Source organism: Marmota monax, unplaced genomic scaffold, assembly GCF_021218885.2.
Source record: "Marmota monax isolate L192 unplaced genomic scaffold, Marmota_monax_Labrador192_F-V1.1 WCK01_AAM20220418_F8-fsc00165, whole genome shotgun sequence".
In the NCBI taxonomy this organism is placed as follows: domain Eukaryota; kingdom Metazoa; phylum Chordata; class Mammalia; order Rodentia; family Sciuridae; genus Marmota; species Marmota monax.
The window spans coordinates 1,790,417-1,934,595 of record NW_026693851.1 but is presented as its reverse complement, the minus strand read 5'-3'; the positions used below and the strand labels follow the sequence as shown (position 1 = coordinate 1,934,595).

Sequence of the window (144,179 nt, the reverse complement as noted above, 5' to 3'; positions counted from 1 at the left end):
ATACAGCCTCCAAATTCAGGATCTTGTTGGGAAGCCTGAGTCATTCAGAAGCTGCAGGAATGACAGGCACTGACAAATCTTTTTGTGGGCCCTTAATTTCAATCTTTTATAGAGTTAGCCTTTTTAGGAGCTGCTGTCACTGTGGAACCCAGCAAGTTCCAGTAAATAAGCAAACAGCCTTTTGGCTCACCATCATGCAAAGGTTGGTCTGGTCTAAGATTAGATGGATAGAGACAGGCTCCTTACAGAATCAGAATAGGATGATGAGTCATTGCGTATGTGAAGGGAAGAGCCCTTAGAGTTGGATGAGCATTCATACACTGTGCAGAGATGCTGTAGAGTACTATGGATAAGCTTATGGGATTGCAGGACATGAACTCTATGCACACATGTATTGACACAGACACTTGAAAACACACACACACACACACTTTAATCAGAGAAGGCCCCTTTTAACTACTTTGAACACAATACTGAATTTTCATCTGATAATTAACATTGGAACCTACAACCCAACCCATAAATTTGTGAAATCCAGTTTAGGGATTCATTTTATGGATTATGCAATGATTTGAAGAAGTTTAAAGCCTTGTCTAAGATCATAGATCACCTTCCCTCAGCCTTTTCTTAGATAATAATAAAAGGTTATAGTCTGTAAAATATTTAATGTAGGATATGTTAACTTTAAATGTAAGTTCTTTCTTTTGCTAAATTCTCTGAGTTCAGTGTTCATGTATTTCATGCCTCTAATATTTATATTACTTCTTTAGTGCTCATTTTTCTGGTATTTAAGGAATACTCACAATTGTTTTACTACAGAAATGAATTTGATCATTGAGTTCTATAGTTTCTTTGACTGAGTTATCCTTCTCTATCCCCATTGCCACACACAAGACTCAAGTTACTCTAGAAAACTATACTTGAGACAACCCACAATTTCCATATTAACTTAGATGTCTATCTAATATCAATATTATAATTAACATATTTACCAAACCTAAAATTGAAACATCCATTTTTATAAAAATATGTATATTCCTAAGGCCAATTGTTTGCGATATTAGCTATTTTAGAAAATCTGGGAGAAATGTCATATACACTTATGTAGCTCCAACAGTGTCTTGGCTTAAGCAAGACTGTTGGAAGGAATTAGGGTGACAAGTATTGATGAATAGTAAGTATCCATTATTGCATTGGGTACTGTTAAGAATAAAAAATAAGTAGAAGACACAGTCTTATGAAATTTACAAAATAAATTGCAAATTAAGGCATTCAATCATGGTTCACAATATGTGAAAAGATCAAGTATAAAAAGTGAACACAGTTGTCAGCTAAGACTTCAAAGGACATAGCTAAATCTGTAAACTTGAACTGAACTTTAAAGGAAAAATAGAGTTTTGACATAGCACCTAACATAGCACTCTCACCACACAGAAGATGCAAAAGGTTTGTTGAAGTAGCAAGGAGATGGGTTATGCTGTCTAAAATAGCCCTGACATGGGCATTCTGCACCATTTATGTGTATCTGAGACTGGTCTGATTTATAAAATAATCCAATAAATAGTACAGGAGACATAAAATTGCTCTTTGAGAATCAAAATACATTGCTAAAGAGACAGATTGAAAGGACAAGATTTAAATAGCCGAAGTTAGGGTTCTGTGAGAATTACTAATTCCTATTCCATTACAAAATAAAATAAAATGGATCCATTTTTTAAAATCAAGTTTGTTCTGTCTTACCTAAAAGTTAGTCTTTAAGTGAATAAGAATGTGTGTCACATAAATAACAACTTTTCATGTTTTATATGGAAAAATTTTTCCTTATTTGTTGTAGTAGGACTTATAGAATAATGTTTTACAAGAACTACCCCCAATATTGGGGGAGGTCAGAAAGAAAGCAATTTCATTCATGTAGCCAAATGCATAAAACCAATGCATTACCTAAAATTACTTCCAGATTTTATTTTTCCCTGTACTTATTCCTTTTAAAAATTACATATCCCCCCAACTCCTGTGTATGAAAGGGCAAGCAACTTTCTTCATGTCTGACGAATAGTTCCTGGTAAATGCTATTCCACCAGCTGGATTTGAAATAAATAACTTTTACTCTTTCTTCAATAGTAATCTTTTCTTGATTAATAAAAGATGCTTAGAAAAATAAAATGATATGCTTGCTCACCTACCTGAGCCTGGAGTAATATGACTTTGTAGTTGTGTTGCATTTGTAAATACATTTGGGGGGGGGGGATGAGAAAAAAATCACCTTTTTTCTGCTCACTTTGAAACATAATCTCTGAGTAAACAATCATCTCAGGGCCTTCATTGAACAAACCACTCCTCTCTCCTCTACCTTTCTAATCTAAATCTGTCAAATTCTGATAGATTCTGTCAACCTTGATGACTGTATTGGAATGCAATTCCTAAGTACCCTCAGCATTTTATTTGCAAATAAATATCAGAGTCCTTTCATTTTATTTTTTTAGACATTGTCTTAACCTTTGACTCAAAAGTTTGCATGTCTCTACGTGAGGCCACACATTTGAAATGAAAAGCTATCTGTTTTCTGGCCACTGCATTCACCTCCATTGGAACAGAATTAATTTACTTTGGTTTGATCCTTTCAATTTCCATACTTTTTGTTGTTGTTGTTGTTTAGAAGCTCATTCCATCTTACAAATTCCAACAGATCATATTTGCTCTCACCATCAATTGAATATGTGGAAGTACATCAGTAAAAACATTGTGTAGATTTATTTTAGTCACTTGCCTTGATTAAATGGGAACCAAGGAAACTCCCAACAGATTAACAAAACCAAAGAAACAGAAAACAGAACAAACAAACAAACACAACAACAACAAAACAACTACAGTCCAAATAAATGTTTTTCCTACATTTAAATTGTAATTCTATCACCAGAAGTCTTTCATTTTGGTGCAAATAATGAAATTCAAGACATTTGGAAGATTCTAATGTATGACAGGGAACATTTTCTGTAATCTGTTCTTCTGCCTTGGGCTTTGTCTCCATTGGCAAAGAACCGGGGAAGCCAGTGAGTATGTATCCCTTCTGTGGATGAATAAATCATTGTAGAAACTAGTGAACTTGAATAATTCAGGCTCCTCTCTCCAAAACTCTTTCCTCACTTTCATATTTTGTCAGAAATATTTTACAGATGGACTCCTTCTTCTTCTCAAAGATACACTTTGACATGGAAGGAGCCTGTTCCAAAAAGACAAAATTTATTGAATTAGACACTTGTCAATTACCCAGACTACTCCCTCTTTTAGAGGTGGGAAGACTGGAAATGAGGAAGCCATATGCATACAGTTTGTAGTAGAGTCAAGTACAGACCTAAAATCTCCTTTCTACCACCTCACACAAGCCTCACCTCCCATTTATTGTATTTTCCTTTTAGGAATGACTTTTTTTTTTAAGTTATATGTCTAACCAAAGAAAATGTTTGCTAAACATAGAATTAAAAAAAAAAAAAAAAACTAACTAGAACCAAGTATTCAAGAATATATTAAATTAAAATTTATGCAAAACATTTAAAGTTTTCACATAAAAGACAAAATTATATGTCTTATAAAAGTAAATTTCAGAAATTCTAAAATAGATATTGGTCAACATATTTAATTTTCAGTATTCATTATGAATATATAAAAATACCAGCAAGCAATTAATGTCAGTACCATTGTTGATTAGTGCAGCAGCCACTGTCAAATGGTCATGAGTTATAAAAAATTATATTTTATAGCATAAAATGGTCACCTGAATGCTGTGAATGCTCATAATCACTGATGGAGTATAATAAATACCCAGCTGATTTTTGTTTGCTTTCAACTAAATCCTAAATAATTCATCAGTTCTTAGAATTACACTCACGGGGCATAAACTATGTACTCTCCTGAAGCAGTTGTTGTAGATTCAGTCTTCAGTAATATTTTAATCTCTTTGTAATGAATCATGAAATCTGTATTTTAAAAAATATTTGAATGACATTCAGTAGTATTTGCATCATGAATTTATACATTCCCTACCACTTCCCTAAAGAAAGCTGAAATATGCCACCAGGGAAAACTACACACATGGAAAGGGAGAAAAATAATTTCCTGAGGACATAACATAGAAGGCACAATATCAAAGAGCTCTAGCCAGGTGGTAGGGGATGATATCTAAACTGCAGTTTTAAGTGTATGCACCAGACATATTTTGCATATTCAATTGTGTTTTTAATTCTGGAAAGATAAATATGTGGATGAGATGTTATCTGGCAACAAAACTTGCCTTGAAATTGAACACAATTGTGAAAATATTTTTCATTTTTAAATGAGGTTAAAAAAAGAGAAATAACTATACAACAGAAGGAAAAATCTGCTGTTTTGTTTGTGATGATAGATACCTAGAATTTTTCCCAAAAATGAGAGATTAGATTCTTATTAGGAGTATGGAAAATAAATTTAAAAGACTGACAATTAATCTTTTAACAATTTATTGAGGCATATTTGATATAAACTACACATAAATTGTACAATTTAATCAGTTAATCACAAAACTATTGCTACCATCCGGGGAGTTTTGCTATACACCACTTTCAAAAGTTGCCTAGTTCATTCCTGCCATCTCTCCCTCAGTCCAGAGTATCACTGAAAACAGCTCAAATACCCCTCAACAAAGGAATAAATAATTTCATACAATAGAATGATATACAACAGTATATGATTGAAGGATTAATATGTAGAACATAGATTGAACATAGTATAGCATAGTCAAACAAAAAACCCATATAATTTCATTACATAAAATCTTGTGAAATGTAATCTAATTTATATTGACAAAAATTAAAACATTAATATTTAATTGGTTGTTTCTGGCAAGGTGTACAAGTTAAGAATTTAGCTTCATGTCTCTTAGTTCCTAGAGCCTGAAAAAAGGGAAATAAAACAAAAGGCCCTGCTTTACTATATCAGATTTCAGAATTCCTTTAGAACTACTATGGGTTCTAAAAATCTGGCAGGAAGAAGATAAAAAGCAGATGCAAATGTGTTAAAGTAATAATAATGCTACCAGCTCTCTGTTTGCTGATGACTTCTTTTGCAAATTTGTCTTCTAATAAAGAGCACATTCTGTATAATAGTTCTTCTTCCCCCTTTTTCCTTCCACTGGCTATCTGATTATAATGATATTTTACACTTAAGAATTTTCACATTATCTTTTTTTTGTAACTGCTATAGTCAAATAAAAAGGAGAGAAATGTTTTTTTGAAATTTTAATTATGAGATAACAGGAATCTTAGGTCTTAATTTTATATATGCTGCTTGGATATTCATTAGAATTCATATTCAACTCTTCAGAACACTTAAGTTCTTGAATGTTTCTTCTTGTTATAAGACAATTTATGCACAGGTTGGTCTAGTTAGATTTCATTTAGTTGAATAAAGACAGAAGAAAATTGAAATTTTAAAAATTTAAGTTTTGAATATTGAAAAAGATATGACCTTATTTCTATGTGAAGAAATTATCATTCAATTGTTTAGCAAATTGAATGCTTACATGTTATTAGAAGTTTTTAAAATAGTGATATCTTGTTTGTTCCCATAAACAGATCTGGTCATTAAAGATGATTGATGAATAGACTTGTGTGTGTCAACATTTTCATGAAAATATTAGCTAGACACAGAAAGCCTAAACAGATAATTAAATCTTTGCAAATACATGTTTGATTATGACACCAGCTTGATCAAATAACGAGTGGATTTAAGGCAAATGGGTTAGAATAGAAATGTTTTCTGGGAATGCTACACCCCTGCTACCCACACACATATGCTGTATTTTTTTTTTTTTGTTGTTGTTGTTTTTTAGTTGTCAGTGGACCTTTTTTTTCCTTTATTGATATGTGGTGCTGAGAATAAAACCCAATGTCTCACACATGCTAGGCAAGTACTCTGCCACTGAGCCACAACCCCAGCCTCAAATATGCTGTTTTTAATTGCTAAACAAGACAAAATAATTTGTGCAGGTCTGGACTTTTTATTAGGGATCTCAAAAGTTGATCCTTGCCATTTTGATATTTATAATAAAGGGCATAGGTGCAGTCATTTCTAATCACCCTGCATGTTTGTGTTCACCCTGAGTCAGAGCTTATATGCCCCCAATAGTATTAACATCATTTGCAAGATTACATTTTTTCCTTTCAATGAAAACATTATGGAATCAATTAGGTCCCATGGCAATCAGTTAAAAAATTATAAGCTATTATATTTTATACGAAATATAAAATAAAGTGACCTTGAGGTTATTTGTCATGACACTTAAGGAATATTTTCACTATAAATGTAATAAAAACTAACATATGTCATTGTGGACTAAGCAAGCATTGTTCATCTGGAGAATAGGTTTCTACATATCATGAATTACTAAAATTTCAAATAACTACTTTCTATAAGGTAGCAGAAAGAAAACAAAAATATCTAAAACTTTTATAAATAACAAAAATGTACTTAAAATAACTAGTCCATTTGTACTGAGACCACTGGCAATAATCTAAAGGACACAATAGCAAAAGACCAGGTCAGGAAGTTAACTCACCATCTTGAGCTGAAGGCACAGCCTGCTTACAGTAAGGAAACTGTATGTTTAATGCAAAGAGCATTATTTCTAACAAGTAACTTATCTGGAATATAGTGCCATAGGGAGTTTGGAAATAAAAGAGTCAGCAATAAAGGACACTAGAGCCCTCATAGGACCATGATTAAGTATCTGACTGAGGCTTCTGCTTGTTTTTGCATTGGATTTTTTTTTCCCTTTTATTCTGCGACACAAACTAGTCTCATAGGAAGAAAACCTTGTCATCCACATAGTACATCACTCAGCTGGGTACAGATAACTACATCCTTTCCCTGTGGGAAGAAATCCTTTTTATTGGACCTTGTGGGCTCATTCTTTATTTATTTGCATTGTTTGGCTGTGAGTTGTGAGACACTAGACTTCCCCTTCTTTACAGAGCCTATAGTGGGATCCTTAAGACTCAACCTCACGTCTCTGTTCTGAAGCCCGACACTTCTGCTCTAAACTCTGACCTGCCTATATAAACATGTATGTGTGTGTAATGTGTGTGTATGTGTGTGTGTGTGTGTGTATATATATATGTGTGTGTGTGTGTGTGTGTGTGTATGTATGTATATATATAGTGGATCACACTCAAATCTAATGCCATATTTTTCTATTTACTGTTAAACTCTGCAAAAATAAAATACCACAAAACAGGACCTAGAAATTACAAAATGCAATAGTAACTTGAGACTTGTACAATGGCATTTTATTTGATTTGTTTCCATAATCAGTACAATGGACCAATGAATTAGTTACTCTTATTGTATATCCGGTTTTACAGATGAAGGAAAGGAATAAAGGTCAAATTGTTTCAAATTGTTGAGTACCCCACACCTGTGTGTGATAGAGATTCACCTTAAACTCAGGCTATTTAACTCCAGAACTGGACTCTCCTAGCTTTGTGGACATACTGACTCTTCTGTTTTGTTGTTGCTGCTGCTGTTGTTGTTGTTTTGATTCTGGAGATTGAACCCAAGCTTTTATGCAGGCTAAGCACATGCTGCTCTATCACTGAGCTAAATTCCCAATGGCTCCTCCATTTTTATTAACTAATTTCAAAACACAGATCTTCCTAGACATCATTTCTGCTTTTAATCTTTCCATTTTTGCTAACTCCTTGGCAAGTATGTTTTTTTTTCACACATGTATATATATACACACAAATATGCATTCATATTGCTATCTATATATATACACACACAAACGCATATACACATGCATAAATACATCTATACATAGGTATATATTTATGTGACTGCTGTGTGATGCTTGGAACTATGGTACATTTGATGTCTGAACTTATTTAATCATTACATCCATTCTGTGAGAGTGGCATTGTTATATTCATTATATAGAACCTAAGTGACACTAAAGGCTATTGAGCTTGGAAGTGGTTAAATCAGAATGAAAGACTTCTCTTGCCCCAATCGCTGTACCTCCTCATTACTCTTAATTCCTTGTAAAGTGCTATTTATTTTCCAAAATTTTACCTTCATTAACTACCTAGGCATGCTTTTAGTACAGGGATAATACCTTCCAACTCTTCTGCAGTTCCAATAGCACCTAACATAGTCACAGCTTGATAATTATTTTGCGAATTTATTTCTAAGCTTTCAATTCCTGTCCTGGTTTATAAAAATCCCAAAATAAGACCATAAATTTCTTAAGTTTACTGCAAGATACTTAGGCACCTAAAAATAATCCCATGACAATTACATGACAAAAGACTTTCATGAGAAACATTGATGATTTGGTCCAGCCCACGGACTGTCAAGGCCAAGACTGATTCAAAGAAATATTGATCCTCATAGATGTAAATACTGTTAATTTTCCTAAATTTTCAAGTTCACACAAATAAATTTCAAATTATGGACAATCCTGAAACAGATATGTCCCCCACTCCTTTACAAATAGAATTTGGCTAAAACATAACCTTGAAATGAGGAAAATATTTATGATGTTTTCTTTCTCTCCCATCCAACATCTAGTTTTTAAATTTTGGTCCACACCACAAACTTGATCCTTTCCTCATTAGCCTTCTCTTCTACCCCTCACAGGGGAAATCTGGACTCCTGCGTTCCCCCAGATATCTCTTTTCTCTTTCCATTTCCATGTCTTGAGTCATGGTCCTCATTTGGGTTTTACTTCCCCAATTTTTTATTCCTTTGGTGTTCCTTCTTGCATGGGTATCCATTGCTTAGCCATTTTGATATTGAAATATGCAATAAATGAGGAGGGATACTCTTATCTGTGCTTTTGCTGATATTCCTAGGGAAAACCTAATGAATCATTATTTAGGTGCCTAAGGGCATCATTTCTTCCTACCAATGAAAATTTTTGTTTGTACTGAAGAGGAGGTTTTTCCACTAAAGGGGATTTAAATGTCCCCTGCCATGACTGTAGCTAGCATAGAATAAAGATCTGCTGATAAGTAGACCTATTAATGAGGACACAGTTTCCAGCCCAGAATTGCAGCAGAGCTTTTAAGCCAATTGAAGCCAGAATCCGGGCTTTCCATGGCATAATGAATGGAAATAACAAATCCTATAGGTATTATTTTTTTAAAAAATCATTTGATTGTGCTTTTGCCAATTCAAAGTGAATTCAGACTGTGTACAAAGGCTATGAACCAAGGAAATTAAAGTACAAAAGAGATGACCAGGAAAATAATCACAAGGAGTATGTGACACAGTAAGGATCATGACTGGTACCTCAGATGTTGGTCAGAAATTATAATGGGTTGCTAAGAGGAAATGGGGGATAGGAATTATGTCCTATCTAAAGTTTGTATGGCTTCTGGCTTATTAGTACATACAGTAAAATGTCTATTATCCTCATTACCAAATGGAAGTTCATTCATTCTCAGGAGTATATTTTCATCGTCTTAAACCCCAGAATTAAAGAGTCCACCAAATATCATTGATTTTGTTATATGTAAGAATATAACCTAACACTATTAATTTAGACCCATTATAAAATTCTATCTTAATAAGATTTATTCTGCTTATCTATATAGGTACATTGGGGAGCAGCATGACTATTTCCTTTCTCTGAATGCACACAGCACTTTAAATCTCCACCATATGATTACATGCACCTTTGAGTTGCCCTTTCTATCCTGTGAATTAATCCTTTCTCTGCAGGTGGTCTAAGAGTTTCTTAAAAACAGGGATTGCATATTATCTTGCACAGTGGACTAGCAGAGTAAGTAATCCAAACCTTCACACACAGCTAAATCCCTATCCTACTACACACCTTCAGGGACAGCATATAAATGTCTTTAAAACAAATTAAACATCTTATATGTGAGGCTTTTTTTTTTTTAAATCTTTTTGCTTTGTCTTATCTTTCATTTTAGATGCTTTTCTTACATTAGAGAAGGAGCTACCTTTTGCCTTTCTAAAACCAGTTTTTAACACTGGCTTAGCTCATTACTCAATTCATTATAACAGTCTAAAACTAGTAACAATGGAGTAAAACAACTCCATTTGTTTTTAAGACTTAAAAGAATAAAGGAAAGAGAAGGTCTTTAGTGAGAATGATTCTGTTTCCTTCTCTAGCAGATAATATGAAACAAAAATTCCTATTTCTGACATTCCAAAAATAAAGAATGTAATATTTAAATATGTTATAACTATGTTGTTAAATAAATTTTAATTATGATTATTTGACTTGAGCAAAGAGAATACAGTTCTCTCTCTACCTCTGTGCATTAAGGACTCCAGTTATTCATTTATATATCTTTTGAGTCTCTAAGACACAAACATTTGGTCCCCTACACCAATCTCATTTTCCAAATGTGAAAATAGACTCTACAGAATAAATTGCTCATCCATGGGTGTCAAAAGCAGGAGTCAAGGACTTGAATTTTCATCCTGGATCTGCTTCTTATCATCTTGCATAAGCCTGGGCAATCCAGAGCTTCCCCTGGATTAAATTCCTTTATCTGGAAATGGATTTCTGAGGTTCCTTCCAATTTCATGATTCTAACATTTTTACTTCTCTTGTTTTACAATGGACCTGCACATGCTTTTCTATAGCAGTTACCTCTTTTACAGATTTGCTCTATACACAACTTGCACATTTTCCACACAAACAATAGATTGAAGCACAGCTCAGGGTAGCTTGTTGAGCTGATGTTAGTGTTAGCAATAAATGTGGGGCTTCCAATTGCTCAAGCAGCTGTGACAATCTTTTATGCCTGTAGACTGTTCTCCACAGTCTGGTGGGCTATATCATCAGTCCTGCGGTTCATTATGACACGGATTACCTCTGGTCCCAGATTCCAGCTAATCAGTCTCTGAGTCTCTAAATGGCAAGCATTTTTAGTTTGTTTTCAAGAAAGCAAATGTATGTACGTAAACTCATATGCAGTTTTTCTTTTGAGGATTTCTGAAGTCTAATTCAAGTTTTGCAGTGTTCTCTGATAAGGATATTTAAAAGATGAAGCATAAGTGACAAACATTTCTGCCAAATTATAGGAAAATGGAGCCAAGTGTTTGTGCATTGTTATATGATCTATCTTAAAATGAATATAACCTGGTTTATAGTACTTCCGCTGGTCCTTCTGAATGTCTCTTTCTCAAAGTAAATTCGCATTTTTAAAAAGATTTTCTTTACTTGGACGCATTTTCTCAGCTCTAAGTTTCAAAATTTGAGACCAAAAAACATGCTTCTTTCACAATTGCTAAGTTTAATAGTAAATTACCTACTAGAATTTCAATTGATAGAAGCCTGGAACAGCAAGTTTGAAACAATACGTTACATTTGTTAGCTAAATCACCTTTTAAACATTTCTGGTTATTAAAAAAGTAAGCAAATATAACAGACTTATTTTTAGATGTGAGAGCAGATATTCAGGAAAATTGCATGCCCTTGGAGTTTCAATAGGTATTAGACTTGCTTGTCCTTAAAAGCAAGCTATTGGCTTTATACTATTTTAACACCTCACCTCAGGAGTTTCCAGGCCTGGTTTAGCAGATGTAATGTCAGCTCTGTAGAGATTAATATTTGACTAAAGAAGGCTAAAGAATGGAACTTACTTGAAAATCACTGAATCTAATCAAGAAAACGTATTTTCACTCAATTCCCAATCAAAGGTGAAATAGTATCTAGGTCCGCATCTCTTAATGATCACTTATCCCCTATATAGCTGTTACAAATTTGGAATTAAATAAAAATGGTTTGTAACTGAGCAGGTGTCACTAGCAAATTCCCAGAAAACTAGTTACCTGACATTTTTCATTGATTTCTCTTATATTAGAAAATGAAATGTCAGACACTATTAATTGCATTTTTACAATAAGTAGTTTCAGCAGGAGTAATGGCTAAATGAATGTACTTCCTGTCTGATGCACAATGGATGTATTCATTTAAATGTATTCAATTTAGATGAATGCAATATGTCTATATTCATTACAGTTATATATATATATATATATATCTGTGGGCTGAATTGATGGGGTGGTAATTACTATCTTTATAAATGGAACAGTATTGTCAGTCTGGAAGAAGAAAACCTATTTTCTTATATTTTATACACCCACACAAGAAACACTTTCCAAATCATTCCTTCCAATTCAGAAACTTTACCCTTGAATTTCCAGTGGACCTAATGATCATAAATATGGTCTGTCGGTAGGCCCCATTTTTCTTCAGAGTTGCTGAGTGTTGCTGTCTGTCTTATAGGAAATGACCAAAGGGAACTGAGAGTCTCAAAATCTTACCACCCAGCATAGCTTGCATTTGTCATTCTCCATGACTTCTGCTCATCTATAGGCAGCACATTGCATGGATTAGATTATTCTTACACCATTCAGGGTTATTCTTTGTGTTCAGTGAAGGTAGATCTATTAATATGTAATTGATTTTGCATCCTTTTTTTTTTAATTAGTAGACTTTATTTTCAGAGTAGTTCTCAGTATAGAGAAAAACTGAGCAGATAGTACATGGCTTCCATAACTCTTTCCAAACCTTCTCTATTATTAACATTTTGCATAATGTGGTAGGTTAGTGTGTTGCAATTGGTCAATTCATGTTGATACATTATTATTGGGGAAATCTGTCTTTATGTTATGAAGTTATATGGGTTTTAACACTTCCATATATATTTCAGGATTTCCAATTTTCCCTTTTAGCACAATGAATCACAGGGAAGAAAGAAAGAAATCAAATATATTCATTCCTTCATTCATTATTCATTTGTGCATTCTTTGATGGGTATTTATTGAATATGAACCTTTTCTTCTTCACCTAAGGATATTGCTTGATTTTGCTGATAAGGGCTGAATGTAGTATCTGTATCAGATCAGCAAATAATATGGAAATTATTCCCACCTCTTTTTTCCTGAGGCAGAAAAAAACATAATTAAGAAATAAAATAATATTTTTTATTAATTAATTAATTTATAATTATAATTAATTTAATAATTAATAATTAATCGATTTTTATTAATTATAAATTAATAGAGCTGCTGTGAACATTTTAATTCTTTAGATAGAATTGTAATTGTGGAAAAATAAAAAAAAAGAAATAAAATAATAGCTCCTATTATGCTTATCATAGAATGCACCTGGGACTTCCTTATTTCTTTTTTAAAGTATTTTTTGGTGGAAGAATTGTATATAAATTTGTGCTGGGAAGATGAAGTTGGTGGTATTGAGTCCTGATGAACAGGGGTTCTAATGGAAACGTTTGTAATCCTCAAAAATAATCTCTGTTCAAGTGTAGCAGATTAGGGGGGCTGGGGTTGTGGCTTAGCAGGAGAGCACTTGCCTTGCACATGTCAGGCACTGGGTTCTATCCTCAGCACCACATAAAAATAAATAAACAAAATAAAGGTATTATGTCCATTTACAACTAAAAAAATTACATGTTTTTAAAAAGTGTAGCAGATTAGGAAGTTTCTATAAAATAAGCAACTACATAAACAATCTCTAAATATTTAATTGTTGTTTCAAGAACACCAGTGCAATAAAGACTCTTGCATCTGACTAGAAGTCAGAAATTTTTCATTCTTTTCAAGTTAGAAATAATGCTGAATTGTCCCTAATATAGGACACCCAGGGGAAATTTCACATGCTAATTGATTCACCTTTTAATATGGACATCTTGAATGAATCATTAATAAAAGAAGAAAAACTCTCTTTCACAACCAGGAAGTGGCCAACATCATACTTTCCCTGGAAAAGGATGAAAGGTCCAAGTTTTTGCAAATATCCTCTTCCAAATCTAGGAAACCTATAATTGGTTCATAATTAATTGTAAGGAAAACAACTGATTGTAGTAAAATGGAAAAAGCATTGAGCATCAAGAACCTATAGTTCTATTTGTGAATCTATGTGCATTTACCAACTTTCATTTCTTCAGAATAAATTTTCAATAATCTTCTTAGACATCAAAATCAACATTTAATAAAATTATCATAATAGCCTAAAAGGTGGATATGTTTGGCTTCATACTCATTTACTCTACCATTTTCCAACAGTTAAAGCTCCATGATGGTTTATGTCACCAGGGAAGTTCATGTTATCTATGTGTGTAGTAGTGGGAAACACATTCTCTGATCTTGTTGTTTATTAATTTCAATTGGTTATTGAGTTTTTTTCTAAGTAACAAGCACCATAGGAGAGGCTATAGAATGCAAAGAGCATTGCTTTTACAAAAGTAGTCACAACTTTGAGAAAATCAATACAAATAATTTTAATGTTAATTAAGCCTTTATGATACTCTCTTAACTATGTTGGTTACACATGCAGTTCTTAAATAGTCCAAAGTAATACACACACACACAAATATGTGGTGTACGTATTTATGTGTGTGTGTATACATATTTGTATGTGTGTGTGTGTGTATGGTGAGATTTAAAAAAAAAACAACTCTGAAAACCCTAATTATATAAACAAAATTTAATTTGACAGCTTTGGTACTGATAGTGGGCAAAAGATGATAAGGGCTTCTCTCATGTGCTCAAATTTCCACCAGTGATTTGTTTTGTAGCAAGGCATGGTAGTATACACCTGTAATCCTAGGGATGTTGGAGGCTGAATCAAGAGGAAGTTCCAGGCCAGCCTGAGCAAGTTAGCAAGATCCTGTTTCAACATGTAAAAATAAATAAATAAATAAAAATGGCTTCAGTGTAACTCAGTGGTAGAGCACTCTGGGTTTAATTCCTCAGTAACACCCCCCCCCCAAAAAAAAATTGTAGATTCAGAATGGTATTTTTTAAAAAAGGTTTTTCTAATGTCACATGCATTCAATGATGCATTCAATGATAAAAACACACACATGCACATACAAATACATGCACAACAAAACATCCAAACATCATGTAGGAGATAAAATGTACTTTTTTAATTTGTTAGCTTTTAGCTGGGACTTCCTGAAAGAAAAAAAATAGATTAATAGAAGAAAAACAAAGAGAAGTTTGATAACACTCATACTTGCTGTACACATTGGAAACTCAAATCACTAAACTTCTATAGTCTTCAGAAGTTGTCTTGGACTTCACACTCTAATACCATCATTCTCTGAATCAAGGGAAGAAGTGGTGCAAAATAGTCTGATTAAGATCCAGGAAAAACACCTTGAACCCTGGGAAGGTTTTCCACATAGAGCTCAGTCTGCCTTCCAGGTGGTTCTGAGTCTCTAGTGATGTTAAGGTCACCCTGATCCTGCTGCAGAAAGGGAGATATCTGTATGGATGAAAATTTCCTATAATGATATAAATTTCTCTTACTAAACGGTAACATTTTTGGTGCTCCTTCTGTATCTGCAGTAGCTCAAAATTACAAGCTCTAAATTATCCTTTTGCCAAATCAGCATGTTTGAGGTGGCAATTTTGGCCTTCTCTAGCCATTATCCGGTGGTGCCCTCTGGACTTCACCACCTGCATTTGCAGTGCTGAATGCTAAGTGCTTCCCTAAAAATATCTCATTTTTCCTCAAAACTACTGCCAGCTACTTATTATTATTACCCTTAATTTTTATTGATAACTTAAATCTTTAGTGCTGAAATTGCTTTAAGAGAGACTAACATTCAGTTTCCTTAGGTGAAATTATTTTCTCCCCATTATAAAAATAAGAAAAATAAGGGAAAAAACCCTTTAAATCAAGTTTGTGTTACCAAATCTGTTACAAAGATGCAGGGAAGCAATGGAGCCAAAGGAAATTCCTGAGTCAGCAACAGAAACTTCATTGAAAGAGAGAAAAATGCACTGATTTTAAAGGAAGATATTTTAGTTGGGGACAATAAAATAGAACAATTAGAAGATATTAGAATTATTAAATCAGTTACTAGTATGTAGTAGTCTAAGGTCAAATGCAGGCTATCATGTAAATAAAAAATATGAATTCAGTCCTCAAAGCTTTGAACTGGTATTACCATCAAGAAGATAGAAAGAACCACAACTGATTTCTTCTTTATTTCTTTCTTTTCTTTTTTCTGTTTTTATAATCAGGGCACATATTCACAACCAATGGAACAGGACTACTACCTTTTTTCCTTATGCCCATCTCTCAGTTTCAAGAGCATTATAGATCTTTAAAATTATAATTAGTTTTTCATTCTCTGGGAGTTAAGGGTTCTGCATCACCCTGAGTCCACAAATAAGTTAGCGGAGATACCCTGAACTTACCTGGCATCTGGATAAGACTAAGTCATTGGGGTAGCCATGAGCATTGTAGTTAAATAGCTCTGTGATCAGGCAGATCTGAGCTTGGTCCAGGGTCTTCAATACTGTATGAGCTTCAACCTGTGTTTGTGCCATTGCTTTCCATGGCTTTAAATGAAGTAATAATAGAACATAGTACAGGGGTCATCATGAACATTAAGTGAATTAACATGCATCTGGCATAATTTTGGTTTATAAGGCTAACTGGATGAGTGTTAGTGTGTAATGATCATTACAAAAATAAAAATAATTTGTTAGCAAATATCCATGTTTCTAAGTAAATGTATTCTTCTACTCAGAATACTTGTCACTTTATGGACACATCTATTATAAGCATGAGAGAAATTCTTAGTGTGAAAAAGTACATATTAATGTTACCTAATATTTTTGGAATGACTCTTGCTCTGATAACTGTCATACTCGATTTGTAATTCATTTTCAACATTTTAATGGAGAATTGAGACTGATTAATAAGAAGCTTCCTTTTATTTCATAAATGCTCTATTCTATTAAACAAACTTCCAAAAACATCTTCTACTAAGCAAATTGTGAAAAGAAAAATAAAGAAATTATATCTTATATGACAGTTTTATTCATTTTTATAATTAAAATTTACTGACAGAAATGATGGCCATTTTTTGCTCCTTTTATATTTATTCCACATCTTCAAATACATTTAAAGATTGTGCAATAATTTCAGAAAGTAAATGTTAATTTACTTGGGGAGCTATTTTATCAGTAAAATACCCTTTTACTCAACACAAAGCCAAAAAGTACTGCATGTTTACAGAGTATTTAACTGAGACAGGAAAAGGAAGACAGCTAAAGAAAAGACAGAGAACCTGACCTTTGTCATCCAATTATACTTAATTAGTCTGAACTTGATAACTCCTCTTTAGCAACTTGCAATTATTATTACTCTATCACAATTTATGTTTTTTATCTCTTTACATGTAATTCTATCCCACAGTATAGAAACTTCTGAGAGTAACACCCAGGAACAAATGGACATTTAGAAGTTGCTCCTTAAGAGATTCTTGAATGCACAAATACTTAATGGTTAGTTGAATAAATGAATAAGTGGATCGAGGAGGAAGCATGACCCAGTGATTAATGTGCTCCCGCTTTACCATTACCTAGCTCTCTGATCTGTACAAAACCTGCCATCACTAAGCATTAGTTAGCTCCTCTACTAAACAGTAAGTTGGGTGTCTGTGCCACTTCCACCAATCTGAGACTTTATTCTCCAGCCTTCTGGTATATATAGCTGGCCTCACTCTGCACCATCTGAGTAGATAGTTCAGTTTCACACTCTAGAACAGGCCTACCTCACACTGGGTAAGATCATAGACAGAGGGTGTGGATCACTTATGAAGAGCAAACTTGGCTGCTTATCCAGCTCAGCCTCAATTTCAAGTTTGTCAAAGAGTCTTACAATTCTTTTTCTCTCTTTCCTTCTCTTTCTTTCACTTAGCTTGTCCCTCCTTCCCTCCCTCCCTCTCTTCCTTTGCCCCTTCCCCTTCCTTCCTTCCTTCCTTCCTTCCTTCCTTCCTTCCTTCCTTCCTTCCTTCCTTCCTTCCTTCCTTCTTTCCTTCCTCCCTGCCTCCCTCCATCCCTTCCTCCTTCTATTCTTCCTTCTCTTTTCCTATATGATTTTCCAGACCCTACCTTACCTACCTCTTGGCTCCTCTCCTCATCTGCCTCTGTGATTTCTATCCTCATGTCTCATCTTCCCCATTTCTAATCCTAGTCACCTGCTCTTGGTTTATACTATTTCCCCTGACTTTGCTGGACACACTGGATTGTGAACCATGCTTACATTTTTTTTTTTTTTGCCAATGGCACTTATTCTCCATCTACCTACCTTTTGTCTCTTAATAAGGGGATTAGGATATGCCCTAGAGACTGTAATTAACAGCTTAGAGGGAAGGGAAATAGAGATTTATGCTTTATTTCTTGCCAAGAAATATGAAGCAAGAAATGTGCTGTGTAATTTAGTCTTATAAACATGTAAAAGGTGAGCATTCACAAGAAATGCCATGACTTACGCTTTGATAAAATTCTCTTAAAATTATAAAATTTTGAACTGAAAGTCACACAATATGATAATTAAAGGTTGTTCTAGAAATATGTTCAAATGAAGGTACAAAGGTAAAGTTAGCAGTGGACCTTACTCCTGGCCATTGAGTTATTATCATAGAATACCCCACATAATCTAGACTAATAAAGGAATACATTTTTTTTCCGGCAGATCAAGTCTGAATTCTCAATTATTCCTTGCTCTGGTTCATGAGATTGAGGTGTTTTTGATCACCAAGGCATAGTTAACCAATGTCCAAGGCACATGATTAGTTTTCTAAGCCTGTTGTTCCAATGTCATAATAAAGAAACAGAAAAAAAGTAACCTGTAGTTCTACTCCAGACCCTGGAATTATAGGGAGGAAGGAGAAGGGGAAAACACTAGATAAGAAATAATGGTTTCCTGATGCTAAGTCTACTACATGAAGAGACTTTGCACTGGCTCAGTGCTATCTGCCTGCATTGGCTCTCAACAGTGACTACATCAGCAGGCCATTATCTTGGTTCTTTGAGCACCTAGATTTTTGTCCCGAAATCACTGAATATATCGTATTCAGTAGCTTTTGTGTCCATTGTCCTAGAATGTCACCAAATTCTTTCTTCTGGTCTCTTGGATAAGCAATCAAGATATTTGGTCTACTCTTCTGTTTGTTAAAGATACTCATGCTCTTTTTGCTGGTTGCCATTTGTTTTTCCCTGTTGTATTTGAACTTGAATCACTATGCTTCCATGTCTAAGTTAATTGTCTCCTAACTTCACCTGCCTTTGTGAAAACTGCCTAAATTATTTTTGCTACTTTTAAAACTCTGGTCAGTGACATATCTATCATGTAGGCTTATGGTATGATTTCTTTGATTAGCAGGTTGGTCATTTGGGAGAAATGAAAGTAAACTCAAACCTTTAATGTGTTTATCATTCTTTATATGAAAGTGTGTCATCTACTACGTACAGTCACCCATTCATTTGGCACTAGGATAACAAACTAGGATGCCGCAGTCTGGCTGGGCACACAATCACGAGCCACCACACAGCTTGTAGATTCAAACAGCAACTCTTTATTCCCGAACTCACACCAGCCGTCTACAATCACGTTCTGGGGAAATCCACGTTCTCTGCCCAAATCCCCCTCCACTGGGCTTCTATCTCCAAAATATACTGTCTGAATCCCGTGAGAACTCAAGGGGAACTCAGGCAGCAGGATACGCCCTATTCCCAGCAGGAATAATCTTAAACCTTAAACCTGGAACCTAAACTGGGAACGCCCTAAACACGATTATCTTAAAACCGGGAACACCCTAATCTGCCTTGGTCCTTGAGCAAGGTCACGTACATTCAATGTCACTGCAACATGGGGTACGCTGGCAAGGAAATTGTCATACCTACTTGGCTAATGGCTCCCAGCATCTCCCCCCTTCTGATTAATTAAACAACAAGCAATGTGGCTTAAGGACCGTGCCTGGTAGGTTGTCCAATTCAACATATGGTTCTTACCTGTCATCGGAAAACTGACCTTTAGGCGTCAGCCTCCTGTCTTAGGTTGATACCACTGCAATTGGATCATACCCGTCACTGACTACCGGTCCAGCATAAGCCATTGGCCCCCAAATTTTAGACCATCACTAGCAAAAGGGAGGAGGATACAGAAATGCCACGACACCAAGCCAATTGACGGCTCCTTGGGAAAAATTGCATCACTGGTGACACCATCAGCAAAGATATGCCAGCATTACCACAATTCGCTGCACCAAACGATAGTTACATAGTCCAGGCAAGTTCTGCAAGCAGTTCAAAGCAGAGGAATCTATCAATATGTCCATTTCCTCCCCAAATCCGTTTCCTCCCAAAGTAAGTTGACTCTTTGATTGAGCATTACTTGTTGAGTTCTTCACCGGCACTGGGATGGAGATAGGAATTCTGGCAATGATGCTAAAGAGACATTATCCTGAAAAGAATTATTAAATATAATGAAAAGGAAAGGTGAAAGTAAACAAACAGATCTGTTAACCTACTTTAGAAACAATCCTTAACAGCTTTTTACCTAATTTAAATTAGTAAACAAACAGATCTGTTAACCACCTTTAAAAACAATCCTTAACAGCTGTTTACCTAATTTAAATTAAACCATTTAAATCACGTGAATAAAAAAAATAATAATTCGGATCCATTTTTTCATGAGCGCTCCTCATATAAGAAATATGGACATACGCACATACAGACATACAACACAAAACACAAGAGTGTACACAAACGTACAACACATAAGAAAATAGTAAAGGCCTTGTAGCTTTACCTAGGTGAAATCTCCATTGCAATGTTTAAAAACTCCACAGTCAAAAAATAAAACTGATCAGAAAAACATTAACCTAGGTTTGTATGAGCTCAAAAAATAAAAATAGAACCTTATGATGTGGAAAAATGCAATAATAAAATAGCTATTGAAAAAAGCATCCTGGTTAATCACTGTCGCAGATGTAAGAATGGCCAAGCTGGAGTTCTGGATATCAGCTGTTATGGATTTGAGTCAAATCATCTTTTTTTCGATCTGTAGAAACTGTTTTAGTTAATCTCTCTGGAATCCAAATGGGCTGCTGTTCTCCCTGTGGAAAAACACAAACAGACCCCCGACTCCAGACAATCACTGGGTCAGGACCTTTCCATTGTCCTGTTAGAATATCTTTCCAAAGTACTTTAGGCTTATGTACATTTTTTGGATACATATGCCTTTCCGCAGCACTAAGTCCTGATGAATCCAAATTTAAAAAGTTTAGAGTAAAAAGCGTTATTTTAAGTTTATCTTTGGGGGATATATACCCCCTTCCAATTCCCTCTTTTTGCTTTAATAAGTATGTTTTAATAGTTTGATGAGCTCTTTCAACTATGCCTTGTCCCTGTGGATTGTATGGGATTCCTGTTATATGAGTAACACCAAATGATGAGCAAAATTGTTTAAAAGAGGTAGAGGTATAGCCAGGACCATTATCAGTTTTTAACTGTTTAGGAACGCCCACAGTGGCAAAATTTTGTAAGCAATGAGCTATAACATCTTTAGTTTTTTCTCCGGCATGAAGGGAGCCCATCAAAAATCCAGAAGAAGTATCGACTGTAACGTGTAAATATTTTAATTTTCCAAATTCTGGCAAGTGTGTGACGTCCATCTGCCAAATATGGTTAGGTATCAGTCCTCTAGGATTGACTCCAAGATTAACTTGTGGTAAAAATGTCACACAATTTTGACATTGTTTTATTATATGTCTGGCTTGTTCCTTAGTTATTTTAAAACGCTTTTGTAAAGTATTAGCATTAACATGAAACCTTTTATGAAAATTTGTAGCTTCTTCAAATGTAGAGAAAATATGTATGTCATGTGTAGTTTTATCTGCTAAATCATTGCCTAAACTAAGGGCTCCAGGCAATCCTGTATGTGCCCTAATATGTCCTATAAAGAATGGATCTTTTCTGTCCCAGATTAGACTTTGTATAGTGGAAAACAAAGAGAAAACAGTAGAAGAAGGGGAAATCCTACCAGCATCTTCAAGAGATACTATAGCATTAACTACATACTGACTATCAGAAAATAAATTAAATACAGAATCTTTAAACATCACAAAAGCTTGTAAAACTGCATTAAGCTCTACCTTTTGAGCTGATTGTTTGGGTACTAAAAATGTAAAAGTTTGATCAGGGGTAACTACTGCTGCTGTACCATTATTTGACCCATCAGTGAATATATTTGGAGCATTCATGATAGGTGTTTTTCTTGTCATTTTAGGAAAAACTACAGGATGCTTAGACCAAAAAGACAACAAAGGATTAGATGGTAAATGATTATCAAATGAAACATTAGATTTACACATGATTATTGCCCAAGTATTTAACTCATTAGCTAACTCATCAATTTGATCCATAGTATATGGAGTAATAATTTTATTGGGAGAAATTCCAAACACTCCCTTCGCTGCTTTTATTCCTTTGAGTATTAATTGTCCTACAGCCTCAGGATACCTAGTAAGAATAGTGTTAGGAGAATAAGATAAATGTATCCACAATAATGGACCTTCTTGCCAAAATACTCCTGTAGGAATATTTTTTGTTGGTAGTACAATAAATAATAAAGGCAAACTTATATCAATTCTATCCAAATGCATATTTTCCATATATGTTTCAATAATTTTTAATGCCTTTCTTGCTTTAGGAGTTAACATGCGGGGTGAATTTGGATCTGATGGACCTTTTAGAATATCAAATAAAGGTCCCAATTCTCCTGTTGGTATACCTAGATAAGGCCTTATCCAATTTATGTCTCCCAATAACTTTTGAAAGTCGTTAAGTGATTTGAGTTGATCTACTCGTATTTGAATTTTTGGTGGACGGACCATGGTTGAGGATAATAGAACTCCTAAATAATTAATTGGAAAATTTAATTGTACTTTATCTATTGCTATCTCTAGATTATAATTTTTTAATAAGTTTGTAAGTGTGGCATAACATTCCAGCAATATGTTTTTATCTTTATGTGCCAATAATACATCATCCATATAGTGAAATATTTGTAGTTCAGGATTTTGATTTCTAAGTGGCTGGATTGCTTTGTTAACATATATTTGACACATAGTTGGACTGTTAGCCATCCCTTGAGGGAGTACTTTCCATTCATATCTCTGATCAGGACCTTCATGATTTAATGCAGGGATAGTAAATGCAAAACGTGGACTATCCTCGGGATGAATTGGAATTGAAAAAAAAACAATCTTTAATATCTATAGCTAAAACATGCCAGGTTTTTGGCAAAGCAGACAATTGAGGAATCCCTGATTGAGCAGGTCCCATAATAACCATCTCATTATTAATGGCTCTTAAATCTTGCAATAATCTCCATTTACCAGACTTCTTTTTGATGACAAAAATGGGAGTATTATGGGGAGATATGGAAGGTTGTATATGTCCTTCCGCTAATTGTTGTTTGACCAGATCATGGGCTACTTGTGTCTTTTCTTTTGTCAGGGGCCACTGAGGAACCCACACTGGTCTTTCTGATTTCCAAGTAATTTTGATTGTCTCAGTGGCCCTTTCTGAAAATCCAACCCATGTCTGTCTGTTCCTTGATCTATTTGTACTGGTGCTGCTATACCTTGCCCTTGTTTTCCTAATCTTTTTTCTTTCCTAAAGCCTTGTCTAGCCCTAGTAGTGGGCGCATTAGGATTGATGTTATTTGTTAACGTCAAACCTAATTGATCTAGGACATCTCGTCCCCATAAATTTATAGGAAGATGATCCAATACATATGGCTGTATAGTTCCTTCAGATCCTTCAGGATCCTTCCAATCTAATATCATAGAACTTCTATGGGGATTAGTCGCCACTCCTAGGCCTCGAAGCGTTTGAGTGGCTTGTTGTAATGGCCAATGTTTTGGCCATTCTTGACGAGATATGATGCTAAGGTCAGCTCCTGTGTCCAGTAGTCCATTAAACTCATGACCTTGAATATTTAGTTTTAGCATTGGGCGAGAATCTAAATTTAAAGACAACATAGCCCAATCTACACCTGTGGAGCCTAATCCCCTGGAACCTCTTTCTACACTATGACTAGGAAATTTATTATGTAGGCTGGGTATTATTAACAACTGTGCTATTCTATCTCCAGGTGAAATTACTGATATACCTCTTGGAGAACTAGCTATAATTTTTATTTCACCTACATAATCGGGATCAATTACCCCAGGACTTATCATAAGTCCTTTTAATGTAGATGAACTACGTCCCAATAATAAGCCTACTGTTCCTTGGGGAAGAGGTCCTTTTACTCCTGTGGGAATGATTTGAACTCCCATCTCTGGAGTTAATACTGCTCTGGCAGAGGCACAGATGTCCAACCCTGCGCTCCCTCGGGTTTGTCTGATGAGGGATTTAATGGACAATGTGTCCTGGGCACTACCCTGATGGTGTTGCTGGGATCCTCCACTGCCCCGTATATTTGTGGTTGTGGGCCCCGGAGCATTGGGCCCCCCTGTCCGTTTTTTGGCAATGGAGCCTGATGCCTTTCTCCACGATATCTTGGATAAATACCTGGTCTTTTTCCGTTTTTTGATAAGGGAGTACCTTCTATGGTGGTTTGAGAACGGCATTCATTAGCCCAATGTCTCCCTCTACGGCATCGTGGGCAAATACCCGGTATTCTATTCCTTTGATACCTACTTTTGTTAAACCCTCCTCCTATGGGGCAATTCCTTTTAAAATGTCCTGTTTGTTCACAATCATAGCATGTTTTTGGCCTGGCATCTAAAGCCTGTTGTACTGCAGCTGCCAAGACTTGCCCTTGTTCATTAATATCTCTACATAATTTAATATATGTGTTTAAATCTTCATGTCTCCATGGTCTAATAACCTCTCTGCAGCAACGATTTGCTTGGTCATAAGCCAGTTGTTTTATTAATGGCATTGCTTGTTCTGTATCCCCAAAAATTTTGGCAGCCGTTTGAATTAGCCTATCTACAAAGTCAGCGTAAGGTTCATTAGCTCTCTGTATTACCTTAGATAGCTGACCTTGTAAATCTCCATGTCCTTGTAAAGTCTTCCATGCCCTAACTGCGTCTGCAGCAATTTGTGCATATATAGCAGGATCATATTCAATTTGTTGCCGTTGACCCTCATAAGGTCCTTTTCCTAACAACATATCTAGATTTCTTTGAGGGTAACCGGCTGCTGCATTTCGCCTAGCTGTCTCCGCGCAAAATTCCTCATTGGCAACCTTCCATAACAAATATTGTCCTCCATTTAGTACAGATTTACACATGCTAGCCCAATCTGCTGGCGTCATGTCCAAGTTAGTAATGGACTCAACCATGCTTACCGTGAAGGGAGCTTGGGGACCATAGGTTGTTACAGCCTCCTTTAACTGCTTCACTGTTTTAAAATCTAAAGCACGGTGAATTCGCTGCCCTCCTGCCTGTTCAAGTACAGGGCATGCTAATCTTTGAGGTCCTGTCTCAGGATCCCATTTATCAACTACGGGGTTTGAGGGCCACTCAGCTGTCTCCATCGGTGGGGCTGTTGGTTGAATTACGCCCTCTTGTGATAAAACGGAGTTAGTAACAGCCTCCTGTTGTGGCCTTTTTCCTAACAACCCCTTTTCCTTTAAATTTTCTTCCTCTGTCTGACTAGCTCGAGAGACCTTCTCTTTTGTTTGATCTAAAATGTCTTTCTCCATGGTCTGAACCTCTAACAATTTACTTAACATCTTTTCGGTTTGTTTTTTACTAATTTCTAATCTACTATAAAGATAACGCAACCCAATAAGATAGCACAAAACAAAGCCGAAACTGAATGAAACAAAAACGGAATAAAAAATCGTTGTATCAATTTTCTCTTCCTCAGGGTCGACAAACTTCAAACCTTTAGTCAACCATTTTTTCCAGTTTGCCTGAGAAATTTCTAGGGATAGGCAGCTTGAAACAAAAACAAGATAAATCAAAACAATAACACATTGTTTTTTGAGTTGGTCACCCATTCTTTCGCTCTTCCTCAGGGCGAGCAATTTCACTTACCTCCAAGCTTCAGAAGTTCCCCGCACGGGCCACCAAATGCCGCAGTCTGGCTGGGCACAAATGCCGCAGTCTGGCTGGGCACACAATCACGAGCCACCACACAGCTTGTAGATTCAAACAGCAACTCTTTATTCCCGAACTCACACCAGCCGTCTACAATCACGTTCTGGGGAAATCCACGTTCTCTGCCCAAATCCCCCTCCACTGGGCTTCTATCTCCAAAATATACTGTCTGAATCCCGTGAGAACTCAAGGGGAACTCAGGCAGCAGGATACGCCCTATTCCCAGCAGGAATAATCTTAAACCTTAAACCTGGAACCTAAACTGGGAACGCCCTAAACACGATTATCTTAAAACCGGGAACACCCTAATCTGCCTTGGTCCTTGAGCAAGGTCACGTACATTCAATGTCACTGCAACATGGGGTACGCTGGCAAGGAAATTGTCATACCTACTTGGCTAACGGCTCCCAGCACTAGGACATGTAGAGAGGTATGGGCATTATCCATTAATTTATGTAAAGCATATTAAATAGGTACATGTCCTGAACTAGACAATATGATGTTTAACATTGTAGACACAAAAATGAATAAAATGTTTCCTTTCCTCAAAGATTTTGATGGAGCAATAGACATGAATGAAGTTAAAGCCGATTGCATACCTAGGGATAGAATTAAAGAGGACAGTATGGGAGCAAGGCTTGATATGAGATGTTTCTGACATGGTAGGAAGAAGCTTTTATGGCATATTCAAGGGTAGGCTTTAAAGGGAATGGCAAGTCTAAGTCATTTGTTAACACAGGGCCTAGGAACAGGTTGTCAGATTCAAATCCCTTTTCCACTTATAAATTAGTGACCAGGAATATATGATCTCTTTAAGCATTGGTTGATACATTTGTAAAATTCAGGTAAAAATAGAATTAATCTCATGGGGTTGTTTTGAGGAATACTTGAGGTAACTCAACTACCTGATACATAGTTCATATATAGTAACTACTTGTCACAATGAATCCACAGGCAATGAGAGAATCAACAGGATTTTAAGTAGGGGAATGACATAGCTAAAACTGTTTGAGATAAAATATCCTTAAAGTTGTAATGATAATGGTTTTAAAGAAAACTTGAAGCTGGGCTGGGTTGTGGCTCAGCGGTGGAGTGCTCACCTAGCACTTGCCAGGCCCTGGGTTCGATCCTCAGCACCACATAAAAATAAAATAAAGATATTGTGTTCAACTACAACTAAAAAATAAATGTTAAAAAAAAATTTAAGCCAGGCATGTTGGCACACACCTGTAACCCCAGGGGCTCAGGAGGCTGAGACAGGAGGATTAAAGCCCACCTCAGCCAAAGCAAGATGCTAAGCAATTCAGTGAGACCCTGTCTCTAAATAAAATACAAAATAGGGCTGGGAATGTGGCTCAGTGGTTGAGTGCCCCTGGGTTCAATCTCTGGTATCCAGAGAGAGAGAGAGAGAGAGAGAGAGACCCAAAGGCTAGACTGTCTAGCAGGAATGGATGCTTGTAGAAGATAATTAGGCTGGAGTTGGATATAAGGTTGGATATAAGGTACATCAGGCTCTAACTATAGTGTGAATGAAGGCATTCCTGGAGGAGTGTATGTACTGGATTGATTGATTGGCTGATGGTGGATGGTGAAATCACATGGAACACAAAAAGTCAATAAAGGAGATACAGTAGGAACAGAGAGAGTACTTAATTTCCAGGCAGAATCACAACCTGGAAATGGGCAACAAGAGGAAGGATGAGTAAAGACCAGGGCTTCTTTGACAGAACTCATATGTTGATTTATATGTTAGGGTTAATGCTAAACTGGAAGTTACTTCTACAGTGTCATACTTTTCCAGGAAATAATGAGTCTCACCCTAGCTTTTAGTCACAAAAGTATTAAATACCAATTTGATTAATATGATATCTGGCTATGCTATCAGAGAGAAATATAACCAATATTTTTTTGCCTTTTTTTTTTTTTTTAAAGGATTTTTCAGAGAAGGAAAAGTCCACAGCAAAGGCCCTGGAAGACGTAAAGGCAAACTTTTACTGTGAATTATGTGACAAGCAGTATCACAAACACCAGGAGTTTGACAATCATATTAATTCTTATGATCATGCTCATAAGCAGGTAAGCCAAAGTGGGGACAATCCTTCATATCCCTAGATTTATACCTTCAGAACAGAATTGGATGAATTTAGCATTATTTACTACCACCTAAGACTCTGAGGTGATATCATTTATGTCTTTTTCTTCCTTGAGAGGTTGTTTTCTGTTTAAATGTTAGGTGAGGTCATTTATCTTTTTTCCTAGAAGTACCATAAAACTGGAGGTGAACTTAGGGATGATCTAAGAGTAGACAGACTTATTTATTTTTATGTATGAAAACCAGGAACCAACAAAAACAGTAAAAATAGTGTCACACTTAAAATCACCAAACTCACCAAAGTGAGTACTAGGACAGAATCTATTGCATGATCTATTATGATCCATTTTTTTATTATTATTTAAAGATTCAAAGATCTCTAGGAGAACAACTTTCAATGATAGGTTAAAACTTCCTAAGAATATTCTTTTTAATTGTTAATTAAATTGTTAATCAAAATTGTTAATTAATAACAATTTTAATTATATAATTATTATAATTATAATAATTAATAAACCATTTTAAGTAAACAAACAAAAAATCTAAACAGACAAAGTCAAGGGCTAATAATGGCAGGTAGCAACATTTCGATTCATTTTCTTAAAAGGTCTTATATGCATCTCTGATATCAATATAGATATTCTACCCATGACTGCTAATATTATATATTTCTACTTGACTGTAAAGGAGGAGAAAATTATTCACATCCTGTTCAACTTTATCCTTGACGGTACGGAGATTTTGGCAATTTAGGAATTAGAAGTATTAGATATCACTGAATAAGAAATTCCACAAAGCCAGAGAATTCATTCTAACAGCTGTGATGCTAAAATGGACTTTATGGGATGAAATCTGTGAGTAAATCTTATACACTCTACACATAAAATATTTATTGAGAGAACATAATTTTTTAAATTTATATTTATTTAGTGTATATGAAGTATATGGCTGTTGGAAATACACAGCTGAGGAAGACACAGCTTCTGTCTTTAAGGATAAGACATGTGTATATAATTGGCTCCATTTCTCTGGCAAGAGCAAGATCAATGGAATAAATTATTCTAGGACTATAGACACCATATCCTTGTGTAAATAATAATCACCTCAAAAGTTGTTAATAATGCACATTTCTGGAATAATCCTCAGATATTCTAATTTAAGAATTCTGATATAAAGCCTAGGAACCTGTATTTTAAAATAATTAAAAATGAAGAATGTTAAAGATGTATAAAAGTGAACTGTATGTCTATTACCCAGCTTCAGTGATAATCATCTTTCATTTATGTGATCACCACTTAACCCCACCTCTAACCACTGCTACATTATTTTGAAGCAAATTTCAGACATCATAGAATTTAATCTTAAAGTATTTCAAGATATATAATGATACTTTTAAAAAATAGCATTATCATCTCTAAAATCTAACAGTAATTTGTGAATATCTTGTTTCCCTGCTTATCTCACAAATGATTTATAAATTTGGGTTCTTTAAAATCAATATCCCAAAATAATACCCTACTTTTGACATGTTAACATGTCTTTAAGTTCTTTTAACATATTTTAATTTATAGATTTTTCACTCCTTTTTTAAATCTTACTCCTTGCAATCTGTTTCCCATATTGAATATTTTGCAGAATTCTTCCTATACTTGTGGGTTTTTTTAATTTGTCCCATATTTTTCTAGTTCTTCTATGTTCTCTTCAAACTGGCTTTATAGGTAGAAATCTAGTCAAATTCAGATTTTGATTTTTTTATGACAAGAATATATTAGAGGGTGTATTAGATTTACATTGCTGTGATGAGAAAATCAATTTAAAGGAGGAAAGATTTATTTTGGCTCAGTTTATCAGAAGTTTTAGTCTATGGTAACTTGGCTCCATTTTATAAATTGATTTTATTTTTATAAATACACAATAGCGGAATGCATTACAATTCTTATTACACCTATAAAGCACAATTTTGTATATTTTTGTACATAAAGTATATTCACGCCAATTCATGTCTTTATACATGTACTTTGGTGTTTTTTTTTTACATTACAATTCTTATTACACATATATACCACAATTTTTCATATCTTTGTTTACATATAAAGTATGTTGACACCCAATTCATGTCTTCATACATGTACTTTGGATAATGATGTCCATCACATTCCACCATCCTTGCTAATCCCATGTCCCCTCTGTTTCCCTCCCACCCCTCTGCCCTATCTAGAATTCATCTATTCTATTCCTCCCATGCTCCCCCTCCCTACCCCACTATGAGTCAGCCTCCTTACATCGGAGAAAACATTTGGCATTTGTTTTTTGTTTGTTTTTTTTTTTGGGGGGGGGCGGTGGGATTGGCTAATTTCTCCAACACCATCCATTTACCTGCAAATGCCATGATTTTATTCTCTTTTATTACTGAGTAAAATTCCATTTGTATATATGCCACATTTTTTTATCCATTCATCCAGGGAAGGGCATCTAGGTTGGCTCCATTTTTACTGGGTTTGTGGTGAGGCAAAATATCAAAATATCAAGGTGGAAATCATGTAATAAAGCAAAGCTTTTCACCTTGTGGCAGACAGAAGAAAGAAAGGATCAAAGGGACCTGGGCCCTTCAAGGGCATGTCCCCAAGGTCCTACTTCCTCCAACTATGCCCCAATTTCCAAATTTCCACCAACTCCCAATAGCTCATTAAATTAATGGATGAATCCATTGATGAGATCAGAGCCCTCATGATCCAATCCCTCCCAAGACTCTCTCCTCTGTCTGCTACAGCATTGGAAATCAAACCTTCAACTGGTGAGCTTTGGGGGGGGGGGGCATTTTAGATCCAAACCATAACAGAGGGCAGATTATATCCTTCTGTAAGAAGGCAATCTCTTTGTCTCTTTTTATATAACATTAAACTGAAATAGTGGGTTCAAGTACTGTCAGCTTGAAATGATGATTCTATCATCCGTTCTTCATTTATTAAATGGAACTTCACTTAAGCATTGCTCTTCTGGGGATTTTTTTCAGGTAATCTGCAGGCGAGACTTTAAGAAAAATAAATACAATGAGTATTTATAGAATTAAAAGATGAGAGAAATTTTCTTCAAATTATGACATTTGATCTTGACCTGTGCTTTACACAGGCAGAAAGTAGATGTGAAAGAGAGGCTCCAGATAGGATGGTATTCTTGACCGGGAAAACAAAAGAAGCTGAGGTGAGGAAACAGAAGGGCATCAGGCACCTTGTAACAACTGTGGAAAGTATGTCCTACCAGGGGTGGATCCTCCACAGTCAAGACTGCATGGCACAGCATGCCCCGTACTCTGGAATTCCGTCTGATTAATTTCTTTTTTTTTTTTTTTCACTCTCCTGAATCTTATTTACAATGGCTTTCCAACATTTTGATAAAACGACCTTTTTACAATCCTAATTGCATCTACGTGCCCACATCTGTTTATCATTAGACTTATTTACATTCTAACTCTTCTGGGCATACTCTTTCATGATTGAGTTTCTGAAGTGTGCTACTGTGTTACTGATGAAAATGGAAGAATTTGGTCCCCACCTTCATGAAACTAGTAACCTCAGTAACTTTAGACAGATATATCAATAGACTTTAAAATAACTTAAATGCTTGAAACACTTAAAATTATATGCTAAATACATTTAAAAGAGAGTCCAAAACTGATTTAAGAAAAAAAGGAAGACAAATGAACTGAATTTTTGAAGAATGAATGTAAGTTAACCATGAAGTCCTCACAACATAGGGGCAGTTACAGAGCATGATACATGGAGGAGCAAATGATGCCTTCTCACTGCTAAAGTTACCATCATTCTCTTGCGGATCTCTTTGACTGTCTTTGAAACTACATCCCATTTCCTTTATTCTTCTTTTGCAATATATTTTGCATTATGTCTTCACTTCACAATCTGATTTTCACCCATTCTTATTTAGTCTCATCCTTGGCTCATTACAAGAGTGTTCTAACTAAATTCTAGTACTATTCCTGTTACAAATCAATATATCCACTATGGCCAGATTAAACTTCCCAAACTACCAGATTTGTTTTCTCCCTACCCTCCTAGGAAATCTTCAGTGGTTGGTGACTGACTTTTGAAAGTCAGAGTCTGAACTGTTGAGCCTGTCATTCAAAACCTCCACAATCTGGCTCTTGACTTCATTTCCAGATTTATCTCCTGGAACTCCAGAATTTCCCTACAGTTTTTCAAAAGACGCCTTATGTTTTCCCACCTGCTCCTCTTGGCTCAAACTCTTCCTTCTGCCTGGGATGCCCTCCCATTTTCTGACTGTCTTTTAATACATACTTTCTGCATATTTAATGTATAGATTGACAACTTATATCTGGATATTAAAGAAGCTTAAATTTCATGCAAACTGCTTTAATGCAGTTTTTCAAATTTCTTTTTACTCAAAATATGTTAATATTCTGGAGAATATTTGTACATGCTGCCTGCTTTGGGAAACATTAGAATAATTAAATTTGCTCTAGGCCTTGTTAGACTGCTTTCTTGGATAATGTTAAAATACTTCCATCTAAAGATTCATTTGGCCCAAAATATTTTGAAAATCACCTCAATTTGAGATGAAGCTGAGTTTAAAAATTTCTTTTTAAATGAAACTGATTTTTTAAGTATAGAAATAGGAAGTTTGCATTAACATAAATATACCAAAAAAGAAAAAAAAAAAAAAAGAAAAACCACCCCTGACTTTCAAAGCTAAATATGTCCATTTGGGTCTTGCTTCATTAAGAGCTCTCCTTGATAGGGGTGATCATTATCATGATGATGATGGGAATTTGGCTAAGAATAATTTTTGGCGTGAGGAGTGTGAACAGTTGCCATGAATTTATTTTCCATGTGGATCCAGAAGAAATATCTGGCCTCTTCTACTGAACTTCCAATAATATTATGGGGGTTTGGGGGTGTACTTAGAAGTAAATCCAAATTCAGATAGCATTCATTTCACTACTCATCAATAAAACAACTTGAATCTAGAAGTAAAATAGTATTTGAATTTTCCTTTGGCTTTTCCTTCATTTATTTATAAGCACTATGTATATTTCAGTTTAATAAGTGATTTCTAAAGTTTTCTTGTTTTCTATATCTAAATAGCAGTATTAAATGTTTATTTTATTGTAAAAATGATATTATCATTCATAGTGAAATTGTAATTCTAGACAAATGAGTCAATATGTAACTTTAAAGAATAAAGTAAGATAGCCTGAGATTTGCCGAATTAAATGAATTTCATTGGACATTTAATAGTTTTGTGTAACTTGAAAAACATTAAGCTATTTTGGGGGGGTATTATTTGTGGAGAAAGATAGTTTATCAGTAACATAGCTGAGGGTTTGTTTTTTTTTTCCTCTCCAATGAGGAAAAATAATGACTTTTCTAGCTTTGACAGCCTCTCTATACACAGCTCACGTTTTTTGGAAACAACACAGTTATTTTAGCTATTGCCTTGAACATCTTATAATCCTGTGTAAACTTTGAGCATTATTCCTAAAAGCAATTTGAATGTGTATACAAATTACAATCACTTGGACAAAAATAGCACAGTAACTATTAATAAAACTAGAATGTCAATAATAATTAATTTCTTGTGAGACCATCTTCAAGCCATAATCCCTTTCTCAAGACTATTAGGTGCAAATATTTTATACAGAAATGAATAGTGCACCTTCACATGCAGCTGAAGACTCTCCTGTCCCAGAAACACCCAGGCTTATTTCAATTTAAAACAAAAATGAGCTGGAGCTCTATACAATTAACCCACAAAAATCGTTTCCATATTAAAAGCAAACCCACTTTTAGATCCTTCATGTGTGCCTCTTAATCCTCCTAATCTCCCTTTGCTTCACAATAGGATTTATTTTCACTCAGGAGGAGCCATCACTTGTGAAGCATAGATCTGAACTCCAACTGATTCATTCTTAAAATATTGTTTTGGATTCTCCCCATCTCTACATGCTCCAGGTAAAATATCAAAATAAGTCTATCTTTGTCACCTTGACTCCAAGAGAAAAAGAACACCCCAGTCACTACTAAAATAATTCAATCTGATTATCTCTTGCTTTGCTCACACAGTTGGATTTAAATTGTCTCCTCCACCTATTACTCAAATTGCCCCAATAATATTTTTCAGAAGAACAATTTAAGTTACTAATACTTGTAATGTGGCCAAAAAAAAAAAAAAAGTCAAAGTCCAGGTGATTTTTAGGGTCAGCAAGATAAAAAAATAGACCGGAGTGTCTGGAAGGAACACCCCAGGAATCATAGTGTCATACTTACTGCCTGCTTCGTTTTGCATTGTATAAACCCACAGTTCTAGTTGGGTTGGATGTGTGCCTTCCTGGAACCACCCAGTGGTCCTTGGAAACTCTGTTAGCAAAGAATTATAAGAGCAAAGAACCAAAGCCAATCTTGGCTCCCTGCTCATGTTCCACTCTTTCAAATTACTTCTTTCATCTTGGGTAAGAGGCTTTTTGATCTAAAGTTTGTCCACTAACAGAAAAATAAATTTAAAATCTATATTCTGGTTCTTCTGTCTCTCTGACATGCCAAGTACTTAGCATAGGGCACTTCAATAGCTATCCTCTCTGTGTGGAATATGCTTTCATCTGACCTTCAAATTTCTGGTTCCCCTCTTTATTTGCCTCTTGGTTTGAATATTACCTCTTCAGCTGGACCTTCCTTTTTCACCCTAACTCAAGTGGCCAGTTGCTATTTTTCTAAATCCTAATACTCCCTTGGGATCATCAGTGATGATGATGATGGCAGAGTCAGCTGAATCTCTCTCCAGAGCCAGTTCCATATGGAAGAATTTTGGGAGCTCTTTGTTTAGCCATTGTTAGCTTGATATCAGCTGTAATGGGAGATACTGTAAATCAGAGCTTCTTAAGTTTAGTTTGGTTTTCTTAGAGAGTTGATATACAAGCACAAAATTGCTTATCACTCCATAAAATGAAAAAAAAAGTTAGTTTTTACATTTTTTTGTTCTCCCACCCACTTCCTATCATCAATCTCACCAAGGGAAAGGTACTTTTGGTTCTAATGCCACTGTATTTCTAGAACTTAGAAGAATATATCTGGCACATAGTAATAGCTATATGAATGTTTGAAGCATGAATGAGAAGTTAAATAAGTGAACTTCTAGATTAGTCCATTTCATTCTGTCTTATATCAGTATGTTCTACCCGTTGTTAGAGTTTAGATATGGGTTGTCCCCCAAAAGCTTGTGTGTGAGACAATTCAATAAAGTTTTGAGTTGAAATGACTGGGTTATGATAACCTTAACTTAATCAATGCATTAATCCACTGATAGGGATTAACTGGATGGTAACTGTAGGTAGGCAGGGTGTAACTGGAAGAGGCAGATCACTGGGTGCATGCCTTTGGGGTTATATTTTATAGGTGAGGAGAGCTCTTTCTCTCTACTTCCTGGTACTATGCTCGCAGATGCTTTCCTCTTCCACACACTTCTGCCCTGATGTTCTGCCTCACCTCCAGCCCTGAGGAATGGAGTCAGCCATCTATGGATTAAGACCTCTGAAACCATGACACCCACAAATAACTTTTCCTCCTAAAATTGTTGTTCTTGTCAGGTGTTTTGGTCACAGAAGCAAAACAAAACAAAACAAAAAACTGACTTAAAACATTCTTCATTCATTAATCACCACTTAAATAGAGTGAATAGTGAATATTACACAAACAAGATCAGGTCCTTAACCTCAAGTTATTTATAATTATTGAGGGAAAGCTGTTTCAAAAGCATACTGATATAATGTACCACCCTAAAAAGTTTAGACGTAACTATTTAAAACTGCAAGTCTTCAAGGGCTTTTAAGCAAGCAGATAGTATGAACAAATTTGTGATTTAGAAAAGTAATTCTAAAAGCAGTTTAAGGATAGGGATACAAAGAGAGCTTGTTTCTATGGTCAGATGGGCATTTATGAGTCCCAAAGAGATGATGGGAGTCTATTTAGACAGAGATGGGAAAAGGAAGAGGTAGATATAAAAATCATCAGCATCTTACAAAATATGAACCCATGCTATACATTATTGATCAATTAGACTCAAATTTGTGGGATTTTTTTAAAAAATAGGCTGCCAAATATAAAAAGAATGATTCTACCTAGTTTTGACATAATGTGGAAAAATATTCCTTGTGAGAGTGAAAAATATTTCAATTCTTTTGATGTTCTACTCTTGATTATTTATCAAATGCCTGGAAACATAAATTTGTCCAATCAGTAGTTCCATTTTATATGTATTCTAGGAAAGTATCAGATGAATTCCAAAGCTTCATATGGAAAGGTATTTAAAGTAGAAAAACACTGGAAGTAATCTAAACATACAATCAAAAGCATGACCAAATACAGGAGAAATATGAACAAATTAAAATTACGTTTAAGTCTACATCTTATATGAAATTTATTCTTAAAAGTGGTGCTTGAATACTTATTTATATGTATCAAATGCAATGAATACAGAAGTAAGAAACAATAGGTAAAAGTTTTTAATAATAATTTAGTTCATATGTTTTCAAGTAAGTTTCTAAATATTTACTGTCAAATCACAAACTTAACAATTGAAACAAAAAAAGCAGTTATGCCGTCCTATTCTGCCTTCATATTTTCATTTAATTCTGTGTCTCAACAGTTCATGACAGTTCATAGAGACCTGAATGTATTGTGTTGTTACATGAATACTCAAAATTTGTATTGTTGTGACTTATAAATATTTCCAAAGCTAAGCTTCAAAAAGGTGCTACAATTACTTTATTATTATATTTTATTTCTTATATAACTACTTTTGCCTGAAGGTAGAAATAAACTGCCTCTTCCGTGTGCCCACTATTGAATCATTAATTTATACCTGAATTTTCTACCATTTATAAGAACAAAATTTTATTCAAAAGTGTTAGATAAATTGAATAAGTCTGTTTTGCTCCCATCTGTCTTTAGAGACAGCCATGGAACAATCCTCTTTGTGCCTCCATCTGTACACTTGAGTTCAGGCAGCTGCATAGATGTTGTTCTGGGGCTTGTTTTAATCCTCATTTTGTGAATGCCTCTGCTTCTGAATAATATCCCCTGTTTCTTTGAGCTAATCCTATATCTCATTTTATTTCCTCCTTTTGGTGGAACCTATGTACTAGAAGCTAAGGAAGTATACCTATAAGATAAAATTTATATTGGGAACTTGGTGTATCAGGAAAAGTCAATGTGCTTATTCTACTCTCAAGCTGGATTTATTTTTTAACTGGGTTGCATATTTCAATGCTGCTATTAAAAAGTGCTGTAAAATATTGAATACTTTTCCTTTCTTTCTGGAAGGAAAGATTTTTCATTTTTTCTTAAAATGAATAGTCATTTAGTGACTGCTGTAGGCCATGCACTGTTCTAAATGCTGGAGATATGGTAAGGAAGAAACCAGACAATCATTCCTATCCTTAGGAGCTAACATCATTCTAAGTATGGAAAACAGAACAGGAACAACAAAACAAGAAAAACAATGTGCAGGACATTATATAGTTCCATATACTAGGGAGAAAATAAAAGAGTGTGATATATAGGAAGTGCTGTGGGGTTTGCTATTAATTAGAGGTTTTAGTGACAATCTTTATTAGAAGGCGATTGATTATGCACAAGGGCTTAAAGGACATGAAGGAGGAATCCACACAGTCTTTACTCCGAGAGAGTGTTCCAGGGAGAGGAAATGCTGAATGCAGTTTGGAAAACAGGAACCCAAGATGGCAACTTTCTGCAATGCCTTGCTTTGGTATAAGTCTCTCTGCAATTACCATGCAGGGCATTCCCTGGGATCTTTCCATTTGGACAATTATGTCACTTATTACTTCTCTATTCTTCTGTACCTTTTTCAAAATCTTCCAAAATTAATCTATTAAATTTCTTATTCTGCTTACTATTTTTAATGTCTTAGTATTGAATGTCAATATTCTGAAATATTTTTTACAATTTTATCTTTAAATTTTTCTACCTAAAAAAATTTTCAACTGCATCCATATGTTAAGAGAAAGAGTGTGAGCAAGCACACATGTGGGTGCACATGCTTGAGTTTATCTGTGGTTGACATGATAGCAGTTTTTCTTAAATACGTTGCCGGATTTGATTTCATTCTTATTTAAAGCAGAGGGATCAGGAATCAAGAATTTGTTTGGAACATTGCTGTGCATGGGTTGGTTTGTCAAACGCCTCAATATAGTATGATAGGGTGATAATTCATATTTTTCATTTGTCCAAGTGTCAATATTCAATCTTTTGGAATCCATAAAAGTAAGGAGGTTAAAGTCTTGCCATAGGCAAAATTTTATTTAATCTTCTTATTTTAAATGTTTCATACCTGATCCCTAAGTAGTACCAGCTGTCCTTAATACTAGAATTTACCTGGTTTGGTTTCTCCAGAGTGATTCTCCAGGATCTTCTGCCAGAGTAGGCTAGGGGACCTATGCCACAATTGCTCATTTGCAGGTTTAGATAATTCTTCCACTTTAGGTTTCAGTCTCTACTTTCTCCACAGTTCTCATTCACTATAAGGAGTTTGTGGGATTATTGTCAGCTTCTCTTCAGTTCAACTGTGGTATGCCTTGTTTGTTATATTTGCAATTCTTCTCCTCTATTTCTTCTTTCCTTCCTCCTCACCCCTTCCCTCCCTCCCTCCCCCCCCCTCTTTCTTTTATTGGCTAATAAATAACTCTTTGTTTCTTAGTCAATAGGGGAGTGCTACCTTCCTCTGTAATTAATCATTACAGTTCCTGTAATAATGAAATGAGAAAAAATGCTTACCATCTCCTTAGCCAGTGCCTAGCATATAATAATGACCCAACAGAACTGAGAAAGATCTATTTTACATGTTACACTTTCCAATGAAGACTTAAGATCAGTTTCTCAAGAACATTGTGAGAAAGATTATTTCATTAAATGACAGAAACTGAAGGACCTTTTATAATCTCTGAAATTAGAATGTACAAATATTTAAATAAATGGAGTATTCTTTCATTTAATTTAATCTTCGGTCTAGAACAGGCAGTAAAAAAATAATAATAATTTTCTGTTGGTTGTAGATCCTTAAAATCATAATCTCTAGTTGGTCAATTATACTCACATCTTGAGCACAATTTAGGAACTTTATTTTAATGTAGGGAGCAGATATTAGACACCATTAAAAACTATCCAGCAGAGACTTGGTTCTTTAACACACTTGAGTTTTTTTTTGTTTTTGTTTTTTTTTTTTTTCATCAGCAGATCCATAGAATGATATTTACTGGCCTATTCTGTTGTTTTACCAACTTACGTTCTAACAAAAATATTGGACAAATGAAAATAGTTCGATACTGAGTAAAACACAAATCATGTCTAATTAAATAGAACTGTAATGCTTAATGATAGCTCCTAGTATCCCATTGTTGAAGATTTATAAATGGCCATTTAATCCTCCTTATCTATTATGTACTATTGAGCATCCATTGAGTACCTGTACTGAATGAGCTGCTCCATATAACACTCTAAATTAAATACTGCTAGTTTAAATAATAAGAGTATAGTCATTGTAATAATAATAATAAAAAAGCATTTCAGAGCTGTGGATCAAGCTCAAGCTCATAGTCTACTCATTAATGATAAAGCCAAAGGATAAGAAGAGGAATGATACTTCATATGTACATCATTTAATTCATTTCTGTCCACGTAGTTTCCAGTCAACTGTGCCAATCACATTTGCAGTCATTGAATAATTCATTCTTATAGTCATTTATTTTAAAAATATTGTTTGTTCTAGGTATTCTGTATTCTACAGAAGCAAAAATAGAAAAGCACATCCAGTTTTTGTTCATCTTATAAGGAGTTTCAAGAAAAAGACTAAAGAATCAGAAAAAAAACTGAAGAAACTAAAAATTCAATAACTTTTTTGATTTGTTAGAGAAATGAGGTTACACGATGAACTGCTTCCCCTCCAAATGGGAAAGACAGACAGACCAACACAGAGAATAACAACTTACCAAAGTTAAAACCTTGGAGAGAAACTTCCATGGGAACTGGCACTAAAATAGGAAAACCTAAGCCATAAATGATACATTTTTGAATGTACCATGTGGAAAACTTTTAAGAGTTAAAAATTCCAGAGTGGGACTCTTAGGCCCCCAGATTTTTGTGAGTGTTATCTTCAAGAGAAAACCTCTTTCTCAGAGTGAAGATGAATTTAAAAATATACAAAAAAAAAAAAAAAAAAAAACTTGTGTTACTGGTAGAGGGATAAAAAAGTAGTCTTCAAAAAATACTCACAGAACTTTCTGGTCTCAAGACCTGCCCTCAAGGGACTCTCTTCTCAAAGAGCCTCACCAACCTTGGAGATGAGAAATATCCAGCCATGTCCCTTTCTAGTTCCTGAATGGGGGAGGGATATAGCAAACACCAGTCTCCTCCTAGCTTTGTTTCTCACCTAATTTGGAGGCTGAGGTGGTGGGGAGAACCATCTTGGAAAAGTACTTGTGAGGATCACAGGCCAAGGGATGGCTGAAGATTAGACCTAATCACAGGACTACAGAATGTCTTCCCCTCTAACATCCCAATACCTTACCACTTCATCAGTAAAACTTCTCAATATTGGCAGAGGAATACAACTAAAAGTACTATACACTTTGGTATTCTTTATAACATCTCTAGAAAAATCCAAAGATAATAGACGAGACTGAAGCAAGGACATCAGGGGAAATATTAGCTTCTGGAAACTGGAGCTACAACAGTTAACATAGCCTAACCCCTTGTCAGATAAGAATAAAACCTCATATCAATGACCTGTTTACTTTGATTGCTTTTATTCAGTACCTCACATCTGACTTTCAAGAAAACAACTGCAAAAGATGCTAAAAGACAAAAAGACTAAAGAGTAAGAACAAACATCAGAATCAGAAACTGTTGTAGCAGAAATGTTGCATTTATCAGACTGAGAATTTAAAACAATTATGATTAATATGCTAATGGCTCCAAAGAAAAATTGAGCAACATGCCAGAGAGAAGTTGTTTCATATAAACAGAAAGATACAAACTCTAAGAGAGAGTCAAAGGTAATGTTAAAAGTTATATAATATATATTTAATTCTGTAATGCAAATAGCCAAGGAAAGAATTAGGGAGCTTTACAAATGTCAATAGAAACATCCCAAATGAAAAATCTTAAAGAAAAAGTTAAAAAAAATATTGTAATAGCTAAGGATTGTGAGAAAGTGACAAAGATCTAACATACATAAAATAGAAATACCAGAAGAAGAATAAAGAAGAGAGGAAGAAAAGGAATGGAAGGAGGAAGAGAAACAGGAAAGGAGAAAGGAGGGAGTACAAATATTTGAATCATGACTCAGAATTTCTCCAGAGAGAAACAAAGATTTACAGATCCAGGAAGTTCAGAGAACACAAGTCAGAATAAATACTGAGAAACTTCATCTACCAATACCATATTTAAACTGAAAAAAAAATCAAAGACAAAAACAAAATCTTGAAGAAAGCCATGGGAAGGAGATACCTTAGCCATGGATGAATAAGTCTAAATATTAAATTGTATTTCAGAAGTCATGCATGCCATCAAGAAGAGTAGAGCAATATATTTTAAATGGTGAAGAAAAAAAACTCACCAATCTAGAATTTTGTATTTAGCAGGATTATTATTCAGAAGTAAAGAAGAACACAGATTGAGATAATTTGTCATCAGTATGCCTACCTGCAAGAAATACTGAACTTCTTCAGGAAGAAGGTAACTATATAGATCAGAAACTTGCATCTGAATAAAGAAAGGAGGAACTATAGAGAAAGAATAAGTGAAGGTGAAAATTACTTTTCTTATTTTTAACTTGTCTAAGATAACTGTTCAAGATGTAATAGCACCAATATATTCAGTGATTGTGTTTTTTGATAACTAAAATGAATGATATTTTATGAGGAACAGGAGGGTAAAATTAGTGATACTTTGTCATAAGATATTTGCCCTATATATTAAGTTGTAGAGAGAGTTATTTGCAGGTAAGCTTGGATAAGCTGTAAATGTAAATTGCAAATCAAAGGGCAACCACTTAAAGAAGTAAAAAAAAAAAGAATTAATATGCTGAGAGGAGAAACAGAATCATATACAATGAAAATTAAACATAAAAGACATAGAAAGAGTGTAAGACAAAATGAAAAAAATACAGAGAGAAAACCATAACAAACATGGTAGACATTAGCCTAACTATATCAATAATAACATTAAATATACAAGATCTAAAATATACCAAGTAAAAGACAGAGACTGTCATTGTTCATTAAAAAAGACCCAACTCTATGATGTTTACCAGAAAACTTTCAAATGTAAAGATATGATGTATTGAAACTAAATCAACAGAGAACATATTCAAAAGAGAATCAGAGTAGTTTTAATAATTTCTGACAAAACTGACCCACAAATAAACAAAATTTTCAGAAACTAAGAGGGGAAATACATAATGATAAAGAGATCATATCTCTAAGAAGATAAAACTAAGCTTCATTTGTGTGCATGTGTCTAATAAAAAAAATAATAATTTGTGGCCCCAAACTAATAGAACCTGGGAGAAAAAGTGAACCTAGTATCATAGTTTGAAAAAAAATTGCTCTGTCTGTAATTGACAAATCTTATAGGCAAATCACCAGTAAGACCATGGTTGAACTGAAAAAATGACATCAAACAATCAGACATAATTGATCTATAGAAAATGTCATACAATAGCATAAGAATATACAAGTTTGCAGGAAATATTCCACGTTTGTAGGAAACATTCACCAAGACAGTCCACACTGTGTTTTAAAACATACTTTAAAAATATTTTTATTATAATACATACAAAATAGGATGTCAGACATAATCTAATCATACTAGCAATCAATAAATGATGGCTGAAAATCCCCCAAATCCTTGTAGATTAAACAGCATACTCAAAAATGAAAAATATTTCAAACTAAGTGAAAGTCAAAATTCAACTTTTTAATGGGATATGGAAAAAGAGTGCTTAGAAAAAAATTATAACATTGAATATTATATCAGAAAAGAAGAAAGTCTTAAATCAATGACCCAAGCTCTTATAGTAAGAAGTACAAAAAGAAGAACATATTAAATCCAAGCTAAACTGAAGAAAAGAAATTTAGAGCAAAAGTCGATTACATTGAAAACAGAATTCAGTAAAGAAAATTAATAAAATTAAAAACTGATTCTTAGGGGAAAAAACAGCAAATTGATAAATGTCTAACTAGATTAAAAATAGTAAAGGGACAAATTATCAACATTCAAAATGAAATAGAAGTCCTCACTGTGGATCCAATACACATTGTAAATATAATAAAGTAATATTATGTGCAAATTTCTGCCCACAAATTTGATAGTCTGAGTGAAATAACTTCAAAATAAACATTTTTCTTAGAAATAAACAGGGTATTATATAATGAATGATAAGGGGATCATACCTTCAAGAAGATTTTTAAAAATCTTTATGTGTAAGCATGTGTTTAACAAAACAAATCAAAACATATGATGCAAAACTAATAGAACTTCAAGGAGAAATAGAAGAATCCATTATTATAGTTGGAGATACCAAATTCCTCTATCAGTAATTGACAGATCTTATAGGCAGGACGTCAGTAAGATCATGATTAAAACTTAAAAGACACAAGTTACCAAAACTTGTACATAGAGAAATAGATAATCATAATGGGACTCTATCAATTAAAGATATTGAATCAATAATTAATGACCTTCAAATGGAGAGATTCAATGAGCACAAAAACAACACAGGCCCAAACGAGTTCTACCTAACATATAAGGAAAGAATCATGCCCATTTCTCACAATCTCTTCCAGAAAATAGAAACATGATCATTTCCTAATTCATTCTATAAAACCAACATCTTCCTAATACTAGGAGGCAAAGACATTTCAAGTAAAGAAAACTATAGAGCAATATATCTTATGAATGTACATGCAAAAAATCTTAACAAAATTTCAGAAAATCTAATTCAACAATATTGAAAATATTATACACTGGGACCAAGTGGGATTTTCTCCAGCCATACAATGCTGGTTCAACATTTTAGAAACCAGTTAATATAGTCCAACATGTCAACAAATTAATAAGAAAATTCACAGAATCATATCAATGTTTATGGAAAGAGCATTTGATAACACCCACTCATGAAAAAAAAATTTAGAAAACTGGGGACTGGAAGTGTAGCTCAGTGATAGAGAACTTGACTAACATGCACAAGATGCTAGGTTTTATTTCCAGTACACACACAAAAAAATTAAAATGTTCATGAAACAAAGAGTAGATGAGATTTGATAAATATTATCTGACTGGTAACATCATGCTTACTGGAAAGAAACTAAATGCTTTCCCACTCAAAACAGGAACAAGGCAAGACAATTCATTTTTAGTTCTCCTGTTCAACATGGTACTAAGTAAATCAATACATAATGCAATAAAACAATTATAGAAAACAAAAGATCTGTAGTAAAACTGTCATTCTTATAGATGAAATAATTGTTATCTACAAAGAATAAATCATCATGAAACTCATAGTAATTATAGCAAGGTTTTGGAATATAAAGTTAATATAAGATAGCAAATTGCTTTCTTATTAACAATGACCAATCAAAATTTAAAATTAAGAACACAATACCATTTATTTTAGACCCCAAATACCAAAAACTTAAGTACAAATTTAATAAAATATGCATAAGACCTGTATGCAAAACTATAAAACTTTGATGAAGTAAATGATAAAAGTCCACATAAACAGAGAAACATGAGTAAGAAGATTCAATATTGTCAAAATGTCTGTTCATCCTAACTGGGTCTACAGATTCCATGCATTTTGGATCAAAACTTCAGCTGCTCTGTAGATATTGACAAATTAATTCTAAAGACCATGTGGAAAAGTGGGAGACTCAGATTAGCTTATTATATATTGAAGGAGAAGAACAAAGATGGAGGACTGACACTTTTCAGTTTCAAAACTTATTGTAAAGTTATAGTAAATGGAACAGTGTGGTATAGCCAAACAAATGGATAGATAATCAATGGAACATAAAAGAGAGCTCAAAATAGACTTACACAATGTGAGTCAACAGATATTTGACAAAGACAAAGGCAATTCAGTAGAGAAAGAATAGTCTGACATCCACATGCCAAGGAGTTAAAAAAAAAAAAGATCTAATTCAGATTTTATGCCTTTCACAAAATTCTTAGTAGTAGACCTGATACAAAAAAGATATGACTTTGCCTGACATGAATTCTACTCACAATTTTGATGAACACATAGATGCCATTGACTGTAAAAATAATTGTTCAATCTTTGAAAGGAGATATTGTCAATTAAAAAAACATTCCATAAATTGCCTATGTCTTTGAATTTACACGTTATTAAAATATATGTTTTAGAAGTGATTAAATATGAAGTGATGAAATATACTGAGCAATCTCATTTTATTGTGAAACCTCTCAGAATGACCAGTGGACTTTACACATGCAAAATGTGGTAAGTTTTGCTTTCAAAAAATCACTCAGGATGAAACATGAATGATGAAGTAGAAAGTTAGAAAATTGACATAAACTGAATAATAAGGCAGAGGACTTTGGTAGACATACAAGTAAAGTCTGATATAGGACTGTTTCAGGTTGAAGCCATGGGAACAAGAAAGAAACATCCTAGTTTGGGGAGAATGAAGAAAGTAGGATTTATTGGGTTTATAATAATTTATCTTCAAATTCTGACACTCATATCTCAGTGTTAGACTCCTTTCAGAGTGGTAAAATATCTTCATTACATAAGAATACAGATGGAAGACAATATCTGATCCATAACTATTAATAAATTTTATTGCCAACAGAGATAGTATATGCAATTGATTCAGCTTCCACCTGCATTCAATACAAATACAAATACCAGAGAAGATAGCTTCAATATTCACTGGAGTCTTAAGAAGAAGCACAGAAAGGAGTTTCTCTGAAAAGCACCAATCAAATCCCAAAACTCTTCATTAATTTCCTTATTGCTTCCTTTTCTTTATGTCAGTCCATACTCATATTTATTTTTGCATATATTTGTGACACAATTGCATATGTGCTTTATGGTGATCATAAACAGTAAATTCACTGTTTTCATTATCATTTTAGTTATTCAAATTTGATTGTCTAAAAGAATCTCTAGACTTTTACAAAAATCAATATTCAACCATTATCACAAATGTGCAGTGGTATCTCCTTAATATTTGAGTCCCTTAAAGACTAATGATGTAGGGGCTGGGGATGTGGCTCAAGTGGTGGCGCGCTCGCCTGGCATGCGTGCGGCCCGGGTTCGATCCTCAGCACCACATACAAACAAAGATGTTGTGTCCACCGAAAAATAAATAAATATTAAAAAAAAAAAAAAAAAAAAAAAAAAAAAAAAAAAAGACTAATGATGTAGAACATATTTTCCATTTATTTATTTGACAATATTATATTTCCTTTTGTGAAGTTTCTGTTCATGTTTTGCTCATTTTTTAAATTGGATCATTCATCATATTGAATTTTAAGGGTTTTTATATATGTTTTAGATACAAATCCTTTTGTAGGATTTTCAAATATTTTCTCCCAGGCTATGTTTTGTCTTTTCCTATTCTTAATAGAGTTATTTGAAAGTAGGATATACTTATTTTTTAACTTTTAGCAAAGTTTTTTTTTCTTTTAGTGAATTTGTTTGTACCATCATATGTAATGAATCTCTACATGAGATTGCAAAGATTTTCTGTATTTATGTTTTCATATTTTCAGCTTTTTATCTAATTTCTTCTTGACTCGATTTCTTTATATTTTCCCACTTCATGTATGTTATAAAATTTGTTGACATATAACATTGTACACAATATTTTCTTTTTGGGGGGTGGGGGGGGGCCGGGGATACTGGGATTGAACTGAGGAGCACTCAACCACTGAGTCACATTCCCAACATTATTTTGTATTTTACTTAGAGACAGGATCTCACTGAGTTGCTTAGCATATCACTTTTGCTGAGACTGGCTTTGAACTGGAGATATCTTGCCTCAGCCTCCGAAGCCACTAAGATAACAATATTTTCTTATAATACTTTTGCTAGTACTTTTTTTCATTTTTTAATGATTTGTATCTCTTATTTTTATTTTTTTGGTAAATCTAGATAAAGATTTATCAATATTGCTGATATTATAAAAAATAACTTTTTATTTTTTCTCATTTTAAAACATTTTTACATGTGATTGATTTCTGAACTTGCTGTGCTTTTGTAACAAACTACTTTTCACTTAATGTTTTATTTGTTCTTTTTTATCTAATAATATTTTACAAATGCCGATCTGGTAGAGTAACTATGAGTTATTAAAGTGATTCCGTAGGTGAACTGATAAAATTGCATGAGATCCTAAGAGTTTGACTCACAAAGTGATTATGAAGAGAAAAATAAATGCATAAAAGAAGATTTTAATAAATATCATTTTAATAAGTATTTAGCAAACATGGAGTTGAGATTTTCTTGTTTAGTATTCGTTGTTACAATTTGAACTCCAGTATGAAGTTTAAATATATGCTTATGTGATTTGGTCCTACTATGAAAGAAAAGAAACCTGAATACATCCCCTTTGAGGGGGTAGGTTGGGGACACACGGAAAAACAGCCAGGTTTTTCTTAAGAAGTAGTGCACATTTATTCTAGTACACAGAGTACAATCCTCAGTGTTTTAGATAATGGAGTTTGAATTCTTTAAATTTAAAGATAAAGTTATATCTGTAAAAAGTGAACTGATCAACTTAGCCGTGAAGACATCTCAGTAAACAATTACAATCTTCAAGTTAAGCAATATGACTTTTTGACTTACACCCCAAGAAAATTATAAAATATGTATTTAGATGATAATAATGAACTTGCTTTAAATGTGGAATTATTAAATATTAAGTCAATTAGCTGGTGAACTGTGTAGATCTAAGATGATTCCCTTTTCTTAGGAATTACTACATTATGAGAGTCTCTTCTTTTTTATTTTGGCAAATCTCTTATTTTTGCAATAATTAGCCAAATGGGAGAAAGTGTATCAATAAATTTACCAATACTCAATCTCCGGAGTATCTAAGGACTCTTGAACTCAAATTAGGTTTTTTTTTTTTCCTTTAATTTTTATTGTTTGTTGTTCAAAACATTACATAGTTCTTGACATATCATATTTCACACTTTGATTCAAGTGGGTTATGAACTCCTATTTTCACCCCGTATACAGATTGCAGCTTCACATCGGTTACACATCCACTGTTTTACATATTGCTATACTAGTGTCTGTTGTATTCTGCTACCTTTCCTATCCTCTATTATCCCCCATCCCCTCCCCTCCCATCTTGTCTCTCTACCCTATCTACTGTAATTCATTTCTCCCCCTTGTTTTTTTCCCCTTTCCCCTCACTTCCTCTTGTATGTACTTTTGTATAACCCTGAGGGTCTCCTTCCATTTCCATGCAATTTCCCTTCTCTTTCCTTTTCCCTCCCACCTCTCACCCCTGTTTAATGTTAATCTTCTTCTCATGCTCTTCCTCCCAACTCTGTTCTTAGTTACTTTCCTTATATCAAAGAAAACATTTGGCATTTGTTTTTGAGGGATTGGCTAGCTTCACTTAGCATAATCTGTTCTAATGCCATCCATTTCCCTGCAAATTCTATGATTTTGTCATTTTTAATGCAGAGTAATACTCCATTGTGTATAAATGCCACATATTTTTATCCATTCCTCTATTGAAGGACATCTAGGTTGGTACCACAGTCTTGCTATTGTGAATTGTGCTGCTATGAACATCGATGTAGCAGTGTCCCTGTAGCATGCTCTTTTTAGGTCTTTAGGGAATAGACCGAGAAGGGGAATAGCTGGGTCAAATGGTGGTTCCATTCCCAGCTTTCCAAGAAATCTCCATACTGCTTTCCAAATTGGCTGTACCAATTTGCAGTCCCACCAGCAATGTACAAGTGCACCCTTTTCCCCACATCCTCGCCAGCACTTGTTGTTGTTTGACTTCCTAATGGCTGCCAATCTTACTGGAGTGAGATGGTATCTTAGGGTGGTTTTGATTTGCATTTCTCTGACTGCTAGAGATGGTGAGCATTTTTTCATGTACTTATTGATTGACTGTATGTCCTCCTCTGAGAAGTGTCTGTTCAGGTCCTTGGCCCATTTGTTGATTGGGTTATTTGTTATCTTATTGTCTAATTTTTTGAGTTCTTTGTATACTCTGGATATTAGGGCTCTATCTGAAGTGTGAGGCGTAAAGATTTGTGCCCAGGATGTAGGCTCCCTATTTACCTCTCTTATTGTTTCTTTTGCTGAGAAAAAACTTTTTAGTTTGAGTAAGTCCCATTTGTTGATTCTAGTTATTAACTCTTGTGCTATGGGTGTCCTATTGAGGAATTTGGAGCCCGACCCCACAGTATGTAGATAGTAAGCAACTTTTTCTTCTATCAGACGGCGTGTCTCTGATTTGATATCAAGCTCCTTGATCCATTTTGAATTCACTTTTGTGCATGGCGAGAGAAAGGGATTCAGTTTCATTTTGTTGCATATGGATTTCCAGTTTTCCCAGCACCATTTGTTGAAGATGCTATCCTTCCTCCATTGCATGCTTTTAGCCCCTTTATCAAATATAACAAAGTTGTAGTTTTGTGGATTGGTTTCTGTGTCCTCTATTCTGTACCATTGGTCCACCTGCCTGTTTTGGTACCAGTACCTTGCTGTTTTTGTTACTATTGCTCTGTAGTATAGTTTGAGGTCTGGTATCGCTATACTGCCTGATTCACACTTCCTGCTTAGTATTGTTTTTCCTATTCTGGGTCGTTTATTTTTCCATATGAATTTCATAATTGCTTTATCTATTTCTATAAGAAATGCCATTGGGATTTTGATTGGCATTGCATTAAACCTATAGAGAACTTTGGGTGATATCGCCATTTTGATGATGTTAGTTCTGCCTATCCATGAACAGGGTGTATTTTTCCATCTTCTAAGATCTCTTTCTATTGCTCTCTTTAGGGTTCTGTAGTTTTCATTGTATAAGTCTTTCACCTCTTTTGTTAGGTTGATTCCCAAGTATTTTATTTTTTTTTGAGGATATTGTGAATGGAGTGGTTGTCCTCATTTCCATTTCAGAGGATTTGTTGCTGATATACAGGAATGCCTTTGATTTATGCGAGTTGATTTTATATCCTGCCCATTTGCTGAATTCATTTATTAGCTCTAATAGTTTCTTTGTAGACCCTTTTGGGTCTGCTAGGTATAGAATCATGTCAACTGCAAATAGTGATAATTTTAGTTCTTCTTTTCCTATTTTTATGCCTTTAATTTCTTTCGTCTGTCTAATTGCTCTGGCCAGTGTTTCGACAACTATGTTGAACAGAAGTGGTGAGAGAGGGCATCCCTGTCTTGTTCCAGATTTTAGAGGGAATGCCTTCAATCTTTCTCCATTTAGCATGATGCTAGCCTGAGGCTTAGCATAGATTGCTTTTACAATTTTGAGGTATGTTCCTGTTATCCCTAGTTTTTCTAGAGTTTTGAACATAAAGGGATGCTATACTTTTCTACATCTATCGAGATGATCATATGGTTCTTATTTTTAAGTCTATTGATGTGGTGAATAACATTTATTGATTTCCGTATATTGAACCAGCCTTGCATCCCAGGGATGAATCCTACTTGATCATGGTGCACAATTTTTTTGATATGTTTTTGTATGCGATTCGCCAGAATTTTATTGAGGATTTTTGCATCTAGGTTCATTAGAGATATTGGTCTGTAGTTTTCTTTCTGTGATGTGTCTTTGTCTGGTTTAGGAATCAGGGTGATGTTGGCCTCGTGGAATGAATTTGGAAGTTCTCCCTCTTTTTCTATTTCCTGAAATAGCTTGAAAAGTATTGGTATTAGTTCCTCTTTAAAGGTTTTGTAAAACTCTGCTGTATACCCATCCGGTCCTGGGCTTTTCTTAGTTGGTAGTCTTTTGATGGTTTCTTCTATTTCCTCAATTGATATCAGTCTGTTTAGGTTGTCTATATCCTCCTGACTCAATCTGGGCAGATCATATGACTTAAGAAATTTATCGATGCCTTCACTATCTTCTATTTTATTGGAGTATAAGGATTCAAAATAATTTCTGATTATCTTCTGTATTTCTGAAGTGTCTGTTGTGATATTGCCTTTTTCATCCCATACGCCAGTAATTTGAGTTCTCTCTCTTCTTCTCTTCGTTAGCATGGCTAAGGGTCTGTCGATTTTATTTATTTTTTCAAAGAACCAACTTTTAGTGTTGTCAATTTTTTCAATTGTTTCTTTTGTTTAGATTTCGTTAATTTCAGCTCTGATTTTCATTATTTCTTTCCTTCTACTTCTTTTGCTGTTGTTTTGCTCTTCTTTTTCTAGGATTTTGAGATGAAGTATGAGATCATTTATTTGTTGGTTTTTCCTTTTTTTATGGAATGAACTCCAAGCAATGAATTTTCCCCTTACAACTGCTTTCAATGTGTCCCATAGATTCCGATATGTTGTGTCTGTGTTTTCATTTATCTCTAAGAATTTTTTAATTTCCTCCTTGATGTCTTCTATAACCCATGGATCATTCAGTAACCTATTGTTCATTCTCCAAGTGATGCATGATTTTTCCCTTCCTTCTTTTATCGTTGATTTTCAGTTTCATTCCATTTGATCAGATAAGATGCATGGTATTATCTCTACTCCTTTATATTGTCTAAGAGTTGCCCTGTGACATAATATATGATCTACTTTTGAGAAGGATCCATGTGCTGCTGAGAAAAAAGTGTAACTGCTTGATGTTGGGTGGTATATTCTATATATGTCAATTAAGTCTAGGTTATTAATTGTGTTATTGAGTTCTATAGTTTCCTTATTCAACTTTTGTTTGGAAGATCTGTCCAGTGGCGAGAGAGGTGTGTTGAAGTCTCCCATGATTATTGTATGGTGGTCTATTAGACTCTTGAACTTGAGAAGAGTTTGTTTGATGAACATAGCTGCACCATTGTTTGGGGCATATATATTTATGATTGTTATGTCTTGTTGGTGTATGGTTCCCTTGAGCAGTATGTAGTGTCCCTCTTTATCCCTTTTGATTAACTTTGGCTTGAAATCTATTTTATTTGATATGAGTATGGATACTCCTGCTTGTTTCCGAAGTCCATATGAGTGATATGATTTTTCCCAACCTTGCACCTTCAGTCTATGTATGTCTTTTCCTATCAAATGCGTCTCCTGTAGGCAGCATATTGTTGGGTCTTCTTTTGTGATCCATTCTACTAGCCTGTGTTTCTTAATTGGTGAGTTTAAGCCATTAACATTTAGGGTTATTATTGATATATGGGTTGTTCTTCCAGCCATATTTGTTTATTTATGTTACTAAACATGGTTTGTTTTCCTTTTGATTATTTCCCCCCCTTTACTGTACTACCTCCCACTGTTGATTTTCATTGTTATTTTCCATTTCCTCTTCCTGTAATGTTTTGCTGAGGATGTTTTGAAGAGATGGTTTTCTAGCTGCAAATTCTTTTAACTTTTGTTTATCGTGGAAGGTTTTAATTTCATCTTCCATCCTGAAGCTTAATTTTGCTGGATACACAATTCTTGGTTGGAACCCATTTTCTTTCAGTGTTTGAAATATGTTATTCCAGGATCTTCTAGCTTTCAGAGTCTGTGTTGAAAGATCAGCTGTTATCCTGATTGGCTTACCCCTAAATGTAATCTGCTTCCTTTCTCTTGTAGCTTTTAAAATTCTCTCCTTATTCTGTATGTTGGGCATCTTCATTATAATGTGTCTAGGTGTGGATCTCTTATGATTTTGCACATTCGGCGTCCTGTAGGCTTCTAGGATTTGGGATTCTGTCTCATTCTTCAAGTCTGGGAATTTTTCTTGTATTATTTCATTGAATAGATTGCTCATTCCTTTGGTTTGTAGTTCTATACCTTCCTGTATCCCAATGACTCTTAAGTTTGGTCTCTTTATGTTATCCCATATTTCTTGGATGTTCTGCTCATGGTTTCTTAACAGTCTTGCTGAGCTGTCTTTGTTCTTTTCAAGTTGAAATACTTTGTATTCATTGTCTGATGTTCTGTCTTCTAAGTGTTCTACTCTGCTGGTAGTATTCTCGTTTGAGTTTTTAAGTTGGTTTATTGCTTCCTGCATTTCTAGGATTTCTGTTTGTTTGTTTTTTATAACCTCTATCTCCCTGTATAGTTGATCTTTTGCTTCTTGGATTTGTTTATGTAATTCATTGTTGAAGTGATCTTTCATTCTCTGATTTTGCAGTCTAATGTCTCCTTGAGACTCCAGATCATCTGAAGCATGTATATCCTGAATTCTTTATCTGACATTCCATCTGCTGCAGATATTACCTCTTCTAACGTTGAGTTGAACTGCATTGCTTGTGGTCCTTTCTTTCCTTGTATTTTCCTACTGTTCGCATTTCTTTCTGCTTGGTGAAACTGTTGTGTTATTGAATTTCCCCCCTATATATTTATATTGGTCTTGTATAGTTGCAAATTCTCCCTCGCAGGCGCGGGCAGCAGCTCTGCCCCTCCTCCAATTTGGGCAATGTGCCTACCACGCCGGCGGGCTGCTGGGACTGTGCTGCCGGTTAGTAGCAGGTCCGCCTACCTTGCAGGCGCGGGCGGCGGCTCTGCCCCTCCGCGGGCCGCTGGGCCTGTTCTGCCGGTGGGTCGCAGGTCCTTCTACCTTGCAGGCGTGGGGGTGGCTCTCTCAAATTAGGTTTTAACACCAGATCTAATAATATAACTAGGCTCTTTGAGAAGTAAATGATATATACTATATAGGATTTTTATGAAATTAAATGTCACAATAAAAATTTTTAATGCAGTGGTTCATCCACTGTATTACTTCTATAATAAAACATGTTTTAATCTGAATGTAATATAATCCTTTCTTTCTTTTCTCTCTGAGGTCAGTTTTCCAGCACATTCATTACCATCAAATGACAGCTCTAAAAACAAAATGATGATCAAACTTGTCTTCACTCTGCTAAAATTTTCTTTCTAATCTGTTATAAGAACTAGAGAAGAGATTGAATCATAAAGAACATTGAGGTACACAAACTATAAACATTAGCAGACTCAGGAGAATTGAACCTTCATATCTTATTCTCTATTCAAGTCTTACTCACAGAGCAAAAAACTAAGGGAATGTTAACAAAGAGCTTTTTCACAAAGTAATAATGATAAATGTGGGTTACATCCATATTAAAAGTCTGGCCATCAGAAATTATGGAAGTCCATATTTTCAATGAACTAAGAAAACTGGAACATATTTAAGGTTAAATTTTGAATAGCTAATGTGTATAAAATTTTGAGGAGTATAAAAGTTGCACTTTACAAAAAGCATTCTGGATCCAGATATAGAATTGAAAAAAGGAACTTAATTGGCCATAATAATAACAGTAATAATCCAGATTCTTTAGGACACTTTTTTTAAATAGTTATGAGGATTAAATATATTCTTCTATAGGCAAATCCTGAAGATCATCTTAAATTTCACCATCACAGTTTTGTGTTTTCTGTTTTCTTTCCAAGAATGGAATAATTGGCTCAACTGTAATGAAATTAATGCTTCCCACAATGCCTTTGTACTCAAAACAATATTTAGAAATAGGTACTAAATAAACATTTATTTTAAAAGAAATCTATTAACATTAAAAAAAGAAAAGTCTTAAAGCACTTTGAATCAAAACCACCCTTCAAGATCAGTTTCTCTGTGGATGTTTAGTTGGGAATCAAGTACCTATTTTTGAAGCTGACACCTACTCTTTGATAGCTTCTCAAATACAAATGAATGTAAACGTGTTGTAAGTGTAATTGCTTTTGCCAATGACCTCAGGAGATAAATTTTTATTGTTGTTCAGCCTTCAAATTTAATTAAATTCAACTAATGTGGATTCAGTCTCTACCATTTGCAAAGATGTGCCCAGAGTAACTTAAGAGGAAAGTGGAAATAAGACATGTCTCTAATCCTCAGGAAAACTTTTGTATGCACGGTGTGCAGCTCTCTCTCTCTCTCTCTCTCTCTGTCTCTCTCTCTCTCTCTCTCTCTCTCTCTCTCTCTCTCTCTCTCTCTCTCTCTCTCCTTTCTTTTCTGAAACTTTTAAAGTCTGGGGCAAACATCATGATGTCTGGAAGGTAAGGGGAGATGAGAGAGGAGGTGAGGCAGATGTAGACATCAATCTAATACATTAAACCAACTATTAGAAAGATACAGGATTTTCCATCATGATTGGAAGAAAACAATCAATACAAAATCCAATAATGTACAGCAACATTCCATTCACAAATATGGAGAAAAGAATTGATTCTCTCTCAAGATAATTAAAATTAGAAGTTTCCCATTTATTTGATGAATATGTGACTTACTTGGATGCTCAATATATTTAGACATTTACATTTTACTATATTAATTTCTTGGTAAAATAGAAAGCTTTCAGGATACTAAATTATAGGTTTAAAAAATAATTTGATGTATTTGATGATAAAGTATATATAACCATAAATCATTTTAGTTTTATAAATCACTTTTTTAGATTTCAGAGTTGGTACAGTTATATAAGGAAATTAACATGCCTGTATTAGTAAATTTTATCTCATCTTATATTTTTTGAAATTCAGTCTTAATAGTCTGATTAGTAATTTTAGAATCATTCAGTCTTATTTTTAGGTTAGAATATTTTTTTCTAATTAGTATAATTCTCAAAATTCAAATACGTTTTTCAGATTTGAATGCTGAACATCAAGATGTAATTTAACATTGCTAATGATACATATGCCATGTGGGAAAGTGGGCAGAATGCCAGACCTAAAGGCTAAACTGTGATTCCATAATGAGCAGTTAGAATCTGGGACTGTCACATAGTTTCTCTTAGTTTTAGCTCATCATCTGCAAATTATAATAATAATAATACCTGTTTCACTTATCCCAAAGAGAAAGAATAATCATGAAAAAATTCCCAACTGTTCTAAAAATATTAGGTATGATGTAAATATGAATAACAGAAATATTTTTGCTGAATGTTTAGTGGGATTTATGATTTTCAAAATGTATAAATACATACTTAGCTGGTTAGAATAACCAGTTGACTCAAGACTGTCAAAGTAGCCTGACACAGTAAAAAGACAGTTTTTCGAGTCAGGATTAAATTTGAGCTTTGGACCAACTGTTTTTTAGCTTGTGGTTTCCTTCACATTACTCAGGCATCCTAAATCACTTCAGTTTCCTCACATTTAAAGTGAGGCTCATAGATCTGCCCTGTCCATCTGCAAAGTTCGATATGGTGATGATGATGATGATGATAGTTGAGATGGTGCATAGGAAGTGTTCCATAAATTTTCAAACAAACAAAGCCTAATCATTCTCACCTTGATTTTTTAGAGAAGTGTTTGCATGGCAGAACAGTTCCAAGAAACTGTGGCAGGGTAGTCAATGGCTTGCAAACCTGAGTCAAGCCTGCTGTCATACCTGCATATAAATACATTGACACAGGCAACAGAAATTTGACTTACACTTCCACTCAATTTTTAACATAATGAGTTTGTTTTTATGTCATGTTTTGTTATATATGTGGAGTTGAACAGAATTGATATTTTTATTTTAGTAGTTGTGAAAATTTTATTAAAACACTAAAAAGTTTTGACATGTTTCCTTACCTATTGTTTGTTTTTCAATTGAATTTTTAATAATCGACAAACACGCTCTTATGTTGGTAAATGGTATCTGAATTATCTCTCCATCCTTTTGAATTACTCATTACTCATTAAATAAGGATCAAATAATAATTTATTAATTTAAAATATTTCCAATAAAATTTCCTGATTTTTAATTACTAACTTCTTAAAGGGAAGCACAATTTTTTCCAAAGAATATCTTACAGATCACCATATGAAAACTATCATTTTTGTAAGAAGGAAACTGAGGTCTATCAATGTACAATAATTTTTCAAAGTCATATTGCTAGTTGGCAGTGATAGAACCTAGCCTACATTTCTATTCTAGCTTGAATATTTACCTTAGCTCCCTCTAGTTGTTGTGAGATAATTCTGAGATAGTTTGAAAAAGGATATGTCAAACTCCCTTATGATGACGTGAGCTCCTCTAGATTGTTCATAGGAAGGTTTTAGTGAGGTAAAAGTCTTTCTCCACTCTTTTCCCCCCCTGTAAAAAGCTGTTTTGCTGCTGGCACAATTATTATAATTATTTTTAAGGAGAAAATCATTATGTATTTGGCAGTGTATCTCACTTGTCCCTAAATAACTTCTGCTATTTACGATTTAGAACTAAATTCTGTCACCACTGATCTCCTACTTGATTTATTTATTTTTTTTTTAATTTTTTATTGTTGGTTGTTCAAAACATTACATAGTTCTTGACATATCATATTTCACACTTTGATTCAAGTGGGTTATGAACTCCCATTTTTACCCCGTATACAGATTGCAGAACCATATCAGTTACACATCCATTGATTTACATGTTGCCATACAAGTGTACCCTTTTCCCCACATCCTTGCCAGCACTTGTTGCTGTTTGACTTCATAATGGCTGCCAATCTTACTGGAGTGAGATGGTATCTTACGGTGGTTTTGATTTGTATTTCTCTGACTGCTAGAGATGGTGAGCATTTTTTCATGTACTTGTTGATTGACTGTATGTCCCCCTCTGAGAAGTGTCTGTTCAGGTCCTTTGCCCATTTGTTGATTGGGTTATTTGTTATCTTATTGTCTAATTTTTTGAGTTCTTTGTATACTCTGGATATTAGGGCTCTATCTGAAGTGTGAGGAGTATAGATTTGTTCCCAGCATGTAGGCTCCCTATTTACCTCTCTTATTGTTTCTTTGGCTGAGAAAAAACCTTTTAGTTTAAGTAAGTCCCATTTGTTGATTCTAGTTATTAACTTTTGTGCTATGGGTGTCCTATTGAGGAATTTGGAGCCCGACCCCACAGTATGTAGATAGTAAGCAACTTTTTCTTCTATCAGACGGCGTGTCTCTGATTTGATATCAAGCTCCTTGATCCATTTTGAATTCACTTTTGTGCATGGCGAGAGAAAGGTATTCAGTTTCATTTTGTTGCATATGGATTTCCAGTTTTCCCAGCACCATATGTTGAAGATGCTATCCTTCCTCCATTGCATGCTTTTAGCCCCTTTATCAAATATAACAAAGTTGTAGTTTTGTGGATTGGTTTCTGTGTCCTCTATTCTGTACCATTGGTCCACCTGCCTGTTTTGGTACCAGTACCTTGCTGTTTTTGTTACTATTGCTCTGTAGTATAGTTTGAGGTCTGGTATCGCTATACCGCCTGATTCACACTTCCTGCTTAGCATTATTTTTCCTATTCTGGGTCGTTTACTTTTCCATATGAATTTCATAATTGCTTTATCTATTTCTATAAGAAATGCCATTGGGATTTTGATTAGCATTGCATTAAACCTATAGAGAACTTTTGGTAATATCGCCATTTTGATGATGTTAGTTCTGCCTATCCATGAACAGGGTATATTTTTCCATCTTCTAAGATCTTCTATTTCTCTCTTTAGGGTTCTGTAGTTTTCATTGTATAAGTCTTTCACCTCTTTTGTTAGGTTGATTCCCAAGTATTTTATTTATTTTTTTTTGAGGATATTGTGAATGGAGTGGTTGTCCTCATTTCCATTTCAGAGGATTTGTTGCTGATATACAGGAATGCCTTTGATTTATGCGAGTTGATTTTATATCCTGCCCATTTGCTGAATTCATTTATTAGCTCTAATAGTTTCTTTGTAGACCCTTTTGGGTCTGCTAGGTATAGAATCATGTCAACTGCAAATAGTGATAATTTTAGTTCTTCTTTTCCTATTTTTATGCCTTTAATTTCTTTCGTCTGTCTAATTGCTCTGGCCAGTGTTTCGAGAACTATGTTGAACAGAAGTGGTGAGAGAGGGCATCCCTGTCTTGTTCCAGATTTTAGAGGGAATGCCTTCAATCTTTCTCCATTCAGAATGATGCTAGCCTGAGGCTTAGCATAGATTGCTTTTACAATATTGAGGTATGTTCCTGTTATCCCTAGTTTTTTCTAGAGTTTTGAACATAAAGGGATGCTCTACTTTGTCGAATGCTTTTTCCGCATCTATCGAGATGATCATATGGTTCTTATTTTTAAGTCTATTGATGTGGTGAATAACACTTATTGATTTCCGTATATTGAACCAGCCTTGCATCCCAGGGATGAATCCTACTTGATCAGGGTGCACAATTTTTTTGATATGTTTTTGTATAGGATTCGCCAGAATTTTATTGAGGATTTTTGCATCTAGGTTCATTAGAGATATTGGTCTGTAGTTTTCTTTCTTTGAAGTGTTTTTGTGTGGTTTAGGTATCAGGGTGATGTTGGCCTCGTAGAATGAATTTGGAAGTTCTCCCTCTTTTTCTATTTTCTGTAGTAGCTTGAAAAGTATTGGTATTAGTTCCTCTTTAAAGGTTTTGTAAAACTCTGCTGTATACCCATCCGGTCCTGAGCTTTTCTTAGTTGGTAGTCTTTTGATGGTTTCTTCTATTTCCTCAATTGATTTTGGTCTGTTTAGGTTGTCTATATCCTCCTGACTCAATCTGGGCAGATCATATGACTTAAGAAATTTATCGATGCCTTCACTATCTTCTATTTTATTGGAGTATAAGGATTCAAAATAATTTCTGATTATCTTCTGTATTTCTGAAGTGTCTGTTGTGATATTGCCTTTTTCATCCCATACGCCAGTAATTTGAGTTCTCTCTCTTCTTCTCTTCGTTAGCATGGCTAAGGGTCTGTCGATTTTATTTATTTTTTCAAAGAACCAACTTTTAGTGTTGTCAATTTTTTCAATTGTTTCTTTTGTTTAGATTTCGTTAATTTCAGCTCTGATTTTCATTATTTCTTTCCTTCTACTTCTTTTGCTGTTGTTTTGCTCTTCTTTTTCTAGGATTTTGAGATGAAGTATGAGATCATTTATTTGTTGGTTTTTCCTTTTTTTATGGAATGAACTCCAAGCAATGAATTTTCCCCTTACAACTGCTTTCAATGTGTCCCATAGATTCCGATATGTTGTGTCTGTGTTTTCATTTATCTCTAAGAATTTTTTAATTTCCTCCTTGATGTCTTCTATAACCCATGGATCATTCAGTAACCTATTGTTCATTCTCCAAGTGATGCATGATTTTTCCCTTCCTTCTTTTATCGTTGATTTTCAGTTTCATTCCATTTGATCAGATAAGATGCATGGTATTATCTCTACTCCTTTATATTGTCTAAGAGTTGCCCTGTGACATAATATATGATCTACTTTTGAGAAGGATCCATGTGCTGCTGAGAAAAAAGTGTAACTGCTTGATGTTGGGTGGTATATTCTATATATGTCAATTAAGTCTAGGTTATTAATTGTGTTATTGAGTTCTATAGTTTCCTTATTCAACTTTTGTTTGGAAGATCTGTCCAGTGGCGAGAGAGGTGTGTTGAAGTCTCCCATGATTATTGTATGGTGGTCTATTAGACTCTTGAACTTGAGAAGAGTTTGTTTGATGAACATAGCTGCACCATTGTTTGGGGCATATATATTTATGATTATTATGTCTTGTTGGTGTATGGTTCCCTTGAGCAGTATGTAGTGTCCCTCTTTATCCCTTTTGATTAACTTTGGCTTGAAATCTATTTTATTTGATATGAGTATGGATACTCCTGCTTGTTTCCGAAGTCCATATGAGTGATATGATTTTTCCCAACCTTGCACCTTCAGTCTATGTATGTCTTTTCCTATCAAATGCGTCTCCTGTAGGCAGCATATTGTTGGGTCTTCTTTTGTGATCCATTCTACTAGCCTGTGTTTCTTAATTGGTGAGTTTAAGCCATTAACATTTAGGGTTATTATTGATATATGGGTTGTTCTTCCAGCCATATTTGTTTATTTATGTTACTAAACATGGTTTGTTTTCCTTTTTGATTATTTCCCCCCCTTTACTGTACTACCTCCCACTGTTGATTTTCATTGTTATTTTCCATTTCCTCTTCCTGTAATGTTTTGCTGAGGATGTTTTGAAGAGATGGTTTTCTAGCTGCAAATTCTTTTAACTTTTGTTTATCGTGGAAGGTTTTAATTTCATCTTCCATCCTGAAGCTTAATTTTGCTGGATACACAATTCTTGGTTGGAACCCATTTTCTTTCAGTGTTTGAAATATGTTATTCCAGGATCTTCTAGCTTTCAGAGTCTGTGTTGAAAGATCAGCTGTTATCCTGATTGGCTTACCCCTAAATGTAATCTGCTTCCTTTCTCTTGTAGCTTTTAAAATTCTCTCCTTATTCTGTATGTTGGGCATCTTCATTATAATGTGTCTAGGTGTGGATCTCTTATGATTTTGCACATTCGGCGTCCTGTAGGCTTCTAGGATTTGGGATTCTGTCTCATTCTTCAAGTCTGGGAATTTTTCTTGTATTATTTCATTGAATAGATTGCTCATTCCTTTGGTTTGTAGTTCTATACCTTCCTGTATCCCAATGACTCTTAAGTTTGGTCTCTTTATGTTATCCCATATTTCTTGGATGTTCTGCTCATGGTTTCTTAACAGTCTTGCTGAGCTGTCTTTGTTCTTTTCAAGTTGAAATACTTTGTATTCATTGTCTGATGTTCTGTCTTCTAAGTGTTCTACTCTGCTGGTAGTATTCTCGTTTGAGTTTTTAAGTTGGTTTATTGCTTCCTGCATTTCTAGGATTTCTGTTTGTTTGTTTTTTATAACCTCTATCTCCCTGTATAGTTGATCTTTTGCTTCTTGGATTTGTTTATGTAATTCATTGTTGAAGTGATCTTTCATTCTCTGATTTTGCAGTCTAATGTCTCCTTGAGACTCCAGATCATCTGAAGCATGTATATCCTGAATTCTTTATCTGACATTCCATCTGCTGCAGATATTACCTCTTCTAACGTTGAGTTGAACTGCATTGCTTGTGGTCCTTTCTTTCCTTGTATTTTCCTACTGTTCGCATTTCTTTCTGCTTGGTGAAACTGTTGTGTTATTGAATTTCCCCCCTATATATTTATATTGGTCTTGTATAGTTGCAAATTCTCCCTCGCAGGCGCGGGCAGCAGCTCTGCCCCTCCTCCAATTTGGGCAATGTGCCTACCACGCCGGCGGGCTGCTGGGCCTGTTCTGCCGGTTGGTCGCAGGTCTGCCTACCTTGCAGGCACGGGCGGTGGCTCTGCTCTGCCCCTACTCCAATTGGGGTGACATGACTACCGGGCCGGCGGGCCGCTGGGCCTGTCCCGGGAGCGGGCGAAAGCTCTGCTCTGCCCCTACTCCAATTGGGGTGACGTGTGTACCATGCTGGCAGGCCACCGGGCCTGATCCGCTGGTCGGTCGCAGGTCTACCTACCTTGCGGGAACGGGCGGTGGCTCTGCTCTGCCCCTACTCCAAATGGGATGACATGTCTGTAGCGCCGGCAGGCCATTGGGCCTGTTCCGCTGGTCGGTCACAGGTCTGCCTACCTTGCAGGCGCGGGCGGCGGCTCTGCCCTGCTCTTCCTACCACGCCCGCTGACCTCTGTGCCTGTTCTGCTGGTCGATTGCAGGTCTGCCTACCTTGCAGGCGCGGGTGGCCGCTCTGCTCTGCCCCTACTCCAATTGGGGTTACGTTACTACCACACCGGCGGGCCGCTGGGCCTGATCCGGGCGCAGGCGAAGGCTGTGCTCTACCCCTACTCCAGTTGGGGTGACGTGTGTACCACACTGGCAGGCCACTGGGCCTGATCCGCTAGTCTGTCGCAGGCCTGCCTACCTTGCATGCGTGGGCGGCAGCTCTGCCCTGCCCCTCCTACCACACTCGCGGACCACTGGTCCTGTTCTGCCAGTCGGTCGCAGGTCTGCCCACCTTGCGGGTGCAGGTGGCGGCTTTGCTCTGCCCCTACTCCAATTGGGTTCACGCCGGCGGGCCGCTGGTCCTGTTCCTGGCGCGGGCGGCTTGGCTCTGCTCCTCTGGCTTGATGATAAAGTGAGAGAGACTCGGGTGTTTGTGACTCACTTTCTTTACCAGGAGACCAACTGTTTCTGTCGCCACTGGTATCGATGAAGTTCTCTCCTCCGCCGCTTTCTGATGACATCAGATCTCTGCCATGTTGGGATCCCATGCGAATGCCAGCATTTTGTTCCCTCCACAGTATTCAGCAGGACCCAGACCGAGAAGCAGTTTCCACGGATTCTTTAGCCCTGGGCCAGAGCAGTTCCGGGAGCCGGAATTCGGCCGCTCCGTGCTCGGTGTATGTTCTGATAGGAGCAGGCTCTAAGAAGCAGTTTCTGCGGGTTAATTAGCACTGAGCCTGAGTAAGTTGTCTGTGAGCCGCAGGCAAATGGCAGCCTGAAATTACCTGTTCTATGGCTGAATGAGCTGTGATCAGTCGAAAGCAGGGATGGTGACTTCAGCTCTCCAAGATGGTGGCCGCTGGCTTCCTCTGTGGTCTGACCGGTGTGGAGAACCGAATTGGACCGCTTCCTTCCCCCGTCTCAAACCCAGAATTCAGCACTTAGTACGGTGATTGCACAGCTGGCAGAAGCCCGGGGGAACTGCAGCACTGTATCTTTGCGTCGCTATCTCCTCGTTTCCCAGCGCGCACCGCAGACTCTAGCTGCGGGGCGATTTGCTGAATAAGCAGCGTGACCCTCGGTGCAGACAAATCTCTCGCGTTGGAGCCCCCGTAGCTGATCCTTGTATGATGGAAATCCTTCCTCTAGGTTTTGGAGCACCCGAATTTTGCTGGAAATTCCTAACAAGATAGCTTTTAGCCTTTCTATCTCGTCATTCTCCCACACAGTGATGCGGTACATGGGGGTAATGCACTCCCTTCACCGCCATCTTGAGAATTCCTATTTGATTTATAATTGACATATTTCCTATGTTTTCTGATTATATTCTTCATTTTATGTTTACCATATCTCAGTTCACTTTTTCTTTACTTTCAGCTTTTAATAGTTGTCTATTCATCTTCCTTTGCTGTCCACTTTATTAATATTAGGACATATTCTCCCTTAGAAGCAGAGCATAATTTCTTGCTGAGCACTTTAATATTTCCTATCCTATTCCATTCTATAATTGCTTATTCTCTGGTTTTAAGAAGATAGGTTTTCATTATTCTAAAGTGTGCTTGCTTCGTTGTTTTAAGGACAAGATAGGCTGACTTCATTTGAGTCCACTCCAAGTCATGCTTTCTTCTTTGTTCAGCTTTTAATTGCTATTCTGGACTTGGAGTATCTGCAGCAGACGATGGCCTGCCAAGTCCTCATTCCTCAGACCTTTAGTGTGCTCTGGCTTATTCCCAACTGTCAGGATCTGCACCTCTGATTCAGAGTCCATCCTTCTGTTTGGCTGTCACTTTTCCTCCTGAGACCCCAGAAGGCTATTCTGCTTTTATGCATAAGAGATGAGAGACTGAATGTAATACCAACCTATCTTCCAAAACTTCCCCCAAATTATTCCCCCATCCCTTCCCAATAGAAGGAGCATTCTGGGGCATAGGTTTCACCTCTTTTTCCATTGTATTTTTAAAAGAGAAACTTCAACTTCTCAGGAGAATTTGTTGAATAACCTACTCTTTATTGAGCTTCTTCCACTCTCTTCTCCTCAACCCCTGCTCCCTGTCTCCTCTACTCCTCCTCCCAAATGCACTAATTGCTCTCAAGTCCTTGTTTCAGAATCTGGTTAACTAATATTCTTGCAGTTGCAATTCTTTCATTTATAAAGAAGTAAAAAATCCTAAGTGGGGGGAGAAATAAATAAATGTACAGATCCTAACTTATTGTTAAGTTCTTTAACACTACTGTATCTCGTTTTCAAAAAAAGTAATATTTTACTGCAGAGCATTCCCTCTCAGGCATTGTTTTCCTCTCTATCTCAACGGGATTAGCTATTTTACATGGTGTAGACAGGATCATATCAGTGGTCACCAATGTGACAAAACTTGTAGGTTGCATACAAAATATTTTACATTTCTCTGCCAATGATACCTGCAATTCCATCACTAGTCATACACCTTCACAGTATATGGAATAGAGAATAACATTTTTCCTACAGTCTTATTTTAATCACTACAAAAACTTCAGGGAGGGATAATAATGTTCAGTGAAAGGCTATTTAAAGGAGGGATTATTTTCTTTGTCTCCTGTGCTTCCCCAGGAAAACAATTCACTATGATCTTTTATGCTTTACACCAGTTTCTCTCATTAGGCTGTTTCCTTCACATCCTATAAATCTTCATTTATGATATTCTACAAAGCTTGTCTTGTTCTTCCAAACTTTTCTAGTTACCTTTACTGTAAGCTGTCACAGCTTTAATATTTATTGCTATCAGAGTACATAATCTTGAACTAGCTTTCTGTTCATCTCATTAGCTAGACCATTAATTGATGGAACTTTAGTATTTAACTACTGAAACTCCAGAAGCTAGAATAGTGATTAGCATATAGAGACACTCAACTATTAGAAGAATTCATTAAATTTATTAATATTGCTGGAAAGAAGCAGGTTATCATGATATCTCAAAGTGGTTTTAATTGAATGTGCTTAGTTATAGAATATTTGCTCTCCCCTCGCCTTAAATGGACACAGTTGCTTGTATGACTTCATATTTATCATACTGTTTTTATGTCATCATGAAATGAATCATGTGTGGTCAACATTGAATTTGCTGATGGTTAATCAGTGACTATCCTTTACTCTAGATACAAAGAGGCCTTTATACAATTTTATGGCCCATAAAAAATAAAGACAACAAAATGATTTTTGAATTTTATTTAATTTCTTCTTAAATAAAAGCAAAGAAAACTGGATAGCAAAATGCATACTATTTCCAATGCATACACAATATAAAAATAAGTGCATTTAACTTTTCATGTTGTTATATTTTTAAAATTTATCATTCGATTTGTCAGATATAAATATTCCAAATTTTGAAATTCAAAGCTTGTGGTTCAGTAAAGAGTTAAAAAATGTTCTTCACTTACCCATTAAACAACTTGTAGTATAGCACAGCTGCAGGACAGAAACGCAAATGATCAAATGCCAGTGAACACAGACTGAGATTGCTTTTGTCTTATAGCATCAAATTCCAGTTTAAATGTCAACTTACACAGTCCTTTGTTTTAAACACAAATGTTTATGAAGACTGTTGGGCTTTATTAAGAATTATGGTGCCTGCTACATTGGGAACATTTCTTACAAGGAAAGAAAAGAAATCAGTAGTTTCAACATTTGGAAATGGTTTGTTTGGAATAACAAGTTTTAAATCATTAGTGTCTAAAATACACCTCACAAACAGAACAGTGTTTCCTTTAAATTTAATATCTGAATAAACTAAGTTTGACTTACAGGCTGCATGGAGAGGAATTACATTTGCCACTTTTTAAAGTAAATGCTAGTCATCATGGAAATGAGCAATTTAGCCACGTTTAAATTGGAAAAACCCTGGGGACAGTTCATTTCATAGTTGTTAGCAATGGCCAAATCATTGTAAAATGATTCTTCATATTTCATTGTGTAAGAAATTACAGGGACACAATATCAGGCTTTTGTATTTAGAACAGAATGAATAACAATCCTGCCTGGTGGAGAATAATTTATCATTTTGTTTGTGAACTGATGTTTTAATTTTTCCACAAGAATAGAAACAAAAACATCCAGACCTGAAAACTGTGAGTGTATTTGGTTTGGCAGGAGGAGTACTAGAGGAAAAGACGCTACAGTGCTGCTTTGTATTATGTGGTGAACCACTCAGCTTTGGATCAATTCCAGTATCAGAGATACTCTAAGCACTGAGGTTTAGACTCAAATGCTGTTCTATACTAAAATTGAAAGGGCTTTTGCATTCTTAACTGCGTTAGTTCTGACTGAAGTTCTCTTACAATTCTTATGTTTGCCACCATCATAATCTTTAGACTTGAAGGAGAAAGTCTGAGATGCCAGTGAGATTCTCTGTGTCAGTTTGTCTCTCAAGTCTCAATTTCTGCCTGTTTGCTGGCTCTGTAACAATCAGCTGTTCGTTTCTTAAATATTTCTGTCAACACATACTTAATATACATTTACAATATTTCAGACTTTTGGTTCCCCCATAAGTGCAAAATGAGAAAAGCTTATTTAAACTTGTAATTAATGGAAACTCATTCTAACTCACTATAATATGAAGGGACTTAGAGGTTTTGTGTCTGAGTACCAATTATGTGCAGAAGATGGCTATCATTCACCAAGGTGATTGGTAGAGAATGGGAGAGCCCTAGAGAGTTACATTTGGTTAACTCTAACCAAGTCATGACTCTTACCCTAGGATAATATGTTAGTCAGAATTCCATTGCTATGACAAAATACCTGAGAAAATCAATTTAAATCGCAAAAAGATTTGTTTGGGTTCACAGTTTCAGAGCTTTCAATCTGTGGTTGATTAACTCCATTGTTTTTAAACCTATGGTGAATCAACACATGTTGGAACAAAGCTGTTAATCACATGGCAACCAGAAACAAAGAGAGGAAGTGGGCAGGGGCCCAATATCCTCTTCAAGGGCATACCCACAAAAACCTAACTTCCTTCCACTAGACTACTACCTCCTAAAGTTTCCATGATCTCTCAGTGGTGCCACAGGCTGGTGACCATGCCTTCCTTCACCACATGGGCTTTGGGGAGCATATTCAAGATCCAAACTACAGCAGATAATGCAAAGACCCAAGAACTGATCAGGTGCTTTTGAGTCATTTCAAGTGCCTCTGATACATTAGCAAGTCTATTGGCAGATCCAGATCTCCAGAAAGTGCTTTCATATGTAGTTGGGCAGGTCATGCATTACAAAAAGCAGCAGTATTAAATCTGTGTGGTCCAATATCTGCATAGACTAATATCAAGATTTTCTGTAATTAACTGGCTTGTACATATTTAAGACATAGAGTGGATGAGATTGCTTTAGAGAAACTCTAGTGAAAAGAAGGGTTAGAAACCGCCGCTGAGAAACTCAAACACTTTAGATGTAGATAAAGGAGGAAGGGTTGGCAACGACCTTTAAGTGAAACAGCCAGAGTGGATGAATACCATCAATATGGTAAGGTAGAGTTATTTCATGCTGAGGGAAAGATGAACAGCGACAAATAATGAAGAGATATTCAACTGGGGGATTTGAATTGGGATTCAAATTCACTTCTGATCATGCAAAACTCTATATGTTCTGAAGACAACCACACTCCCCTTCACTAAATATTCATAAAATATTTTGTGTGTTTGAATCAGGCATGCAGGAATCAGGCACACTAACATATGCCTAAAGTTTTCTAGGAAGTCTCAGAAATGTCATGCTACCTTAGTGGCCTGATAAAACTTATTTTGTTCTCAAGGGAAAGCAATGAACAAAATTGGAAGTCAAAAAAATAAGGTCTTTTTATATGAATGAAATACTTTGAAAAGTATATTGTCACCTTTTCTCACATACTTTTCTATGAACTGGTAGGAGAACCATCGTCTCATTTGTGATGATCATATATAAAAATGATAGTTAGAAGCCAACCTCTGCATAGAACCATCCTGAGTCCTCAGAGATGTTATGAGCATCACTGGACTCAATGTGTATTCTGATGTCTCCCTCACATCCCTCATAGGCGAGGGAAAGGGTTCCCCTCCAGAAGGGGTGGTCTGGCTGAGAAATAAAGCTAAGAAAAATAGTACAATGAAATAACCACAGGACTCAGAAATATAGGTTCAGAATGGGAGCAGCTATGGGCCAAGTTGAGCAGATGGGTACAGCTTCTGACAAAGAAGGGAGCACAGGCTTGCTTTATTTATATTGGAATAGATCAACGGGATTCAATAGGAAGTTCTTCACCAGAACAGGATAGAGGTCAGGGCTGGTAGGCTGCTCAATTCCTAATGGATCACGTCCATCTCTAGTGCTGCCCCAGACCTTTTGGGGCAGAGCTGAGAGGGAGTTCATGTGTTTGGGGCCATCTTGTCAGCTGGATTGCTGCTAAAAGTTCCTAAATACAAGGCCTTCCCCTCAATGGCTCAATGGCTTCAGTGCCGAAAAGGTCCATGCATATTTCATGGGTGGCTTTCTGCACTGGTGTAATGATGGATTTTACCAGGTTTCCAAATCTTCTAATTCCAACTTTACTTTCATATGTAGCAGTTAGATTTTATGATCCACATACATATAAAATTGTGAAACAGGTGAAATTAGAGTGTTTTACCAAGTAGTCAATCTGCTTGAGTATACCTTAAAAACACAAAACAGTAAAGTTTCATTGTATTTACACACACACACACACACACACACACTCATAGAATATTTTCCAGACTTTTAACCAGTACTACAGATGTAGTTTTCACATTTAAGTGTGATCATGACACTGTGAAAAGATGGATATTATAAAATTCAAAGTACCCATAATTGTAAATGATATTAATTATAGTACTTTGTATTTCTTGGGTAATATCAACAGTTTCTCTTGTCCTTAATCATTATTGAACTTATTTGTATTGCTCTTAAAAAGACCATAAGTAAAATATGCCAGCCACATATATATTTCAACATTGAGTATCTGATAGTAGTCTTCTAAAACATCAAAATATTGAGTTGTGTTGGAACACTTGGCTATGAAAAGGTTTTTTGAGAGAAGATTCTTGTTTTCTTTTTTTAATTTTTTTGTTAGTTGTTCAAAACATTACAAAGTTCTTGACATATCATATTTCATACATTTGATTCAAGCGGATTATGAACTCCCATTTTTACCCTATATACATAATGCAGATTCATATCGGTTACACATCCACATTTTTACCTACTGCCATACTAGTGTGTGTTGTATTCTGCTGCCTTTCCTAACCTCTACTATCCCCCTCACCTCCCCTTCCCTCCCCTCCCATCCCCTCCCTTCCCGTCTTCTCTCCCTACCCCATCTACTATAATTCATTTCTCTCTCTTTTTCCCCCTTTCCCTGCCCTTCCTCTTATCTGTAATTTTGTGTAACAATGAGGGTCTCCTTCCTTTACCAGGCAATTTCCCTTCTCTCTCTCTTTCCCTCCCCCCCTCATCCCTGTTTAGTGGTGATCTTCTCATGCTCTTCCTCTCTATTCTGTTCTTAGTTGCTCTCCTTATATCAAAGATGACATTTGGCATTTATTTTTTAGGGATTGGCTAGCTTCACTTAGCATAATCTGCTCTAATGCCATCCATTTCCCTGCAAATTCTATGATTTTGTCATTTTTTAATGCAGAGTAATACTCCATTGTGTATAAATGCCACATTTTTTTATCCATTCATCTATTGAAGGGCATCTAGGTTGGTTCCAAAGTCTTGCTATTGTGAATTGTGCTGCTATGAACATCGATGTAGCAGTGTCCCTGTAGCATGCTCTTTTTAGGTCTTTAGGGAATAGACCGAGAAGGGGAATAGCTGGGTCAAATGGTGGTTCCATTCCCAGCTTTCCAAGAAATCTCCATACTGCTTTCCAATTGGCTGCACCAATTTGCAGTCCCACCAGCAATGTACAAGTGTACCCTTTTCCCCACATCCTCGCCAGCACTTGTTGTTGTTTGACTTCATAATGGCTGCCAATCTCACTGGAGTGAGGTGGTATCTTAATGTGGTTTTGATTTGCATTTCTCTGACTGCTAGAGATGGTGAGCATTTGTTCATGTACTTGTTGATTGATTGTATGTCCTCCTCTGAGAAGTGTCTGTTCAGGTCCTTGGCCCATTTGTTGATTGGGTTATTTGTTATCTTATTGTTTAATTTTTTGAGTTCTTTGTATACTCTGGATATTAGGGCTCTATCTGAAGTGTGAGGAGTAAAAATTTGTTCCCATGATGTAGACTGCCTATTTACCTCTCTTATTGTTTCTCTTGCTGAGAAAAAACTTTTTAGTTTAAGTAAGTCCCATTTGTTGATTCTTGTTATTAACTCTTGTGCTATGGGTGTCCTATTAAGAAATTTGGAGCCCAACCCCACAGTCTGTAGGTTGGAGCCAACTTTTTCTTCTATCAGGCACAGAGTCTCTGATTTGATATCAAGCTCCTTGATCAATTTTGAGTTAACTTTTGTGCATGGCGAGAGAAAGGGATTCAGCTTCATTTTGTTGCATATGGATTTCCAGTTCTCCCAGCACAATTTGTTGAAGATGCTATCCTTCCTCCATTGCATGCTTTTAGCCCCTTTATCAAATATAACATAGTTGTAACTTTGTGGATTGGTTTCTGTGTCCTCTATTCTGTACCATTGGTCCACCTGCCTGTTTTGGTACCAGTACCATGCTGTTTTTGTTACTATTGCTCTGTAGTATAATTTGAAATCTGGTATCGCTATACTGCCTGATTCACACTTCCTGCTTAGAGTTGCTTTTACTATTCTGGGTCTTTTATTTTTCCATATGAATTTCATGATTGCTTTATCTATTTCTACAAGAAATGTCATTGGGATTTTGATTGGCATTGCATTGAACCTATAGAGAACTTTGGGTAATATCGCCATTTTGATGATGTTAGTTCTGCCTATCCATGAACAGGGTATATTTTTCCATCTTCTAAGATCTTCTTCTATTTCTCTCTTTAGGGTTTTGTAGTTTTCATTGTATAAGTCTTTTACCTCTTTTGTTAGGTTGATTCCCAAGTATTTTATTTTTTTTGAGGATATTGTGAATGGGGTGTTTTTCCTCATTTCCATTTCAGAAGTTTTGTTGCTGATATACAGGAATGCCTTTGATTTATGCGTGTTGATTTTATATCCTGCCACTTTGCTGAATTCATTTATTAATTCTAGTAGTTTCTTTTTAGACCCTTTTGGGTCTTCTAGGTATAGAATCATGTCAACTGCAAATAGTTATAATTTTAGTTCTTCTTTTCCTATTTTTATGCCTTTAATTTCTTTTGTCTGTCTAATTGCTCTGGCCAGTATTTCGAGGACTATATTGAATAGAAGTGGTGATAGGGGGCATCCCTGTCTTGTTCCAGATTTTAGAGGGAATGCCTTCAATTTTTCTCCATTCAGCATGATGCTATCCTGAGGCTTAGCATAGATAGCTTTTACAATGTTGAGGTAAGTTCCTGTTATCCCTAGTTTTTCTGAGTTTTGAACATGAAGTGATGCTGTACTTTGTCAAATGCTTTTTCTGCATCTATTGAGATGATCATATGGTTCTTATCTTTAAGTCTATTGATGTGGTGAATAACATTTATTGATTTCCGTATACTGAACCAGCCTTGCATCCCAGGGATGAATCCTACTTGATCATGGTGCACAATTTTTTTGATATGCTTTTGTATTCGATTCGCCAGGATTTTATTGAGAATTTTTGCATCTAGGTTCATTAGAGATATTGGTCTGTAGTTTTCTTTCTTTGAAGTGTCTTTGTCTGGTTTCGGGATCAGGGTGATGTTGGCCTCATAGAATGAATTTGGAAGAGCTCCCTCTTTTTCTATTTCTTGAAATAGCTTGAAAAGTATTGGTATTAATTCTTCTTTGAAGGTTTTGTAAAACTCCGCTGTATATCCGTCCGGTCCAGGGCTTTTCTTGGTTGGTAGTCTTTTGATGGCTTCTTCTGTTTCTTCCTTTGTTATTGGTCTGTTTAAATTGTGTGTGTCTTCCTGACTCAATCTGGGCAGATCATGTGACTTAAGAAATTTATCAATATCTTCACTATCTTCTATTTTATTGGAATATAGGGTTTCAAAATACTTTCTAATTGTCTTCTGTATTTCTGTAGTGTCCGTTGTGATATTGCCTTTTTCATCCCATATGTTAGTAATTTGAGTTCTCTCCTTCTCTTCGTTAGCATGGCTAAGGGTCTGTCAATCTTATTTATTTTTTCTAAGAACCAACTTTTAGTTTTATTAATTTTTTCAATGTTTTTTTTTGTTTCAATTTCGTTGATTTCCGCTCTGATTTTAATTATTTCTTGTCTTCTACTACATTTGCTGTTGTTTTGCTCTTCCTTTTCTAGGGTTTTGAGATGAAGTGTGAGTTCATTTATTTATTGTTTTTTTTTCTTTTTTTGAGGAATGAACTCCAGGAAATGAATTTCCCTCTTAAAACTGCTTTCATTGTGTCCCATAGATTCCGGTATGTTGTGTCTGTATTGTCGTTTATCTCTAAGAATTTTTTGACTTCCTCCTTTATGTCTTGTATAACCCATTGATCATTCGGTAACATATTGTTCATTTTCCAGGTGATGCAGGATTTTTCCTTCCTTCTTTTATCATTGATTTCCAGTTTCATTCCATTATGATCATATAAGGTGCATGGTATTATCTCCACACCTTTATATTTACTAAGAGTTGCCCTATGGCATAATATATGGTCTATCTTTGAGTACGATCCATGTGCTGCTAAGAAGAACGTGTATCCACATGATGATGGTTGATATATTCTATGTATGTCCGTTAAGTCTAGGTTATTGATTGTGTTGTTGAGTTCTATAGTTTCTTTATTCAGCTTTTGTCTGGAGGATCTGTCCAATGGAGAGAGCGGTGTGTTGAAGTCACCCATAATTATTGTGTTGTGGTCTATTTGACTCTTGAACTTGAGGAGAGTTTGTTTTATGAACGTTGCAGCACCATTGTTTGGTGCATACATATTGATAATTGTTATGTCTTGTTGGTGGATGGTTCCTTTTAACAGTATATAGTGTCCTTCTTTATCCCTTTTGATTAACTTAGGTTTAAAGTTGATTTTATTCGATATGAATTTGGCCACTCCTGCTTGCTTCCGAGGGCCATGTGAGTGGTATGATTTTTCCCAACTTTTCACCTTCAGCCTGTGTATGTCTTTTCCTATCATATGAGTCTCCTGAAGGCAACATATTGTTGGATCTGTTTTTTTAATCCAGGTTACTAGCCTATGTCTCTTGATTGGTGAATTTAAGCCATTAACATTTAAGGTTACTATTGAAATATGGTTTGTACTTCCAGTCATGTTTATTCATTTATTTATTTATTTTAGTTTGGCTAGTTTTTCCTCTTTGGTTATTTTTCCCCCTTTACTGAGATACCTCCCACTGTTAGTTTTGGGTGCTATTTTTCAGTTCCTCTTCTTGTAGTATTTTGCTCAAAATGCTTTGCAATGCTGGTTTTCTGGCTGCAAATTCTTTTAACTTTTGTTTATAATGAAATATTTTAATTTCATTGTCAAATCTGAAGCTTAATTTTGCTGGATACAGTATTCTTGGTTGGAATCCATTATTTTTCAGCATTTGAAATACGTTGTTCCAGGATCTTCTTGCTTTCAAAGTCTGTGATGAAAAATCAGCCGTTAACCTAATTGGTTTACCCCTGAATGTAATCTGCCTCCTTTCTCTCATAGCTTTTAATATTCTCTCTTTGTTCTGTATGTTGGATATCTTCCTAATTATGTGTCTTGGAGTTGGTCTATTATGGTTTTGTATGCTTGGGGTCCTGTAGGCTTCCGGGATTTGGCAATCCATTCCATCTTTATATCTGGGAAGTTTTCTAAGATTATTTCATTCAACAGATTGTTCATTCTTTTGGTTTGAACCTCTATACCTTCTTCTATCCCAATGACTCTCAAGTTTGTTTTTTTTTTATGACATCCAATATCTCTTGCATTGATTGCTCGTGATTTTTTAACATTTTTTCTGTGTTGACTATATTCTTTTTGTGTTGATAAACGTTGTCTTCATTATCTGATGTTCTGACTTCTATTTGATCTAGTCTATTTGTAATATTCTCATTTGAGTTTTTAATTTGGTTTATGGTTTCCTGCATTTTTAGGATTACTGTTTGATTTTTTTTAGGATCTCTTATCTCCTGGTAGAGTTCCTTCTTTGCAATTTGAATTTGCTTATGCAATTCATTTTCAAAGTATTCTTTCATTGTTTCGACTTGTTGTCTCATGACTTCTCTAAGATTCCATTCCATCTGAGTCAGGTATGCCTTGAGTTCTTTCTCTGTCCATTTTTCTGATGCCTCTGGTTCTCCTGTAGATTTAAGTTGTCCTGCATTTTTTGTAATCCTTTTTTCCCTTGTTTTTTCATGTTATTCACGTTACTTTCCAACTCTGTTTAACTGCTGTGTTTCTGTTTTCTCCTATAAATTTGTTTTGGTTTTGTATATCTCTGTGGTCTCTCCTTTGTGGTGGGAGACTATGCCTAGAAATGTTGGGCTTTATTGTATTTTAAAGCTGATTCATTCAATTCATAAAAGTTTTCCAGATTCTGTATGCATATATTGATTTGTTGTTTGTTCTTAGGACTTTATGTTTAGGTTAGGTGCTATGATGGTATGATGGTTAGTATGTCTTGGCTACTTTGGAAGTTTGCTCTACTGAAGGGGGATATTAACAGGTGATTGGATAAGAGTGTTTGGTAGTAGCTAGGTATTTAGGAGCCCTATAGACAGCCTCAAAACATTCACCTATTTGCATTTAGACAATTACACGTAATGGAAGACGTAATGCTTGGGGTGAAAGTTGGGGGGTAGGGGAAGGAAGGTGCTCTTAAAAAGAAAGAAGGAGAGAGAGAGAGAGAGAGAGAGATTAGAAGAGAATGGAAAGAACAATAAAACTTGAAATGGGAAAGAAAGAAAGAAGGAAAATGGGAGAAAAGAAAAAAGAGAAAAAAAAATTGAAGTCTTAGAGATCCATTTTCTTCTCTTCCAGTAGGCAGAGCTATGCCCTCCGAGCCGAGCTTCTGCCCTCTATGTGCCCACAGCAATCCCTGTAAGGTGGCTCCTGGGAGTCTCTCAATCCTGTTAGTCCAGCACCGTTTCACTTCTCCAGCCCCTCCCCCCCTTCCTCCTGCCAGCCAGCCAGCCAGGTCCTGTTCACCCGAGGCAGTTCCCCAAGGATCTGGTTACACTTGCAGCCCCACCGCGTGTCCTATTTCCCGAACAACTGAGCACTCTCTCTGTCATTCATCTAAGCCCCAGTGCTGTGGAGCTGTGATCTGGGAACAAACAGTTTAATTTTTCCGGACCCCTTTGGTGGGCACGCCCCCGGAAACTGGTGGCTAAGACCTTGGGTGTCGCCGTTGGTGGTAAGGGGAGTTGGGTATCGGAAATCCCCTCTGCTTCCCTCGGCCCCTACCTTCACGTCCATTCCGCTGGTGGTAGGAGTAGTTGGGCGTTGGGAGTGCCCTCTGCTTCCCTCCACCCCTATAGTCATGCCCACTCCGTTGGCCCTCAGGGGAGTTGGGGGTGGGGAGTCTTCTCTGCTTCCCTCCACCCCTACAGTCACGCCCACGCCGCTGGCGGTAGATAGAGTTGGGAGTCGGAAGTCCCTCGTCCCCTACAGTCACGCCCCAGGAGAGATCCCTGAAGTTTCCCGGCTGCTTATATCTGGTTTGGGTGAGAGTCACACCCCTGCTAAAGTGGATTCCACTGGGAAGGAATTCCGTCGGCCGAACTCCGGTGACGTCACCTCTCTGCTATGGCGGGCCCCAGGCTCCTTGCTGGAGTGTCCGAAGGGAGGGGTGGGACTGGTCTGTCTCTGGTCTGACCCAATCTCGATTGGTTTCAGTTCCTGGTTTGCTATTTCATGAAGGCTTGGCTAGAGACCTCTTCCTAGAGTCCTTGCAATGCTCCTGCTGAGCTGCACCTCGGAGGCTGGTCGCTGAGCCGCGCAGGCAGGTGGGCGGCCGCCAGTCACTGAGGCGCGCAGGCGGCGGCCGGCGGATCTGGACCTCCGCGCCACGTGGCGGAGATTCACTTGTCTGGGGCAAACTGTCACCTCCAAAAATCCTACTAATTCCCGGCCGGTCTCTCTTCAGTGGAATTTTGCTAGGAGTTTCTCAGCAGGTAGAATCTAGGCGTATCAGTGTGTCTCTCTGACCCCGTTATTGAGGAGGTACTGAAAGCGCTGCCTCCCCGCCAGCCGCCATGTTGGATCTGCCTGCATTGGAACTTCTAATTCAAGTCTAATGGAAATCTTTCTATGTTTATTAAGAACACCATCCTTCCTAAAATTCGTGACTGATTTTCTTTCCTCATAGTGCTTGGTTGCATTCTTTGGCAATGTTCAAGTTGACTTCTTCCTTGAAGCTGTGTCCTTCCTCAGCTTTTATGATACATTATTACCCTGCAGTATCTTGCTAACTGGCAACCTTTGAATACCATTTTTTTGTTCTTCTTTCTCTCTCTATCCATTAAATAGAGCTATAGTCTTTGATTCTTATTTCTTTTCTCTCTCTGTGTTTGATTTTCTTTTTGTAGTTTTGATTACATCAGTGACAGTAAGTAAATTCTGTATCTTTTTCTCAGAACCTTATTCTGAAGTGCATTTCCACTTGCCTATCAGTGAACATAAACAAAGCTACAGTGTGTCACAAATCAAGTTTTTAACAATTACTTCTGAATTTCCTTTGCTTGCTATGTTTCTACTATATTCAATAATTTTTATGACTTAAGGAGGCCAAAGCCAAAGCTGGCTTCTCTCTTTTCCATTGGCACAGGTAGGATGTCAGTAAATCAAACCTGTGATAGACTTCTGAGGAGTCTGTTCTTTACTTTCCACAAGCATTGCAAAAATTTCACCACAAGACCTTTGCCAAAATATTTCATATGAATCTTCTAATGTATCTGCAGTCTCCCCCATTGCAGGAAGAAGGCATAAAGGTACATGATTTGGTTTTCTAAAAGACAAATTTGTCTTTTGGGGAAAATGAAAGTTCTTAACATATTCTATTGTGTCCTTTTAGATCATAAGATTCAAATTCCTTTGCATTAAGTTTTTCAATTAGTGTCTTTCTCCATAATCCTCTTACAATTCTATATTCCATATTTCACCCCCCTGGAGGTGTCTGCCACCTTCCCCATATGTCATGGACTCTGTATCTTGGCTCATACTGTTCTTTCACCAGGAACATCCTTTCCTGTTAAACTCATATTCAATCTTTTAGGCCATAGGAACTTGCAAATAATACTTGGCACATAGCAAATGCTCAATAAAAATAAGTTAAATGTATGATAAATTTCATATTTTGTAAATTGGGATAATTTGTGCCTGTGTACTTTACAGGTAAAATCAAGAAGGTTTCATCAAAACTGATTAAAATTTGATAGTTAGCTAAAATGCATGTGTTAGCCTACTGTGGTGAACTTGTTTCACAAAAACAAGTAAAACAGAGTCAAAACCAAAACACATCTGGCATATAATTACTAGAGAGGCCTATTTATAATTCTAAACAAAGGTGACTGATGTTGAAGGTGGAGTTTAAATAAAAGATATCTTTTCAGAAACTGATTGTTTTAGCACACAATACTACTGAATTTATGGCTATCTCCTTCTGTTCCTGTCACTTCTTAAAATGATTCTTTGAACTCAGCAACTCTCTCAGAGTTGAAAAAGAAAAAAAATGCTTTAATCTTCAGCTTCTCCCTTTCAAACATTTATAGGTAGAACATTTTTTTTTTTAAAAAAAAAGAAACAATATATGTACCACCTACCATCAGATCAAGAAAACAAAACAAGCATTTAATTAACTCCCTCAGACAGAACATTGGAAAGGCCAACTCCAGTTCTATTTATCTACTCCCCAGCCTTAGAACAAATGCATTTATACTGCCTTTGTGTTTTCTGACAGCATTTGTAAAGCATAGAAAAACAAACACTATTGATTTTCAAATGTTTGTGCAGATATCTGCTTATTTAAAAATAAAACAGTTCTTTTCTGTGATTCCAAAACTCTTTTAATTGGTTAAAAGACTACTTCTCATACTTAATCACACACAAAAAAATCAGTTTTTTATAACAAACCTAAGCAATATATCACCATAAAGAATGCAGAGCCCTACAAATGGTTTGAAGGAAAGTTTACCAAAAAGCCAGAGTCAAGCAGAACACTTAACTTCAAAAGACAGATTAAAGCAGTGACCTCATGCTACTCACTATAAAGGGGCAACATTAGACAGTGGGCCATCAGAATAAAAACCATGCCAAGATTAATGAAACAAGGGTATTGAGTGTCTTTTGTTTCTGTCAAAGTATGTTTACATCGAGATTTCTAATGGCATCTCCAGGTTTACACATAAAAGACAAGTAAAAATATTTAGATGGGATGGTTAATTAAATGTTTCCTTTTGTTATAAATAATTTCCAGCTTACAATTACTTAAGATGCTCAATTTTTAATACAATATTAGAATTATATTTTAGACAACTTATAAATATTTGCTGCCAGAAGATCTTAAATAATATATTTGATTGTTACTGTTTATTTGCAATGTAAAAGTGATTGGGAATCTGGGAATTGGAAAAGACAGGATGTAGTTTATTATTTCTAGAATATTTTTTCCTATTCATGAATTTCCTTTTGTAAATATTATATATATATATATATATATATATATATATATATATATATATATATATCACATATTAGGAGCTCAGTACTTAATATTTTTTCAATTTACTATTACATAGTGGGTGTTTATGATGTTAGATTTAAATTTTCCCTAGAACTCTGATTTCAGTCTCATTTCCCAGGTTATCAGTATTTCCAATAAATGAGACATCAAAGGAGAAACAAAATAAAATTTGGAGATTTCTCTAAACAAAGATAAAAATGACTCTACAAATTTGAAGCAGTTATTTTCTGCATATTTAGCTCAGTGAAAGATTTCCCTTTTTCTCATGTTAATAACCACATTCTATACTTTGTGTTTCTGAGAGGGGTCTTCCAAGTTTGCACCTTGGTCATAAAGAGCAGTCATATTAACAGTCCATTCTTTCTGTGTCCTTCCACTGTGATCAAATGCTATTTCACATCCTTTTCTCTCTACTAAAATCTCCAACATTACTACCTCCCCAATCTTCATCTTAACTGATGACTTTTTCCCTCTTTATGTGAAAAAAATACACATGCTTAGAAGAGAAATCCCCTAAATTCCCAGAACCTCATAACTGATCTGCAAGCTTCTATGTTCCTCTCTTTGGCCTTTACCCCAGTTATTATTAAATATTCTGTATATCCATCCAAAGACTTATACCAAAGTCTCTGCTTGCATTTCTTTTCTTCTCACCTACTTAACCTGTTCGATTCCAACTCTAGGACACTTCTCTGCCCTGACTTTGCTCCACTCTCCCTGGCCACTCTTTTTTAGTATCAGTTGAGGATTCCTTTTTGTCTCCTTACCTCTTGGGGCTCAAGCCATGGATTGGATATAGAATAAGCATCTGAACATTAAAATATCCAAATCTTACTCCTGATCTTTCTCCTCAAAAACCAGTTTTGGCTTGTCTTTCCATTCCCAGAACATAGAAAGTCTAGCTTCCAGTTTCTCAGGCCAAAAATTTTGTCTTTCTTCCATTACACATCAAATCAGGAAAATTCTGTTGTTTACTTTAGAAATATAACTAACCTTGTTACCTAAAAAAAAAAAAAAAACTGGTCTTATTTGAATGACTACAACAGCTTAATAGCCAGTCTTTCTGCTTCAGGTCTTGTACATCACCCTTTTAATCTAGTCCACAAAAAAATGTAGTCAACTTGTCCATTTTGCTAGATCAAACCCCTCTTGCTTTTGGTTATTTTATTTTTATTGGTTCTTTTAGGTCTATATAACATTGGGATTCATTCTGATGTAATTATGAAAGCATGAAATATAACTTGCTGTCATTCAGTCCCCAGTGCTTACCCGTTCCATCCCCTTTTCCTCCCACTGCTCTCTTCCCTCTACTTTACTGATCTTTCTGCTATTTATAGTTTTTTTTAAAAAATTTATTCAGTGCATTGTGGATACATAAAAGTGAAATTCACCGCAGTATATTCAGATACGTACAGAGGGAACCTACATCGGATTCATTCCACTATTCTTTCCTAATCCCTTCTCTCCTGCCTTCCTCTCAATCCCCTTCATCCATTGATCTTCTATTTTAATGGATTCCCTTCTTTTCTTTTCCTCTCCCCTGGCCCTTTCCCCTTCTTATTTTGGGCTAGCTTCTGCATATCAGAGAAAATGTTTGACTTTTGACTTTCTGGGTCTGGCTTATTTCACTTACCACGACCATCTCTTCTTCCATCCACTTATGGCAAAATGCCCTAATTTCCTTTATGGCCTTCCAACTCTCTTACTTCCCTCAAAGTAGAAGCCAAAGCTGACAATGATTTGCCACCCAGTGCTTTCTTCACACCCAGTGCTCTCTAGGCTCATCAACCTTCTAGCTGCTGTCTCATCGGGGCTTCTGCAATACAATGTTCTTGCTACAGATATTTACACAGCTTGTTCTCCTGTTTATTTCAAATCCCTGATCCAATTCCTTTTTTCTCAATAGGGTCTTTCCTGACTGTATTAAATTTGCAACATATCCTTTGTCATTTTACATCTCCCATTTCCTACTTTATTGTTTCATTTTTTTTTTTTTTTTACCGTCTGGTATGCCATGGGTTTTACTTATTAATTTATTTTTTTCTCCCTATAAAAATATAAGCTACATGAAGATAGAGTATTCTGTTCCCTTTACAAATATATCCCTACCACCTCAAAATTTTTACGTAGCAAGAATTTTAAATGTGGCCTATTGAATTTGCAAGAATTATTCAGTGCAACTTTATAGGTAACCTGTTTACATAAAAACACTTTGGCTATATACACATCTAGTGTACATAGGTTGAGTGTTACAGTGGCCCAGAATGTAAATTTCTGGAAGCTATATTGTATTTTTATAGGAAGATTTACTAAAATGTAAATTCTAATTTAATTTAAAATGTACTACAAAACGCATATTTATTTTTGAGAGCATGATTGAGTTGAAAATTCTGATATAAAGACATTTTAAATGCTGTTTTATGCATGTTTCAAAAGGGAGATTTAAGTATTGCTGTAACAATCAAAATAATACCATAAGTACTTAATTCAATAACTATAACTGAGTTTCAGTCTTTTTGAAAGGACATTTGATGATATAAATTATGCTACCTACTTGACTGTACATTAGACCATATTTATATTAATTTTAAATTAACTGGTATTTAAATATTTAAAGAATCTATCATTTTTAACTTTATCATGTATTTGTACTTAGTATTACTCTTAGGATTTTGCAAAACTTGAGTCTTTTTAACACTTCAATCTTCTGAATAATATAGACAGCTTATTTTAAATCACAAAAGTTATGTTCACAGTTGTTTTTTTCTTCCTCCTGAAGAATGTTATATCTATATTGTAGTGTATATGTTTCTGCTTTTTAGATTCTCCATGTATATCCTGAATCTGTTTTCCTAAGCCCATACAAATGCACAAATAACTTAAACCAACTTTGGATATTGTCAAACTTAATGGATTTTTTTTATTTAGTGTCATATATATGAAAATAGACAATCCAAAAAGAAATTGCCTGAATACACAATTAATAAAACACCAATGAAGAATCAAGGCATATAAGTATTTTTAGCTTATTATTTATTACTGATGCTAAGATCTACTATCAAAGGCATCTAAAGGAGATTTTATCAGATGTTTGTATTTTAATATATGTGATATAATGTCCAGTATGTTTCAATCATCAGTGTTTTGAAGTGAGCTTCAAAAATATCATAACCATCTGCATTTTCCATTTCATGATTAATGCTGAGAATTTAATAGGATAGTTGAACCCTGTGGAGCTAATTATATATCTGTGTTGCTCATAGAATTATATTGTAGAATGCACTTCTTCAAGATATATGTCTTTAAGTTGTGCATATTATTATGATAGCTTCCACACTTACTAAAGATATCTCTCTTCACATTTCTAAATTCATACAATTTTGACAGGAACAAACAAGTTGAAACTATCTCAGCTATAATAATCTATAAGGATATTGATCTGAACAACATTAAAAATAAATTTGTCTTAATTAACATGGATATAATACTACATCTAATAACCTCAGAATCCAAGTTTTTTCCCAGTCTAAATGTATGAAACAGATTATATACTTAATTTTAAGTGAGTCTCAACCAATTTCAGCAATTTGACAGTAAATAGAGTATTATGAAATTGAAACCCAATAACAAAATGATGGCCATAAAACATCTAATGTTTGGAAGTTAAACAACATCCATTTTTAATCTATAGATTAAAGAAAAAATATACATTTAAAAATATTTTTGAGCTGAACAATAAGAATGCAGCTGATTCAGATCTAAAGTAGAAATTTATATTTTATATTTTATTTTTTTGGTACCAGTGATTGAACCCAGAAACTCTTAACCACTGAGCCACATCCCCAGTTATTTTTATATTTTACTTTGAGACAGGGTTCTCACTAAGTTGCTTAGGGCCTTGCTAAATTGCTGAGCTGGCTTTGAACTCTCTATTCTCCTGCCTCAGTCTCTAGAGTCACTGGGTGTGCAAAATTTATATTTTAAATGCATATCTTCATACTTGTAGGCCTACAACAGTGTTTTCAACCTTCATTTCTATGATAAATTGTGCATTAAGTTGTGCATATTATTTCTTAGGATAAATAAAGGTTGGAAACACTGATATAAGCCTGCAAGTCAAAATTAAAAAAAAAAAAAGAAAAGAAAAAAAAGAAAGCAGCAAACTAAAGCAAACCAAACAGCAATACTATAACTTCTTCTTTTTAGGGTAGTATTAGAGGTTCTAATTAGTGCAGTAGTGAAAGGAAATGAATAAATGATATTAAAAATTTGAAAAACCCAAGTAATGCTATAATTAATCTTAATACTTTTTTGTTCCTATATAATACCAAATGGTTTCTGTCTTCTGTTTCTGTTTATATCAGTTTCTGATGTTCCTGAAATAGTCAGAATCGTTTTTTAAAGGTACTCTTTTTTTGTTGATTTTCCATGGTTATGAATAATTTAATATTTTATTAAGCAATTTCTTCTTTTATTAAATTTTGAACAGGCCAGAATATAAATATAATGTACACAGTCTGTGAATTTTGAATCAAGGTCTTAAGTATATATTTTATTTACTTAGATTAAATATTTTTAGGACATTAAATCTCCTTGCTAAGTAAATCAATTAGTATTCTAAAAGTAGACTAATCCTCCATTTATCTAGATTATATATTTTTTCTTGACATCTTTCTTTTTATCTAATTTTCATTGTTATGAAGGCTATTAGGGCTAAAAAAAGAAGAAGAAGAAGTAAAAAAAGAAGATATGCTTTCAGATAAATATATGTAGGACATGTCTTTTGCTAGGCAGTCCTGGGAGTGCAAAACATTTTTTGCTTTTTGAGCCACATTTTCTCCTTCTGCACAGGAGAAGATGACTAGCTTTTACTCATAAATCACAGGACTTTCTACAAGATTATTAATTATTCCCTTCAAAGCTAATTTTTTTTCAATAAGAATATATTTAGGCAATACCAGTATCCTAAGACAGAATAAAAATTTGACTTGTTTTGAGTAGTAGCCCCTAATTCTTGCCAAATTGTTCATTCCAAATAATAATTGATGAAGAATACTTAGTGAAAGTACTCAGAATATAGTCTACTCGTTTTTTTTAAAGAGCTATTCTTATTCTCTTTATGGAACAAAACAATACACTTAAAGGGTATTTCAATAAAATGTGGTGCCAGCTTTCTTCTTAATGAAATACTAGCCTAAGCCTCCAAGTCCAGTACCTTAAATGAGGAGAGCATGGGTTTCTGTCTCAACTGTTTTAATATTGAGTTGCTATATACTTACTTTGTTAAGAAATCCATTGAGTCTGATAGGACTACTTATAGCTTTTATTGTTTTGCATTAGCCAATAATTATGTGCCCAGAATTGGGCTAAGAGCCAAACAATATGAGCCTAATATAGCTATTCAGCTGTTAATATTTTCATGAAACTTAAATCATATAATACCATCTTAATTAGTATAGGTAAAAGTATTCTGCCTGATCAAGTCACAGTTTCAAATAGCAGCTATATTTTAATGCCCCTTCTCTAATTCATTTTTAGTACCCTCCTAGTTAGTTCAATTAATTGGACACATGCAGACTAGAGCAGCTAACTTAAAAATATGTATCTTTCTTCATGTAAGATATTTTCTTCTTAGGGATTAAAGGTTATTCCCAGAGATAACTGATCTCACTCTTTAAATGGGTATGAATCACTTCAACTTAATTATGCTAAGTAATCATCATCTTTTAAATTATTCTCCAAATAGTTTGCTTCAGTACTATTAAGCCGTGCTTCGCTTGTTAACAATTCTTTTTTGTCTTTAAGTAAAATTTCCATTCAGTGAACTACATATATCTGATAAAATTTAACAAATTATACCATTATTGAGTTATAGGACATCTCTGTTCGCCTTATAAACAGCATCATATTAAATATCTTATACTGAGATTAGTTTTTTTTTTGTCCAACATAATGGTTTTGTAATGAGCCCATGTTTTTGCATGTATCTATTGTCCATACATTGTATTACTGAGTAGTATCTTTTTATCTGTATGTAGCAGAATGTGTTTATTCCTTATCCTGAGGACATTTGTTAGAGTGTTGATAGAGCTACTTTGAAATATTTGTACAAGTTTTGATACATTTGGTGTATATGTATTTTCACATATTTTTATTAGATTGTTAGGAATGGAATTGTTATGTCATAGGGTAAATATATGTTCAATTTTACAAAATCCTGACAAAATTATTTCCAAAAAGTTGATCCATGTGCATCACTACCAGCTTTCTGAGAGTTGCCATTCTAGGAAGGCAAAATGAAGAGATGTGAAAAAATCAGAGAAATGGTTTGTCTCAGGGTTAGGATAACTCCAGAGAAGCTACCCAGAAAATGTGGATTTCAGTTAAACAGCCTCCTGGCCCATTTTCATTGACTAAACGCTTGTATGTTCTTAAAAGTTCTAGTCAGACTCCTCATACTTCATAATAAATATTTAGCCCTCTTTTCTACCACTTTGTTTTCCAAATCTTGTGATCTGCCAATTACAAAGACTGCTAGCATTTTAAAATTTTGTCCAAGAATTTATGAGCAAATTGTTTGCTTTCCAGTTCTTAAAACAAGCTTAGCTGAGAGAATTGATATTCAGGGGAGAGGGTCTATTTCACCAAGTATGCATGTATTACTTTAGCAATTCTGTTATGTTCTGTTATGAGGTTAGACAGTCCAAACACCAGTTATGTGGAACATGTTATTTTGCCACTAAAGAATTCATTTTCCCAGGTTGCAATTTAAAATAAAATCCTCACTTTTTATTTGCCTATTTCACTGTTGAAATGGTATTGATCTTTATGATGAAAATACTTGCTCCTTTTCCTTTCTAGGATTCTGGTTCCCATCTAAGTGTTATTCATGCATGCCAACTGAAGGCACTATTAGAAGTGAGATATCGCATTTTAAAACCTTCAAAGACAACTACAAACCAAAGTGTCCCAAACAACAATGATAACAAAACTCAGCTGCTCCACTCAGAATGGCCTGCAGCAATTTGCTCACTTGGAGAATATCTACTTTTCATAGTGGATTAAATACCTCTGACTTGACTGTCTGCTGTAAAATCTCCAGCTTTCAAATAATGCTTGGCTTTATTTTTTTTTAAGGAACCAAGGGTTAACTTCTTCCTCCAATTTAGGTCTTAAAAATAAAGCATATCAGTCTATGTGAATATCTAACATATATATGTCAGGACCTCCTCATTAGAATAAGAATAGAGCTACTTGTTTAATTAAACCATTAATGGTCTTAACCAAAGGAAAACATCTTACTGAAATAAATGATTTGTCTTGGTATAGAAGTGTCAAGAGTACAAATAGATCCCTAATTGATGAGCAATTTCCTGAAACTTAATTATGCTGCCTAAGCATTCCCCTGCTAGCTCCATATTGCCTCTTATTTTAGATTGGGACACCATCATCTCCTGCTTGGTTCGTTTCCTTGCCTCCAGTTTTGCCCCCTTTATCTATACTGCTACCCTTCATCTTTCTTACATGTAATTATGATAATGTCTCATCATGAAGGTAAAGTGCTCTGTGATGAAGGTAAAGTGCTCTGTTACCTTCATTCTCCCAGCACTATGTAGTTAAAAATAAAGCCCAACCTTCTTATGTTGACTTCAAAAGCCCTGCCCAATCCAACTTACTTGTATTCCATCTCTTACCTTCCCCGACCTTCTATCCTCTATTTCCCATTCTATTACTCCAGCCTTCTAGATCTCCTTCTTGGAGACCATGTGCCTATCTCCATGGCCTTTAAACACTCAGCTGTGTGAGCATCATTTTCGTCTTCTTTCATCCACAACACCAAGCTCAGTGCCTCACACAGAGCAGCATGAACGAAATGAATGGCTCTAAATTGTTTGTTTCTTTAGCACTGCTGGTAATCTTGAATTTAACACAATACTATTCAGGTAGTGGATCAGACTGATTTAAAACTGAATTTAAATTAATTTTCCTTGAAAGCACTTTAGTGTCTCAAAAAGATATTTGAATTTTTTTTTCTAAGATCCTGGACTGTGGCAACCTGAATTGGGAATTACTAAATTGGACTGAAATATGTTATATAGCATAATTGGCTCTTCTTTTAGTGAGTTACATGTAATTGGAAAAAGCAAAGATACTTCTGGATTGGGAGATTATTCCAGTAAATAGTGCTTCTTTGAAGCTGAATTGTATCCCAGAGGTTTCACTTGTTAATGAAGGAGAAGGCAGATGTTTTTATGTTGGTAGCATGGAGACAATTCTAAATTCAGATGCTAAATCCCAAATGAACATTTCGAGCTTTCCTAGATGCATGCTTTTTAAAAATTATAATATATTCTAGATGAAAAATATAACTATTTGAAATATAATTTAAAGGTCTTGATCCTGTGAGGATAACAATGTCAACCCTCCAAGGGAGAGTAATGATGTACTGTAAAGTACACAAAGAATCTACCAGACACAATTGAGTGTAGAGGTTACCAGATAGGGATCTGGAGTCAAGCAGCTTGGATTTCAAACAAATTCTATAAAACTAATCAGTAGTTGTGTAATTCTCAGTAAGCTTTTCAACATCTCTTAGCTTCATTTTTCTCATCTAAAAAAGTGGAGTGTGGATGCAAATAGTACTTACAGGGTTTAGGAAAAATTTAATCAGGCTACTAAGTAAAAGGCTTTGCATAATATCTAAAATATAAAAATCTTATAGTGTATACGAGGGAATTTCACTGTAGTAGTCATTAATGACAGATTTTCATCTGATTTCACTTTAGTCCTGGCTCTGATAAGAATGAGATGGAAAAAGAACTATAATATTGCATGTATGATAAAATAATACTTATAAATAAATGATCTATAAATATCAAAACAAAAATACCAATATTTTATGAGGTATCTTTCTGATGAGTAGGATAGGAAATATTTTTAATTCTTCCAGTGCTCATGCATTTTCCAAATTCTCTACTAATCAAGACAAACTTAGTGTTGCTCTCAACTTCTTTAAACTTTAGACAGATTTCTTTCTGACCATGGGAACTTGACTTGACTTCCCTTTATTTAAAGCATTTATTTTAGAAAACTTGCAGTTGTAAATTCTTTCTCTGCCGCTTTCAGATATAAATCCTCTCTAATCCAAAAATGTCTTTCTTGAGGACCTGGGAATTATTGCTTTGAAATGCAATCATGGAGGGATATGGAGTCTCTATTTCCCAGCCTCTGTGGGACCACAGAAGCCTAACTTTAATAAATAACAATTAGCAAACACAGATGTTTATTTATATTGATGGATCTCCACCAGAACATCCCCTAGTACTCTCCAGATTTTTAAAATTGTGCCTTTTATTTCAATGGGTCTGAGTTCAGTTTTCTCCATTATTACATGTCTCTCCTATATTGCAACAGTGTGAATAAAGTTTCCACTGCTTGTTTGACTTGTCTGATATGTTTTCTTTTACATTACAAGCACTATATTTATAATAAAGTGAAAACACAAAGGATTTGTGTGGACAGAAAAGAATGTTTGTTAACTAAAAAAGCTAAAAAGAAACTGAAGTTGTGTCCTTAAAGGGTTTGCCTTCAAACTTGCTGCTTAAAGATTACAATGAATGTATTATAATCATCCTACCAACTTCAAATCGTCAGCTCTGTGGATACCTTGCAGTGTCAGGCCCAGCAACAACACAGCATTTAGATTTTTTTTCCCCAAAAGCATAGATCTCTAGTTTAAGTCCCCTCTGGCTATTTGATTTACAGAGTGGTGTTTGGCAAAAAAAAAAAAAAAAAAAAAAAAGGAAAATGTGCAGAATTAGAAAATAAAAAGAGTATTTTCTCCTGGAAAGATTTTCTCTCCATTGATAGGCAAGGTGGAATTTCATTTTAGAGACATGGTAGTACGGCTGCTTAAAGTCACACTCTAGACTGGGAAGGATAACAAGTTCTGCCTCTCACTGTCTGCACATTCTGTAAAATGGAATGATTGTAACAACCTTTGTGTCATAGTTTGGGCACACACCTGTAATCCCAGTGGCTTGGGAGACTGAGGCAGGAGGATACTGAGTTTAAAGTCAGTCTCTGCAATGGCGATTGCAAAACAACTCAGTGAGACCCTGTCTCTAAATAAAATACAAAATAGTGCCATGGATGTGGCTCAGTGTCTGTGTGCCCCTGCATTCAATCCCTGCTATCCTCCCCCACCAAAATTGAAGAAATTAATATGCATAAAGCTCTTGCACTTTTAATAGAGCCTCATAGTCTTCCCTCAGCATCTACAGTGATTGCTTCCTGGGTCCCTTGTGGAAACCAAAATTCAAAAGTACTTTAGTGCATTATATAAAACAGAATAGTGTTTGCATATAACCAATGAATACCCTTCCTTATATTTAGATCATCTCTAGATTACTTATAATATCTAACACAATGTAAGCACTATGTAAATCATATATTAGTAAATACATATTAAAATTAGGTAAACAGGGTTGTTCTGTAATGCTTAGGGAATAGTGACCAAAAAAGTCTATACACATTTGGTACAGATGAAATTTTTTCTAGATATTTTTATTTGTGGTTGGTTGAACTCACAGATATGGAATTTGTGGTTGCAGAGGACTAATTTTATTAATATTTAATACACAGTGGCCACCAGGCAATTTGATTTGAACATGGAAACATGGAACATGTTCAAATAACCAAATTGTAGGATTTTATTTGTGAACATAGAAAAAAGAATCAGATCACACACACAACTGAAAACAAGGAATTGCTACATTATGCCTAAAAATGCTAAATATATAAAAGGGTTTGCTAACAAGAAAAGAGGGTTGGGAGTAATTTTAAGTAATGAGTGTGTCTGACATACTGCCTATTTCCAAGATAATTGTTTTTCTTCAGTGTAACTTTTGTGGTGGCTTATGTTTTATTAGATATTTAGTAAATGAATTCAGCAAGGTAGCAGGATATAAAATCAATACCCATAAATTAAAAGCATTTCTGTATATCAGTGCAGTGATAAATCCTCTGAGAGGGAAATGAGGAAAACTAGCCTTAAAAAAATACTTGGGAATCAACTTAATGAAAGAGGTGAAAGATATACATAATGAAAACTACAGAACCCCAAAGAAAGAAATCAAGATACCTTAAAAGATGAAAAGTTACTTTGCTCATGGGTAGGCAGAATTAATATTATCAAAATGACCATACTTCCAAAAGCACTATACAGATTTAATGCAATTTCAATCAAGATCCCAATGGCATTCCCATGAAAATAGAAAAAGCATCATGAAATTCATGTGGAAAAATAAGAGACCCAGAATAGCTAAAGCAATCTTAGCAGGAAGAGTGAAGCAGGTGGCATCACTATACCAGACCTTAAACTATACTACAGAACAACAGTAACAAAAACAGCATAGTATTGGCACCAAAACAGACTGGTATACCAATGGTACAGAATAGAGGACACAGAGACTGACCCACAAAATTACAATTATCTTATATTAGACAAATGAGCCAAAAAACATTCATTGGAGAAAAGATAGCCTCTTCAACAAATGATGCTGAGAAAACTGGAAATGCATATGCCACAAAACGAAATTAAAACTCTACCTCTCAACAAACACAAAACTCAACTCAAAGTGGATCAAGAATCTAGGAATACAACCAGAGACCCTGTATCTAGTAGAAGAAAAAGTAGGCCCTAATCTCCATCATGTGGGATTAGGACCCAACTTCCTTAATAAGACTCCTATAGCATAAGAATTAAAATCAAGAGTCAATAAAGGGGATAAGCTCAAACTAAAATGTTTCTTCTCAGCAAAAGAAACAATTTGTGAGGTGAATAGAGAGCCTACATCTTGAGAGCAAATTTTTATCCTTCACACATCAGATAGAGCACTAATCTCTAGGGTATATAAAGAACTCAAAAAGCTAAGCACCAAAAAAATAAAATAAAATAACTCAATCAATAAATGGTCCAAGGACCTGAAGAGACACTTCTTAGAAGAGGATATACAATCAATCAACAAATATATGAAAAAATGTTCATCATCTCTAGCAATTAGAGAAATGCAAATCAAAACTACTCTAAGATATCATCTCACTCCAATCAGAATGGCAGCTATTATGAAGACAAACAAAAATAAGTGTTGGTGAGGTTGTGGGGAAAAAGGCACACTCATACATTGCTGGTGGGACTGCAAATTGGTGCAGCCAATATGGAAAGCAGTATGGAGATTCCTTGGAAAACTGGGAATGGAACCACCATTTGACCCAGCTATCCCTCTCCTCAGTCTATACCCAAAGGACTTAAAACAGCATATTGCAGGGACACAGCCACCCCAATATTTATAACAGCACAATTCACAATAGCTAAACTGTGGAACCAACCTAGATGCCCTTCAGTAGATGAATGGATAAAAAAAAAGTGTAGCATATATGCACAATGGAATATTACTCAGCAATAAAAGAGAATAAAATCATGGCATTTGCAGGTAAATGGATGGAGTTGGAGAAGATAATGCTAAGTGAAGTTAGCCAATCCCCCAAAAAAACAAATGCCAAATATTTTCTCTAATATAAGGTAACTGACTCATAGTGGGGTGGGGAGGGCGAGCATGGGAGGAATAGAGGAACTCTAGATAGGGCAGAGGGGTGGGAGGGAAAGGGAGGGAGGAGGGGATTAGCAATGATGGTGGAATGTGATAGACAGCATTATCCAAAGTACATGTATGAAGACATGAATTGGTGTGAGCATACTTTATATACAAACGGAGATATGAAAAATTGTGCTGTATATGTGTAATAAGAATTGTAATTCATTCTTCTGTCATGTATTTAAAAAATAAAATCAATTAAAAACAAAACAAAAATATGTGTATCATAATTTATTTAATTTCTTATAGTTGAACTTCTTAATAGTTTCCAATTTTCCATCATAATAAATATGATAAATGCAAATATTATACAGCCCCAGGGAAAACAAAAGGCATAATAAGGATTCAGTCTTACACACAAACTTCACCAATTTGTATATTAATTTTTCTTATACTTCTGTTATTAATTTTTCAAGGGGGATATTTATGTGATGATTCTTATGTTGTCTGTTCATCTATGTGTTCATATCTATCTAAATATGAATAAAGATATATGTGTATTTTATAGTGTCCAAATAATAAATAAATAGCACCATTAAATAGCAGGTGATAGCTGAGTTGTCCAAATAGATGTCATCTGCAGACTTAATTTATGTCTAATAATCAAACAATCCAAATATCAAAATGGATTATACTTAAGTTATAAATTTTGGTTAATTGAATAATCATATTACTTTTTATGCACAAAAATACCTTATTATGTGCATCTTCATGACATTTTTCTGAGACTTGAATATGAAAGCAAGTTCAAATTTTCACAAAGAAGGAAATAGAAAGAGCTCATATCATCTTTTCCAGCACCAATTATACCACCCTTGACCTTATTTTTGTCTTATTCTGCTCTTGTTCCAACCAACTACAACATTCTTATTTCTGTTTTACTTTAACTCATAGTTGTGAGATTTAATTTTTAGTTGTTTATAATGTCTTTATCTCAACTGATTCTTTTTTATTCTACTTTTTGAAAATATTAAAATTATGTAATTCTGGCCCTGAGAAGAGAAATTTCGAAGGCTACTGATTCTTTGGGGACTGAGTTTGATGAATTCTGCTCAATACCCAAATGGTCCTTAAGGCATCACCATAACAAAAGTGTTTGGTAGGTTTATTTCTTAGTTTAAATTAAATGCAACTTCAGGGGTAATGAAGAGAATTGCATACAAAGGAATAAAGAAACTACAATTATAGAAATGGTTGTAACTTGTGGATTATTCCTAAAAAGGAATCAATCACAAGCAATTTAAGTAATGGTTAAGAACAAAGACTCAGGATATTAGACATTTTTTTTCTCTAAACTTCATTCCAACAATATTATAAGGAACAACCTTTGCTCAGATGTATAATTATATTTGAGGGATGTATTCCTAGAAGTGGAATTGCTGAGTCAGGGGGATGGCACAAATAGAAATGCAATTGCTGTTGTCAAATTACAAGTGACGATACCTGTGTACACTGCCGTCAAGATTGAATGGGGGTGTGCCTGTTTCTCATACACTCAGCGACACCGGGTAATATAAAACATTATGACGTTGTTAGTTTGACAAGTTAAAAATAATGAGATTTCTCTGATGATTATATTTCTTTATAAGTTAGCTAATTTATTTTTTAAAATAAAAATTAACTTTTCTGAGTGCTTCTGCACTTAGACCAAAAGATTTCGTATAATAGATATTTGAAGATATAACCATAATAAATCATACATGAAGAGTCAGAAAAGATTTAGAAATAATAAAAAAATATTTTTGTAACAGTATTTTAAAAGTGGTAACTAAGATTTATCAAAACTTTAAGTAAATGAAATGCTGATCAAATTTTATAAATTGACATAAAGGTACCTTACATTTATATCTGCTTAAATATCATTTTATTTAAAAACCTAAATATGGGAAATGTTGAAATAATGCAAGTCTTTCAATGTGTGGAAATTTAAGATTTGTAAAGTATTTTGCTGCCCTTTCTAATAAACTAGAAATGTGATCTTAGTGGTGATACATTAATTTACAATATCTTACCAAGAAGCTTTAATAGTCATTTAAAGAAAAAAAAAGAAATAATATCTTTGAGCAATAATAGCTATGGAGGTTGATAAAGTTTTGTTCAAAATATTTCAATTTTATGAGTATTAAAATTACTCAATTTTTTTATTGTCAAGGAGGAACTAATTACTGAGAAAATAACTAACAAAATTAGAGAAACAAAATTAGGGCAGAAAATGATAAAGTTAAAAATCAATTCTGCTCTAAAAGTATAAATGAGTTTATTAAGAAAATAGAAGAATTGAGAGGCAAATTGAGAAAATGCTTGCACAGCTATCCGTAGTATCTTTTTTCAAGTGTATACTCAGTTAAAACCTAAGTTTCCTGTGTTCTTATAATTAACAATGAGACATGTAACACGAGTGTCCCACATGTACTTGGTAAATGGAATTGTGCTTCTGAAAAACAAAACTAGAACTAAAACTTCTGATCAGTTTCATATGCAATGAGTAAAAAAGTCTTTTGATATAACTCAAGTCATCCTCCTTACTCTTCAATATCCAGACACTCTTGACTGTATTACATTTTCTTTATTCTTTGCTCAGCAATACCTTCATGCAAAACTAGGCAGCATATTAGAAACGATCATGAATCTTACATCTGTCTAAGGTTGTTTTTTGTGAGTATTTCTAATGATATGCTTGAAATAATAGATGATTCAATCTTTGGGGTTCTGAGAATTCGTTGAGTATTTAATAGCTCTGTGGGATCCTAGTCAGTGAAAATATTCGAGGCTTGTTTTGTTAACAAAGTCAAGCTCAATTCAGGACTCCTGAAGGAAGTTGGAAATATTAACACTGAATCAACTTCCTAATAGGAATTTTAAGTTATTCTCCAAATGCACTCATAGTTCTGTATTCTGGTAGTTCAATTTTAGAATTCTCTCTTAAATAAAACTGATATTTTCCTCCAGATATCATTACCTTTTTCTTTCACCACCTTCTGTTTCTCTAGTTTTCATTCACTAGGCTATTTCTCTCAGGGAAAATATCCTGTGAAGTGTGCAAATATGGAACTAATGACCTCCCATCATCCCAGATTAACAAGGACAGGGCTGTTTGTTTAACCAGGGTTGGCAAACTTTCTGGAGAGAGTCAAATAATAAATACTTTTGGCTTTGCAGTTTATGCAGTCTATTTCAAGGACTCAACTCTACTTGTATAGCTTGTAAGGAGCCTTATGTGAACAATAGGAAGTGGCTGTATTTAGATAACACTTTATTTACAAAAAGGGCTTAAGCCCAGATTTGGTCCATAGCCCTTGGTTTGCTGATCTCTACTTCCAACATAACATGCCTAAATAGAAAACAATTCCAAATTGTTTGAGATAATTTTTAATTTTTAATCAAGGATATGTAGAATGATCTAGAAACTACTCTGTATTCTGTTTTGCAGCTCAGTGACTCAGAGCTTGGAGAAGGGGATTTGAGAATAGAAAACAGCAGTCAGCTTAATTGAGCAGTACCTGCAGTCATTCTTTTTGGCAGCCTTTAGCAATATTATTAGGACAGAAACTGTACTCAATGTCCAGTCCACCCTCTCTCCTTACCAACAAAACCTGGATTTATTTTGAGGGATGTTCACATACCCAGCTAAAATTCTGGATTTCTCACATTCCTTACATAAATGTCAATTACATGTGTCATCCCTCTATCAAATGATATGAGAGTGGAAGTCTTTTCCTCCTTCAGGTTAAAAAAAAACAAAACAAACAAACAAACAAAAAAAAAAAACTCTTTTGTTTTTAAGATTTAAAAAAAAAAAAAATCCAAGTCAGCTTTTGCCCTTAATCCTTTATCTTTCTTCCTGCCTGCAATGTAGTTTTGATGGCTGACATTTCTCAGGTATATTGTGACCTTGAAGGTAAAGCCTCTAGTCTGGAGGAAACTCAAAGCTGGATGAAGATTGAGCGGTGAACTTCTTTGAAAAGATACAGTTACCATGGTGTCCTTGAATAAATATTCTTGAATAAATATAAACCTTATTTGATTAAGCCACTGAAGCTAATTTTCTGACACCCAAGTCCAAACTCAATACTATCTTTGTGTTTAAAATATCACATCTACATTGTTTAAGAGTAACTGGATCCAAAATTCAATTTCAATTTGACTCTAATTTTATTAATTTCTCATTTGTATTCCTGTCTCTATTTTAATAGTTTTCTCTTACACCGCTCTATATCAGAACAACATTTAGGTAGGAAGTTGAGGAAATCTCAAAAGCACTTTCCCTGGACTAAGGAGTCTTAGTTTTCAGGTATGTTCAGATTAAGTACTTCTTCCTGCAGTATTCTCTGCAGGCATCGCTGACCTTAAACTAGGATTTAAAAGAGTGGGAGGATGAAGTAGAGATTGAAACAGCTCTTAAAAATCAATATAATATGAGGTTGTACAAGACACTGGAAATACAAGAAATTGCCCTGAAAGAAACAGCTGGGGAGTTGGGTCAGAGTGCAGTAGGTCAAGTTCTCTTTATGAATTGAACAGGGAGGATGTGTTCATGAAGGAGTCACACAGCTGGGAATGAAGACTGCAAAGCAGGTAATAACTGCCAGATAAAGGTGGCCTCATGGCAGGAGCCACACAATCTTCTTAGAGGCCAGAGTTTGCCATAGGATTCTCTTAAGATTTCCTTTTTAGATTCTTGAAGTCTAGTGCAAAAAGCATTTATTTTCTAAAACTTTCCGACAAGAAATATGATTAATTATCCTGATGTTTAAAAAATAAATAAATAAAAGATTCCCTTAAGCCCTTGGTCTTATTCATGAGTGACTGGGAGCACTAGAGGTAGAAATGAGGCTTGGAAGTATTTTTCACAAGTCAGAGATTTGAAAAATTTATTTGAACACTTTGTTTTAGAGTGACTAACTTTTATAAAGGCTAAATTATAAGGATTACAAAAACTACACTATGAAAAAAATGTATTTAATATTCAAACATTCTCCAGTCTTCTCTAAGGAAATGGTGATAATTTTTAACTTTTGCTGCATGAGGGAAAGTGTATGAATTTTTCTTTGTTCTTTTGGATAGAATTTCCCTCTTATATCCCACATCAAACATATTTTCCATGACTGTAATCAAATACCAAATTATTTTTTCTAAATCCTTATCACTACATATTAGTCTAATCAAAGGTTAACTCAAAATATTATCTTTCATTACTGAATTTCCATTCATTCATTCCAGAAATGCTAAATATTTTCAAACCTAAACATGCTCTCTGTAGATACTTCAAGTTTAGGTTTGCTATTCCAAGGCATAGGAAATAAATAAAATTCAACATTAAAGCTAAGAAAAGGTCCACCTTTTGCCCCTCAGCTGACCTGGTTCCTGACCATAATGACTAGAGGATGGGAGGGTCAGGGTAATGCCTCAGAAGTAGTGGAGCACTGGAAGCATTAATCCGTGTGCCATTTGAGAAATTCTCAGAGGATCCTTGGCTTTGGAAAAGGGAGTGTGTGGTTTGCATGGGCCACATGCATTAAGCACCTGAGTAGGTACCCCTCCGTAAACCACAGAGGTGATTCCAGTCCAATGAGTGTTATAAAGAAATTCTTTCACATGAGCCACATTTTCATGTTGTCCTAGTATCTAGAAACTTTGCTCAAACTAACAATTGGCAGTTTCTTCAAGCCTGATTCTCTTTCTTTTGAATATTGGGCTCAGTCAGTTAAAGGTTCAGAAAGCCTAACAAGGAATCTCTATGTTCTAAATGTCCAAGCATTGCTGACCAACCATCAGCACACAGATTTAGAGTCCAGTCATTCATACTGTAGCACAGTAGGGAAAATTCTTCAGGTCCCATTGTAATGTACTAAGCTCTTCTGAGGAAAAAGCTTGAGATAAAGTGTGCAGCCTAGAGTCCCTTCTTATATATGATCACCTTGCTTGTGGCAGGATTGGACCTTGGAGCCGAGGGAATATGCTCAGATGAAATTCAGGAATGGAAGGGAACTCATCCTGTTTAGTAGCTTGAACTGTACATTTTAATGTGGGAGACTATTCAAAAATATTTTAGTTCATTTCACTGTCTGCGTTTGTATTACTACCAGATCACATAAAATGTAGTGACATGCAAAAACGCAGAAAATAAAGTAAGTCTCATTTCAACATGGAATATTCTTCTGGGAAATAATGAAGACTTTTAAAAATTCTTATACATATCTTGATTGTACTGTTCAAAGTTACAGCCTCTCCTAATATAGGTTATTGTGAATAATTGATAATTGTCTTCCAAATTATTTTGATAAGAAAATTTCCAAACAATGATAAATATTTTAGCTAGATAAATCTTTGATGTGTAGGATTCTACATATATTCTTCTAGCTTTTTCCTCTTATGAAGATTATATATTCTTTTTTCAAGTCACAGAGTCACAGTTCTTTTATTTCTTTTTTGGTCTCATTTGATATAGATCAAGTCATTTAACCTTCACTATGTTCATTTCTTCATTTCTAAAATGAATCTAATAATTTTAATCTTTTGCCTTGGGTTTCATTAATGTCTATAAATTACCCTGGGATCTACGGAAGAAAGTGCAGAGATGAAAGGAGTTATTCTATTTAAGAAAGGGAAAAGTAATGCACTTGAGTAGATTTATTTCACATGTACGTCCTGCTTCAGTGAAGTTGAACGGAGAGTGGTTGCTGGAGCAGGCAGATGTTCATACACATGTTTGGACTGGTAAGCAATAATATTGAGAGTATTGCTATTCCAGACACATAGAGACTTACTGACCTGATCAATTTGCTTCTTCATTTATTAATTCACAGCTGAATTCCACTTGCAATGCATGAGCCAAGCATTCTTGCTGGCAGGTAGGGAAATCAAGATTGCTTAGTCTGTGCTTTTAAAATGAACCTAAGAAGAAAATTAAATTCCCAATATTTCATAAGCGTATTTTAGCAAATATGTCTCTATAAGCCTTATTTCACTAGCTGCTGAGACAGAATCAAATATATTGCAAAAGTTGGAAAAGCTACGTAAAGACTACCTTTTTTAATTTGACCTTTGCATCCGTCCTTTATTGCATTGCTTTTGATCTGGGAAAAAAACTATGCCAGGTATCCACTCCCCAGAACTATGAAGATATCTGCTTTGTCATTTCTTTTTTAAGTTTCTTTAAAAAAAATTACAAGGACATGACCTAGATGTCTAGACAAGTCTTCCACTTCACATTCCTTTATTTTTCTAAAGAAATACTAGATATCCAGGCTTCTACCCTCTCCACTGTTTAAGATATGAACTGGCCAAGTTCTTTAAACTTGGAAAAATATGATCCTATAACTTCAATGCAAATCTAAACAAATTGGGATGTTTGTTGGTTTGCTATGCTGATTTGCTGTTTTTTTCTTGCTCCTTGCATTTCAATAGACTTCTATGCAGAAATGCAGATGAATAGTGAAAGCAACTCATTCCAGAACTAGAAAACGTTCATTTATGCTACAAGGACTATGGCACATGCCAAAACTGAATTTCATAATGCTCAATATGCAACCTTTTGAATGGTTTAATATGTAAGATTTTCCATTGATCCCCTTTGGTAGGAAGAATTGAAATTTCGATTGTACATTTTCTTAAGCCTAACAAATATTGGTTTTTTCATGATGGGGGAAAAATCCATTTTTGATAGTATTAATACCTGATCACAATATTCAAAGATAAATCTGAAAAAATTAATTTTTATAATTTTATTCAAAAGTACCATATGATTTTGGACTTGAAATCATAAATGATTCCATCAAACCTATAATTTTTTCAAGATAAGAAAGTCCCATTTTTTTTTTTTAGTGTCAATGGCCTTTATTTTTATTTATTTGTATGTGGTGCTAAAGATCGAACCCAGTTCCTCATACATGCTAGGCAAGTACTCTACCACTGAGCTACAACCCCAGCCCAAGAATGACCCATTCTTGTATAAAATTGACAATGATAAACTTAAATTCTTAGGCTCAGATCTAAGATTCAGGAAACTGAGTAAACACCCAGCGTGTTCCCTTTTTCTGTCTTCTCATTTAGGGGGAAAAAAAAAGTTACCTATATATCTTGTAACTCTGTCCAAATGAAAACCATTCAAAGAATCTTCTTTCAATAAAATATGAACCAAATACTCTTAATAGAACCCCCTGCAATTAAATGAAGTTCTCCTTGCTTCTTATTCTTCAAAATGCTCCACAAAATCTTTCCATCCCTTACATGTTAAAGTGATTCCAGTTCATACTTAATCAGCTCTTGCTACGTATCAGGTGTTTTGTTACATGATTTATGTGTTCCAAACAACAGTCCTGAAAACACCACCAAGTAGATATTGGGAGTTTAGCAGATTACAAATGTGTCAACTAAACTTAGGGAAAATTGAATAATTTTCCCAGAGTCTTCTAGTGAGGGACCTAGGCAAGACACACAACTCACTTCAGACTCATTTCAGTATACTTTTCTTAACCCCTACACCACTTCCTTCTGTTCCCCCCATTTTCAGGTGCTTCAGTGTCTTCTCACTCCCCTTCTATGTGAGGTTCAAGCTTTTACCTTCTCTAAGGTTTTCACTCTGACTCCTTACTGACGAGCAAGTAGTTTTAATGCTAGCACTTTTTGAAGCCCAGTTTATAAATTACCAACTATAAATTTTACCTCTGTGTTTGGTTTTGAACACTAAACTAGTTTAGCAATCTGCAGTTAGTAAGACTGTAAGATTTTCTTTTTAACATACTGATGCCTCAAGGAAAAAGAATGATAAATCTAGCTTGTCTTAGCTTTGTGATTATCACATATTGTTTTTATATCACATACTGCTGGCTTTGTTGATTTTTAATCTGAAAATTAAGCTCAGGTGGAGTTTTTCATATTGATTGTGAAAACAGTCTCATCATCTTATTAAATGAGTCACTGCTGAAAAGCATCTGAATAGAGACATGGTTCTAAATACAAACATCAACTGAATCTTTACTCTCCATGTCAAGTTCCTAATTGACCATGCAATGGCAGAATCATATCAATTTGGGCAATTAATCAGATCCTGATCATCACTGAAGAAAATATGCACTATACAAAGATAGTTTCTTTTTCTTGGGCAAACACTAAAATTCCTGAGGTAATTTGCTAAATTGTATTTATTATCTGCACTTTAGGAATTATTTAGAAACAGATTAAAAACATTTCTGTACAATTGTGTGTCTGTGTGTGTGTGTAAGTGTGCACAACTAACAAATTTTAGAATGCTTTCTAATCAAAACCAAGCATGAGCCTACATTTTAATTTCCATCCATCTTCATACCCATTGAGATGTACATAATCAATGAGTCTGTGTCATCTATGTCTCTGTCTCATCATGATAACTCTATGTCATCAGACGGTTATAGATAGGGGCTAACAAGATCAATTTATGAAGGGGGGTATAAAAGTGAAAATGTGTATTCCTAACATCTTGATGCAGCATACTTTAACTCTGATAGAACCTTAATAGAATTATTTTCACTCTCAATTTCCTTAAATTTACCACCATTTCTGAACCTCATCACACTCATATTTAATTCACAAAGTCAACAGATTCTGACCAGAAAATGGTAAATTCTATGACCTAGTGTGGAGCGGCCAGCACCCCTCCAGGGAGGTGTGAGCCACATGAGAAATGAAGAGTCTGAAATAATTTGTAAGAAATAAAGACAGAGCCAGAAATTAGATATAAAAAGGAGAGCACCTCATTGGTTTTCCAGTCTTGATAGGAGCTGGAACTGAACAACTGAAAAATGGCCCTGATTCTTTATTTAAGGGGAAGTACATCAAAGGTAGTGATAAGGTTTCAGTGGGAGGAATCTTTGGTTGAGTGCTTTCTTGGTACTTGCTTTTCTGCATGGCAAGGGTCTTTTAGTAAACAGGTTGATTGACATTTTGGCAAGCCACACCCATCTCTAAGTGATTGTGTGGCTCCAGGGGGTCACCTGATCTCAGATGCTGTGCTGATCTTGTGATGGAGCTAGGTAGGATACCACATGAACCAGGCATTCTCAAACCACTAGCATTGCTGCTGGGAGTTACTGATACCAGGCATTCCTGCCTAATGGCTTCAATATCGTTTTAGTTCATGCACAGATCATGGATGGCTCCCAGCAATGACTTAATGTATAAGTGTTCCTTTTATCATAAAACATATCAAAATTAAACATTTTTCAGATGTCACCTTTGATCAAATTTATAAAAAATGGTTTTGTATAATTTAAAATGAGTATCATGATGATGCATGATTTCCCTTATAACTAAAAAACTATTGAATCCTCAATTGATTTGATACACAGAAGGATAAATGTGGTTTAATCCCTCAAGTTATTTGAGGATTGACCCTTACTACGTAAAGAAGATTCAAAATATTCCAACTTATAAATGGTCAAATTATAAACTATGCAGGATAAACTATATAGGCAGTTTAGCTTGCTATCAGATTTTAGTTTTTTAATTACATTTATAAATTTTGTGTGTATGTGTGTGTGTAACTCTCAGAGCTAATTGAATAAGAAATCAATGGAATCAACATTAATGAAGGCCTTTCTCCATAGAATTACCCATTTAGATTCCTCCCTTACATTTACATTGCTTGGTTTAGAGATTGTGCATAAAGAAATTATCCTACCACAAATAATAATACTGTAAAATTCATTTCAAATAATATCAGCACTTTCTTTTGGAGATTGTAAGAATAAATATGACATTCACAGAGGCATAAAAGTAAAAGAAGGAAACTTAAAATATATAATCTGAGTGTTCCACCTAGGACATGAAAAGTCAGAACATATGTCACCTCCCCTCACAGGAGTAAGTTAGATATTCTAGAAAAACTAAATTTTGCCAATCCCATCAGAAATCTGAAGTTGCAATATAACTTAATGAAATGAAAGACTAATCATGGACCAAAATGAGAGAACCCCTATCACAAGGTGAGCCTGCACCTGTCCATCCACATCGTCTTCACTGACTGCTAATAACCAGAATTGCAAGAAAAACAGAAGACATAAAAAGATCCCTTTGTGGTGCAGACAGAGAGGTTTGCCTAAGGTTAAGGATGAAGCAAAAACAAGATAAATCCTTCTATTCTGCACTCTGCGTGAGCATAAGGCAGAGATTTTGGTCATTTAAAAAGACCCAGGAAATACTTCCTTAACTTTGGATCCAGCACCAAGTACAGGAAGAGGCTGTATAATATGGAGGGAGGCTCAGGAGAGTTGAAAAAGCCCAACTCTGAGCCTTGAGTGCACAGAGACTAAGGATGAACCAGGAGAATCACAGACACATTCCTATGATTTTGATTCTACCTGAAAGTGAGCAGGAGGTCGTTAACCACTGTGGGAGGGACTGGACTTCAGTCTGCATTCCAGACCTTGAAGAGAATCTAAGACAAATGTCATCTGCTGCCTAAACTCTGGATTATACTTTTTTCCAGGAGGCAGAGGTCATCTGCTGCTAAAGGGAGGTGTGAAAACACGTTCATGGTATAAGTTTTGCAATGAGTAGGAAACAGTAGTCTGTTTCTGAGAAAAGTTGAGAAGAAATGAGAATGAATCCTTCTGACATGTAGATGTATAAGAAGAAGAAAAAGAAAAAAAAAAGAAAAAACAAGAGAGAGATGCTGCCAATGAGCTGTTGACTACAACTTTTCTTTGGGGGAGGCTACCTCAGTGAGGAGGATGACTTTTTGGCAAAGCACCTGGCTGAACAGCTGGAAGGAAAAGACCAAGTGATAAAGAGGCAGGATGCATTCTACAAAGAGTAACTGGCTACAATGGAGAGAAGTATTCATAGTGCTAAAGAGTCACCACCAAGCAATATCCCATAGCTGCTGAAGAAGTGGAAGCAAAGTTCAAGCAAGATGAATTTTATCTAGTTTGTGCTGATTTTCCAACTGAAAATTGTCCAGTGTTACCACAAGCATACCTACCAGAACTTCAGCTGCCCTGCTCCAAGGGGCCATAATATGCACTCCGTCAATCATCTCCAACAGAACCTGATTGAGCAGGGATGATATATTCAACTCTTAGAATGTATAAAACTTCTTCAATGTTAATTTCCCAGTGGAGACAGACTTTTCCCTGCCAAGAAAATAATTCATCTAAAGAGAAGACCATTAAAGAAAAACATTAGCAGACTCAACAGAACCCCATCACATTTTGATTGCAACAATGTGAAATGGCAAGACCTAGATCAGAGATCAATCAAGGGCATTCTTCTTAGAATTCTACTTAGAATAATTAAAAGAGAAGGGCAGTCCTCTCCTTCTTTTTGAATTTTCACTCAACTTCTACGGGCATAAACTCTTTCTCTTTCAACCCACCTCCATCATTTGGTGAACCTCCTACTCTAACAAAACTGTGATCAGGCTGGGGACTAAGTTAATTTGAGTGGAAAGAGGAGAAGGCAACAAATAGATCTCAGGACCATAATGATGGACATAGTCTTCTAGAAGTGACATATTTATTTTTCTCTTTTAATCTTTTCTCTTTTGATTATGTAAGTTATTTCATTTTACCTTTGATAATCATACAAATAAAAAGACAAAAATATGATACCAAGTACAAGTAAAAAGACAAAAATATGATAAAATGAAAATTTTTATGAAAAAAATGTTTATGATTACAAATGAGATAAAACATCAGTACAAAGACAACCTTGGCTTGTCCAATCTCTTTTTTTTTTATTTATTTTATTTTTATTTATTTATTTTTTTTTTAATTTTTTATTGTTGGCTGTTCAAAACATTACATAGTTCTTGATATATCATATTTCACAATTTGATTCAAGTGGGTTAATACTGTTGTCTTCACTCCATTCACTGTCAATAGTGAATGTGTTTTCTAATGAAGATCCACACTGTTAAATACACACACACACGCACACACACAAAACCACACAACTTATACTTCATGGAACTGTATGTCCCTCACACAAGGGAACTTCACGAAGTGCCAAGGAGCAGCTGTCTACCACTGTTGGAGGTGCAATAGCATCGAGAAAGATACCTTCTCCTTTTCTATTCCAAGTTACAGGTGCTCAAAGCCTACATGAATCTGAAAACAAACTGAGACAAAACCCTTCAAGGCAGACATTCAAGGCCTCTTTACCAAGTAAAACACAATAGCCATCTACTTCTGGGATAGGAGAAGACTACTGAAAGAAAGTGCTTCTGTGTTAAAGGCACAGAAATGGTAAATATATCAGCAAGTTTCTTTTAAAATTAATGCTTAACATGATTTCTAGATGTATCAAGTAAGAAACTAAGAAATTAAGTGTTTACCATTTATACAAAAATAAAGTATTTGTGAAAACAAAAAAACACTTGTTAGAGGGTATGTTTTAGTAAGTTTTTGAATTGCTGTGACCTGCCAAGAACAACTTAGAGGAGAAAAAGTTTATTTTGGTTCAAGGCATCAGAGGTCTCAGTCCATAGATGGCCGACTCCCTTGCTCTGGACCCAGGTAGCATATCACAGGGAAAGGGTCCATTGGAGGAAAGCTGCTTAATCCATGGTGGGGTCTGGAAGCAGAGAGAAAGGAAGGGGCCACAGGATGAGCAACCTTTCTAGAGTATCCCTCCAGTGACCCACATTCTCCAGCCACTCCCCATCTGCATCCAGTTACCACCCAGTCAGTGCATTCAAACTAGAATGGACTGACTAAGTTACAGCTCTCACAATCCCACCATTTCACCTCTGAACATTCCCACATCAACACAGGAATCTTTTAGGGCTCCTCACATCCAAACAGTAACAGGGTACTAAATAAACATATACTACAATATCATTTTAATTGGATCATGTTCTAGATTATTTAACATAAATGGTCATACCTTAAAGATGCATATTTTGCTTTATAGCACAACCATGAAAGTAACATAAATAGGCAAAACTGAGCAATCAATCTAAGAGGAAAAAAATGGCATACTAGAAATATTTGCTGAGCAGAATTCAGGACAAGTAGAAAATAGGAAAAGGAGTACATGCAACAAAAAAGGAAATATTTTAAAATATGAATGAATAATTACATTGAATGCAAACCATATACACTTTTGTTAAAAGAAAAGAAAATGGATAAAAACTCAACATTCAAATAAGTGACTTTTAGAAGAAATACATTTTTAAAGACACAATTGGTTTAAAGTAAAAAACTAAAAAAAATGATATATCATGCTGACACTAAACAATAGAAACTACATAGCACCATACAAATATCAGGTCATATAGACTCACCCCACAAAAAATAATATCAGTTATACATGAGGATATTTAGTATTTATACAATGTTAATTATTTAAGAAAACATAACAATCCTTAATTCCTGAATATGTATCTAATAACAAAACTCTGAAAAAACATGTAGTAAAATTTGACAGAAACAAAGAGAACTATGTTCAAAACACAATCATAAGTGCAAAATTTAATATCTTCCTCTCAGTAATGATAAAACAATTAGGCAAACAATTATGTAAAGCAATAGAAGATTTAAACAAAACAGATAGCCAATATGACATAATTGATATTTATACATATTGAGTGAAAAAAATGTAGAATAAGTATTTTTGTTATCAACTGTACATAATATACTTTTTAAGGTATATCATATGCTGAATCATCATAGAACACCTATCAATAACTATCTAAGAAATGTCAGCATTCACAGCATGTTGAATTTCCATAATGGTATTAAGCTAGAAATCAGTAACAATAACATGTATAGGAAATTAAGGCAGCCACCTTGAATTTGGACTTCCCAGAGTCCATAACTGTTAGAAATAAATATTGGGTAAACCATAGCCTATGGTATCCTGTTATAGTCATTACTGAATTGACCAAAACAGTACTGGAATGACACAACAAAGGTACAAGAAAAGATAATACAGACTAATATCACTAATGAACATATAGGTAAAGTACTTAACAAATATTAGCAAATAAATTCATAAATATTTGTAAATAATAATAAATTATGACTAAACAGCATTACTCTTGTCAATGAAAAGTTTAACACAGTAAAATCATTGGAAGTTATATATGACACAAATAGGTAAAGGGAAAAGAATGATATGATCTTTTAATAGATGCAGAAATGTACTTAAATATGCAAAATCCTTGTATCAAAATTATACTGGCTAATTTTCTTTACTTTCCTGTCTTCTACTTTTCTAATTAATGGATAACAAATACAAGATGCAATTCTAGTATGAACTATCCCTTGTCTTGTAATTATGCAGACTGTAAAATGATAAAACATATCTACTTTCCACCACCCGCTTTGTGCAATAACATTTTCTTTCCCACTATTGTTTAGAAAGAAGTTTAAATTGTGAAGTACCAATTTTTTAAAAAAGTATCTATGCCATGAGCTGTTCTCAGTAAAAGTAGACCTACTGCATACCCTTAATGTTTTTATTTCTAAATTGTTTATTTCTCTTTAAACAAGATTATCAACAATCATAGTAAGAGTCATCACTTACATTTTACCAATTTTTGCTTTGCACATTTTAATGCTCTGTTATTAGAAGCATAAAAATTTATCAATGTTATGTTATCTTGATTAATTTGCCTCATTATCATGATAAAATAATCATCCTTATTCCTGGTAATCTATCTTTACTCTAAAATCTATTCTGTTGTATGGTAATATAGGCCCTCTAGCTTTTTATTTGACCCATATTAGCATGCTTTATATTTTAATATTCTTTTATTTTAACTCTTTGTGTCTTTGTTTTTCAAGTTTGTATTTGTAGTTAGGGTTAACCTTGCTTTTTTTGCAAAAAATACTTATCTTTTAAATCACTACATAGAAGCATTAAAATTATACATATTAATGGGATCCCGATGTATTTAGATATGTCCATACATTGTGTTATGTTCAAATCAGGTTAAAGGCAGCCATCTCCTCACGTATTTATCATATTTCTTTACTGCAAAAACTTTCAAAATCTTTTCTTCCACTTTTTATAACATACAGTATGCTCATGTTATCTATGCTCTCCACACTGTGCTACAGCACACCACAGCTTCTTGCTCTATCAAGCTCTGCCTTAATATTCCTTGATCAATATTATTCTACCACACCTGCCCTCCTCCCTGGCAATCACCATTCTACCTTCAACACCTGAGACCAACTATTCAGATTTCAAGCGTAAATGAAATCATGTCCTAGTGGTTTTTCTGTGCCTGGATTATTTCAGTTAACATAATAATCTCCAGTTCTATCCATGTGGCACATGAACCAGATGTCATGTTTTTGTGGCTGAACAGTGTTCCAGTATGTTTAGATCTTGCCTTTTTATGTCTCCCTTTGGGTTTGGTTGAATGGGCCCTTTATATTTAATTTGGTTATTGATATGTTTATATTTAAGTTACTATCTATTTATTTTATAATTGTCCTCTCTGTTCTAGCTTCCTTTTTAATTTTTCTTCCTTCTTTTGGATGGCATGAATTTTAATGGTTTCCTTTCATCTCATTTGTTGTCCTATTGCCTAAAATACCTTGTTTTGCCATTTAAATGGTTGCTGTGGGGTTTATAGTATATGTCCATGATTTGTCACAATCACCTTCAATTATTATCACATGTCTTCATTTAGAGCAGAAGACTATTTCAACAGTGCACTGTCATTCCTCCCCTCCCAGGCTTGGTTTTATTGTTGTCATTTATTTTATTTATAAATTTATTGGAAAACTCAAAATACATAGTTCATGTTTTCGCTTAAACAATATAAATATATTGAAAAAATAACAAATACATCTGATGTTGTTTTCTCTGTAGTTGTCATTTCTTCTGCTGTTCATCCTTTAGTGTCTACATACATTTGTTTTATCTTCTTCTTGCCTGATGACATCCATTAATATTTTCTATTGTGCGTATCTAAGGTGATGAAGTCTTTCAACTTTTTCATGTTTGAAAATACCTTTATTTATTTTACCTTTTTTTAAAGATGATTTCACTTGGTATAGAATTTTATTTTGATAGTTTTTTCCCTTATCAATGTAAAGATATTTCTCCACTGTATTCTCACTTCTTCTTCTTCTTCTTTTTAATTGCTATAAAGTCCGTAGAGTGCTTTTGTGATTCTGCTAAGTTACTTGGAATCAGTTGGTTTTTTTCCCCTATTTTTTTATGGTTCCTTAGGTTACCTCAAAATAGTGCTAATAATAGCTAATTATTCTCTACTGAAGCAAATTTTCCTGATTTCTGTACTGAACATTCTGTGAGGTTGTCCAGTTTTGTTGGTGAGAACCAGCATGATTTTTGGCCTTATATGGATGCCAGAACTTCTTCCTTTAACTTTTTTAGGTGGCTATTTTTCTGACCTGGAGTACTTTCTTCACCCACATGCAATGATCACTATGCTGAAAACTCAAGGCAGAATGTGAGCGTTTTCTATATGCAAACCTGAGCAGTGACAAGTGCAAATCTGAACAGATGTCTTTAGTTCCAGTCTCTCTTCCAGTTTCTGTGTTCCTTCAACATTTTAACTTGGACTGTTCCTTCAACACAACAAATCTACTAACTATTCCTGGATGCGTCTGAAGTATGTTGTGTGCACCCCTATTAAGAAACAATGGAGTGTTACTCAGTCATAAAAAGAAATGACTTTATGACTTTTGCTGGTAAATGGATGGATCTGGAGACTCTCAGGCTAAGTGAAAGAAGCCAATCCCAAAGAACAAAGGTCAACCATTCTCTCAGATATGTGGATGCTAAAACACAAGAGGAAAGGGAGAATAGAAGTTCAGTTAGAGGTTCAGTGGATTAGACAAAGGGGAGTAAAAGGAAGGGAGCAGGGATAGGAATAGGAAAGAGTGAAATGAGTCAGACATAATTTTCCTATGTTAATGAATACACCCTAGTGAATCTCCACATTATATACAGTCACAAGAATGGGTTCCTAATTATAATAATATATACCCCATGTATGCTTAATATGTCAAAATATACTTATCTGTCATGTATAACTAAAAAGAACAAATTTTAAAAATTTTAAAAATTTTAAAAAAGAAGCAACACTGTCTTGTAAAAAGTATCTCTTTGTCTCCCTGGAAGGGAAAAATATTTGATTTGCACATTGCTGTTCCCCAGAGGAATAATAGTAGAAATTAACATGTTACAAACGGCATTTGTTGCTGGGTGAATGAAACCAAATACATAGTCATTTCCATAGCTAAAATATAGAAGTAGTCCTGAAATCTGAAAGCTAATGAACAAAATGGGTGTTCCCCAAAGTTTCAAACAAGATTCCAATAATTACATGAACCAATGGATCAATTTCCTCTCCTAGATTAAGCAAGTTGAATATTCTGGTAATACCAAACAAATAAATATAGAGTATTTTGTGTTTATTAATAACCAAAAGAAAAAATATATGACCCTTTCCTGTTCTTCAAAATAGCCCTCTTCTCTCTTTGACACAGCTAAACTGTATTTTATGGGTGCTTCTAAATTGTGTAGGACAATTTCTGAAAGGCCTTTCTTTGCTCATAAGACAAGCCTCTACTCCAGTAAATAGGTGGAACTTGTTCCCTTTCAAGAATAAAGCTAATGGGCATTGCAGATTTTGGTCCTTGCTCTAGCTGTAGAAAAGAGTCTGCTCCAGTGGTATTGATAGCTTTGTTGTTTTTTCCATATCCAGGGAACATCCTTTAAACCTGACTTGGGAACTAAAAGCAGATTAAACAGATACAAATTTTAGACTGTTTAAAATCACATTGCATGTGTTAAGAGACATTAATCTTCAAATGTACTCCCAATTCAGGATTAAGCCTCAAATGTAAAGATGCTTATTTGATTGTAGCTATTTCTCAATTGATTCAATATCATTAAGCATGCTTAGTGGCAGGTTCTAAAGTTGAAATCCAAACAGGTAATGGGCAGCATCCATTCTGCACATAACTCAATTGTTTTAGAGAAAAGATTAATTAAAAGAAGTGTAGGTTAATTTAAATAAAGCAAGGCAAATTCTCTATCCTGGAGCTTTAAATCCTTGACCCAGTTTTGCTCATTCTGGATACAATATAGAAGTCTGCATTTGATACATATCTTCACCTAAAAAGTGAATTAAAATTACATTTAGAGCTTTGAGTTAAACATTTCGTGGTAACAGAAACAACTGATGGAAAGATTTTTCCACCCATTGAATTTAATGAGTATCTTTACAGGTGAGTGGAGGAAAGCACATCCTATAATCTCCTCCTTCATATCCCTTGGTATATCTCACGTTTGTCTCATTTGTGTTTTCACAGACATACTGATGGTTGTAGTTGTGTAGCCAGGATGATCTCAGCAAGGACTGGGGTCCAGCTAGCAGCACATTTCTTTAGTGAGTCTGACAAGCTTTGAAAAATAAGCTAGTTGACATCTACATTTATCTACTATTTTATCTTTTACCTTTTATCTCTGCACTCAGGACAAGGGTTAATAAGGAGCCTGGTGGATTGAAAATAATATATTACTTATTTATGGTATCCTTTCTGTTTTTCTTCTTTTTCTACAGAGACTGAAAGAACTAAAGCAGCGGGAATTTGCTCGAAATGTGGCTTCCAAGTCATGGAAAGATGAGAAGAAACAAGAAAAAGCACTTAAACGACTTCATCAGCTGGCTGAGTTAAGGCAGCAGTCTGAATGGTGAGAATTAGAAGGATCTAAGATGTGTCAGAGTTCCCTTCTGCCTCTGGGAAAATTCCAATGAAAAATCTAGTTCACTCTAACTAAAATCTACTTGGTTCAACAGTTATGTCTGAGGGCCAATATTTCCAGTAGTTAAAGGCTTGTAAATTAATTACTTTTATGATCTGATTTTTTTCTTTCCCAATGTTAATTTAATGTACCCTTAAATGAAATGATCCCAGAATGATTCCAATATACTAGTATTTATTTTATCAAGTTGATTCAAATGAGTTAATGTTGTTCCTCAGTAATGCAGGGTTTTTTTAATAATAATTTAAAATCCATAAATAACAATGCATCTTTTTTGGGGGGGGGATATATCTTCTGTACATTCCCCTGTATACACCTAAATCTAGAATAAATGACACTGTTATTGGCTGACAAACAAGATGTAATTAATGCAGTTAAATTTACCACACAGTGGCATTTAAATTGATAATTATAACAAGCATTACACTAATACATTCTTGTAGCTGAGAAATAGCCATTTTATAAAAGCTTGGAACCACTGAATACTTCAAAGTTGTTACCTGGAATTCAATTAAATTAGTAAATTGTGATTTGTGTTCATATGAATCATAATGTATAACACTAATGTAGCTAATTAATACAGTTGACAGCAGCCTAGTGAATTGTGAAATTTATAGCTCTGTGCCAGAATTTAAACCCCTGTTGTTTAAAAGGAAAACAATATACAATAATAGGAGTGAGTGGCTTAATTATAATACCGTAAAATTTTAGACTTGAAGTGTGATTCTAAGGCAATATTTATTTTTTTAGGCTCAACTATGAGTGGAAATAATATTCAACTTACATATATTCATATATTTATAACTCTTAGAGTAATTCAATTAACTTTATGAGAAACATAATATATAATCAGATTAAAAATAAATGAGAAATTTAGTATAAAGGAAAAAAATAAAAGCACAATATGTATCCAGAAGTGAGGTTAATACAAAAATGAAGCACTAAGGTCCCAAACAATCATAGAGACAAAAAACACATTTGGTGCTGGAATTTTTTACCAGCCAATACAAGGAACTTACAACATGTTATTCATGATATTAAACATAAGGTATCAGATTGTCTTCGTGAAAATAGGACTTAGAAGAACGAGTCACATGCTTGTTGGTAGGTAATGGTAGGATACAGGAAAAAATCCTGAGCAGATGCCAATTGCTACATGATTAATAATGAGATGCAATAGGTCGGATCATGAAAAATGGGGCAAATCCCATCATAGAAAAACATCCTTAGCATAGATCCTCTTAGGTTAGGCCAGATTTGCCTGGCTGTACTATAAATATGAGTAACCTTAACAAACATAATTTTAGTTGTTTTGCTACTATGGAAGATGTCTCACTTGTACCTTTCTACTCACACTTGTAGTTTGCTTTGGGATATTTAAAGGCTCAAAAGAGCCCTGAGGATGATAATGGTGATGGGAATGGGATGAGGAAGTTGATGGTTGATGTTGATGATAATAATAATCATGTATTATTTGAATTTCTAACTTTGCCTGAGCTACCCATTAAGGTACTCCAAATTAAAACATTCACTCTATTAAGTTTCAGATGTCCTTCTGGAAACCTCATTTACTACAAACACAAGCTTAAACACATGTGGGTTGGTATCCTCTGTAGACTTGGCAGGCTCTGTATGTGGCAAGGTGTTCATACTCTTAGGAAAAAGATGAAATTTCTACACACAGGACTTGAAACCAGGAAAATTATTTCTTGTTTGATATTATTTATTACCTGCCCTCTAGCCAATTACTCTATCTTAAACAATTTCATGACCTCAGGGAAATCCCTTAGTAAAATTATTAAATATTTCCTTTTTGGTAACTTAATTAACAAATCAAATTAAAAATGAAAAAAACAAGAAAAATATAATTTATATTGCCCTTCTCCTAGTCTACTCTTCTTTGTCCTTTATCCTCATAATGAGGGCTTCTGAGTAGGATGATCCAGATAACAAACTTCTTGTATGATGCCTTGGGGAAGAAAGGCAAACTTAGCCAGAGTAAAAATATTTGGATCAGATTGATGGTAAATGGTGGTGGAAAACTGGTAATGGGTTGTATATAGGGCAATCAACTTCTGTTGATAGTTTCATTCAACCAGGAGCCTCAGCAAGACTAGACATTATATAGAAAAGTAGATATTCACTCTTTGTGTCTAAATTTGTAATAGGTGTTTAAGCCTAGGAAGAGTATACCTTGATATGGAGATTCTTGCAACATTTACAAATTTTTGTACTGATGATTCTGAGACTATGAAGGTCCTTTTATAAGCGCTGAATAACATGGGACATTAGAAAATAATACCCTTAAAGAAATCATGTTGTTTTAATAATTTTTATTTCCTGTTTGAAAATAATTCTTTTTGTACAGAAGAGAACTAAATTGTACATTTATTTAATGTGCTTAGTATTAGAATTTTGAGGGAATTATTAGAATGGATAATCCATTAATAAGATTTAAAGGATTACCTCTATAGTTGCTTTCTGACTAGCTATTATGAATAAAAATAATTAGGTTAAAAACACAAAGAAAAACCAAAGAAGCTTTAAAGAAGAGAATGAAATAAATAATGAGGAAATAACTTCAAAAATTAAAGCTTTACAGAGCATGGTTGCCAGATGCTAGAGAATAAGGGAAATGGGGAGGTCTTAGTTAAAGCACACAAGTTTTCAGATATAATTTCTAAGGATATAATGTGGAGACTGGTGACTATAGTTAATAATACTATATTGTTTACTTGAAATTTGCCAGAATAGTGGATCCTAAGTGTCCTAACTCCCCTACATCTATACCACTGTAATTGTACATGATAATAGATGTCAATTAATTTCATTGTGGTAATAATTTAACAATGGATACATATATCAAATCATTGTGTCATACACCTGAAATAAATACAATTTTTATTTCTTAATTATACTTCAATAAAACTGAAAAAAAGTTAAAGCTTTAATAATATTACAATATATAAACTTGTATTAGAATAACAGAATTTAAAATTTCTACCATGAGGGTAGAAAATTAGGATTTTCCAAAATAATAAAAATAAATTTGATTTACAATAAAGAAAATTAAAGTTTATAAATCAACAAATCAAAAAAAATTAAAGCATGAAAATGAGATTATAATAGATTGTAATAGATTAACAGTGAGGATAAAACATGAAAATTTGTCAAAAATCTATAATCATATATGCAAATTGGATTCTTAAATGAAAACAAAAATTAAGGACCAGAATCTAAGAGCAAAGCATAACAAAAAAATAAAATAAAATAAAGAGGTTTAAAATTTTTAAAAGCATGTAAGAGGAAGAAGCTTGCACTTTAGAGAGATAAATAGTAAAATAAAACAGCCATCAGGAAAGAATATTTAGATTAACATATATCAAAGCAAGAAGATGCACAAAACATTGCCAGGATAATAAAAAAAAATATTATTAAGCAAAGTATGTATTTACAGTATAAAATAGAAGCAGTGAAATATCTGTATCATAATGGAATCTCAGAAAGAAAAATGACAATGCACATATTGTGATCTCATTTCTGCCCAGTAGAGTACCAATAACATCACATTGCCCTAAATTCCTGGAGGAAGTGACTTCTTAATTCAGAAGCATAATTCTTACACCAAAGTGTGGCTGAAAAATATGGAAAAGAGTCTGTGGGACCAAGACAAAGTTCAGGACTGCAGCTATTTCTGAACCTTATGCTTCTGATACTAGTGTTGAGAATCCAATCTGATCTGAGTCCCATTTCATGGTGTGGAAGTCTGAACACCTGAGAAACACCAAGGCAAGCAGAGAAAAGAAGTTTTATTTAAAGGACAGGACAGAGACAGACTTCTCCTCAGGGGAAAGAAGGGGATCCAGAGCTGGCATCTGGGGTGTGTGTGTGGGGGGTCCTGTCCCTTTCATCCTTTCTCTCATGTCCCCTCTTTCCCTTATCTTGTTTATGTGACCAAAAGCTGGTAAAGAAGCCTTCCACAAGTGCCCCTTCCAGCCCTTTTGGCAGGAAGGGAACCACCCAGGAGGTACTTCATTAACAATTCCTAGTTGAGAGGAACAGTTCCCTGGAGGCAGGTAACCGTGGCAACAGGTGAGGAAGAGGGAAAGTGTCCTGAAGGTGTTAGCATTTTATTTCTTTTCCTTTGGAACCATTCCCCATCTTCCCAATCTGACCCCATCATCTACCTACACTAGCTGCTTATCCTTCGTTCACTTCACTTCTGTCCCCAGGCTACAGGTATTTTAAAATATCAGCAACACTACAGTAAAACTCTGAGTTTTCCACTTTTCTTCATGCTGGAAAAGATATTCAGTACCCCATACAGTGTCTTAGAATGTTCCTCCAAATTCTCCATATGAGGTATGCCTAAAATCACCTTTCTAAAGATCATGAAGAGATTCAACAAAAGGAGAATATTGTAATGAGTAAGAAGATAGTTTTCATTGTGAGACAGTTGCTATAAGGAACAGAATTCAGTCATAGAAAATTTCTAAATTTAATTTTCTACAAGATTCAGGGGAACAATTTGACTCTAAAGCTATAGTCATTAATTCATGAGAAGAGACAAAGTCTGGAATCATTGAAAACTAAATGATGACTAAAATTGTTGCTTGTAAGTTAAAATTCATATGGACACAATAACAGCAGATTGTAATATTTTAAGAAACAGAGTCAGTTAAATTAAAATTAAATATGAGAAATTCTCCCTGAACGAGAGCAAAAGACTAAGGCAGAAAAATATCAAAATAAAACATAAGACCTAAAGGATATATTCAGGAAAGTCAATAATTTTACCAAAATCTCCAGTACAAGAAATAAGGACAAGAATAAAACAATATCCAGAGACACCACAGTACGAAGTTAAACTGAAAGTAATAAAGGAATAATAGTAAAAACTAACCAAAGAAATCAACATGCAGCTATTACTAAAAAACGTGAAGAATATATATCATATGTTAAGCAACTACAATAAATATATTTTAAACAAATAAAAAATAAAAATTATAAAATCATACTAATGAATAACTGATACATTATAAAATTAATGGCTAATTAAAATGCATTTAATATTAACATATAAAGACAATGAAGCAAAGTACATAAAATTTAGTAGACAAAAGGAATGTGACTATACATGTCTATACTGATTGACCAAATAGTCATAGGTGAAGCCAACAACAAAGAATTTTGCAGAGAAGGACTCCACACTTCTCTAATGTAGTATCATAATAACATAAGTGTTGCATGCTATTTTAATTCTTTATATTCTAGAAACAAATAACTAGATAAAAATGTAATAAAAATCCAAAATAGATAAAAACAACCATAGGTGTTTCTGACAGGTAGCAATTAGACATGAGCAGTAGGAATAAGAAGTCAAGAGGATAATGTGTTGCCATCCCCCACATTACATGCTTTTTTTTTAACATTTATTTTACTTTTAGTTGTAGCTGTACACAATACCTTTATTTACACATGGTGCTGAGGATCGAACCCAGGGCCTCACATGTTCTAGGCGAGTGATCTACGGTGAGCCACAGCCCCAGCCCATATGCTTTTTTAAATAAAAAGCAATTTACCTAGGGCCACTCTGGCTAAGTCAATAGGATATGTTACAATCCTTAGCAAATAACCTGGAGAGCTATTGTGAGGGCCAGCCTACCCATGAGAACACATGGAAGGGGGGTAGTTTTATGATTTTTATGCAGATCAAAGACTCCAGGACTCAGAAAAACAAGATAATTAAAAGCAGAGATAACTGACTATAGAATCTGTAGAAAAGCGAGTTCCAATTAGAACCCCTGTCAGAGCAGGCTAAGGTGATCCGCAGTTGCCTTTCAGTCTTCAGCATGTCATTATAATGGTAAAATCCTCCTTACCCCCATGGGTTTCCCATTCAGATATGTATGGTAAGATCATGTGCATTAGGGACTTTAAAAAGTGATTAAAACAAAACAAAAAATATCTATGATGGAATCCTACTCTCAGTCAAAACATGGTACTTAGGCTGGACTCTCTAGAAACTTCTTTAGGACCCCAAACAGAACTGGGAAACAAAGGTGTGCACATCACTTTCCTATCTGGGAGGATCCACTTTCTTCCATGAGATTGCCCTTTTTCCCTTCTCCTTTCCCTTTTAATAAAGTTTTCTGTATTTTCCACTAAGTCTTCTTGCATGTTGCCTGAGATTAGGCAAAAGCCCAAGAGCAAAGAGCACACCACAATCTCCAGTAACATTTCCAAGCGAGTGAAAAAAGATAAAGGAAAAGAAACTCACATCAAAGTAAACAATGAGTTAAATGATGTGATTCACAACTCCCCCTACCCCCATAAAGCCTTTCTTGTAGCTGAATGTTTATAAGTAGAACATTAAAGGGATAAATCATTTTAATCTAACATATTGGCATTTCTGTTTTTCTCTTCGAATTACTAATGAAGTTCAGTAGAACGCATAATCTTTTAAAACCTTTATAAGATAAATCATATACATGCGCAGATGATAAAAAAATGTATTGGTCAGTTAGAAGCAAAACAAATATTTCAAAATCATTGTTAATATCGAGACAACTTGTAAATACCCATTACTTTCTTATGTCTTTATTTTGATCAGTAAAAGAAGTGATAAGTCATAAAGAAAGAACTAACTACCTTGTTTTGAAATTAAATAAGCACAAGGCAATTTTAGAACTATAACAAAAGGCTAGAACTTATATATAAAGCAAATATAAGAAAATTTTTTTAAGTTGTAGATGAACACAATACCTTTCTTTAAATTTATTTTTATGTGGTGTTGAGGATCGAATCGAGTGCCTCACACATGCTAGGCAAGCGCTCTACCACTGAGCTACAACCCCAGCCCAAGAACTATTTTTATACTTTCAAAGTTGTCTCAATCCTATTTAATTTCTTAATGTGAATACATTGATTGGAAAATTCTTATGAAATATGTTAAATCTGTGTTCCAAAGAGTCAGTCAATTCTAGAAGATATATAGTATGTTGGAAACACAACACTTTATTTTCTTTTGCAGTGCTAGTATAAAATATTCACTTGCTATTGCCTTTTACTAATTTTAAAATACTACACTTAAATAAAACAATTTAGAAATAGCCCCTATAGAACTCTTATACTGACTTGTACAAGCATGATAAATGGTTAGATGTAGTTAGCTCATAAGTGGTGGAATCATTCATCATAGAAACACCATGAAATGTTCACATATGGCTACAATTCCAAATCTAATGTCTTAATCATTTAAATATTTATTGTATTTACAGTGTTTCTGGAAGTGGACCAGCATTCAAAGCCCCCAGGATGGCCATAGAAAAGCAACTCCAGCAGGGAATTTTCCCAGTTAAGAATGGGAGAAAAGTATCATGCATGAAGAGTACACTTCTCCTAAAGGGAAAGAATCTCCCCAGAAGTACCTCTGATAAACAGCGGTTTCCCATACCAAGTCGACACCAATTACAACCGGACAGACTTTGTTTGTTTGGAAATCGGATACCACAGACATCATCAGATCTCAGCAATACAAATCACAGGACAGGAGTATCATTTTCTTTTTCAAAAAAAGTGCATCTAAAATTAGAATCTTCCGCATCAGTTTTCAGTGAGAACACAGAAGAAAGCCATGATAGTAACAAGTCACCCACCACTAAACCAAAACAAACAGTGGAGAAATGCAAGTGCTTTAGGCTTGCAAAAGAGGATACACACCCCTCTAAAGAAAAAGAAGCACACATCTCACCAAGCCATCTGGAGAGTGTTTTACACAACACCTTCTCCCTGAGCTCTAAAATTTTGCAAGAGAAAAATGACTCCATTGATGAGACAATAGAAAATTCAATTGGCATTCAGGCTTCTTTCTCTAAATCTAACTTCAGTCTTTCAGATGTAGATTTTCCTCCTTCCAGTAAAGAGAAAGGAACTAGAAATACATTGAAGAATACTTCTGGAAACTGCATTAATTACCCCTGCCAAGCACATGCTTCCTCCAACCCACCAAACATGTACAAGCACAGTGATGCCAAGGTATTCAAATGTCTGGATAAGTTTTCATCACCAGAGTCAAGTGAACAAAAGAGTACACTGTGTTTGAATCCCAATTCCAGAATGCAGAACCTAGACAAATCTTCAGAAGAAACAGAAAGAGTTAGCAAAGATATGCAAAGACTTCTGAAAGAGGGGTATCCCCATGATATGACATCCAAACCACTGCCTTTTCTCCATGTGCAAAGCAAAGATGGCCACACCACTCTCCAGTGGCCTGTGGAACTTCTGCTCTTTACAAAAACAGAGCCCTGTATCTCTTACGGTTGCAACCCATTATATTTTGATTTTAAACTCTCTCGGAACATGAAAGATGGCCATAATCCAGAGGATTTAAAAACAAAACTGGGCAAGGAGTCCTTGGAAATGAAGACAAAAATAGAGAGCCACGTCTCAGGTTTAATCAAAGACCAACAAAAATTGATCCTAGAAGAGAATCAGTCTCTGAAACCAAAGATGATGAGAGCTAATCCAGATTGGGAAAATTTCCAGAGAAAATATAATTTGGGCTATGATGATTCTGAGCCAAATAACAGTGATCATAATCTTAGTGCAAGTAATTTGAAATTGAAAAGTCCTGAAGTGCCTGCTTACCTGGATACACCTCTAAAGGACTGTGTAGGAAACAACAACAATAATAATAACAGTGATAATGAACTCGAGGAATCTTCAAGGACCCATTGGCAAAGCTGTGGAAGAGTAGTTCTTAATGATGCAAATGAGGGTCTATCCTGTCTGCCTCACATCTCTAGGACCAAAAAGCATAAACTGATTCACTGTGATCCTCATTCAGAATTTGAAAATGAAAACCAATTCACCTGGAATTCTAGTCCTTATATAGTAGGGGGTCACAGTGACTATGGGAAGGATGTCAGTGTAATTTTGAATAGCAACAGTATCAATACAGCCAGCAGTGCTCCTGGATGTGGAAACCAAAGTTATAAGAGATGTCCTCCAAAGTCATCTCTGAGTGGACATTCTAGCCCTTTGGACACATCCCTTAGCAGCATGCCCAGTTTGAGAAGCATTTGTTCAAGTCATGGGCCCAATGGTAACAGCAGTAGTAATTTGCTCTACTTTTGTAAAAGAGAAGACAGCTCAGTTGAAAGGCACAAACAGAAACACAAAAGGCACAATTGCCTCTACTGGTCTGGTGAAGTAACAAAGAGCAACTGCCTACAGTCAGAAACACAGAGAGACAGGAACTGTAAATTGTGGGAGTCATTTAAGAATAAAAAATACTCCAAGCATAGACATTGTCACTGCCGAGAAAGGTATAAATGGGGTAAAAATCAACAATTTTCAGGGCCAAAATCCACGAGAATCATTCATTGTGAGTCTGGCTCACAGGTTTCCTGTGCTGAAGACAGTGAAAACCCAACTAATTGCCAGGGACTTCAGCACAATAGACTTGGATCTTACTCAAGAGAGAGAATTTGTTGTTTAAATAAAAACAAGAGGAGTCAAGAGTCTTTGGACAGCCCTCACATTTGTGGTCTGGGAAAAGTGAAGCGTGGCCAGTGTAACTCGGGGACTGTCAGCTGCCTTCTAAGAAACTGTTCCAGTGGCCCTTCAGAAACCACAGAGTTGAACATTAGAGAAGGAGAAAGGAGCCCCCTGACAGCCAAAAGCCTTTTAGAAAGAGTACAGACCAAGAGGTTTCAGGAACAATCAACAAACTTTGAAGTTTCTTCAAACAGCTATAAAAATGAATCACAGGCTCATTCAGAAATCCAGTGCACAATTCAACTCGTGTCACCCGGCAGTAACAGACCGATATCGCCTTTGTCTGAAAAAAGACAATACACAAGAAAAAGAAGAAATGAAGAAGGCAATGCAGTACAAAGGACTAGCGAGAAAGACAAAGTCAAAGGTTCACAGACAAATGATTTTACTGTTTTCGAAGACACTGATTGTGATAACCATCTAACTCGAGGTATAATTCATGTGGTAGCAGATTCTCAGTCACCAAACAGAAAGAAGAACCCCACAACAAAAGAACAATCACACTCTTTAATTAGTGAAGTCCAACCTTTTATTCCAAACTGTGACCCAGTACCAAATGATTTCCCTGGTGCTTTTCTGTCTAGTAGATATACTGGTATAACTGATTCAATGGAGACCAAAGAGGACCAAATAAATCTAGACGTACAGGATGTAAGCATGCATATGAATCATGTAGAGGGGAACATAAACACTTACTATGACAGAACTATGCAGAAACATGACAGATTGGAAGATGAATTAGAAGAGTGTCATAAATCTCTCTCTCCCCCTTTAATTCAACAGCCCATTACATTTTCTCCTGATGAAATAGATAAATATAAGCTTCTACAGCTGCAAGCCCAGCAGCATATGCAGAAACAGCTCCTGTCAAAGCATCTTCGAGTTTTGCCTGCTCCTGGGCCCAATGCCTTCTCTCCGGCCTCGGCTGTACAGACGGTTCCAGTCCACCAGCACGCTTCCATCACCACCATCCACCACACGTTCCTCCAGCATTTCGCTGTTTCTGCGTCCATAAGTTCCCACAGCGGTCACCTCCCTATAGCTCATCTGCATCCTCTTTCACAGCCACACTTTACTCCTATCTCATTCTCAACTCTGGCTCCAACCATTATCCCCCCACACCCCACTTTCTTAGCAGGTCACCCCCTGCATTTAGTCACAGCTGCCCCCTTTCACCCATCTCACATAGCACTTCAGCCCCTGCCCCCTGCAGCATTTATCCCCACGTTGTTTGGCCCCCACTTAAATCCAGCCACAACTTCAATCATCCACTTGAATCCTTTGATCCAACCAGTGTTCCAAGGTCAAGATCTTTGCCATCATTCTTGCTCCAGCTAGATGCAACAGTTAAATGAAGGGAAAGAGGCCTTAAATATGTCAGCACACTTGAACTAATAGGGATTAATGCTTCTTTTGTGGAGAAATAAAATGAATTGTCACTACCTAGAAAATGATATATTTAAAGTGTTCTGATTATTATAAGATTTAAAAAATGGTGCCAATTCAAAATGTGACATATATATATATATATATATATATATATATATATATACACACACACACACACACATATGTATATATAAAGAGACTGAATTATCAATATTAAAACAGGAGTATTTTAAGAATTTCTTTTAATTGAAAAAAATAATAGGGCAAATTTAAAATAATTTTATGAAAATGTACCAGGAAAGTGGTAAAGAATTGTTTTGAATTTTTTTCTCATATAATGTTATAAAATGATATGCGAAAACATCAGGCAGTCCACTAATATAACAAAGAAAAATAGAAAAAAAAATACCCTACGTTTTTGGTGTTCATAGAGTGAATGATTGAATGAATGTGCATTTAGTTTTATTTGTCACATAATAAAAAGCCAACCAGTTAAATGTATCAGTTATTAAAAATATTTGCTTTAATTATTGGCTAAGCTATCAATCAATATTTTCAAAGGAAATAAGAAATGCAAAGAATTTTTCTGATTGATGCAGGTTGAAAATTATTCTTCAATGAAAAATTATTTTTGCACAGATTATAGTGTCAATTTTCTGTGAAATATCAGTTAGCTTCATTTCATATTAAATTATTTCAAGATAATTTTGCAATTGTATAAATAATATCTAAAATTAAGAACATTTAATTTTTTAAATATTTTTAGTTGTTGATTTATTTTATTTTATTCATTTAATTATATGCAGTGCTGAGGATTGAACCTAGTGCCTCACACATGCTAGACAAGTGCTCCACAAATAAGCCACAACTCCAGCCCCAATATTTAAGTTTTTATAAGAAAACATATACAAACTATAAATAGCATTTGGTAATCAAAATAAAGTATACTCAAAGTAATATTTAGAAGATATTGATCAATCTTTCAAATGTTACAGGACTAAAATGTTAAGTTTTATTTATTCTTTTATTCAGAAACCATAAGCTAGTACATGCATAAATGTAGAAGTAAACCATTTGAAAATGTTATTGAGAAAATCTCATGAAGTACTTGATATTTTATTTAATTGTATTAGATATTCATAAAACAAATGAATGATGGTCAATCAAATCATTATCCATCTAATTTGACAAATGACTTCAAACATTCATTCAAAATGTTTTCTGCCCATAGAATTTACATTTCTCACCTCTATATTCGGGGCTTGTCATCTACTTAGGTTTATTAGTTTCTATTCTCAAAATAGTAAAATAAAAAGTTATGACTGTACCTTTTCCATAAGCATGTGTTTCAGAGAAAATCAAGCTCAACAGAAAAGGAGATGCTTGGTCACTGGATGCTGTGTTTGTATGGATGCAAACTCCTCCTTCACTATAAGAGGAAAGGGGTGTCCCCTTTCAGGCGGGGATTTGGGGGAAGAGAGATGTGTTTGCTGATGGCATACTGTGTTTCATGTGGTCCACATACTCTCGTTTAAATTTGAAAACTGTATTTTTAGATCATTATTATCATTTCTTATTACCAATAAGGAAAATAAAGTTCAAAGGTTAAATATGTAATACTTGGCAAACAGTGGTATGGGATATTTTTGATGGAGCAGACATAGATGGAAGAGAGAAAGAATGAAAAGAGATAAAGTGAATTTGAAAAAAAATAGTTTCCAAGATAACATTAGAAACTGGCAAGGTGAGAGTTTTGATTGGGATATAGCAGTGACCAAGCTGAGCTTATTTAAAAGAAATGGACAAAATGAAAACAAACAGTCACAGAGTAAGAAACCCTATACTCCATAAAAGTGACTATGAGAGACCACTGATGAACATTGGGTAAATCCAAAAAAGTAAAATGAATGGTACAATTATATAAATAGATGGTCCCCATCAGATAAAAAATAATAATGTGGATAATTATTTCCCAAATCAAATAAAACAAAGCTGATACAAAACCAAGATAGAGTAATCATGGGAATTCTCTAGAAGCTGTAATATGGAAAAGACAAAGCACCTGATTAATTTTGATAATTGTCTTGGTGACAGTTTAATCTCATAGAAGATTAAAACAGAACCTGTCTCTACTAGACACTTAGTTTTGATTAGCAAAGATAAATTGATATGAATTTATGGCTTGGAAATTACTAATTCATCTTATACTAACAGTGATGAAAGTGCTCCTTAGATCTTCTATCTTGGACTATAGAAACAGACTTCTCCATTTAAATAAAAGGTAACTTGTACTGCAGGGTGAGAAACTATAAAGTTGTGATGTCACATCAGGAATGGTACTATTATAAAACTGACTTTCACCAAATAGGTGAAGCTCAACCACTAGATTTTATTTTTAAATTTGCCTTAAGGGGAAAAAAGTGAGACGAAGGATTCTAAGTGTATATGTATTGAATTCTAAAATAGATTCCTTTTTCCTAAAATTTCCACTGTGATGGAATACATTGACAGTATTTACGCGATTTACATTTACACTATTATTTATACTATTATTTGATAGTTGATTTAGACATTGAAATTCTTTTTCTGTCTATTGCGTGATTCTTAGGGAACAGTTCTCCTTATGATATTACTCTTTCATATTTAGTTCATGGAGGGAAGTTTTTGTATTTGATAAACTAATATATGCTCAGTTTAAAACTGAAAGAATCTAAAGAAAGGCTATAAAAACATTTATCCACCATGCAACTGCCTCAGTGTGTTTAGATATTTAGATATGGTTGATCAACTAAATGCTTTGTATGAAGAACTGAAAACTTGGGAAAGTTCAACGTCTTAATCATTCTCTGTCAAACTTAGCAAGAAAAACACAAGGGAGCTATAAAAACTGTATTTTAAAATTCTCTTTAAGTTCACCTTTATAAATGTTATACATATAATAAAATATAGGAAAGATTAGAATATAGAAGATGATTTAGAAAGTTCCTGATTCCCAGGACTTTTTCCTAAGGTAGACATTTCACAGAATAATCCCCTAAAATTTCTTTTCCACTTACAGAAAGTGAATATGTCGGTAACTCGTTCTTCAGTCTCTTCCAGGACTTAATGGAATCCTTTTGTTATCACTGAATAGAAATATATTGAAAGAAACTAATCCTATGAAACTTCATTATTAAAGGGAATATTTAATCAATCTAATTACTCAGGATCATATTGCTGGATCTATCTCCTTAGTACATGAAATTCTCATTTACTCACACAGTTTCCAAAGGGGGCAGCAGCACAGTTTTCTGAATTTCATTATAATACTCTGAAGCTGCTCCAGAAACATCATGCCGCTCCAGAATCTGAAACAGTAACTGGAGACACAGAGATGGCTCTGCTCTATTCCACCATGCCACATGCACATGAAGAGTATGTTCAGATGCCCTCCCCAGGATGTGTCCATAATTAACTGACTCCCTATTGGTGAAATAACAATACTGATCATCTCAAACCGTGGCACATTTCTCAATCTTTTCTGAAAAATTCCCCACAAATATTTAGAAAAAAAAAATATTAAACATTCTGGAGAAAAATGTATAAAGATCAGATCCAGTTTTCTAAAAAAAAACCCCACGATTTAAAGGACTCAAATCTCACACATCAGTGTATGTAGGTAATAAACTTGGGCACAAAATTGACCAAGTGCTTATCTCGGGCCCAGTACACCTCATGAAAGGGTTTAATTCTGATTTCTTAAATTAGATGAACTCTTGAAGAGAAATGTGCTCTTATTGGCAGATAGAAACATTATTAAAAAAGCAAGTGGGTGACCAATTCCATGCAATAGTCAGGAAAACACATGATTGCCTTTTGTGTTCCAGACTGAAACCACTTCAATAAGATGAGTTTCCAGCTAAAATATGAGTTTTCCTGCCAATAAGCCTGGGTCTAGAGGATTTTCAAAGGTTATCACTTCATTCCAGCAAAAATATTATCCACTTTTTCTATTAGGTAGACATTTGAAGGCGATTGTTGTATTTCTTGGGATTAAGCTGTATTAAAATGGAAGCAATGGCTCATTGGTTAGGTTTCAAATAAACGAATATTACAAAGATAAGCTAAAAGGTCTTTTTCATTCTTTGGAGCCTTGTATGTGAAGGAAAGCTCCCAATCCACTTTCTTAATTCCTTTCTCAAAAGTCAGTTCCTCCTTTTGCAATCCCTCATTTTTCTTAAATAACAAGAGCAAGAATATCTTGTCAGAAGCATAAAAATAAATGAGGAAAATTAAAATTTGTATGAGTGCATACATGAGTGTGTGTGTGTGTGTGTGTGTGTGTGTGTGTGTGTGTGTTCTTAATAAACACGCTCTTTAATCTTCATTTGTAGACCTTGATCTTTGTTCAAAATAGTTGTTTGGGGGTGGATTTCAAAACACATTCACGTATTAAAACAATCAACTTCAAGAAAAGGTTTCTCATCCACCATTCAAAATGCTCAGTTCCTTCAATATGTGAGAAATTATAAAATAGTTGGTAATGTAAATTGGTTGTGTAGTTGTTTACAGCAAATTCCCACCATATTGATTCTATTTAATGTATTTAACATAAACTGGGTGATAGTATGGCAATATGATGCATAACCAATAATTTTATTTTGTATCCTCTGCTCAAAGCATTTTTTATTATACTGTGGCTAAGTAAATTGCACTATTGTACATGCAAATCAGCTTTTTTAGGTTATTCAACAAATTACTTGGACTGTGTAGTTCAATGCAATAATTATTTTTTTCAATAAAAAGCTTAATGGCATTTAGGAGTGCTAGTCATGTATTTATAAAAAATAAAAAAAAGCATACCAAAATGTAAGAATAAAATCAAGTACAAAATGGTGTGGAAATATTCTGTATTTTACACTGCTGAATTAAAATGCATTCAACATTTTGTTTATTACTGTATATATTTATAGTATATATTTAAAGGCTGGGATTTCTTAGACAATTTCTTAAAACTTGAGTGTTATAAAGATGATTCCTCAAACTGAAAATAAATATAACTTTCAAAATTCTACAGATCCATTCTTTATTGAAATCTAATGTGCATACATTAAGTGAAGTCCTGTTCCTTTTTGTTTTGTAAGAAAATTGTGATTTAACACTTCCTAATGCTTTAACAAAATTCCACAAATAGTTTTCAGAATGTATTCTCTGATAATATAATATAAACACTGTGGCTTTCAATACATTTATAAGAGTTTTAATGTAAACTCTGAAAATACTTTAGCTACAATCCTAATAAGCTGTTATTCTCAGAAGGACACAACTCTCTTAGAAATCTCTTCAATCAAGCATGACCAATGGCTGGGGGAAATGAATTGAGATTCTACTTAACTGTTACCTCTCTCTATTTTCTTTGTGTCCCTACCACCATAGGTAACCACAAGAGGCCCCGTCTGCTGGATTGTGATATGGTATCTGTGCGAAATCTTAGACCAGTTCTTCCTAGAAATGATCACTGGCTACTATGGTCCTTGAATCACCTTTATCCTACTCTTTACTTTGCCCTTCAGTAAGATTTAATCAAATGGAAAATTCCTTATTTCTGTGTTTCCATTGGATGTGCTCTGCATGAACAGAACGTGTCCTCTGCAATGCACTCTACCCTATGGTGGAGTCCAAGCTTTCAGTGGAGAAAAGTTTCAGATGCCAAACATCTGCCTTCCTAGATATTGACCCTAGATTCTCTACTGTTAAACCACTTAGTGGAATCTTGCTGAATAATCAAAAAATATTTTTACACACACATGAACACCCCCACACATAATTGTGTACATACCCATATACACACATTTGGTTATTGGTTCTGTCAGAAATTCTCTTTTCTTAATTAAATAAATTGTCACCATTTATTGAATGCCTGCTATGAGCCAAACACTGTTCAATTGTATCCTTCTAATTAGCTATATCCCTGGATTACCTCCTAATAGGAAAACAAGGTTCTCTTGAAAATTAAAGGAGATGATATTAATAAGAACATCAAGATGAAGAAGCAAATGGCGATACAGTCTCCATATTCAGGGCATACATCTTCATAAAATATGGGCCTTCATTCAGGTTTTAGCTTTATTCACCATTGTATGATTTTTAGCTCATAATGGGAATTTTTGTCACATATACAAAATGAGAATCACATACCCTTTAATGTATTATCTGATTGTATTGAGTAGAATTGAGTCAATGTCCAAATGGAATGTTTTTAATGCTTTGAATTCTGAGAGGAAACCCAGTGCAACATTGTGAAGTTGCCCAGCAAAAAATAAATGAAATCCACTCAGGAGACGAGCACACTCAGAGAATGCTGTGTATCTTAAAGAACAGCCAGGTGAACAACTCATAAATCAAAAATTTCCTTTTTTTATAAGCAATATTTATATCCTATTTTATCAGAAAAATAGTTGTTCAAAGACATGATATTTAATTCTTTGGCCTGGAGGCAGCATGATAAGTTCAGTGGAGGAAATAAACCCCAATGTCTCTTCATGGGATGCTTTATTCATTATGAAAACATTTTAACCACCTTTTTTTGCCATATATTATTCAAAGTATACAGGCAAATAGACTTTTTTTCTATATCTGCAAAACTTCAAAAAGTAAAGAAAATAGATTCAGAATTAGATTATTAGGAAATAACTAGGGTGTGATTTTTCCCTCTTTAATTACTCAATCCTTAAATAATTTAATATTGATGAAAGCAGAGATAAAAGTAAATGAATGTAACAAGAGAGGACTCTAGTCAGCTTGGATATTTTACTCCATGTGGGCATTTATCCTTATTTGTATGCACTAATATTGACCAACAAACTCAATTTAGGATAATGACCTTATCACAACAAAGTTCCTTTAATTTACCTAATTATAATCTTAATATGAAAATACAAATGTAGCCTATCAACTTTCATTATTTCCATTCAAAGACAATAGCACTTGTATGACTGAAGCCTCAGTATGGCAAACCAAGTACATAAAGTAATATTGAAGTTTGGCATAATTGAATTCCAGGAAATCAGTTCAAATGTATTGCATTTAAAGTGCTTGGAACACATGATGAATACATGTGTCACATGAAGAGCACTCTGGAATTTACCAAAAAAGGGAAATTTCAGGACCTTGTCAAACTCTATCTATTCTCAACAACATTCTTCACTCTTAATATTTAAAACAATTTCTTCATTTGATTCTAGTACACTATGTATACTGGTTCTCCTCAAGCCTGGCTGATTGCTTCTTCAGCCTTTCCTCACCAGAGTTTCTTTATGCCAACTTCTAAATATTGGAGAAAACCAGGATTCAGTCCTTAGACATCTTCTTACCTTTAATATACACACTACATGATCTTATTCTGTATCTGGCCTTTTAAGCATCATTTGTACAGTGAGGATTCTCCACTTTATAACTTAGGTATGACTTCTTGGTCCAGTAACTTTCTCAAACTGTTGAATGTCTGTTAGTCATCAGAAACTTAATGTCAGAATGAGAACTCTTGGTTTGCTTTCACAAATTTATTCCTTCCACAGTGTTGGACATCTGAATGAAGAATTCCGTCAGTCCTCCGTTTTCTCAAGTTAAAATCCTCATCGATTACTTTCATTTTTCAGCATCATCACTACCTACCACTATTTCCTACCAGTTCTACCTTCCCAATATATCCCCAAACTGACCTCTCACCATCTCCATTGCTTAGTATATTCCAACACCGTCTCCACTAGAAACAGCAATGACCTAACTGGTCTCCCTGTTTCTTATGTACTTAGAACCTAATTCACATAGAGAAAACAGGGTGCTATTCTAAAAATGGAAATCTACAGAATAGTTTTCTCATTATTTTTAGCATAAAATCTAGTGCTCTTAGAGTAGGCTCTAAAATCCAATTGCATTTGCCCTCTGACAACCTGTTATTATTTGAAACTGGAATGTCAACCAAAGTCTCCTTTGCAAAAGATTTGTTTGCCTTTAACTTTTGGGAGGTGGGGGCCTAAAGTAAGGAAGTTAAGTCATAGGGAGGCATGTTCTTTAAAGAGATATTGGGTCTATGGCTCTATCTTCTTTCTTTTTGCTTCCCAAACACCATAAAATGAATAGATTTCTTCTGCCGTGCACTTCTGTCATGATGTGTCACCTCACCACATACTCTAAAGCAAAAGGGCTAAGTGACAAAGGACTAAAATCTCTGAAACTGTGAACCAAAACAAGTATTTCAAGTATTTTATCTCAGGTAGTTTTTCAAGTATTTTATCTCAGTAATAGACTACTGACTAACAAACTTTACAAATTCATCTTCTCTCTAAAGCACTACAATCTTGCAGTTTCACATACAAAGTATTTGCCATGTAGAGTCTTTGCATTTGCTACTGTTCAGGTTAGGGGGATCTTTCCTCAGGGGCCTTGATGATTCCTTCCCTTTTTTCATTTGGGTGTATTTTATAATGTCTCTTCCTCGGGTCTTTCTTAACCACTTAATCTAGAAAATATCTACATTACTTTTTTTTTTTTTGTAGCGGTAGCAGGGATTGAACTCAGGGGCACTCTACCATTGAGCCACACCCCCAGCTCTATTTTGAATTTTATTTTATTTAGAGACAGGGTCTCACTGAGTTGTTTAGTGCCTTGCTGTTGCTGAGGCTGGCTTTGAACTTGTGATCCTCCTGTCTCAGCCTCCAGAACCTCTAGGATTACAGGCGTGCACCACCGTGGCCGGCATACTTTACTATTTATACCATTAACCTTGAATTATTCCTTTAAGCAATTTCATAAGCTACTATTCTGTCATACATAATTATATTTATATTTGTAGTTGCACATTTTTAAATTCCATCTTTCTAGAAATAAACTTTATAAGAGGATAGATTTTATAAAATCAGATTTTTCTTTTTTCAATTCTATGTTTTAATTTTTTAGAGTCATACTTGGAATATAGGCAGCATTCTATAAATATCTGTTGGGTAAAATAATAGGCGCATTAGTTGAAGAAGATTCTCAACTTGTTGGTTGATTTGAGGAAATGTTATTTTGCTGAGCTCCAGTGCAAAGTTTGAGGCAATTTATTAAGTATAGTTCGGGGATCAAAGTCTAATTTTTAACCAAAGGGTAGATATCAAAAAATACTTGCTAATTAATTGATAAAATTTTTGTTGAAATTGTGATGTCGTTTAGTTTTTGTTTCAAATTTTAAATTTCCATAGCTCATGATGTATTTCCTTAAAAGTCTAAAAATTTACAGACCTACATAAAATATTAAAATGTGTTTTAAATTTTACATTGATGTTTTAAAAGTATTTATCATATAATGCTATAATTTCAGGGATTGTGTTTGATCTTGATAGTTAGAGTCAATATAGTCATAACAGGTGCATGTCTATAATCTTCTATACATCATGTTCCCACTGTTCTGTACAGTTGGTAGAACCAACTGAAAAATCTTTGCAGAATGATTTTATTAATCCTGCAACTAATATATATTACATAGCTTCTATATTCAAAACAGATACAGAAGTACATAAATTCTCACAGAGCTTACAGTTAAGTGAGAAGGGAATAAAATAAAACAAATAAGCAAAATATATGTTCAGATAAGTAATAGTAAATGCTAAAGAAGTTCATGGTTGTCTGTTCATATGAAGAAGACCGTATTTGTAACCAAGTCTGTTTTATTACAAAATTTATGCTGCTTCTACACAAAATTATATATGATATAAACTTTTGTCTGTTTGTTTGCTTCTCCAAAAAAAAAATGATTAGTTAAAACAACAACAACAACAACAAAATCTTATCTGAATTGGCTTTTGAGAATCTTTACAAATTAACTCTATCGTCAGGTAAGTTAGGTACATTTTTACTTGAAAAGGCAATATTGGGATTGCCATAATTTTTTTAAACCATTGAATAATTTAAAATGTGATGATAACCATAGAAGATATGATTGTGAGATAAGGACTGATGACATGTTTACACAGACGTGAATTGCTATGGTTAAATTCCTTCTGTCATCAGCAATTAATGCATGTCTAGAAAGGGAAAAATTTGATTTCAGACAGACAGATGAAGCTGTCTTCTGAGATTACTGTTCTAGGAAAGCAGTTATGTATGAGACAAACCTCTAGCTTTATGCAAAATATCCAGGGAAAATCTCATTTCATCAGGATAGACTTTTCAGGGTTTGCTGATGTTTACTTTGACCAGTTGCTGTTTTGTTAAGGTGTGACTAGTTTATTCGTCTTTGATATGCAGCCATGTTCTAATATATGTCTCATAGTCAGCAGCCCTTTACCTGGCTTTATGTTATTTATTATCACAATTAAGTGATTTTTTCCCACACTGACTTGAACAATGGCAAACTTTTTTTTTCTAAGTTGAGGAACTGAATAAAAATTGTAAAAACATCTCCTGTGAAAATCTGAACTACCAGGAAGATGCCACTTCTTGATTTCCAATTGATCATCTGCCCATGATAAAGAAATGATCAGTTAAGTCTAAGTCTGACAGATGAATAGGTCTTTTTTGGCAATGCTGTTTCACAGGTGATGGTGTCTTTTCATTCCATATCTAGTGGTTCTCTTGGGACAGCCACACTCTAAACTGCAGCACAGTCTTCGTCTCATCATTTCACAATAATATGCCCCATTCTTGATGGCAGCGTGAGCTTGATGGTTCTGTCACTACTTGTAAACATGTTTCAGTGCTTCAGGCTGATTTCTGGCATGTCCTTGAAGCATTATACTGCCCATCCTGGGCTTGCCTCTTCTGCTTCTGTTCCTTAGATGTTCTGCCCTCATCAATTTTCCTCACATGCCAGTCCTGTCAGAGCTGAGTTTCACAATCACTGTGTTAAATGTGAAGAAGCAAATGCATCCTGATCTCTGGCCAGTGGGAATTTTATCTTTCCTGCTGAGGTGGTATGCCTGATATTTGCATTAAAAATTTAGTAACTAGTTGTGATAGGGAGAAAATTTTTCACAAATTGAAAGCATTTAGGACCGTGCAATTAGTTTGTCTCCTTCAGTCTTGATTCATGACATTGTGCCAGGGATAATGTCCTGTTAAGAGGAAATGAGTTCAGGTACCAATCTGAGGGGCACACCATTAGTGAGGACTTCAGAGAGAAGAATTTAAATTCATGGACAAATTGGCTGATTTAAAATTGGCAAGTGTTACTTATGTTTCCTCACCTCAGTATGTATAAACACGTAGCAGGACAAAACATAGCAACCATAGTGCACTAGCAGGTGAAAGAGCAATGGTCACACTCTATTTCTCTCATCTACTGCCATAAGAATGACAAAGACATTACATGGCTAAGCCTGGGTGCTCGAACTCTGGAATAATGCTGTGTTCTGATTTTGCACACTACTTTTTCCTGACTTACTTTATGACTCTTTTTTTTTCTTGATCCATTCTTTCTTAATTAGCATTTATCATTACAAAGTAAATCATATAAAATGAATATACCATCATTTATGGAACTATTCCTCATGTTTTTTTTAAACTTTCCCCTAGGTTTTGACTAATATAAATTATGCCTCATTGAGTATTTTCATAGATAGCTTTTTCCTTATCATTTCTGATGTAGGTTTGGCTCATGGAAATGGGAATCAAAGCATACAGATACTCACTTTTTTTTTAATTTTTATTTTTTTTATTGTTGGTTGTTCAAAACATTACATAGTTCTTGATATATCATCTTTCACACTTTGCTTCAAGTGGGTTACGAACTCCCATTTTTCAGATACTCACTTTTGTAATTCATTACTAAAGTGCTTTCTGATGAGTTTCTATCAAGGCCCTAAATACACCAAAAATCTTTATAGTAAGGTGCTATGGTTCATTCAGTTCTTCCTTCCTCTGCCTATCATCATCCTCGTCATCCTCATCATTGTTAACTAGTATTTTATCTATACTATTATTATGCCATTTGTATGGTGATTTTAAGATTAAAAGACTTATTTTTTCCATGACAATTAAAAACTTTCCTAGAGTTCATATTTTTAATTACCTGTTAATATTGTTTGGAATTCACAGAAAGTGAGACTCTGTGTAAGAGCTGACAGCTCTTATTCTTGAAGCACTGTGCCAGGCATAATGTCCTGTTAAGAGGAAATGATGCCATACCTTAATCATCACACCATTTTTTATTCCTTGATTTGCAAGCCTATAGCATTACATCCAACCTAAATGTCTAACTGCCTCACTAAGAACAAATACCCTTCCCTAGGAGTTTTGTCTCTCATCATTGCATTACCTGTTTCTGTGAATAAGGGAAAATAAATTGCACAAAAATGTCAAGCAGCTATTTCAAAGGTACCCATAATGATAAAAATGTCATTCCCATATAATAGAAAAGCATTGACTCTTAGAATTAGGAAAGACTACAGACCACAAAGGACCCTTCCAGAGATTGCCCTATGCACCACTTCTTTGAATTGGTTCCCCTAAAGGCCCATGTAGGAAAGTCTTAGTTCCCAGAATGGCACTTTGGGGAGGTGGTGTGGCCTTTAGGAGGTAGGGCCATGTTGGATGTCCTTAGGTCATTCGGGGTGTACCCATGAAGGGGATTGTGGGACCCAGGCCCCTTCCTTTCCTCTTGATTCCTAGATATGAGTTAAGCAGTTTGCTTTACAATGTGCTCCCTGCCATTTCCATCCAGCACCCCAACAAAAGAAAAAAAGCAATGTGTGCACTCTGTTGTGGACTGCAAGCTCTAAAACCATGAGCCAAAATAAATCTTTTCTTTTTATAAGCTTATTTTCTCAGGTATTTGCTATACTGACAGAAAGCTGCCTAACACACCATACTAAAACTGTCATCCTGACTCTAGTGTTTTCATGAGTTCTCTGAGTTGTTCTAGTAAATTAGTGATCTGAAGTGATAGTAAGAAATGCTGTATTTGTAACCATTTGGTCAGAAGTACTAGTGGAGTATGGATTCCTGAACTTGTGGCTAGTGATTGAATTGAGGATAGTCTTATGGAGAACTGTGACTTTATCCTATGAAACTTCTCATAACTATAGTCAGTATGAAGTCATTGCAATATCTTATAGTTATGAAAATTAAATGATGATGTAGTGATTTTATATATAAATACATATATAAATGATAGATATATGGTGATATATAGGTATATTATATGATATATAATAAATTATATATAAGTATTACCTATATACTTATTATTAAATGTTCATACTCTTCATAACTAATAAATAAAAAGTCAATAATAAGTACTAGTCATTATTTAATACTACTTTTCATTTAACTATTAAAATTCATTCTATACATGGGCATGGTGGCACATGTCTGTAATCCAGAGGCTCAGGAGGCAGAGGCAGGAGAATCATGAGTTCAAAGCCAAAGACAGCAACTTAATGAGGTGCCAAGCAACTCAGTGAGACCTTGTCTCTAATTAAAATACAAAAAGATCTGGGTATGTGGCTCAGTGGTTAAGTGTCCCTGAGTTTGAAAAAATTTGTTCTATAAAACATTTCTGTATGACTACTTTATAAATTGTTTTCCTTGTGGAAATACATATAGTAAGTGGTAATTCTGACATAAGAAAAACAAGTAAAAAAAAAATTTAAAAGGCAGCCAGGAGAAGTGACACACACCTGTAATCATAGTGACCCTTGAGAGGATGAGGCAGGAGGATCTCAAGTTCAAAGTCAGCCTCAACAGCTTACTGAGACTCTCAATGATTTATCAAGACCCTACCTCAAAATAAAATTAAAAAAAAAACAGGGCTGGGGATATAGCTCAAAGGTAGAGTGTCCCTGGGTTAAATCTCTAGTATAAATAAATAAATGAGGCTTATGTTCCCTATTACAATATATTATAGCCTTTCCTATTTATTCTAGCCTAAGGCTAGTATTTTCTTTTTCAGAAAGAACTATTACATATATAATTACTTTTAGCACATTCTATTTTAGTGGTAAAGGAAATAAGGCATAGCTTTGGAAGAAGAGAAGAAAATGCAATACTAGTAGTTTGATACGTCAGTCATTATAAATTCGTCATAAACTTTGCAGTCCCATTAGCTCTTTGCAGTCAATGACAATTAAATTCTAATTTGTTATTTCATGAATGTTCCCCCTTCAGTGAAATGCCCTTCTTGACCACTGCAACTTAAATAATGTCTATTTTTAAAAACTGGTTGACCCCTTATGATTAAAGCTTTGCTAGAAATTATTAAAGTGTGTATTCTCTATAGGAATTCAACATGAGCATTTATGGCTCATCTCCCTTTTAAGAGACAAGTTGCATTAGGGATAAATGTTATCAATCATTGAAACCTTAGAAAGAATGATTTTACCAGACACTTTCCTATTCAACAACCAAAGAGTATTTTTACAGGTGGGAGTGGGAGAAACCTTAAGATGGGAAACAAGGAAAAATGGTAAATGCAAAATCTCTGTCATGTCCACTCCCATAGCTCTGTATAGTGCAATTAATTTATGAGTGTTCCATAATATGTCCTGGATGCCTTCCTATATTCCATAATAGGGAGTGTTATGATTGGGATATGAGGTATTAAGGCAGGAGGTGAAATGATTAGATTTACAAAAGCTGTGACCTAATCAGTCTATTCCAGTTTGAATGGACTAACTGGATAGTAACATTAAGTTGGTGGGCATGGCTTGAAAGCTGGGTCACTAGATGCATGCCCTGAAACGGTTTCATCTGCTCTGTGGCCCTTTCTCCCACCCCCTCTCTCCTTCATGGCTGCCAAAGTCAAATAGCTTTTTTCCACCATGATGTTGTTCTTGTTGTGTATTTTGGTCACAGACATGAAAAATTGATGAACATAGAAATAGGTACCAAGAACAGAATCATCACTGTGACTAACCTGGTTTACAAACATTTGAAACTGATTTGTGGGAGGATTTGGAGAATTGGAGTTGCAGGCTAGAGAAACCTTAGACTGCTATACTCTGAGCTTACTGGGTGATTATGACCAGTATGCCAGTAATAATGTGGACAATAAAGACATTGCTCATGAGGTTTCACACAGAAAAAAGACTCACCTGGGAATTAGACTAGTAGCCATTTGTGTTAATTCTGGCAAAGAATTGTCTACATTTTCTCCATGTCCTGAGACTTTGTGTGAAGCCAACTTTAAAAGTGATAGACTAATTAATATGGCAGAAGAAATTTCAAGTCAGTACATTCAGTCAAGTGGCATGGATATTGCTGGATTTTTTTTTTTTTGTCAGGTTTACTGTGAGAATCTGGAGCAGATGTCAGGGCTCAGAGATTTTGGAAATGCAAATTTGACCAGAAAAATGCATATAATATTGGGTCCAAGGAAGGTATAGTTATTGAAGAGATTACTGCTACTAAAAAGAAGTTAAATACTTTGCCATATAGGAAAGATGCCTCCAGGGCACCTCAGGAATTTGCAAGACCATACTTATCACAGCCTCAATGATGCAAAAAGTAAAAGTGCCTTTGAGAAAAGACTCTATATGGGAGCACCCTGATTGCACAGGAGAGCCTAAGAAGTTGTTTCACGGTCATGTTCAACCACCCAGGCCATTTCAAGAAGCCATTTTTGCAGGTATGTTCTCTCAACTACTGCTTGAGTTGGTGGCAAACCTTGGCATTTTTCTTTTTTGTTTTATTTTTTATTTATATATGATAGTGGAATGTATTACAATTCTTATTACACATATAGAGTACAATTTTTCATATCTCTGGTTGTATCCATAGTATATTCATACCAATTCATGTCTTCATACCTATACTTTGGATAAAAGTGATCATCACATTCCACCATCATTTATAACTCCATGCCCCCTCCCTTCCCCTCCAACCTCTCTACCCTATCTAGAGTTTGTCTATTCCTCCCATGCTCCTGCTCCTTACCCCACTATGAATCAGCCTCCTTATACTAAAGAAAATATTTGGCATTTGGTTTTGGTGGATTGGCTAACTTCACTTAGCATTAGCTTCTCTAACTTCATCCATTTACCCGAAAATGCCATAATTTTATTCTCTTTTATTGCTGAGTAATATTCCATTGTGTATATATGCCACCATTTTTTAATCCATTTATCTACTGAAGGGCATCTAGGTTGATTCCACAGTTTAGCTATTGTGAATTGTGCTGCTATAAACATTGATGTGTCTGTGTCCCTGTAGTATATGATGTTTTTTAAGTCCTTTGGGTATAGACCGAGGAGAGGATAGCTGGGTCAAATGGTGGTTCAATTCTCAATTTTCCAAGAAATCTCCAAATTGCTTTCCATATTTCCTGCACCTATTTGCAGTCCCACCAGCAGTGTATGAGTGGACCTTTTCCCCCACATTCTTGCCAACACTTATTGTTGTTTGTATGCATAATAGCTGCCATTCTGACTGGAGTGAGATGAAATCTTGGAGTGGTATTAATTTGCATTTCTCTAATTGCTAGTGATGATGAACATTTCTTCATGTATTTGTTGATTGATTGTACATCATCTTCTGAGAAGTGTCTCTTCAGGTCCTTGGCCCATTTATTAATTGGGTTATTTGGTTTTTTTTTGGTGTTTAGCTTTTTGAGTTTTTTACATACCCTAGAGATTAGTGTGAGGGGTAAATATTTGCTCCCAAGATGTAGGCTGTCTATGCACCTCACAAATTATTTCTTTTGCTGAGAAGAAACTTTTTAGTTTGAGTTTGGATAGGCTGAATTAATGTTATCAAATGACCATACTTCCAAAAGCACTATACAGATTTAATGCAATTCTGATCAAAATTCCAATGACATTCCTCATAGAAATAGAAAAAGCAATCATAAAATTTATCTGGAAAAATAAGAGACCCAGAATAGCTAAAGCAATCCTTAGCAGGAAGATTGAAGCAGGTGGTATCACAGTACCAGACCTTTAACTATACTACAGAGCAATAATAACAAAAACAGCATGGTATTTGCACCCAAACAGACCGGTAGACCAATGGTATAGAATAGAGGACAAGAGACTAACCCACAAAATTACAATCATTTTATATTAGACAAAGCCGCCAAAATCATGCATGGAGAAAAGATAGCCTCTTCAGCAAATGGTGCTGGGAAAACTAGAAATCCATATGCAACAAAATGAAATTAAACCCCTATCTCTCACCATGCACAAAACTCAACTTAAAATGGATCAAGGACTTAGGAATACAACCAGAGACCTTGCGTCTAATAGAAGAAAAAGTAGGACCTAATCTCCATCATGTGAGATTAGGCCCTAACTTCCTTAATAAGACTCCTTTGGTGCAAGAATTAAAATCAAGAAATCTTGGTATTTTTTCATGTGGTGCTGGTTCTGCAAGACTGTAGCATGCTAGACTTAGGGGGTCATGGAGGTTTCCACTGAAATTTTAAAGGAAGGTTTAGGAGGTCAAGCAAAGTGCAGCGAGGCAAAAATTCTTACAGCAGAACTTAAGGGGAAGTTATGAACCTGAAGCTGAAGTTGGAATGGAGACCCTGTTATTAAGAAATAACAGTAAGATGGGCTGTCCCTCATGGGAAGTCACTGTGTAAAGGAAGCCAAGCTATGAGAGAGGACAAAAGTCCTGCAACCAGCAAGGCCAAAGAGGTGGGACTGTTCAAGTCCTCTGGAAATCACACCTTGTAGCCAGTGCCCAGATGTTTGTTTTCTCTTTATTATGGCTCATTTGAGCATTATTATTTTTTTTTAAAAAAAAAAGCAAAACAAAACAAAACAAAAAAAATGACTTTGGGCTATATTCCAGCACAAAACAAAACAAAAATCCAAGCAAACAGCTCTGAGTTGTACATGTTTGTGTAATAAGATACTAATATATGAAATTTGAAATTAATACATTTAGGTCAGGTCCATTCTGATTTCCAGACTGAGTGACCAATATTCAGTAGGTAGTTATCCCAGAAAAGTGTCTCTTCAAGATTTCTAGGTAACAAGATTGTAAGTGCTATAGCAAGCTGTAGATAACAATGAGTTATCTTTGACGTTTATATATAATGTGAGTAAAATGAACTGTCAAGTAATAATTGAAAATTACAATTTGCTTTGCCCTACAAGTTTGTGTATTGGAAACTGCACCTTCTGAGAGGCAGTACAATAGAATTGGGAACAAGAACTTCGGACAGATGCTACCTAGTTTGATATTCTGTCTTTTACTAGTTATGGAAAGATAAAGTCACTTAAACTTTGTGTACTTTAGTTTTGTCATCTATCAGAGAGCACTAATGATAATTTCTACCTCATAAGATTGCAGTTTAAAGCATTCTACACATAGAGTAGAAGTATCTGGCCGATATAGAAAGTTAATATTTGCTATTGGTATGATTAAACAAACATACCAATTCAAAAGCATATTTTAAAGCATTTATTCTATTGAAAAGCAAATATCTTATTGAGGTAATGAGAATGGAAAGTAAAAAAAAAAAATACCTCACTTTGCTTTTGGCATTAAGCAAAAGGCCGCGTTTCTCATTGTCCCACTAAAGGGAATCACTTATCCATTCTGTTTGAGCTTAGTCCAGGGACCTTAGGATACTGTAAGGATGGAAGCTCTGCTTTCCTCAATTGCCTGTTTGACCAGGCCCAAAACACACCTATTTCTTTAAACCACATTCTGTAATAGTTTTAATACATAAAATAGCATCTTGAAATACCCTTGAGATTCACCCTTTATTATTTTGTAGAAAATTACTAAGTAGGCAAACTTGCTATTCATATTTTGATATCTGTAAGGAGCATAGAATCCTCTTGTTAAACATTATTTTATTGATCTCCCTCTTCCCATATGTGTCTTCTGAAAAGCAGATTGACAAGAATTAGATGTCTAAGAGATGTCTTGGTGAAAATGTCTCTTAGGGAAAATGAGGGAATTGGAAGTAATAGGAGACTGGGCACAGTGGTGCCCACTTATAATCCCAGTTTCTCAGGAATCTGAAGCAGGTGGATCTCGAGTTCAAAGCTACCTTCAGCAACTTAGCAAGGTACTAAGCAACTCATTGAGACCCTATCTCTAAATAAAATACAAAAACGGGCTGGGGATGTGGCTCAGTGGTTAAGTGCCTCTGAGTTCAATCCATAGTACAAAAAAAAAAAAAAAAGAAGAAGAAGTAATAGGGAGAACTATCAAATCAAGATACAGGAGTAATTCCTGTGAAGAAAAAAAAGAATAAGCAATGAGAGTTGAATAAGAAAAATGAAACTGCAATGCAGGTCTAAGACAGCTTCCCCAAAGCCAATTGGGGGCCCTCAAGTCAAAGTCACTAATTATAAGAGTCTTATATTTTCTAGGAAATGACCTGGCTTAGTATTCCTGCTATATTCAGTCATTGTCTGTGAGCAACTGATAGGAAGAATGGCCAAGAAGAAAACACATCAATTTCTGAACACACCAACCTAACTATAGTCAATTGTGCTCCCATTAAAGATGAATATAGGTGATATTTCATGGCTACTGAACCACCTGGTGCTTAACTCTCTTTTTCTATAGTCTGGAATTCTACCACCTCCTTTACTTAGGCACCAGCTTAGCTTTGGCCTCTGTTATCTCCCTCTGTCTTTTAATCAATTTCAAATAAATTCCAGAACATACTTTACATCTTGGATTATGAGTAGCAAAATTGTTGTAGTCCTTTTTTTTTTTTTTTTGCTGCTATAACAGAAAATCAAATGGGTGCTTTATAAACAATAGAAGAAGTTCATGTGACTCTCAGTTCTGGAGTCTGGGAAGTCCTAATAGATAGCACGAGCCTCTGGTGAGGGCCCCTCTGCTGTGTCAAAACACTAGAAGGCAAGCAAGCTCCAAGGAGGCAGAGAGCGAATTTTTATAAGAAAACTATTGCTTTGGTAACTAACCACTCCCATGAAAATGGTGTTTATTTAACCCACGTATGAGGAAATCGCCCTTGGAACCTAATCCCTTCTTAAAGGTTCTACCTTCTGACACTATCACAGTGGCATTGTAAATTTCAACATGAGTTCTGGAAAGGGCACTAAAACCATAGAAACAATAAATTCCAAAAGTAGCTGTGATATTTAAATTATTAGTTTTTTTAAAATTTAGGATTAACTCTGAGGCAAACATGAGAGATATAGAATGTAAACAACAATTCCTAGAGCAACCATAATCTCTAGTTGTTCTTAATCTTTGCCAAGACTGATAAATTAAGTCAGAGGACTAATTATGCGAAAGTGTATAGACTCAGAAAACAGGTTCAAGCATTAAAACAGGATGTAAACAACAGTCTGCATTCATATCGTGCCTGTTCATTGATGTTGCTTGTCTCTAATTATAAAGCAATGAACATTCAGATATCCCAGAGTCTTCCCAAGCCTTTAAAATATGCCCGTTAGTTTTGTTTCTGTGTTCACCAGTGTTTACTGATGTAAATGATGATGACAAATGATGATCAATGATCATAATTAAGTTAATTTCAAACTGACTTTACAGAAAAAGCATTAAACATTAAATCAGTGACAATAATCAATTTATCAAGCTTTCAAGTGCACACAGGCCAAACTATTTTTGTTAATATTCAAAACATTTTCAAACATTCAAACTTGGTGGAATTTTATAGCAAGTTATAATGATTTATGAAAAGAAAAACTTTGGGTCAGCCACTGGGCAAAGAAACAGAAAGAGAAAAACTCAGACCTAATTTTCAAGTGCTTTTCAGTTTGTTTAATTTATAAGGTAAGGATTTGTACTTTTTTTTTCATAGTTTCTTGGCATGAACTGCCTTAACAAAGTACCATAGAACTGGATAGCTTAAGTAACAAAATTTTACTTCTCACAGTTGTAGAGGCTGAGAAGTCTGACACCAAAGTGCTGGAAAAATAGGCTTTATTCTAAGATATCTTCTCTTGGCTTATTGGTAGCCACTGCCATATCATTGTGTGCTCCAACAAATTCTTTGTCCATGCCACACCTTTGTTATATTAACCTTTGGAGAGAGAGAAAAAACACTTTTTTTCTTATAAGTGGTAATCCCATTAGAAGGGTCCTATAGGCATGACTTCACCACCTCTAAAGGTCCCATCTCCAAATCCTAGTACATTATAAGTTAGGGCTTCAATATATGAATGGGGGCAGGAACACACAAACATTCAATCCATAGCACTTACCAGAGCCTCAGATTTCAATCAGAGCATAGATTCATAACATGATCAAATGACAGAAGTTCCCAGTTTAGCCAGTGATATGTTCTTTGCCCTTTGCAATCTTTTTGAAAAATCTCCTATGGATCTCCTGTGTTCTTTATAAACAATAGCATTTGATTCCTCCTTGTACTGAGACTAATAATTCAAGGACGTGCTTCAAAATCAAT

General features: G+C 34.9%; 1 protein-coding gene across 1 annotated transcript; it reads left to right on the top strand.

Moving 5' to 3' along the window:
• Positions 1–27,552: 27,552 nt before the first annotated feature.
• On the top strand, positions 27,553–122,806 carry Znf804b (zinc finger protein 804B). The gene is made up of 4 exons (XM_058585021.1): positions 27,553–27,597; positions 27,900–28,043; positions 111,705–111,835; positions 119,188–122,806. Exons 1-4 carry the CDS (start codon positions 27,553–27,555, stop codon positions 122,804–122,806), a joined length of 3,939 nt encoding a protein of 1,312 aa, XP_058441004.1.
• Positions 122,807–144,179: the final 21,373 nt, after the last annotated feature.

Bases quoted from the DNA above. Each gene is read 5' to 3' on its own strand.
- Znf804b (XM_058585021.1), top strand. From the start codon at position 27,553: ATGGTGAAATCACATGGAACACAAAAAGTCAATAAAGGAGATACA. The intron at 27,598-27,899 runs GTAGGAACAGAG...TTTTTTTTAAAG, and splicing joins AAGTCAATAAAGGAGATACA to GATTTTTCAGAGAAGGAAAA. The intron at 28,044-111,704 runs GTAAGCCAAAGT...CTTTTTCTACAG, and splicing joins ATGATCATGCTCATAAGCAG to AGACTGAAAGAACTAAAGCA.